The 122,608-nt window shown below is 36.1% G+C and overlaps 1 protein-coding gene across 4 annotated transcripts; it reads left to right on the top strand.

The window, feature by feature from the left end:
* Window positions 1-982: 982 nt before the first annotated feature.
* Window positions 983-64,003, top strand: LOC145680941 (E3 ubiquitin-protein ligase sina-like). Of its 4 annotated transcripts, none has more exons than XM_081752144.1 (3): window positions 983-1,355; window positions 26,707-26,891; window positions 62,334-64,003. In XM_081752144.1, exons 2-3 carry the CDS (start codon window positions 26,757-26,759, stop codon window positions 63,114-63,116), a joined length of 918 nt encoding a protein of 305 aa, XP_081608270.1. In that variant the 5' UTR covers window positions 983-1,355; window positions 26,707-26,756; the 3' UTR covers window positions 63,117-64,003. The 4 variants fall into 4 exon arrangements, with proteins under 4 accessions (XP_081608270.1, XP_081608271.1, XP_081608272.1 ...); XM_081752145.1 differs by lacking the exon at window positions 983-1,355 and adding an exon at window positions 1,410-1,518; XM_081752146.1 differs by lacking the exon at window positions 983-1,355 and adding an exon at window positions 1,422-1,514.
* The last annotated feature ends 58,605 nt before the right edge of the window (window positions 64,004-122,608 follow it).

Genomic DNA, 122,608 nt, shown 5'->3' with positions numbered 1-122,608 from the left:
GAATCATTCACAAGCAGTGGTGTATTTACGATTTTGTTTCGGGGAGGGCTTTGCTAACTTTCGGAAGGGGGGAGGCTTTGCCTGAAAATGTGAAAATTCTGCAAGATATTACATATAATTTACTATAGTAAGTAAGATTTTGGAGGGCTTAAGCCCGGAAGCCCCCCTTAAATACGCCACTGTTCACAAATATAAGAAAATAATCACATGGATCAGAAAGGTGAAAAGAATCGCGGATATTATGATGAAAACAAAGTAATCGCAGTGACAGTAAGCCGATCGTATTGCAAGAACAAATGACAGTAAGTGGACAAAATTAATCTTTCATTAGATATCAAGGAATAAGGAGAAATCTAGGAAACGTCTCTAAATAAGGTGGTGTGATGAAAACAAGAAGGACCTGGGAAAGAGTTCCCAAAAGACAGACCATTGTGGAGAAGAGTTTGAGAAAACATCCATCCATCATTGGAGTGACAGGAGTTCAAATTGCTCACTATTTTAGATATAATTTATTTTCACATTGCAGTAATATACATTGAATCGTTCTCATCTTTGATTCACCTTAACGTAAACAATATCTTTTAAGTTCTACTTCCCACGATTATGCCGGCTAGCCTAAAGGAGACGGCCATGATGAAAAATGAATGAAATGGTACAATGAAGAAAGTGGGAGGAAACGGGAGAAAACCCATGCACACGGTGTTTCTCCACCACGAAGCTCACTTGGCGCGAGCTGGAATCGAACCAAGGATCCCATTCACCAGAGGTGAACGCTCCACTGAGTCACCTCGGCCTCATAAGTAATATCTTGTGTACAATCAAGAATAATACTGAGCCACCACGCCCCCTATATATATATATACAAGTTCTCAACTTATTAAATGTTTTACATTACTTAAGAAGTGCCCCGAAAATGTTTACTTTGTTCGATTGCCCGAGGCATTAAAAAGGCAAAGAAGAGAAAGAAGAAGAAATCAAATACTGCGCTACGCCTGTAATAGTGCTATCTGTCAGGCGAGTGTGAAAGTGAGCATTTGTGTCACGGCGTGGGAGGTTTTTACACCTCTCATCCTACTATTTTAGTATGTAACAGGTTTTTATTAATTTACTACACGCTTAATACATTTAGTAATTGTCCAATGGTGTTTCTTGCCTAGAGCACTAAATTGGTGACGAAAACGAAGAAAAAAGTGTGGTATCGACGTGAGGTTAAAGAATAGTTCGTTTTGTTAAACAGTGGATCAAGATCTCGGAAAACAGTAGAAAGGCCATGTTCCCCATTTGAAGTCGAACGTTAACAGCCCCGTGTATAGTTCAATAGCATTTAACACAACAACGGAGTTGACTACTACAAGGTTAGTAGTATGTAGTAGATGTATAGATTTTTAAGATTGATTGATACATATGTTTCTTTTTTTCTTTTTAATGGAGCCTAATCACGTTTTTTAGTCTCGTTACGGAAATAGATGGAATAACAACGTGCAGGTCTCCTCTTGATTCATAAGACAAATGCAGTAGGTAAACCACCTCTTCTATGTAGCAATAAGCAAGGTTCCATCCAGAATTTGAAAAATGAAGTGGGATGTTCGGTTATTTGGGAAGGATCCGTTTATTTCATGATAGGCTACATCGTACTTCCGTTATAATATACAAACTAACTGTTTTTGGATTCAGTAGTTGCTTTCGGTGTATCTACATCATTATTCTTCATGTTTGGCTTTGGCTGTTGTATAGGATAGTTCAGGTCCGATCGCCGATGGGCTACAAAATGTTTGCATTCCTTATACCAGGCATTCTGAACCTATTTTATATAATTACTCTCTTTTATCACATTCCGTTGCCAGTAACCTTCTTAAGTAATTTTCGGTTTATAATAAGTTTTCTGATTATAGGTATTTTTGGCTGACATTTGTATTTCTTTGTAGCGTTCGTTTTGAATTTTAATATACAGGGTGGCCCAAAAGTAGCTATACAACCCTGCATTGATAAAGTGTAACATTCTAGTTTATGGATTTATTTGCTTCGACTGTTCCTGGCTTAAGTTATAAGTAAAAAGACGTTAAGAACAAATAATGAAGAAACTAGGATAACAATAAGAAATGATATAAAATACAGTGAGCTGATCAATACGGGACTGTATATCTATTTTGGGGCCACCCTGTAGTTTTTATTGTATTTGTACAGTCCGCAGCAAAAAACCTGCAACATGAGCCTGTAAGTTCATTGTGAAATGACGAAGTCTTTTGCTCCAAAATAAGTTTGCAGAGGAAGACGCCGAGGTTTCTCCTGGCGTCATTCGTGCGACTTAGACGTTATGTTAGTTCCTGCGCTGTTAGGCGTAGTTTCACAATAAACTTACATGCTCATGTTGCAGGTTCTTTCTGCTGCGGACTGTATCTTTCTTGTATTTCAGTATGCAGTTTTTGATAAGTTATATTTCTATTTTGTTTGTTTTTAAAAGCTCCTCTTTTATTATGAAACCTCCGGTGCTTGGGGTCCCTGGTTCGATCCCAGCTCGCGCCGTGTGGACTTTGTGGTGGACAAACACCGTGCTCGTGGGTTTTCTCGGGGCTCTCCCACTTTCTTCATTTCACTAATTTCTCATTATCACCGTCTCCTTTAGCCTAACCGGCACAACCGTTAGACGTTAAACTTAAAGATTTCATTTCTTTTATTATGAAAATGTTGTTCATTATGTTTTGTTGAAATTAAGTAAGGCCTATTGAGTTGTAATAAAGAAAGGAATCAACCTGGCTACTAATCCACCTTCACTTATGTGTGGGCCAGCATTTCAAAACCTTCCTCATAAAAGTGTATCTATCAGAATAACGAAATTAAAAGTTTTTAAAAATATGGTTTGTCAATACTGAATCTTAATATTATATTTATCTTTCCTACATCGTTCTCGACCCCCAGGCTGAAAAACTCTAGTTTATACAATATTTACAGTATGTGTTAATTAGGAAGTCTTTAGCATGTTTTTTTTTCTTTTAAATACACCTATACTGTTTGTTTACTAAAATTCAGTATCCTGTTTCAGCACCGAAAAAGTTATATAAGATATGCTCCCACAGATTAAGATAGAATCCGAACTACCACAATGCGTTTAAATTGCAATGTTTTCTCACCGGGAAGTGAATCCGGGTAGGCGCACACACTGGTCACGACACCAGCAGAGAATACTATATGTCTGATTTCTAATGTTTGGAATATACATATATCTATAATGTGTGTGTGTATGTGTTAGTCCTTCCGGGACAGGGTGGACAATTTACGTTGAAACATCTTTGATGTTTAAACTGTAGTCGGTAAAATTCGATGAAATTTTGTATTATATAAATGTCGATAGTGCCACACTGTTTGACTTACTCCCTAATACAACCCAATTAAATGTGGCCAACCTATCGCAATTTTTATATTATATTACTTATTTCAAATCTTCATGTTAAACGAAAACTTATACTACCAAGTTTCTGTTCAGTGCTATAGACTAAGGACGCTACAGTATTGCAAACATCCATAAACTTTCAAATTTAGAAGGCCTTTATAATAGTAATAACAAGATATAAAGACACTGGTGGATCCACGGAGAGAGCGATAGGGATGATCGCTCCTCAAAGGGCACCTTTTATAGGCCTATGTATAACATATTGCGCTGCTTTCTCATTTGGTATAAGCCTCTTTATTTCAAGCTTCCTCTTTATTCAGGAACCGATCTGCCTCCTCAAATATGATACTTCTGGACCAGGAGCACACCCACGGGGCTGGTCTGCCGGGTTCGAACTCCGTGAAAACTTCCTAATTCAACATACTATTCTGGGGAGCACGGTGGCTCAGTGAATATGCACTTACCTCTTGTGCTTGGGGTCCCTGGTTTGATTCCCGGTCAAGTAAGTTTGTGCAATACAACATCGTGTCCATGGGTTTTCTCGCGATACTCCCGTTTCCTCCCACTCTTTTCTCAAATTCTTTCATCATCCACTTGCTTTAATCATTCTCTCCCTCAGTCTAAAGGCATAAACGTGGGAGGTTAAAATTGAATGATTTCATTTAATTTTTTCAATATACATTTCTACGCTTTCTCAATAAAACTATACTTGTTTAACAGGGAAATGATTGATGTAACATGAAAATGTGATCTTGCACGTTATCAGTACTTATAAATATGGTGGACAATATCATATCCGTGGATTTTCTCAGGGTACTCTCGATTCCTTCCACTTTCTCATGCCACCAGTTCTTTTATCATTCACTTGCTTTCATCATAGTCTCCCTTGGCCCGAAGAGCATAAATGTTGGACGTTAAACTAAAATGTTCCGTTTCATTTTCTTTCTCTTAGCAAAACAATCTGGTTCTGTCATTTTTTTTCTGAAAAAAGCCTGTAGGTGGAAGTATTTTAAATTATTTATAATCTCTTCGGAGGCAGAATAATACCCGTTCAATATTACATAAACATACTGGGTTGTAGTATTTGACCCCCCTCCTTCCTAAAGCTTAGATCCTCCCAACAAAAAATACTGGGTACGTGCCTTTTACAGCTATGTGATACCTCCACCTGTTCCCATGAAATGAAGAGCACAGGTAGAGATTCCTATGCTGCTCAAATGCCGTAGGAATTTTTTTTTTTTTTTTTAATGTTTCGCTCGTCGGCATTTCTAGTTTAGGGCCGAAATGTCCTTTGTTTACACGAAACACCAAAAAGTTGAACAAGAAACGTACAAAACGTTGTCCAGGAGTGAACTTCAAACCCAGGTAGGTCGTGCGTTTGATCATCAATCCAAGATGATAACTTATACACTCTGAAGCGAGCTGCCGAATTACTCTTCCATAAGAGATAGTCCTTTGTATTTTATGCAGTCTCCAAACAAGCGCTCGTATCGCGGGTTGTCACTGTAGTTTTCATTGTTCCAAACGGAATCCTAATATCCTCGAAAGGCATAATCTGTCAAGGCGGATGCACTTCCATGCATAGACACCTGTTGCAGTTACTTGTCGCATACCATTTATCGTGGGGTCTTGCCCTATTATTCTGTTATTCGAATACACGTTTGTTTTGATCGACCACACTTCGTCTCGTCCACACCATTAGACATATGTTTTTCGCGGTTACAACATTGGTTTTCCTTTTGCATTTTATCTTACATTAATATATCACACACCCCGCTTCTCATTTCAATACCTTACGCTATATTAAAGATCGCAGCTTTCAAGATGGCCGCCAAGTCAGTGTTACAGCATATCAAATATTTTGATATCATCCTGGTGCTGGCCATCCTTTCCGTTTTCGATATAAATGGGTGTCTTTCGACGTTTACCTTATATCATATTGTCGCGTGGTGCGTTATGTTGCGGAGCATATCTCCGGTGTTTCTGGATGGGGGCAGCTAAAATTTGGCATTTTTTCTTCTTGTATATTATGTGTCCTCTGGGCGAAGTTTGAGTCGGATCTGATCCTACCTTGTTCTGTACGTTGCTTGTTAGTGGTAGTGCGTTGACCTCCGGTGCGTTGTGCCCTTGGTTCGACCTCGGTTCGCGACAAGAAGGCTTTGCGGTGGACATAGTGTGCGTTGCTTTTCTGCGGGTTCTCCTTTTCATTACACTACTTTATTCATTTCATTACTGTCTTCTTTAGCCTACACAGCATAACCGTGGGAGGTAATACTGACATCTTAATTTTTCCTTTATCTTTTTTTTATACATTCCGATAGAAGGAAGAAACCAGGGTGCGGTTGGAAATGTTATAAGATGGTTATATGTTGAAATTCCTTAAGGTTAGAGAAATGTTAGAAAGATGAAACTTGGTGTAAACTTTTTATTCAATGCAAATGTGTATGTATATTGGCGGACATAAGTCCTTGACCAGGTAATGGCAACTGCATTGAAACCAAATGCAGAGTATGAGAATTAAATTAGTCTTATTTGTAGTTTGGTGTTGAAACAAGATTGTGAACCAAAGGTTTAAGAACAACTCAAGTTATTAATATAAACTATGCCAAAAATTATTGACTTACATCATTATAAAAAAAATACTAAAGACTCTTTGAAACTAAGAAAACTAACGTTGAACGTTGTAAGTGGAGGCAAAGAAACTTAACGTAAACATACTCAAGTCGAATCATTTATCGCGTAGTGGTCGTGGTTCAGTGGTTAAGACAGTTGGCCAGTAATCTGCAGGTCCTCGAATCGGGTCCAAGGCGGGGCTTTTTTTTTACTTTATAATTTTTCGTGGCGATCCATTGGTTATTACACGCACGCTTTAATATCTTCAGATATTTGAATACCGGTACTCGAATATTTCAATACCTGAATCATTAAATCTTCAGGAATAATAATAGTAAAATAATAATAATAATAATTGGCTGGTGGAAGATTGAAAGTCAGGAGCTTATAATCGCTTAGATCATACTATTACAAGCAGAAACGTTACATTTGGCAAGAATATTGGTAAGGTTTTGTTTAGTGTTGCCCACGAGAAGACGAATATCTAATCTCGTTTATAAAACAAAACAAACAAAATCGAGACGAGAATTAACATTTTACATTCGAGACGGGATAAGGCTAACTCAAATTATCGTCTCGCTCTGGAGATGAGAATCGAGATGAGACGAGAAGTATCGTAAACATTTCTCGTCTTATCTCGATTCTCAATAAAGTATACGTCCATTCTTTAAGTAACAATTGCTCTGTAAACTGAATCTTGTATGCTATTTTGTTTCTATTTCGGAGCGTATCGAATTATGGTCTGTGTAAAGCTTTCATAATTACTTCTGCATATCTTAAAAGTTACTTTATTATATGCCTTACTGTTCAGTGATAATAAGTTATTTTTATTAGTTATTTTCTTTAAAACGTACAGTAGAATACTTTCTACATAACACTTAATGAAACGCTTTCGTTTAATATTTGGGTAGTTGAAGAGGTGTGTCCTGGAAGTCCGGACCCTCCCCGAAATCCCGACTTTTGTTAAGTTTTGCCTAATTTATGGGCAACTTTAACAATGTCCATATAATAATAATAATAATAATAATAATAATAATAATAATAATAATAATAAATTATTATTACTATTATTATTATTATTATTATTATTATTATTATTATTATTATTATTATTATTATTATTATTATTATTATTATTATTATTATTATTGAATATTTGAGTCCTCAATTTTACGTCTTATTCCACCAAGATTCAGGGCATTTTCGGGGTTTTTGTGTTGCACTCCTATTCACATAAACTTTGAAACTTGTTCAGAGACTAAGCCAAAGAAAAAAAAGCCTATATCCGTCACAATTCCCACAGATCTATATAAGGGAATTGCATTTTCCCTCCGTGCTTTATATAGACACTAGCTGCAAGCCGTACAAGTGCCGCCAGAAGTCAAGTGTGTTGAGCCGCTAGGTTTTCGTAAAGAAATTGTGAAACTTGAAGATCGAGACTTCAAACCTCGGTCTCACATGTTTTATTTATCTTTTAATATGAAGATATGATGAAATAATTAAAAGTGTAATAATTTTTACATATTTTAATTGCAAATGTAATGATTTAGTATTAAAATTGGTGTTTACTGTTTATATTACATGTTTGTTTACTTTCAGTTCAAAACAAATACTTATAAAACTTCTCTGTTTAAAATCTCTAGAATAATTATTAAAGGTCCTATTATAATCAGTGACACTTGAATGGGTGCAGAAATAAATGCAAATTAGCATACTTAAGGTAATAGGAAAATCAAAAGAAATTGTTTGGACACTAAGGATGAATTTTCTTATAAGAGATACTTTGGAAGGATTAGTGTCTGGAATGAAAAGAGTGGGAGGAAAAAGGTGACAGCTCCTGGGCAATATGAAGGTCAAAACTTAGGATGCCTTAAGAGAAACTAAGTAGGATTTGTCTTCACCACGATACATAGTAACACCCTTTCTTTGGGTAAAAGAATTTGAATTATGTATACGTTATATTGATACTTTAACAAAATATACATACGAATATAAAAGAGAAAAGTTTCTATTTACAAATTTTGGTTGAACGTATATATGAAAGCCGTTGGAAATGGCGAACAAAAACATTGTTTCTAGCAGTAGTAGTCATAGTGGGAAAAGTTAGGAACAATTTCAAGGAAACAACAAGGTTTGCTTTTGATTACATACATTTACGACTCATTCTAGGCTCTAAGGATAATCCTATGTATTCATGAATTGTTTGCTAAACACGCTACGTTTTCACAGTACGAATCAAGGTTGTAGACATGTAACGTCATGTTGTTAGTATTTCCCCTTGAAGAAAGTCGTTCCAAATCTAAGACCGAGAGAATTTGAATATCCTTCATGTTAAACATCAGAAGTATCAATATTGTAAATGATAAAAATTTCATTAATTTCCTCAGCGTGAACCGAACCCAGGACCCCTAGATTACTAAACGGACGCTCATGCCACTACAATAAGACTGCTCTGTTATACGATTCCAATGTCCTAATAAGGACGAAACTCACGGATTTTGATCATGATAAAATACTCTAGTCCAGATAATTCAAATTTAAATTAGAAAACAAAAAGACATACACATACTCAAGGACATGAAGAAAGTACCCTTAAGAGCCATTCGAACCCTTAACTGGAACCTGGTGCCTCAGACCACTTTTTTTTTTTTTGTGATTCACCGAAAGTATTTCCGTAGCTTGTCTCTCTTTTCTACTCAGTTACAGTCGTTTTACTGTTATTTCCATTACCTTGAACGACAGGGATACGAACACAGATACATCGAACATTTAAAATTTCAAAGCCTTTCCCAGCAGGAATTCAACCCGGGACCCCGAACACTGAACAATCGGATGGGTGGGGTATCTGGTTTGTTCCCAAGGCAAGTAAGTTTGAGTTGAACAACATCGTGCTCGTGAGCTTTCTCAGGCCACTCCCACTTTCTCATTCCAAAAATTCGTTGACCATATTTCACTTATTTTAATCATGGTCTCCTTTAACCTAACAGGCCTAATCATGGGACATTAAACACAAAGATTTCATCTCATTTTCAAACGGTTAACCGAATCAAAGCAGAACCGGAAAACAATTCTATTTTATATTGCTCATTAACGTGCTCTCAGAAGAATATATAAGGAAAAAACATGGGGAATCGTAATTCCATTCAAAAGTGAAACGGTAGATTCATAATACCTTAACCTAAAACGAAAGCATTGTTCATTTTTCAAAATGTGTATAGGGATTCTGAAAAGTGGCAATATAGTGTCTGTTTTCAAACAAAATTGAACCAAATTACAGTTCGGTTTCTGAAATAAACCGACACGTTCTTTTGTTTCAACTTTGAACCGAACACAAACCAGTTAACAGAGTTTTGGATCACATCTAATGACTAGACTACAGTTGATGCTTCTATTGCATCGCGAAATCAACTGATTATGTAGTGCAAATTTGGACGTAAAGGTCCTATAAGATGACTGAAGTTTTCAATTTTAACAGTAAATGAGAGAAAATCATTATTTAGCTCCTCTTTCGAGGGCGTATGGACGAAAGTTTTTATTTTCCTTATGGGAGATTCAAGGTTAAATTTTTAAAGTATACTTCAACGATTATTTTTAAGGATTTTGGGGCACATGAGTTATTTTTTACAAAATGCAATAACACTTACGTGTCGAACATTATTTTGGGTAAGGCTCCTCTTTTGGGTGGCAAGGGGCGTAAAAAGGTGGTGGGTGGAGTGTTATCATAATCCCAAATTGTATTTTGGGAACGCCCGGAAACGTAATCACAAATGTCACAAAATTAATGCACCTTGCAAGTGCCCAGGGACAACCAGAAAAAGGTAATTTTTGGATCAATTAGTGTAAAACTCTGAGTTATTGTAGTACAAAGGTTTGTATTTTAATATATAATGTTATTTTGGCAACGAAAAGTCTTAGGGGAGCACAGGAGGCGAAACATACGATGAATTTTTATATGCATTTCAAATTTTATTCTGGAAATGCCAGTGAGAGTCAGATTAATCATAAATTTCACAGAATTAATATTTCGATGCTTCTTGCATGTCAGTGATTGATATGGGGCTACAGCTCCCATCCAAAATTCACATAAAAATTCGGTATAAATATCCTTAGAAGGGACATACGGGAAGAAACATTTTTTGGTCAATTAATGTGAAAATCGTCGTTCTTCTGGTAGAAAAGGTACGCGTTCTCGAAATCTGAATTGCTGTTTTGCAAAAGGCAGCGCTTTAGCGGGTAGAGAGCAAAACGCATGATCTTTATAAAAATTCCAAATTGTAATCTGGATCTGCCAGTGAGCGTCAGGTTAATCACAAATGTCACAGAATTAATGCTCTGGTTCTTGTTCCATGTCCCAGTGACTAATGTAACGCTACAGTCTCTTCTAAGAATCACATGAACAATTTGCATAAATATCCTTAGCAGAAACATACCGGAAGAAGCTATTTTTTTGGACCAATTAATGTGAAATTTGGTGGTATTGTACTAAGAAGGTATGAGTTTCTCAAATCTGGAATGCTAATTTGGTATCGTTCCGCGTTAGGGTGATACAGGGGGGCGAAATATGAGGGTTTTTTAAATAAAAATGCCAAATTGTATTTTAGAAATGAAAATGAGTGTCAAATTACAGATGTCACAGAGTTAATATTCCAATAGTCATTGCATGTGACATGACCGACATGGGGCTACGCTCTCCCCTTCCAAAAGCCACATCAAAATCCACGATCAATATCCTTAGCATGGATATATGGGAAGAAGGTAAATGTCTTCTGTGTTTTATCACTATTGAAGACAAATTTAGTAATCTTTTTCTTTAAAAAAAAAAATCTCAAATCTACTTAAATGATTATATTCTATCAGTGTAACAGATTATGCACGGGAATATAATCAAAAAACTTGAATTTGTTAAAAATCAATTTGCACTCTTGTTATAGCGCAAAATCCGTATTTTCTGGACACTTAAGCAAAACCAGTTCCAAATAGAACACAAACTAACAATGACAAATGTCGCAGGAACCATAAAACACACACACACACAAAAGTCGTAATGAAAACTAACATTTTGAAAATTACAAGTTTACTAGGTTAGCTTTACACTTTAATACTGTTTCCTTTCTTCGTAAAAAAGTTTGTTTTTTATAATTCCTAAACAATAATTGTATGATCCCACTTGAACACCTTCTCCAACGTATCTAAAGTGATCATTTCTACACTGGACAATTCTTTGGAGTTATCTGGTAGATATGTTGTAAAATGTGGTGGAGGCAACTGCTCATATTAGTAACTGGCACATGCAAGGAAATCGGAGTATTAATTCTGTGACGTTTGTGATAAACCTGAAGCTCATTAGCAGTTCCAGAATATAATTTGGAAGTTTTATAAAACTCTTGTTTTGCTCCCTGTGCACCCTAAGGCACTGCCTTACCAAAAGAGCAATCCAGATTTCAAAAAACGCGCACATTTTTTACTGCAAGAACGCCTGTTTTCACATTAATTGACCAAAAAATGTTTCTTTCCGTATGTCCCTGCTAAGGATATTTATACCGAAGTTTTATGTGAATTTTGGGTGGGAGTTGTAGCCCCTATCAGTCACTGACACATGCAAGAAGTATCGGAATATTAATTCTGTGAAATTTATAATTAATCTGACGCTCATTGGCATTTCCAGAATAAAACTTGGAATTCATATAAAGATTCACCATCATATTGTCGCATGGGAACCAGAGGAACGTAACTCCATTTTTGTAGGTTTACAGGCGAGAGGACAAACATATTATTTTCTTAGAAAAATGTGTTTTTAATAAGATGATAATTGAGCTCCATTATAAGATTATTGACAAGAGCAGATGGCGTTCCGTTCCATTTATACCAGGTGGGGCTTTCAGAATTATGTGCAAACATGAAGAAAACGAAAATCGTATTTTTGGACTTAGTCCTCTGGTTCTCATGCGACGATATGTTTCGCCCCCTTGCTTCCCTTTACGACTGTGCATTACCAAAATAACATCCTATATTAAAATACGCATACCTTTCTACTACAATAACACAGAATTTCACATTTAATTGATCCAAAAACATATTCTTCTGGTAGTCCCTGTTAAAGATATGTATGTTGATTTATGTGATTTTTAGAAGGGGGCTGTAGCCCAATATCAGTCAGTGGCACTTGCAAGGAGCATCGCGTCATTAATTCTATGACATTTGTGATTACGTTGACGCTTACTGACATTCCCAAAATACAATTTGGGATTTTGATAACACTCCACTCAACACCCTTTTACGCCCCTTGCCACTGAAAAGAGGAGAATTACTCAAAATAATGTTCGAGACACTATACTAGTACTGCGGATGAGAGTTACTGCATTTTGTAAAGAATACCACTCATGTGCCCCAAAATTCCTACTAATAATCATTGGAGAAAACTTAAAAAAAACATAACATTGAATCTCCCATAAAGGAAAATGAACTATTGTGCTTACGCCCCAAAAGAGGGGCTAAGCAATGACTTGCTCTCATTTACTGTTAAAATTTGAAAAATTCTGTTATCTTTCAATAAGAATGCTAAATTTCACATAGTGTGAAAACTTCTTCTAGTGCTCTAGAAAATTACACGAATTATGGAACAGGCTTTATATATATATATATATATATATATATATATATATATATATATATATATATATATATATATATATATATATATATATATTGTATCTTTGCACGGAAATATCTCAAAAATGGTTGAACGCAAATAAACCGAACAAAGACTCTAATAGGAAATGCAATGGGACACGTCGAATGGTGGTGTCACAGTGCTTTTCAGAGCCACCCTTCATGGGGGCTGAGGTTCCAACTTTAAAATTTTAAATGAAAACAGGCGCGAGTTATACCTCGATCGAAAGATCTTTAAAAATTAAAAAGCGTGGTGGCAAGATTTTTTCATATGTCACCAAGTTCAAGATGACCGCCAAGACATGGTGCCTGTATCAATACCACTAATAGGAAAACGGTTAGAGATAAATGAACAAAGAGTGAAATAGGTAAATGGCATGTAGCGCGTCAATTTATTTTATCGCAGTGCCCTCAGGGCCACCTTAATGGGTGCCCGGGGCCCTACTTAAAATTTTTAAACGGAAATATGGGGTTAAGTGATACCTCGTTCGATAGATCTTTAAAGACTGGACAGCGCTGTGTCAAAAGATTTTCCATATAGGTCACAGTTTTTAAAATGGCTGCGAAGACCTGGTGCTTGTATAAGATAAAACGTCCAGTACAACTAATATGAAAACAATTGAAGATAAATGAACAGAATAAAACTCGTATAGGAAATATAACTCAGAGATATTGATCATTCCATGGCTCAAGAATAATGCAATGGAGAAAAAAAGATTATTAAAGTATAACTGACATAATGCAAAAGAGGAAATGTAATTGTTAGAAAACTATCTTTTCAATCTCCCTCCGTAAGTGGGTGAATCAGCAATGAATGGTAAAATCTCAAATGAGAAATCCACTTTTACTTGCAATAGGTATGGTTTGTCTGAAACACTTGTGTGGTACTGTATAATTGGCTGGTACTGTAATGAATAAAAATAAAGTGAAATATATACCCCTCCCCTAACAAGGAAAGAGAGGGAGAGTATATATCGAAATGGAAGATGGTTTATACACCAATCGAAACTATTGACGCCTAACACAAAACTGTAATAAAAATTTTCCGAATGCACATACTGTGCGAGTTATATGAATATACAGGGTGTCCAGAAAATCCGTTGCCACCCCTACAAATCGCAAACGGTGAGACAGATGCCAAAACAGGAAAACACATGTTTGATCATTTTAAAAGTACAACGTATAAAACCAAAAAGTATTGTCCCAGGGCCACCCGCAGGGTCCAACTCAAAAATTACAAATGGTAAGGAGATATAGTAACATATCGAACATAACAGGGAATTGAAAAGCTGTTGGGAAAAGGAAGAAGACAAAACAAGTTTCGACTGTGTAAAATTACCCTGTGCAAAAACGCGGCTGGTCAAAATTTCTGCAAAACGTCATTGTAAAGTCTGACTACCCCAAAAAAGCCTGAAACGGTGAGACAGATATCAAAACAGGAAAACACGTGTATCATAATTTGAACAGTACAATGATTGAAAGTAAAAGTATTTGTCCCAGGGTCCTCCGCAGGGTCCGAGACGCGGTTCTCCTCAAAATTTTCAAATGACAAGGGGGATCAAGTAGCATATCGTTTGAAAGCTGTTATTACATGAAAACAGATGGAACAAGTGTGGACGCTCCATCACACACGATAACACTGTGCAAACATCTTGCTTTTTAGTTCTTCTGTCTGTAGTCAGGTTTTAGTTTGTTTTCACTTTAATTATTGTACTCAACTGAAAGAAAGGAAACGCCCCTAATTATTGTACGCAACGGAAAGAAAGGAAACGCCCCTACTGAGGTTCTGCTCTTTGTGCCCAACAATGTCTAAATAAATAAAAAATAATAAATTAAGAAATAAAGAAAAGAAAGAACTAACTTCGACATTAAGTATGGAACTGACTAGTTAACATATAATGTACTATAGTGGTACTTATGGTGGTTGTCTGGATTATCAAGTATAAAATGATTCAAACAAAAATTTTCTTGCATCAGAAACAGCGAATACGTGCAAGTGTCTCACAGTGACAAGTGCCGATTGGAAAATGAAAGCGAATGCGCTCGAAGAACCCAAATGAGGATGTACATTTTGACCGGCCGCCATTTTGCACAGAATAATTTTAGAGATTCGAGACTTCTTCCGTCTTTAATTTCCCAACAGCTTTCCAACGATATGTTACTTGATCCCCTTACCATTTGTAATTTTTGAGTTGGACCCCGCCTGGGACTCGGAGAGTGACCCTGGGACAACACTTTTTACTTTGATGCGTTGCACTTTTCAAAAGATGACAAACGTGTTTTCTTGTTTTTTCATCTGTCTCACAGTTTGCGATTTTTAGGGGTGGCGACGGACTTTCTGGACACCCTATATATTCATATAATTCGCACAGTATATGCATTCGGAAAATTTTTACTATAATTTCGTAATAGGTGTCATTAGTACTTTCGATTGGTGTATAAACAATCTTCCACTTCGATATATAATCAACCCTTGTAAGTTGCACCGTCAAAGTTAAATAATAAAAGCCAATTATAGTTACTTTCAATCTATATAATAAAATTGAAAGTGGCTGTGTTTGAGACTTACAATCTCATGATCTACCCGACCGATCTCGATCAAATGTTCAAAGTTTCTAGGGATGCATTCGAGTCGAGTCGAGTTTTGAGCCTGTCTCGACTCGTCTCGAGAAAATGTTGTCTCGACTCGAAAATATGTTTCTGTCTCGACTCGTGTCTCGACTCGACAGTCTCTGTCTCGACTCGACTCGAATTCGAGTCGAGACGTCTCGAAATTCGAGTCGAGACAAAATGTACGAGTTAAAATATACACACACATCAACCAGACCATCATGACTACCTACCTAATTGTCAGTATGTCGACTTTTGGCATGGATAAAAACGGCGACACGTCTTGGCATACAAGCAATGATACTTGATAAGTTGCTGGAGAGAGCTGGCACCACATGTGCACACTCAGGTCACCTAATTCCCGTAAATTCCGGGAAGGGGGGCGATGTGTTCTGACGTCACGTTCAATCACATCCCACAAGGGACATCACTCAAACATCCGGCTCCAATTTCAATGAAACTTTTTTTCCTGATAGAAGGCATGTATGCATCATTACTTGTGATGACAAATTTTTGCCATGGTGCATGTTTTCTATTTTTTTTTCAATAACTTTTAAGAGATGTGATATGGTTATTAGAGATTACTACAGAAGTCCCTTACTACCCTTTGTAAACGGAGCGTTAATGAAGAAAAGTGAAGAACAACCATGTGGATACATATAAGTCCTGGGGGGAAGTCATATGGTAGATATGACCTTGATGGCAGCCATCTTGAAATCCGCCATTTTGAATTAAGGTCAAGTTTTCAAAATGAGAATAGGGTAATATGATACATAATTTCGGGCTAGAATTTAATTAGGAAAATAATGGTGAGGTTAGTTTTAAGATACAGTGAATGTAAAAAGTATTCATACAGGCAATATTTTTGCAAAAAAATGTGATCTTGTCCCGCTTCCATGATATGTAGATCCAACTCACTGGACAATTAGAAAAAGGTGTTACGGGAAGGAAGACTTGGGGGAAGCATAAACAACAAATGCTATTTTGACCTTGGTTTACAGAGACAAAAAATGGAAAAGTCTGAAAATTCATGAGCAAAAAGTATTCATACAGTACCACAAATCTCACAGGAATACCTCTCTCCGTGTTCAGAAACGAATGACAGGCCTGTCAAGGCAATCTAGTTTATTCTACGTTCCCTTGGAGTGCATTCAAGTTCACAGCATTATCGAGGAGTTTGGAAGTGCCGCAGTATGGGGGCATAAAGGTCGTGAAGCTACAGAAGAGGAACGAATAATTATAATTCGTCTGCATAACCACTGTAAGTCACTTTCTGAATTGTTGGTAGGGCTAGAGGGACTATTAAAAGTATTAATGATTGAATTGGACAGAGAAAGACGTTGAAAAATGCACATAGAACAGGTCGTCCGGTGACATTAAATACGCGTTGTCTGTCATTGATAGTTCGAAAAATAAGAAAGCATCCACGGCTAAGTATGGCAGAGCTTGCAAGTGAACTTTATAATGAATTTAAAGTGCGTCTCGCATTCTACGATTCGCAATTACTTGAGAAAGCGTGGCTTTCATGGTCGGGTAGCCCGAAGAAAATATTTTGTGAGTGAAGTCAATAGGAAGAAAAGGTTAACATTTGCCAAAGCACACCGAAATACGCCACAAGGATTCTGGAACTGTGTGATATTTAGGGTCTACTGATGAAAGCAAATTCAACATTTTCCCATCGGATGGACGAACCATGGTGTGTAGGCAAAAGAATACAGAGTTTCGAAAACAAAACCTGAAACCTACAGTGAAACATAGTAGTGGTTCTATCATTTTTTTTTTTTTTAGTTGTATGAGTGCATCTAGTGTAGGATCCATGCACTTTATAGATGGTACGATGAACCATTATCAGTACATTGATATTTTAAAATCGAGTCTCCATTCATCTGCTGAACAAATGGGCATTAGACAAAACTTTATATTCATGCAGGGCAACGATCCAAAGCATTCCGCTTTAAACACACGCCTTTGGATCTTGAACAATACGCCAAAGTACATGCTAACACCTTCCCAATCCCCCGACATTAATCCGATTGAGCATCTATAGGACCACCTTGACAAACAGATTAGAAAACGATCGATTTCAAATAAACAAGACTTGCAAAATGCTTTGCAAGAAAAATGGCAGAAAATTCCCTCATCAAAGACCAAGGCTTTGGTAACGTCAATGCCAAAGCGTATTAAAGCTATTATAGCATCAAAAGGAAATCCTACGAAGTACTAAAATGGCCCAATGTGACGAAAAGAAAGACACAAAGTGAAATGTATGAATACTTTTTGTTGATTGATACTTCTTTCTTTTCACTACCTTTTTGAATTTCTTGCACGAATAGCTGCTTCTTTGTTTACTACAGTCCTAATTTGTTTCATATCAGTGTATTTTTGTGTTATATTTCCTACACTTGAAGAAATAAAATACAAATTTTCGTTCAAGGGGTGTTTGTCCACCGTGATATGTTATATGTTATCATTTTCCGAGGTGTATGAATACTTTTTACATTCACTGTACATCCATTTGGGGGAAAGTTGCAGGCATATTAATTGTTTTTACTTACTGTGTGCGTAAATCCCTTCTTACTTTCGTCTCAAGACCTGTAAATCAATCGCAACGGCAGAGCCCGGTTTCGCACTAGTGTTTAGAAATCTTTAAACTCACTTGAGGCAATATTTGTGGATTATTGTATTGTATTTTGCCTTTAATTAAATTTGAACCCACTTCATGATTTTGTGTAAAGTATCACTAAAAGAGAATTTCTGTTTTTATGGAGAACGTAGGCATAGCAATTATAAAAGGTGAGTAAGGTGCGTATGTATTTATAAGAAAGTTTATTTTACGAGTCTTTTGTGGTTCCACCAACCTATTCTTTAGGTTTTTTCAAAATACTCATCTCATAAACAAAAGAGCTAATATAAAATCTCTTACCACTATTCTTTAATACTTATAAAATTTTATTTATTGTAAAAGCACTGGCGAGATATTTCTTATCGCCCACTAAAATTATGGTGGAGCTCCTTCGTGGCTAACGGTTAGCATACTTGCCTTTGGCGTGGGAAACCTGGGCTTGATTCCCGGTGGGAGTTCATGTGGTTCGGATTCCACGTTAATCAGTAGGTCCACGTCTCACATAGCCTCGCTGCTGAACGGGACGTTAAACTCAGAATCAATTCAACTCAAAATTATGGTTTTGACTTTATTATGATGTCATTAGTTTAAACGCCCAACTGCCCAGTAATTATAAACATTGACTACATTATAAAATTGTAATTTGTGACGACTAAAATATCAGAAATTAAAGATTATTCTTTGGGTTTTGGAACATTTTGAAAAACGTGAAAAACTGGTACTGCACCGATACAACACACCTTTTGGATTTGTCATTGTGTAAAGTGATACAAACTAAAGAAGAATTACAACTTTATGAAATTGTATTAGGACTTATTATTTAGAAACAAACACCAAATAAGTGTAATTGAATTGTTTACAAAACTAATCATGACGAGAAAACTCTTGAATACTATTATATAAATAATTATTCTCTTTTGTTTAACACTTTAATGTAAAGATCCAATAGTCAGAGAAATAAATATAATAATAATTGTGTTTGAACATAATTCACAGTCATTTTCTACAATCCTAAAACACGATTGTCTAGTTTGTTCAGCATTGTTTATTAAAAGAATACTTAAGAGCCTGACCCTAAATTATGTCTGTCCGACGAAATCTTCAAGCCTGATTACGGCCATGGGTGTCAATATGTTTCCCATTCTAAAAGAATAAGCCTTCAATTTAATTATGATTTAATTGTTTTTTAAAAAAATGAAATGAAATCTTTGAGTTTAACGTCCCAGGATTATGCCTGTTAGGCTAAGGGAGATAATGATTAAAGTAAGTGAATGATGATGGAAGAATTGTTGGAATGAAATTGTGGGAGGAAACGGGAGTATCCTGAGAAAACCCACGAGCACGATGTTGTCCACTACAAAACTACTTTGCCGGGAATCGAACCACAGCCCCACGTACCAGAGGTAAGCGCTCTACCACTGAGCCATAGTGCCCCATCTAATTTGTTTAGATGATAAACTAAGTAGTAACAAAGACTATTTCAAAACCACTGGTTAGTTACTAAGTAGTATTTTGTGTTCCCTGAGTATCACACAAATACAATTTCTAAACTATATTGAAAAAATGGGGGTAAGACTGACAAACATCTAAAGATTGAATAAATATCTCACAAGTTGCTACAAAGATACTAATATTAGATTATTTATGCGAGTACAAATAAGTTAAATCGACTCGAATGTGAAATCTAATGACTTCACAATTCGGTATATTGTTAAATATATACTCGATGTCAACATAGAGCTTCTCATATGTATAGCATACGGATTCGATTCCAATGGGATCACATATGGGTTAAGCTTCGGTGTTGAAAGCGACATTAAAAGCATCAAATCATCAAAACCGAAAGAAAGGAAAGAAAAACATTCTTTCCCACAGCTTAGTGATCAAATTCAGGGTCATTAGTAAGATGAACATTTTACTTTGTTTTCCTTATGTACAGTTTAAGAGGCTTGTTCCGTTCCTTCTGGAACCACAAAGCAGCAGTCAAATAACAACAAAAGACAACTCTGCTCCGTCAATCTGTTCTATGACGTTGGTGTGTCTTTTCATATTATCAGCCAGAATATATATTGCATTGAAAGAGATCTGATGGTCAGTGACTCTTTTCCCTTTCATACAACCAACAGAACCTAAGCTGATTTTGGGCTAGTCGTTATAGTACTAGCTCGAGATAGATTGCTAATTTTTACTATTTTTCTAAAAAAAAAAAATCATTACTTCTTTTATAAGTCAAATTTCACTGTGATCTTCAGTATGTGGAGACCGTCGGAACAAGGCCAAAATTTCAATGTTAACAATAATGCTAAAGATAGTGCTGTTTTAAATAGTATTTATGTCCATCTAGCTGATGATAGTGATTTGAACCGTAGCGTTTATGTTGGTGGAAATTGTTCAACTTAACGTATCAAAGAAATACCTTACGTATGTTTTTACAGAAATTAGGTTTTACATTTTGTACTTTGAACAAGAAATGAGTTATTATGGAGTCGTCTAGAAGGAAAGATTACCCGACATCCTCTTCTGCCGGAACATGTCCCTTTAGGTCTTAAAATGGTCCAGAGATTTTCTTAAGGCAAATAGAAAATGCATTCTTTTTGGGGTTTATTGACAACTGCTTCAGCTTTAATGCAATCTGTGTTACAATGCAATGTAATGGCACATACCAAATAAGCTTCCTTCCATAAGCAGGTATATTTCACAACTTGAACTGCATACATACTTTTCCGTGATCTGATCCTATCTGTTCTACTTAATAAGTCAATTTCGCTGGAAGTAACGCTTAACATTATCTCTCGCCAGCTGCTTATATACATCAAAAATCACCCTGAATACAAAAATTAGTATACAAATATTTCGTAGAATGTTACACAAAGTAGAGACCCAATCGACGTGTTGCAATGGTAACAAATTCGTATTTATTATATAAAATAAATTATATAATTCACATTTTTTAATATTCAACTATACATCACCAAAATATGGAGTACTGGCCACTTAAAGTATTTCCAAACCTCCGAAAAATTAAAATTACTACATTTTACAATATTTATTTAAAAAAAAAAAAAAAAAAAAAAAAAAAAAACATGCTCGCAGATCTGACATATACCAATAAATAGATATCACTGAGTAGAACAAAGTGATATGGGTCAGCTTAAAAACAAGTAATTTCTGGATAAATTTAACAATATATATATTTTTTGTTTATTCTTATCAATCTCTTCATTATGACACTAACAAGATGACAGAACGTGTAATGGTTAATGACAAATAGTCCAGGAATAAATATTTACAGATTGAACCAAATTTTGTATTGTAGGGATTAGAATTCCATAATACCCGCCATTTTAATTCTTTCACAACTACATAGTTTAATATTCAATGACACTTCACTTCAGGAAGAAAGCTTTTGTAAAGCAACAAATACTTATATATGGAATATCCAGATTTTATCTTATCTGGTAACCGATCACAAGAATTACTACCGTTTTGTATAAAAGTAAGAAATTACTGCGTATTTTCTACAAAATTCCATTTTCTCCATTGTACTGTAGAAACATTTTATTTTTAGATTCTACGGTAGTTCTGAAATAAATGATGAGAAAAATTAAATATTCTTTCTAATTTAACTTCCCAGGATCATGCCCTTTAGGCTAAATAAGAGGGATGATCAATGAAAGTGAATGATTATGAAATTAAATATTTAATGCACTTCTACCGGAAATCAACCTGGGATCACTTTCATCAAAGGCACACGAGCTAACTATTAGATAAGCGGGATGGTTAAATTTGATGACGAAGTGGGCTCTTAAAAAGCAAATGTATTTCCTGGTAAACGATGATTTGGAGCTTAAGACTCCTAACTATTGGCACGTTTAAAAGCAAAGGAAAACACCGTATTCATAAAATCATCGCACAATAACTAGCCATACTAGATATTCTGTAACATTCCCATTTAAAAAATCCAAAAATGAAATATAATAATCAATAGATTTCATTAAGCTGAGCAAAATGATATCGATTAGTGTAAATTCTCACGCGTACTTTTCTAGAAAATGGATAACATTATTTTTTTTGTGAACTTACATATATATGTTATACCTGTTAAGATGAAAATGATACTGAAATATATACTAATAAACCTTTTGATTATTACACGAGCAAGGCGATTGTAAACACTATTGTTAATAACACACATAACAAGATTATAATCTACTCTTCAATTTTTTTTACTATGATATTGTTCAAACAGAAGATAGTCTATATCAATCGAGATGAATGATAGAAGTATAAAGTATTGTTTTCTTTCCTGTTTATTGATATCAGTTGGTGTTCTTAATGAGTTTACTCATTAGTTTAGAAAGAGTATATATGGAATTTGGACATATGTTGTACGTATTCTCCTGAGAAATTGATGAGACCAGAAAAATTATAAGGACAGATGGAATTGGTTTAAGCGCATCTACGTGACTTTATCAAATATTTATTCTCCATAATGGTGCCACGCGGAAAACTTGGTATAGGCCTACTTTTATCTTTGCCTCCCTCTATTAGCTGTTTCGTATCATATATATCGGATGGTTTTGATATTTCTTCTGATCATTAAAACAACAATGGTACCTGTGTGCGTGCAGAAATGCAAAAGCACAAGGTAACTTCCTATTTGTTTTGGAAGCAACAAACCCATTTCACGTGTGCGAGAGAAATTGAGCACAGCGAGATCGGGTGTTTACTCACGGTCAGTTCGCAGCAGGAGTCCATGGTAAAAGATTTGGCTATCTCGAAAACACTCGCAAAACCTTACAAATACAAAAGACTGCGCTTCAAAGAAAGTTTAGACACAGATGTTTCAATTTTCTTTTAGCATCTTTCTTCAGCAAAAGAGTCGGTTCATTGTATTCGAAAAAGGGAAGGGAGAAAGGGTGAATTTATATTTTATGTGGGGGGTAACATTGTAAGTAGTATAAACAATACATACCGCTTCCGACTCTGTACTGAAGTACTTCCTTTAGCGGTATATCTCTAGATCTATCCTGACCGTCATCCCACCTCAAGTTGTAAAGTAGAAAGGGACAGAAGTATTCAACATGACTGCGCACTTGAGTTTCAGTTCACAATACTAAAACCAGTGAGCAAGTAAACAGTCTTTTGTAGGATCGTGTTTTACTTCTTGAATTTATTTTTGAACATTTCTGTGAATTCAACAACAGAACGCAGTAGAAATACGGACTAGTTTTTACTCCAACCATTACTTTCACTCCAACCCAGGGATGCCACATTTATGATTTCGTACTAGATTTAGTGATTTTACTATTGAACTAGTGATCTAGTACGTACTTTGGGTAAATAGGCACATTCTAGTTTTTTTTTGTATTTTTTTCTGATGCAGACAAATGAGAAGGAAATGGTTCTTAAAATAAAAGGAAGAAGTATATTGCAGTTCAAAACAAATGTAGAAACTTTAAATTATTTTTTCTTTTCCCTCTGACTGAATGAAACCCCTGCAGTGTAACGACCTTAGGTAAACAACGGCTATCTTTGGTCCGCTACCTCCTTTTCTTAGCCGACATGAGATGTTTTTTTTTTTTTGGAAGAAAGTGAAGAAATAATTAGCCAGTACGTTTACGTTTTGTCAGGCACACAGGCGCCGTCTGTACTTGTTTCCAAACGAATTTTAGCAACATAACATAAATGAAACATATGTACCAGAAAATAGAGGCAGTACAAACGGAAATTTTCATCTGTGACACATTTGATGAGAAATATAGTTAGATGTCACGTGCAAGCACTCTAAATATGTCCTATCCTGTAATTCTATTCGTATGTTTATGTAGGTGAGACTGAGAAATCAAGAAACAATAATAACTGGTTTTCTTGCAGGGGAAAAATCTAAATGTGAAGGGGTGTTAAACTTGGACTTTAATTGCGTCCTTTGTACAAGATTAACAAGTAATAGCAATTTTTTAATTTACCTTAGTTCTTGGGGAGAGGAAGATGGAAGCGAACCCTCGTAAGGACCTCTGCAAGAAAACATGAATACTATCCGCCACTGTTTGTTACATTACACAAAATAGTTATATATATATATATATAGAGAGAGAGAGAGAGAGTTTTAGTCAGGGTTTTCATTCTGCAGGAGAGGGGGGGATAGTAATACCTGACGAACATTTTCTATTCTCAGAGTGTTGCAAATGATAGCATTTCCTCCATTATAACTTGGCCAAGCTAGTTGCATTATATGTAAGGATTAAGTTAGCCTAAAAAGCTTAAATTTCTATGGCAGTTTTACTCTGTACCCATGTTTCTCATTTTCGGTCTACGGGACTCTGTGTCCGGAAATTTTCGATGGCTTCCAAGTCGGAAAATAAGTGTATCAAAGGCATATATATTATATGTATGGTTATATGAGGCATGGATCTACAGTTTAAAGTGGGATACCGGTAACAACTTCATGAGCTTCCACCGTAAATCGTACCAGAGTCTCCCGCGATTAAGGCGTATGTGTTAACCATACAGCCACGAGGAAATTTATATAAGCACACACACATATATATATTGTTGAGTTGATTTTGACTTTACCGTCTCTTTCAGCAGCGAGGATATATGAAATGTAGACCTACTGATTAACGTGGAATCCGAACTACATGAGCTCGCACCGGGAATTGAGCCCGAGTCTTCCACGGCAAAGACGCGTACACTAGCCGCGGAGTTCACACATACACACAGAATCAGAGTCCTCACACACCAAGGGTGAAAGCTGTGCCACTGAGTCACAGTGGCCACGGGGCTAGGTCGAGTCCACTTTACGCTCATAGTTTCTTAGTACATAAATGTTATGATTATGAAATAGATTTTCCTTAATGAGCTGCATAAAAACAAAAGCTTTCGAAATGCATTAAACAATTAGCTCGATTTGAGTGTGAACTTAGTTATATCAGAGTATAAATACGGATACGCACCAAAGCTCGAAAACTTAATACACTATTTCTCCTGTATAATCAGCATGTATCAAGCAATCGTTCAGCTTTCATTTGAGAGGATGGAAATCGAAGGCCCCTGAACAACTATATTACTAATGTGCGGAATGTATTTATCTTACAGTGAACTGCTTTGATGCCAAGTGGCCTAACTCCAAAATTGAAATTTTCCAGGAGTGAAAGTTGAAGTTCAATATCTCATGAAAAATCCATATTTCTTTTATGTTGGGAACCAAAACCATAACTACTGTATGTAGTTCATTGTTTTATAACTTAGTGTTTACAAAAATCCTTTTAAAAAATACCTATTCATAGAAGTGAATGGTACTTATCTGTACTAGTTCTTGGCATCCAAGCAGTCGATTTATTGTAATACTAGCTTAATATACCCATTCTTTGCATGGGGGCTGAATTTGGAAGTCATCGCTGATGGAAGTGTCACCATTGATCTCAGCGACCGTGAAAACTATGGATTTGACACTAATGTCGATCAATTTGGATTACTTTTACTACATGTCTCGCTAAATGCCACCCTGAGACCCCCTGGTTCCAATTTTGACAAAAACGCTTCGCCTTAGACTGGGACCTGGACCAAGGTATCCGTGACCAAAATTTGGTAACTCTCGGTCCACTCGTCTGGTCCCCAGGTCGCACACAGACAGACAGACAAACACACAAACAAACTCTTTATTTTATTTATATTAGATAAGATATACTATGTAAAATAGTCTCGTATCATATGTGATGGACAATAAATGTTACATTATATATTATCCGTAGCTCGTGATATGCTGCAACATATTAAAGCCTCAGAATAGTTGGGCAAACGAATAATCCAGAAGTTACGAAACCCTATTGCGTTCATGGGAACGAAAACACAATAATTATAACTATGCTAAATTACTATAGACTACCAACTGCTCATTCAGAGAATTTATGAAGTTCACTTTATCGCAATAAATTTATACAAACTAGATTTAGACTACGGATAATAGTTTTATACAAAGTAGATAATCAATTATTATTATTATCATTATATTTGCAGTACAACCAAATACAATGACATTAACTATTAGTTCTAATTAACTGAATTGAGCTGAAAATTAAATCTTGATCTTTAAAGATTAACTATTAATTTTATGCGTTCTGTACCTTTCTGAAGGAATAAAAGCTGGAATTGGTTTCAAGACAGTTTCTGAGTGAATACTTTCCTCAAAATAATATTAAAAATTATAGAAAGATTTTCGAGACATTCAAGTCGAGTCGAGATTTTTAAGAGCCGTCTCGACTCGAAAATTCGAGTCGAGAAATACGTTTGTCTCGACTCGTATCGAATTTTACAGTGTGTGTCTCGACTCGAGCGCATCCCTAATAGTTTCTAATAAATTTATACGTTATATATTCACTAGTTTTCAAGTAAGCTTAATATTTGTGTTTATTCCAATAAATAATTATATAATTTCCCACATAAGTTAATACAAAGCTACAAAGTATACTGGACATAACGAAACAAAGTGTGGCTCAAGCTATCTTCATTTTCTATTATTTTTGTTTCGTAGCGCAGTTACTAGTTATTGGTGATTGTAGACAATTGGCAAACTTCAACGGGCAGTACTTAGAAACATTACAACCAAAAAGTCTAAATTTTTGCTATATTACCTTGCTAGTAAAAAAAAAAAAAATCATAAGAATTGAGATGGTGTGGTGACATTGTTGGTTGAATTGACATGGAATATCCCTTGACTGAAATCTTGCAATGTAGCTTCGGCAATCAATAGTATCTTGTTTTACATTAACTACGGTTGCATGTATATATTCTTTTTTTTTAGATTTCTTGTTGGTTTGTCTTTTACACAAGGACTTATCAAAAGAAGTATCCATGACGACCATGTCGAAGACGGTGAAAATATTTGAATTGGAACCACCTACTCCGGAATCCGCATCTGTCCCAGAATCAAGAGATTCTTCGAAAGAAACATCATTAAAGTCTATTCTGAAACAGCCCATAACAAAGGTAAGTTCACAAGTAAATAAAATGAAGAAAGTGTATTAACTGTTTGTTAATACAAATAAGAAAAACTTAATGCAGAAATAATAGGTGAGTATAACTATAAACTTGAAGAAAGAAAATAGAACTTTCACCTTGAAGCTCGAAGGAAGCTGCGTTTCCTATAATTAATAATTTTAAGTGAAAAAATATTAATACTTGAATGCATCCATTGGTGTGTTTCATGGTCTAACTCTAAAGATTATAATTACGAAATTTATATAGACCTACCGGAGAAGAATCTTTTTGCAAACAAAACACACACACACACACACACACACACACACACACACAAACGGTGCACCTATGTCTAACAAGGAAGGGTCAGGAAGGGTCAGGGTGGTTGTGCGCAAATTCATTGCAGACATAGCGCATCTGAGTGAGCATGACGAGGTATAGACATCACCAAAGTGTAAGGTGCTAAGGACGATAGGGAGAGGAGCTAGAGGTCCTGGAACTTGAAAAATCAAAAAGAATATATAATGGGCAGTTTGCAACTTCATATTGAATATCTTGAAAATGGAGAGAAATAGAAATGAAACATTAAAAACCCAATAACGGAAAGTAGTAACGAAATGCATAAACAGTGTTGCCATCCGTGAAGTAGTGTTGCCAACTTACAATAAAATGTATTTTCTTGAAATGGCACTATATATTAAATACAAAATTCAAAAGAATCAAAAGAACTGGTAAGAAAGAAAATGATAGCAGTCTGGTAGTGCAGTGTTACAAACAGTGCACACTATATGAAGTTTAATGGGGACAACCAACATTGACCCTGTTGGATCTTGTAAATTTGCCACAGTTTGCAACACTATGGTCTGTACTTTACATATGTTTTGCAGCATTACTAGAGGGTACGAAATATACAATAAACCGACGTAATGCCTTTTGAAATACCGGTACTACAACTTATTAATAGGTTGGCAACATTGCCAACCGATGACATCGCAGTTTGGGTTTGCATATTCATGTTCGTGACAAATAATTCCTTCAAAACGAAAAGCATGAATAATGTTGCCGACTGTAAAGCAGTGTTGTCAACTGATAACAATACATTTACTGTAAATAAAACTATATATCAGTTAATAACGTACTCGTAGGAAAGATCAAACTAGCAGTCAGACCCAGACGGTGTAGTGCTGCATACTGTCGGAGATACACGTGCTCACCATTGCCAACCTATGTAATTAATATATCGACACAGCTCTAGAAAATGGTGCACTGAATGCGCAACGTCCGAATCGAACAAGCAGTGCTGCCAAGTACAAAACGGCATATTACCACCTATTCTAGTGGACATGAGGATCAATGATTAAAGAGTGGTCAACACAAAAGCATTTCTCGCAGTGAGTACACCGTAGGAAGGCAAGCTGGGCGCAGTAAGTCTTGAAACATACTTCTGCAAGTCCACTTTCGACGCAATGTTCCGAAGGTGTTTAAAACGGTTCTGGATGTTCGCTGACATATACACATTTAAAAGAAGCAAATCGGAGCAAACTTAGAAATCGATTGGCTGAAAACTGAGAATATATAAACGACTAAATGCGGAGAGAAAGGTCTCGGTGCAACACTTTAACCTGGGATGAAACTATTAATGTTTTAATGATGAACTTTACCATGGTTTTGAATGGACTAATAATGGAAACACCAGCTGGTTATATCAGACGTGTACATTTACCCAAGATCAACTTCTTATAAAACTCACCTTCAGGCACCGTTTCGTTATAAAGAGCATCATCCTTGTGTGTCATGAGTCCACCAACAGAACAATACATACTCTATCTTGTAAAGCGAGCCATAATACTTCAGAAATACTTTCAAATCACGTTGTGTCATGTTCGCTGATTTGTTTGCATACGCTTTCACATTCCGTAATTCGTGTGTCATCATCACTGGGAAATGTCCATTGGGGTCTACGACGAGAACATACATGTGTGGAAGTAAAGTAGGCCTACCATCCGTCAAAAGAACTGACATCATATGTGAATTTGTTGTTGCTACAATTGAACCCATGGCACGAAAGCTGTCTTGTTTCTCCTTAAAGATTTCTTCCAGCACGTAATTCTCTACCGAATCTGGATTGGTGTGCATTCATTATTTAATCTGGAAACAATTTGTGCTCTTAAATAAAATTCTTAACGTCATTCACAAATTGTGTGACTTCCTGTATACATCAGACTTATCACCAGCAACTCGCTTGTTCACTTTTGTTGCGTTACGAAATATTATTTTATTTTCTTTTTTTTGAAAACTTTGACCCAAGATTGGGACGCTTTAAACAATAAGGTGAAAGTGTTGTTCGGGTCAAGTATAATATTTAATATTTAGTGTCCATATTCGTATCATTCTGTTGTAGTTAATGGTATGTTGTCTCATTGCGGTGAAATGCTCACACACTTCTTTATTAATTCGTTCCTGTAAGGATTTAGTGTGTTTGCAAGAGTTTTGAGCCTTTTCTCAAATTTTTGCAAGACTGTTTTGTTTCTAGTCTCTTGTGTGCCATAACACTCGTGAATTTTACACGAGGTGACACATCGGTAGATAAGTTTGGAGAACATAAGTGGGAAAGATCATGTCCTCTTGACTATTTTGTCCAGAGTTTGTATGCATCAGCCAAGTACGCTTCAGAGAATTTTGTCGGCTCCTTTCTTCTTAGTGAAAATAACTACTTTCGTTACAATCCATTAATGGTTGACATCGATCCGTTCCTAACTCTTGAACTACAACCTCTTCTTCAAACACCTGCTTTTTAATCTGTTTGAACACTATACTTTCTTTCCTTGTTGGCGTTTCGTCCGAAATGCCGAAGGAATCCACTAACAACTTAAGGACAGCTTGTCTCACTGTGCAGACCAAAATAACCCCCACATGTGTTTAATTATACACTATACACGTAATATTTATTCCTTGGGTCTTTTCTTTCTTCAATAAACAATTTGCACACACTACTGTTCTCTGCGTAAACGCAAATTTCCAGACCGTTATACATGTTATATTGCACCACATGTCTTTCCTTCTGTTCTAAAGCATAATTATCTTTTTATTCTGCAAAGATCAGCAAAACTTCTAGAAACCACAATGAGTGTCTGAATAACATCTTTATTTAAACATGATTTAATAACACTCGAGCAACTTGACTTCTTAAAAGGGAAATCAATGGAAACTGAAATAGGCTATAGAGTTTCCTAAAAAATTATACATAAAAGTTTAGATAAAAGGGAAATATAGAGGTGTTATATTTTGTCTTTCCAAAGCATTTGACTTAGTGTCACACACAAATTGTCTTTCAAAGCTACAAGATTATGGAATAAGAGGCATTGGATCCAAATAGTTTAAATCGTATCTGGAAAATCGGCAGCAAATAGTAGAAATTGCATATAGTAATAGAGAAATAAACCAAACTACATACCTCATATCGGGGAAATGAGAAATACAATGTGAATTGCCACAAGAATCCGTATTAGAGCCGTTATTATTTTTCATATACATTAACGACCTACCAAGTAATATTACTCAAGCAGAATTATCCCTATGCAGATGACGCTAATATTATAGTAAAAGAGAACACAAAGATGTTGAAGGTAGTGCAAATGAGATTTTTTGTAAACTATTTCACTGGATATAAGAAAATAAGCTTAAATTAAACATTGAAAAGACACAAGCTATCAATTTTCATCACCTGTGCAACAAACATCCACAGCCGGCGAACATCTTAATTGAAAATAAAAAAAAAAAGACTGTGAAACCAATTAAGTTCTTAAGAATTTGGATAGATAAATATCTCTCCTGGGATGTGCATATAACTAAGCTTAGTAAAAATTTGTGAGATTTATTTCGCGATTGAAGAACTAAAAAGTTTCGAAAGTTTCTACATTAAAAACAATTTACTTTGGATTGTTCCAGTCGAATTTAACATATGGCATTACATTTTGGGGAGATGTACACACAGCCAAAGTAATTTTTACAATACATAAACGAATAATAATAATAGCAACTGCTAAACCAAAAGATCACTACAAACCACTATTTAAAAAATTTCGTATACTTCCAGTATCCTATTTTTTATCTTAAATTTGTTGATATTTGTAAAGAAATACGTAGGTTTCCTTAGCGAGTAGACCAACATAATCATGATACAAGAAACTAAAAACTTTTCTATTGTAGAACACGGAACTGTATTATATGAAAAAGGGTGTAAATACGCGAGTATCATGCTTTACAATAACTTTTTCAAAGATATAAAGACTCAGGATTCTGCTAAATTTAAAAAAGAACTCCAGAAATATTTATTACAACGCTAATTTTACTCGGTAGAGGAATACATGAATTGCTAATTTCGAATTTACATAGTCTACAGTGAATCAGTGTCATTGTTTTTAGCATTAGATGTACTGTTTGTGCAAGGATTTCTACATACAATGCAAGTAATCATCACTTTATTTTTAATAATATCATGCAAACTGTAAGATATAATTATTAACCTAGTGTGTATAATTTACATCATTATTATTTGTTTTAGTTTTGTCTTTATATATAAATGACGTGTCCACTTCAGATACATTGTAATGCAGTGTTAAATGTATGAAAGAATAACGAAAATACAATACAATAAAACACAAAACGAACGAAACGTCAAACATACTCGTAACCATTCACACTTGCAAGGGGTACATCTCTTAGTGATAAAGCGTTCATCTCTGGTGCGTGGATTCCCTGGTTTGATCCTAGCTCGTGCCAAGTGAACTTTCTGGACAAACAGTGTTCGTGGGTTTTCTCGAGGTTCTTCCACTTTCTTCATTCCACCATTGCATTCATTTCTCATCACCGTCTCCTTTAGCCTAGCAGGTATAAGCGTGGGACGTAAAACTGAAAGATTTCATTTCATTTCATTTTTCCATTCGCACTCGTGACTACTATATTACTAACAGTTCCGCTTCCTTCTTCCGTCTTTTTACACTACTTTAATATTTCTACATATACGTTCTTATCTGCTAGAGCTAACAGTACCTCATAGTATATCAAATTGTGCCGCATGTCTTTCCTTTTGAAAACCAATCACCTTGGTTTTGTTCAACCATAAGCGAAAACCAACATGTGTGGCATATTGATATTTGTATAGGTTTTCGAATTGGGAGAGCACTGTTTTTAGACAATTTATGTTCTTCAATTGTGCTATTGTTATAATACTGCAAGTATTTGCATTCGGTCTATTACACATTTCATGCATCATTTTCTAGATCTGTGTCATCATTTTCTAGATACTAATTACATAGGTTGGCCATGGTCAGCATGTGTATCTACAAAAGTATGCAGCATTTCACCGCCTGACTCAACTATTTTGCTCTTTCCTACAAGTACGTTTACAATGTGTATTAACTATTAAACAGGGTGTTCCGGGGATTTCGCAAACGTGTTCAGGATTTCAACACGAGAAAAAAGTTTATCTGCAATTTTGGTCGGAAATGCTTAGAGATAGGGTCAATTAAAGGTGATTGCAGGAATTCGTCGTTAATCTAATTACCTTTTAAGTACCATTATTCCCGTAATTACAAGTGATTCTGATAAACGTCGAACATTTTTCTTGCATAGAGGTCCTGCATACGTATGAAACGTTTGTCGATTGTATTCAGCGTACCCACACTATGACCAACTCAAACTAATTCTTTTAAGTAGTCTTATATCCATAATTAGGTATTTTTGATCAAAGTCGGAGATTTTTTTCCTGTAATGTATTACTGCACTCGTATGTGAAGTTTCTCGGTTTATTCCCGGAACACCCTGAGATAAATTTACAGTAAATTTATCTGTTGGTAACATTGCTTTACAATTTGCGACGTTATTAATGTTTTTTTGTTTTGAAGATTAATAAAAGAAGCCAAACTGCGAGGTTATCGGTTGACAATGTTGCCAAACTTATTATAAAGTTGAGGTATTTCAAATAGCATTATGTCGTTTTCTTGCGTATTTCTTACCCTCTAGTAATGCTGCGCAACATATGTAAAGCACAGACCGCAGTGTTGCAAACTGTAGCAAATATAAAAGATTCAACTGGGACAATACCTGTTCTCTCAATTGAACTTTAGATAGTGTCCATAGTTTGCAACATGTTGCACCAAAGTGCTAGCTTTTATTCTTTCTTACTAATACTTTTTATATTAATTATTATTATATGCTATTTCAGGAAAATATATTTTATTGTAAGTTGGCAACACTTCTTCAGGGATAGTAAAATTGTTTGTGTATTTTGTTAATACTTTTTGTTGTTATTACCGTATTTGCCGGCGTATAAGACGTACTTTTTTCCTCTGAAATTGTCGGTAAAATTGGGGTGCGTCTTATACGCCGGTGCGTCTTATGCAACTACGGTAATTACAAGACATAGTTCACTGCCTCTGCTTCTCCTTTGTGTTGTTGAAATCAGGGTCCAAGAAAATGCTGACATAAGGTTGAATATTTCAAAGATACCGATAACATTGTTTTCCCGAAAGGAATATGCCTGCAAAACTTGTCGGCATGGTTCTTATAAACCGCTGAATAAAGACCAAAAGTCTGTGTTCTTTTGTAACCGCCGGTTGTTGTTTCACCGCATTGTTTTTGAAAGGATGACGGTGTTCTTTTATTTAGTACTTGTAACCACAGTTTTTATGTTTTGCATTGTTTATGAATAGATGACTAACAAAGGCTAAGAAAGATTCGCATTAGGGAGGCGCACGAGATGAGTCGAGACAAGATTTTCCTGACAAAATTCGAGTCGAGACAGGGCTCTTCCAATAGAGAAATATACATTTTTCGAGTCGAGACATCACTTCTACACCACATTTTCGAGACGAGACAGCCAGAAATCTTGTCTTGTGCACATCCCTGATTCACATAGTGTTCTGCTTCAGTTCTTTAATCTTCGTTATCGTGGCAAGTTGTTAAAATGTCGCGGAGGCACAGCTACGACATAGCTTTTAAGCTGCAGGTTATAGAATATGCAAAAGCTAATGGGAATAGAGCCGCAGAACGTAATTTTGGCCCTCTCCCTACAGAAAAGATGATTCCCACCTGGCGAAAACAAGAAAATAAACTTTCAGCAGCAAAGCGATCTAAGCATAATTTTCGCAGTCGTCGTCGTTAAATGGACACAACTCGAATAGGATGTAAGAAAATGCGTTCAGGACCAAAGGACGGACGGGATTGCAGTGTCTACAAAGATGAAAATCCACAAAGCAAAATCTATGGCAGAGCGTACAGGTATCACTGATTTCACTGATTCAACTTCATGGTGTTCCCGATTAATGAGAAATCGCCTTTCTACAGAGGTTGTTCAGCCTATGTTTAGCCGATTTCGTTCCTTCCCCTTCCCGGGATGAACTCACCCGACCTGGCTCTTGACGTCCTGCAGTGTTGTGCAGTGGCTTCCTGGGAACGGAGTTGTTTTTTCCGCGCAGACGACAATAACGCACAAAACAGGACCATTGTTGTGAGTGTTGTGTTGTTAAATTTGTTTCCAAGTATGTGGATTTCCGCTCTGTGACCAAAATGCCGCCCAAACTAAGCCGGTTTTGGGAAAGCTATGTCGCGGCTCTTTAAGACGCCCACTTTAGTGTTTCTGTCATTAGAAAACAGTGCAAGAAGAAGGGTTGCAACATCAGTTTAAGCAAAGTAAAAAATGTTATTAAAAAGTACAAGGGCAACGAAGTTCCACCATTTGGATCACCAACGAAGTTGCCTAGAAAGCGGGAATGCCCCAAGGCCACCTCCACTATGCAGAGGAAACTTCGCAAAATGACAATGCAAGAAAATCCGCCAACACAAAGGTGTATGGCTAATCGTCTTGATGTGTCTTTGGGGACTGTGAACCGGACGTTACACCATCAACTCAAGCTGGAAAAAGTCATGACAGCCCGCGGCCATCTTCTCACGGATGCCCACCAAAAGGAACGAAAGTGTAACGCCCGGAAGCTGTACGAACGGCATCTGGCGAAACAAAGGTGGATGTATACGTCGTAACGCTCGATGAAGCATGTATTTACCTTTCCGACTGCGGCAAACCGAGAGCCATCATGCACTGAGAGAAAGGCGCCATGAACTTCAGAAAGTGGGTCCGCGTCTGTAAAGAATCCTTCCCAAAAGGGTTCATGGTAGCTACTGGCTACTGTTACCGAGGTAAACTGAAGATTCGTAGGGTGGCAAAGAACTTCAAAATAAATTCGCAGTATTTTCAGAAGCAGATCATGCGGCCGACCTACGAGCATGAGATTCCAACAATGTATGGAAATGACGCCAATCTGGTGCGCATTCACATGGACAAGGCCTAATCACATACCTCACGATCGTCCCTCGCATTTTACAGGGAGATGGAGGAGGCAAGTGGTATACAGGTGATACCTTTCAATGAGGTACCTGTTAAATCTCCAGATGCAAGTCCTATGGACTATTGAGGATTTGGATTGCTGAAGCGGGCTCTGGGGAAACGGCGTGTGACAACTGTGGAAGGACTTTGGAAAGCTGTGAAAAGGGAATGGAACAAGATTCCCCTCCCAGTTCTTCAGAGAAGCCTATTACAGTGGAAATTACGCTGTCAGGCTATTGTTAGGAACCAAGGGAAACACATCGAGCGCTTATGGACCTGGCGCGATGGATTGTTCTAAATTTTTAGGTAAGTCGAAATTAGCCAAATGTAGACTGAACAACCTCTGTATGCGTGTAAAAACTAAAATAGCACAGAGAATGCCAGCTAAATATGAGGACAAAATTGTACAGTTTCACAGATATGTCTTAAAAATCAGAAAACGTAAACAATTTCAACTTTCGCAAATAGCCAATATGGATGAGTTACCTCTCACATTTGATGTACCTTCAAATAAAAGAGTGCACTCAAAGGACAAAAAGCTGTTACTGTGAAAACCACTGGTCATGAAAAAACTCGTTACACTGTTGTGTTATCATGTACAGATGGAACGAAATTGAGTCAATTCTTGGTATTTAAACGAAAAACATTACCAAAAGAAAAAATACCAAATGGTGTAGTGATTCACGTTCATAAAAAGGGTTGGATGGATGAAAACGGAATTAAGAAGTGGATAGAGAAGGTGTGGTCCAGGCGCCCTGGAGGACTCTTAAGGAAACAGTCCTTACTTCTTTGGGATGAATTTCGTGCCCACAAAACAGAGGCTGTCAAGAAGAAACTGCATGATATGGAAACGCACATAGCCGTAATACCGGGAGGATTTACAAGCCAGCTTCAACCTTTAGATTAGGGATGGCCAATTCCGGAATTTTTACTTTCCGGAATCCGGAAAGTAAAATCGGAAAATTCCGGAATTCGGAAAAATTCCGGATTTCGGAAAAAATCCGGAATTCAGAAAAATTCCGGAATTCGGAAAAATTCCGGAATTCGGAAAAAATCCGGATTTCGGAAAAAATCCGGAATTCGGAAAAAATCCGGAATTCGGAAAAATTCCGGATTTCGGAAAAATTCCGGATTTCGGAAAAATTCCGGATTTTGGAAAAAATCCGGAATTCAGAAAAATTCCGGAATTCGGAAAAAATATTTTTTCTTTTTGTAATCCTAAGAATTTTGTTCAAATGCAAACGAACAAATTTCCTTTTTGTAATCGTAAGAATGTATGATGCAAGTTAAGCTGAAACTTACATCCTAAAGTATACACTACTCAATCTTCCCATGGTTAATGAGATGTAGTCCAAAAGTACGATGTACTCCTAATACTTAATTTTTGTTTTACTGTGATATTGTCCAGAGGTAAGACATATATCACACTGAGATAAACAACTTGACATAATGAAGATGTTATCATACGTAGTTTTCCAGAAAATCGTGAGAAACGATTTTTTATGAAGTTAAAATATGCGTCGCTTGTTGCCAGTGTGATGCAATTGATAACTTTTATGCTGGAATAGTCTTATTATTATTATTATTATTATTATTATTATTATTATTATTATTATTATTATTAATCGTTTATGTACTGTAAAAGAAAAATATGAACCGTTAAGTAGTAGATTTTATCTGTTGTTTTTTGATATCTTCTAACAGTAATAACAAATTGCTTGTAAATACGCAATGATTATCAAGGACAATGGCATATTAATGTAAGGACTACTCTGCAGACTAGCAATAAACAATAAACAATAACAGATAAACAATAGTCCCCCCCCCAAAAAAAGTAACTAACTTGGGCACGTCAGAATGTTTGCGAGAATATAGGGACGCATTGAGACTAGCAAAAAACGTGGTGTTATTATTACTCAAAGGGCCGTACGATGGAGGCATTAACGTTAATGTTAATGGCACCAATGAGCACTTACTTGCTCTAACGGTTAACCTCATTTTTGAGATGATTCTTAGAAGTGGGCGTGTTGGCATGCAGTTGGAGTACTAACGATTTGCGTCACTATCGAACACTAACGTAGCACTAGCGACGTTTAAAGTCGAAATTGGAGTCTGACATAAGTGGCTTGTCAACTTCACGGACATTATATTTTCCTTGAATGCGAGAATTTTGCGCCCGGGAAATTTGCGCCCTACCACAAAAATAGGAAAAAATGCGCTCGCAATATGTTTGCACTGGGATGTTTGCGCCCTACCCCAAAAAGAGGGGAAAATGCACCGGCTATATATTTGCACTGGGATGTTAGCGCCCTACAATTCAACTTATTATTGTATTGTTTAAAGTAACTTCCACTCGCACTTGAACTAGGCTTGCCTCTCATCGTCTCAGTGAGTTACTCCATCCGTTATAATATTCCGAACAAATGAAAAAAAAAATACAATTTTAGTTCACTAAAGGGCAATCCGTACAAATACAATTTTTCATTATACTACAAAATTTACAATAAACGTATAAATGACTGATATATAATTATTTATTAATATAATCAAAGAGTGTAATTTAATCTACAAAAGGCTGTTTGGCTCTACCCAGATATCTCTGTTCACAATCCTTGCGAGTTGTTTGGCTTTTCAGGACACAAAATATAGAAAAGAAAATGTAAAGTGAATGTAAAATCAGTTCAGTAATATTATCAAGAAAACTATGTACAGTGTGTTTACTTGCTGGAATTACACTTCACACACACAATTGCGTTCAGTCGTTCTTTCAGGAAAAATGTTCCGGGGGGCACATTTAGTATTCCGGAGGGGGGTCACTGCTGGTACTATTCTATTTATTATTATATTATAGACGTATTATTTTGGTCTTCTCCGAGGGGGCACTCGGAGAGCTCTGGGGAGGCCAGTGTTCCCCCAAAATCATCTCTGGAAGAAGCAGTGATTGCGTTGATCCGTTGTGTTCTTTTGGCTTATATTGAAGTTTATTCTCCCCTTATATAGCCACAATGAAAATAAATCACAAATGGCATGGTTGTGGGGGGAGGATTGTTTATGCTGTAATGTCAGCCCCTCCGAGCAAATGCGTAAGCTCCAATAGGTTCTTTTATTTCGCAGGGCTCAAACTTCCCGGTGGAGGTACATCGCAGGCGCAATTTTCCCTGTTCTTGAGGTAGGGCGCAAATTTCCCAGACGCAAAATTCTCGACACCGTTCGAATGACCTCGGAAGACGATATCTTTTTCAATACTTTTTTTTATATTCTTTTACTCGAGATTTCTTCATAGCTTCTTATTAAAATACTTACTAATATATCCTCATTTTATTGTCCTAACCAATCAATATGGGTATGTTGTCAGTAAAATATTTAGATTGATCGAGCCTCTGGTGTGTAACCACAGTATTTCATATCATGCCCCCATTAGAAATCTTGGCTAAACGAACCAATATATGTTGCCAATAAAATAGTTTAGAATGATTGAGCCCCTGGTAAATAACCACAGTATTTCGTGACAGACCCCCCCCCCCCTTCCTATTACCATATTCTAGCTACGTGCCTGACTCAGCTAATTCTCTACATTCTTTACCAAGCACACATTTTCTAAAGCGGAAAATGCTCTCTAAATACCTAAGCTCATTATTTTCAGCAGATGCACAAACTGGGTAATATTCTATCTACATGAATGTTATATATGTCGATTACTGGAAACCGCTTCTCGCTATCTATTACCATATTTACTATATAATGATTAACGTTAAAACCGGAAATGGTTGATTTGTACCGCTTCCGGTTTGAATATTACATTCATCAGGGAACTCGATTCTTAACTACTGACTCTGTACATCATGGCCAAAATTGATTGGTAATCCATCAGATAGTTCTTGAGACTGTTTGTTTCACTGACGGACAGAATGAATATATGGCTATAGAGTTTTGATAAACTAAATTCGTTAATGAGTGATGATGGAACCAAGAGTACCACCGGGAAAATTTTCGAACACAAAATTAGCCATCGAAAACCCACATGTCCTGGGTTAGAATACCATAGATGAAAACTCTACCACTGAGTCATCAATCACCCGCTTATTAGTTTTGTTAATTATTATATTAATATAAATTAATGAATGCCTGCTTATGTTAATTATTGAACAATTACATAATGATAAAGAATTTAGTATTCTTCGGGATGAGTTTGAAAAGACTATATCCGAGATTAGGAATGGAAAGGCAACAGGAATAGATAACATACCAATAGAATTCATTAAAAATATAGGAGACAAAAGAAAGAAAGAATTGTGGCGACTATGCAATGAAATATATGAAACAGGAGAATGGCCAAGAGACTTTCTAAAAACGATCATGATACCGATGGCTAAGAAATCGAAACCAAAGAGATGTGAGGATTATAGAACTATTAGTCTCATATCTCATGCAGCTAAAATTCTGCTCCGAATACTGAACAGAAGGTTATATGAAAGAACAAATAAAGAGGTTGAGGAGGAGCAGGTCGGGCTCAGAAGAGGCAAGGGCACAAGAGATGCAATTGGATTATTAAGGGCGATCGGTGAAAGATTTATAGAAAAAGGGAAAGAGGTGTATGTTATATTTATTGATCTTGAAAAGGCTTTTGACCGCGTGAATAGGGAATTGTTGTTGGGAGTTCTAACGAAGATAGGGTTGGAATGGAAAGATAGAAGACTCATAAGAAACTTATACATGAACCAACAAGTAAGTGTTAGGATAGGGGAAGAACTGATGGAAGAGAGTGCAATTGGAAGGGGAGTTCGACAAGGATGCTGCCTCTCGCCAACACTATTTAATGTCTATCTAGAAGAGATAGTGAAAAACAGCCTACATGATGATGATGGCATTTCGGTAGGAGGTAGAATGATTAGATGTATAAGATTTGCAGACGATATGGCGCTTGTTGCACAATCTGAAAAGAAAATCAATAAAATGTTAGAAAAAATGAGAAAGGGCTTTGAAGAATATGGGATGAAAATAAATGTTAGAAAGACAAAAGCCATGGTGATTGGAACGAAGGGGTCTGTGTCAAATATAAAAGTAGGAGAGGAGAAAATAGAACAAGTGAATAGTTTTCGATACCTGAGTAGAATTCTTAGTAATGACATGAAATGCGAACGTGAAATAAAAGCAAGGATAGGAATGGCGAAAGAAGCCTTTAAAAGAAAGAAAAGTCTGTTTTGTGGGACCTTGAACAAAGGGTTGAGAAAAAGACTCATAAAATGCTTCGTGTGGAGTGTTGTACTGTATGGGGCGGAAACGTGGACATTACGTAAAGGTGACGAAAATCGACTGGAAGCCTTCGAAATGTGGGTGTGGAGAAGAATGGAAAGAATTAGTTGGGTCGAGCGGAAAACGAATGAGAGTGTGTTAGAAATGGTGGGTGAGAAAAGAACACTTCTAGATATTATTAGGAAGAGGAAGAGAAACTGGTTGGGACATTGCCTAAGAAGAGATTGTATCATGAGGGACATCCTAGAGGGTATGGTGGCGGGAAAGAGAGGGAGGGGGCGAAGGAGACTACAATTAATGGATGATATTAAAACAGAAAGATCATACGCGAAGACGAAAAGGTTAGCGGAGGACCGTGGAGCATGGAAGGTTCTCAGCTGCGGCAAGTGACCTGCCAATAAAGGCAGAATACCTATGATGATAACATTGTATACTTCGTAAAGTCAAAAATTATAAATTTGTATTTACTGTACATACAGTGAGCGCAGAAAGTGTTCGTACACCTATGCTATTGAAACGAGAATGCCTGCGAAAAAGAAACAGAAAATTTAAGAAGTGTAATAACACACAATATGAATAATGAAAACTAAGCTTTATGAATATATCAATAAAGAACCACAAAGAGAAGTTTAATGGTCAGAAAGTAAATAAATTCCGTAGAAAATGTATAGAGTAGACGCAAAAAGTGATCGTACACCTGATGTACGAATACGAAACAAAGATACCACAACTGGGGTTCACTAGTATTTACCTGAGTATACACCTCTGTATAGCATGACGAGTAACAGAATAAGTTTAGTTGTGAATAGGAGTGAAAAAACTGCACGGTGGGCTGTCGAAATGGGAAGCAACCGAACAGAAACAAATGAGGAGAAGAGAAAAGTAATTATTAAAGTGCATAAGAAGGGTAAGTCTTTGAGAAAGATAGCAAACCTCAGGGGCAGATCCAGAGGGGGGCGATCGGGGCCATCGCTCCCTCCCCCCACAAGAGGAAACATTCTTATTTTATATATAAATAAACCCATCCATAACAAGTTTGGAGCTCTTAAAAGTAGCAGTATTACTGCTGACCGCCCCTTCCCCAGAAGTCCGTCCTGGATCCGCCCCTGTATAGAGTAGCCACAATCGAGTATTTTCCGCTGTATGTTTGGAGTCGTTGTCTTGCTGAACAATAAATTGTTTTCAAGAACCATCTTCTGCGCACTAGTATGGAGATATTCCTTTAATATGTTAATATACACTTTGTGGATCATCACTCCATCGATAAGGTGGAGACGACCCACTCCTGAGGCACTCATACAACCCCAGACGAGCACGGACCCTCCTCCGTGTCTTACTTTAGGGACGAGATTTTGTGGATTCATCTCTGTATTCACCTTGTGCCATACCATACGCCTCCCATTGGACTCGATAAAATTAAATTTACTTTCGTCCGAAAATATGACCCTATTCCAGAAAGAAGCCTTATCCCTTATCTTCATACTCTATTTCAAACTTTAGTCTCTTTATACGATTTGTCTTTTCACCCAGAACATTTTCCTGGCTATCCGACCATGATACCCTGCAAATATTTCGCACTGTACTAGCTGATACTTTAACACCGCGTGTTTCCAGATCCGTTGCCAATTGCACAGCACTACTTTTTGGAACCTTTTTTCTTTCCCTAATAATGTAACGTTTATCTTGTTCACTCAACACTCTTGGTCTTCCAGTTCTTTTTTTTTATTATTATTTTTTTATGGTTTCGCACAGTGATAGAAACATTATACATCGCAATTATTGTTTGTATTGTTTGCCTGTCTGCAAGGTTTGCCAGGGGCGGATCCAGGACGGACTTCTGGGGGGGGAGGTCGGCGGTAATACTGCTACTTTTAAGAGCTCCAAACTTGTTATGCATGGGTTTATTTATATATAAAATAAGAAAGTTTTCTCTTGTGCGGGGGGGGGGGGGGGGCGATCGCCCCGATCGCCTCCCTTTGGATCCGCCCCTGACTCTATAATACCTTGAAACAGCTTCGCACACCTCGCCAATCCCCAGACATGAACCCCATAGAACATCTATGATTTGTTCTGGAGACAAGAATCAGAAGGCACAGCTTGTCTACTAAAGAAGGTCTAAGAAAAGCTATTCAAGAAGAATGGGACATAATCAGTCCCGAAACTACAGAACTACGAACTACTACAGGTGAAATCAATGCCACGAAGACTACAGACAATCATTAACGCACAGGGTATTCCCACAAAATATTAAATAACGTAATATACTTTATAAGCATTAATTCAAGCAGAAGTGTACGGTGACTTTTTGCGTTTACAAAAAAGGAATTCTCTCTTTTCTTCTGAACAAAACAGTGATTGTGTTTGTTTGGCCTTTCTCTTGTATATAGAAATAAAATGTATGAATGTGTAGTCTTAATTCTGGCTATATACAGTATATATTTTCCACCTCCCGTTCTCATGCTAGCTGTTTTCAATATAAAGTATGCACGGTGTACGAACACTTTCTGCGCTCACTGTAGGTATGTTGACAATAAGCGAATGTTATTAGAATATTTGTTGAGATTTATTTTCCTTCACGGCCTTTCGCCTGTTTAAAAAGTAGTTTGCAGTGCTTTGGAGCAGCTGCAGGTGGGAACGCGATAATGTTTGAGACATACCGGCGACTTTTTTGTGTGTGAAAATAAGACCTTTCTCATAAAGTAGTAAATAACTGCAGTAGCAATTGTCTACGTAAATGATAAAGACATATCCAACTACAAGAAATTAATACAGTATATATAGCCTATTCATTATTGTGTTTCCTTTTAACAGCTACTAACTAAGGATGGACAATTCCAGAATTTTTACTTTCCGGAATCCGGAAAGTAAAATCGGAAAAATTCCGGATCTCGGAAAAATTCCGATTTTTTCTAAATTCCAGATTTTTTCCGAATGTCGGAATTTTTCCGAAATCCGGAATTTTTCCGAAATCCGGAATTTTTCTGAATTCCGGAATTTTTCTGAATTCCGGAATTTTTCTGAATTCCGGAATTTTTCTGAATTCCGGAATTTTTCTGAATTCCGGAATTTTTCTGAATTCCGGAATTTTTACAAATTCCGGAAAACAAAATTTCCGGAATCCGGATTCCGGAAAATTTTGGCCATCCCTACTTTAGATGTTTCTATCAAAAACCTTTCAAGGGACTCATGAGAGAGAAATCGAATACCTGGATGAAGTCTACTGACTTCGAAGTCACTCCCACAGGAAGAAGGAAACCCAGTATCTCATAAATATGCGAATGGGTGAAAGCATCATGGGATGAAGTGACAGGAAACTCTCATAAATCATTTAAAAAATGTGGAATCAGTAACGATAGGATGGATGGTTCTGAGGACGACTTACTGTATGAAGACAGTGGTAGCTTTACTTCTGGTTAAAAGGTAAGCGATGAAGTTTCAAGTTCTGCTGATAACAGTGATGACTGACGCCTTCCAATGTGACAAAACAAGTTTGTCATCTTTCTGTCCAAGACTTTTAGGTAAATGTAACGTACATGGAATATGTTCTTGTATTTTTGTCATGTACGAATGTATCTTTTTTTTCTTTTTGTTCTCTTTTCCTACTGTCCAAGCCATTCAGATGTATGTAACGCACATGGAATATGTTCTTTTATTTTTGTCATGAACGCATGTATTTTCTTGTTTCTTTTTACAGTATATCTGTTTACATTTTATGATTAAAGTAAAATACCTACATTAAAGTAAAATAAAATATAATAAATGCTTGAACAAAAAATAGTGGAAATTAATAAAATTTTAACATGTTACATTTTTCTCGAAAATCGTTCCCAAAAAAGGGGGTGCGTCTTATACGCCGGCAAATACAGTAAGTTCCTAAGTTTCATTCCGATTTCTCTCCATTTTCAAGATATGAAATTTCAAGTTGCATAATACCCATTATATGCTATTGCTGACTTTCAAGTTCCAGGACCCCTAGCTCCTCTCCCTATCGTTCATAGCACCTTAAGCTTTGGTAATCTCCATATCTCATCATACTTTCTCAGATGCGCCATATCTTCAATGAATTGGGTTGGCAACCACCCTGATCGTGAACATATCCAGAACTAGTGCTATTCACATTTCATGACTTTTTTCGGTTTTTGGTTTCTTGAAACATCGAATATCTGAAAATCGTTTTGTCGTTTTCGGTTTTAACCAAAATCATTTTTTAAGAACCAATAGTTCATTTGATTTTAAAAACTGTTTTTTTTTAAACCGAAATAGTTTACGGTGTCGAAATTATAGAATGGATTCAGAAACAAAGAACTACTGGCGATTTAAGTCATCTCTCCATTACAAAAATTCTTTCACGCAAATAAGGATGTTCGTATTAGGAGGAACAGTATTCCCTTTTTTTTTTTTTTCATTATTTTAATATTACCATTCCCCAGTTTTCGAAACATTCCCTATATAACCATCTCGAAACGAGAAATTCCAAACACCAGCGTCATAGCCTATATATTTTGCATTATGAATTTTCAAGTGTACCGTCCAGTTAGAAACTTACATGTACAGTATTTACGATTTTGTTTCGGGGGGGGGGCTTTGCCTGGAAAAGTGAAAATTCTGCAAGATATTTCATATACTTTACTATAGTAAGTAATATTTCGGGGGGGATTAAGCCCAGAAGCCCCCTAAATACGCCACTGTACATGTAGAATATCACTAAGTCCTTGTATGAAAATTAATGAAAGAATAAGTGTCGGAATAAATCATGTCGGAGGATAAGACCCATTTCGAGCATTCCGTAAAACACACTCAACGCTGTAAAAACTCTCTCTTCGCGGCCCCCAATCAGGGAGTTGGCCGCAGTGGAGGAGAGTATTTGTGCTGCCCCCCACCCCAATCAGAGTTATTTTTGAAGAATAACAGTTGAAACTTTATCCCCTTGCTAGACAGCATAACAGTTTCTCTTGAAGTGATTTATATATGTATTTCTTTTGCTCTGCAGGGCTTTTTCTCCTTGAGGCACCTTGGTACAGCCTTGGATAGCTCTCTCCTTCAGAGAGCTACGAATAGGTAACACCATTAGCTTTCTAGATCTTTCGGTTGTAAGAACGTATTACACATACTAGTACATCTGCTAACACTGATGATTGGCTTCGCCATCGATTGGGTGACACTTTTGCTATTTCGCATTCAAGGGCCTTTCTCCACGACATTGTTTATTATACAACCCTTCGTCGTTTTAATATTTGTTTTCTCCTTTTCTTTTTTCATTTAAAAAACATTGCTTGCACTTTAACAATGGGTTAGGAAACCAGTTTGCTACCAAGATAAAACTTTAAAATGTATAAATCTCATACACAAAATGAATAACAGTAATTGACATAGTCAGTAACATAAGCTTGAAACAGTGGTTGCAAGCCGAGGTGGGACCCCTTGCACTATTGATTGTTACGTTTATGAGCATCTATGTACTGGTTAGTAGTAACGTCGAGGTATTCAGAATGAACAGTGGAAAGAACGAAAGGAAATTCAAAGTAGGTAAATTTATTTTTTCTTGCAGTATGTTATCACCATCTTGAGTTAACTTGAGTTACAGCTGACATTTTTTAAGAAGTAATTTTACCATATTTTACTTAGAACAGAACAAATCCTACAAGCAGGAACGCAGCTACAGGACATTTCATCTTCGCACACTTCCCGCCAGTGCTCTTGGTTGTTCTTTAAAGTGGTTTCTGCTACCATTCACGTGAACGGTTTAAACCAATAGATATCGTAGGCCTATTTGGTTTTGTCGTTGGTTGTCAGCCAGCCATCAGATGATGACATTGCTATTTGGCGGGTATTTGAAGTACTTAATTATCACACGCGAACATGTCACGCGTGTGTTACAGTGACTTGTGGGTAGTGTGGCGTCTTGCTATGTCTCCTAGGCTATTCTCTCACCTTAACGTTGGTGTGGCAACAATCCAACCTTTAGACGGGAAGCGTGCCAAGAAAATACAAACGTACTCTGTCTTTAGGAAGCAGTAAGGGAGCCATTAAAATTTTGAGGTCATTCGTGTTTAATGTGGTTTGCTAAAGAAAAGTAACACATTAATTGTATAGAGCGGTCTTGGTTCAATTGGTGCATTACTGACTTAGCACTAGAATCAGGTAAAGTAATGGCGTTCTATTATATATCTAGGTAGATCGACATCGGGTGTTCTCGCGCCAGTGCTCAACAGGGGGAGAGTAGGTAGTGCTAGAGGTAAAAAGATTATGAACATATCATATGATATTTAATCTCGGGGCGCGAGTTTTGAAAAAGCATTAGACTTTCCTTATGGGAACTGAGTTTAGCCAATCAGGAGTTGGAATGGAGATATCAAGCTAGTTTGAGAAATTTATGCATCAAAAAGTCTCGCGGCTAATAACAGTGAATTTCTATAAAATAAAAGCGTAGTTGGTAGTTTTAAAGCTGTTGTATATCGGTAGAAGTTATTTGAGAAAATAACCAGATTTCCTTCATTTAACACTCATCTATCATTTTCCAGGAATTTGATTTTATTAGCTTTTTACATTATAAATATTTGATAATTGCTTCATCATGAATTAACATTAAACAGGGTATTGCTTGCTGTTTCTGCTTGAATTATTTTGTTACTGCTACAAGCCAGCTCTTATATAGTTCGTATTTATAGCACTTTTTTATTATTTCGGTCTTAAATTGATAGCTGTAGTTTAGATTCAACAATACTTTTTATGATGAAGGTAATGAGAATGAAGCTATGAGAATCAACTGTCTATGCAAGACCGCGTGAGTTATTCGAAGTCATTTTAAAAGATGTTTAAATTAGGTTTGTTCATCATAAAAATTTAGGATATTTTTAACAAATATAGGACATAGAAAATATCAATAATAGAGAAAACTTCTTTAAGCAAGTTGTAAAAGCGAAAATATTTCTTCAGTTGTAAGTTAAATCTTCCAATTTTGTCCCACGATTATGTACCTTGTAAGTTAAAGGAAAATGATGATTAATGAAGTAGATATATGATAATGAAATGTTTATGGAATGAGAATGTGGACGAAAATATGAAAACTCAGAGAAAAACTACGATGTTGTTCATCACAAACTCATATCGTTTGGAATCGAACCAGGGACGTCTCGCACCACAGGTAAGCGTTTTAACCCTGAGCCAAAATGAGCCTGAACCCTGAGCCCATTCTTCAGTTGTTGTTAATATCTTCTCACATTCTAAACCAATACTCGACTTATATAGTACTTCCAGCCAGTAACGGACGCAGAAATGTATCCTGGAGAGCAGAATATATTAACACTGGATCATATCACATTACATTTAAAAAAAAATCATTAAATAGTAGAATACATTTAATGAAAAGTTTTATATTAAATATATATAACATATTAAATTCTGAAACTATACTCTGTATAATAGACATTTTTGTTCTTCCTTTAATCTACGTATCCACTATTCAGATTATGTTTTTGTGTTGTTCTCCTTCCCTCCCATTTTGGGAAAAGCAGACTAATTTCCAACACTAACAGAGAAAGAGAAAGAGTGAAGCACAAACACAGACGCACCATTCAGATCGTTTGGAGTTTTAATACTAAATGTAATATATAGTTTATGAATATAACGTTATTGTAATTTTCAAACCGACCGATGGCAAATTATTCTGGTTAAAATATTTTTAAAAAATGTTTCTTTGGTAAAACATATTGTGCAGAGAGTGCGATCACAATCACAAGTTTGGTTATGGAGAAAAGAATGATTATTTAATAATAAATTCTACATAAGTTTAGATGCATAAAATATGAGTGTTTCTAAAGCATAGCATAAGTATGGATCAGAACTATATTATTCTAAAACAGATAACAGAGTTGAATACTGATATTAAAAGGCTACATCAAAATGGCGTAAGCAACTTTTTTTTAATGCGTGATAACATACTAACAATATTCGTTAAATTTCTTGATACGGATTACAAACTTAATCGGTACATATTCTTTTAAATGTTTTTTTAAAGATATACATAGTTGCAATATCCCTAAAGAAATCAAAACTAAAAATCTCATGTGACTCTTGGTTGTGGCCAAGCGGCTAAGGTATGATCGAGAGTACGATTCCCGGTGGGAGCTAATATATTTTGATCGAGCGTTAAGGTATCAGCTCATAAAAAGGTGCCAAATGAACCCAACGAAACTAATCAAACGAAAAATAAAAATGGAACCAAGGTATGGAAAACAAGTTATTAATATTGGATTGGTGCGACTAAAATGTCCAACTACATGTCACTTTCGAGGATGGAAAAAGTGAAAACTACAATAATCGTATCAGGTTAGTGAATAGTCTCAAATTAAAGCAACACACTTAAGACATCGTTCAACCTATAATTAGACTCCCGATGATAGAAGTAATGTGTAAAGAAGATAACCTCACGTTGCACTTGCCGGACATAAGACAGTCTCTGCCAACAAGTAATGGAGATACCTAAAGAGGTGATTGGTTGGATTGGAGTTTAGCATCCCTCTTAACAGCAAGGCAATATGACACATAGAGTCACAGATTAACATCGAACCCGAGTCACAAGAGCTCCGCCAAGAACGAACCCAAGTCTTCTGTGCCAGGAGAAGATGGTAATGTGAGAAAGATGTCAGGGAAATAGGGTGTGTGAGGAGTGGTTTCATACAGAAGATCATGAACAGTCTGCACCATTCTTTTATAGGGTATGCATTGAAGAAAACATTAGAATATCATGTATTGAACACCATTGCTGGAAGCTTGCGGTAAGATGCTTTTGACAGAATTCAACATTGTAACGATCATTTCATCTCAACTGAGAAAGATATGATGCTAACATAATCACGATGGTAGCAAGGAAACTTTCTGCGGATGTAGAAACAGTTTTTGAAAAGTATCCTAGATGTTGATTACGATCCAAAACTTGCCCTGGTAGTTTACGATTGTCATAACAGGCTCATTTCTAACTGGAAGTAACAAAGGAATACAAGCAACCTTCCCGGTTATTTGACACTCAGAGAATTACACTCCTTCAGACGGCGGTGATCCTCCACTTACCCTGTCAACTAATGTAGCAAGAGTCCAACTTTTTATATCGGTTGCACATATCAACACTTATATGGTGTATGCCTAGTTCGTGTTCAATTGAATGAATATTTATTTGAACATCTGTTTTCATGGTTCCTCAGGAGTTCCCTGGCCTAGATTCATCCTTGAGCTTTCTTGCAGGTAGATGTGCAGACTGTCGAAGTTTGAACTATTGAAGTAAAACTACTAGTAATTGTACGTTCTCCATGCTGAACCTTTCTACGACGCTTGTCAGCAATGCACTACCCCTGTCTGACTGTGCAGCACAACAGTTTTTGTGATGTACGGAATTTGTGATTTAGCACGTATGATTTCAGTCCATCTGTTGATTGTATTAGGGAGGGTGGTTTCTCGCCAGACGTGAAATCGGATTTTCAATTTTACAAGACCAATAGGAATGGATTATTTTATTAACTTGTAAAAATCTTTGATCTTTTACAGTTTGTGAACGTATTAGAGGAAGCACATTTTTGTCATGCTGGCTAGTCTTAGCATCATATTGTTTTGTTTCTAAGAGCCTTCGTGCAAATGTATCTTCACAAGTAATTAAAATAAGGTCTGTTCTATTAAGTTGTAATGAAATTTATCGCAGATTATTATTTTATGAAAGAAAATTCTAAGAGCACCTGAGTTTGAACCTGATACTTTTGGTTTCACATATCAAGATTGGACTAGTATCACTTACTGCTATTTTGATTTTACATTCCAATCATTCATATAAGATTCTCTCCTTAGACAGATATGACATAGTATTATAAAAGTCTTTCATTTACCAGTGTTGGAGATGATGGTTATATACATTTTGTATTTATGATAGCACATGCTATCTTAAATGTCTGCAAAATTCTACCTTCTTCGAATAAAAGTTAGAAGATTGTCTCCAATGATTTTTTTAAAGCTCATTATGAAAGTTTTGTTTTCTGCGAGTATAGATTATATATGTAAGCAGAATATGTATGCACTTCTCTCATATTTTTATTTGCTTGTAAGGATTTATTTTACGTTGGACAATTTTCCTTGTGGAATAAATTTTACGGACTTTTAGAATTTACGTGTAGCGTCATGAAAGATCAATTCTGCATTTGTTAATGTAATGTCTGCTTTTCCCTTAGATACTCTCTCGTAAGAAGTGAAGCTACAAAATAATGAAATAAAATCTTTACCGCCACATATTTATCCTTTGTAGATTAAAGGACGATACTAAGTTTAGAGGAAAGATGGTGGAAGGAAATGGAAAAGTGTCGCAAAATCACGTAAACAAGATGTCCACTACAAGTGAGTTCGGCCTTGGGTGGAACCAGGGGGCGCGGTGGCTCAGTGGTAGAGCGTTCACCTCCGGTGCTTGGGGTCCCTGGTTCGATCCCAGCTCGCGCCGTGTGGACTTTGTGGTGGACAAACACCGTGCTCGTGGGTTTTCTCGGAACTCTCCCGTTTCCTCCCACTTTCTTCATTCCACCATTTCAGTCATCTCATCATCACAGTCTCCTTTAGTCTAACCGGCATAACCGTGGGACGTTAAACTTAGATTTCATTTCATTTTTCTTGGATCGAACCAGGGACCCTTCACACTTTGGATAATCTCTTTCAGTGAAACACAGATTGTTGAGGTGTTTAAGCGGGGGTTACGAGAAGACCAGTGACCGACACATGTTTCTCATAAAATAAGTTTCAAAATCTAAATTGCTTGGCATTACAGCCTAGAGAGATTATCCAGTGTCCTACAGAAAACTTTTGGTGAAATAATGTTTGATCAGCAGATCGATCATATCGCGATTTCTAAACTAAATCGGTCTGCTTTTAAATGAAGTAGTCTTCAACTCCCTGAACACAAAATCAACCAAATATTTTATGGTAGCACTGGTAGTACTACCATGGTAGCACTAGTACTCGAACCTTTCTGCTATTGACACGCGTGCTCATTAGACTGTGTAAGAGTACATTATTATTATTATTATTATTATTATTATTATTATTATTATTATTATTATTATTATTATAAAAACAGGAAAATAAATTTAAACAAGCCTAATTATTTAGACAGACAATCTTAAGCCTTTTTATCATACTTCATTTGATTATCTTGAAAATCGAGGGCATTTTATATTGTATGAGTTCAATCGAACTAATCTAATCTAGATTAAACTTGACATGCTATATTTGTTTTGAAATACTATGGTATGCGGGCTTTTAGCTTCCAAGCTGTTGAACATGAAATTTGGGACTTAACTTGATCATAGTTTCGAAAAAAATTCAAAATTCATGTGATATGAATTAAACTGTGCATTGTGGTGGACCTTGATCTCTATACAAGATTGTGAAATATTATCCTGTTGAGTTTTCTGGTTGCTGAGTTATGAGCCATCAAATTTTGAGTTTGATATTGCCATATTAAAAAAAAAATCTAAAATTTCATATCGTTAATCTTACCTGTATTATGACAACCTAATGATTAAGAATGTTGCCTTCGATGGTGAAAATTAAATAAAAATGTATTACAGATATGTCCAGACTATATTTATATTTAATTATTTGACATGTGGTCGCAATGTCAAGATGAAATAAACGTTATCATTGGCATTTCAACATTATTTGCAAGTCACCTCCTCAAACTGAGGGTCTGAAGGGAACTTGGATTCACACAGTTTGATTTATACTAAATCGTGATCTCTTGATTGGAATGTTTTTTTCCATGATAACCACCACCACCTTTTCATAAATGCAGAGCTTCAACTACAATACAATATTCTGAAACACACAACGTTTTAAACTTTTGAGCCAGATTTGTCAGTAAAAGTAAGATTTTTATAGAACTAGTATTGGCTTCATTTTTCATTTGGTTACTGAAGTTTAACTCATCCAGCAAAAGAGAGTTGTTCGGCGACATAATTTTACCAAATACTAGCGTTTCAAGGACTGACTTTTGTGAAAAATACATGCGATTTGTTTCCCGATTATACCTTGCAAAATAAAGCAAGAAATATTTTTAGTTCATTAGCTGTTGAATCTACGCAATCCTTATCAGAGGATTTCTTTCCTTTTCTAGATGAAATTTTTCCGTCCATTTTATGCCGAGCATATAGATTTTTCTAATGAATTCACATAATTCATTGTCATAAAACTTTTTAGAAATGTACATTGGGTCACCGAAATAATTTACCTGCATTTTCACATCAGCATTTCCCTTGAACGCAAAATGTCTTCCAAAAAACTGTCGACCAGTTACTCCTTTATCATGGAAAGACTCTCCAGACTTAATGGAAGTATTGATTGACAAGCTAAAATCATCACCAAAAGATTCATTATAATCACTATTCTCACTTTGAAAATAATCTGAGCTATTCCTTCATCAAAAAGACGTTTGGAATTTCTGCTGCATGATATCATTTTACTCCTAATTCAAATTGCCAGCTCATATGGGAAAGTTGCTATGGGACAAAAATGTACAGAGGTTCAACAAACGTTTCCAATACTTAAGAACTGCTGTAGCATATTAGCAAATCGAAAAATATTCTTGCGCTCATTGTAAAAAGTCCTAAGAACTAGTGATTTCAGTTTTCCAAGGTTAAATTTTCTCTCAGGATGGTATCTCGATTATTCAAGTGGATTACCAGTAATTTCGTAATAGTACATTCATCTTCGGTCTATTTAAAATCTAAACTGGATGTGGATGGAAATATTTTCACTAATATCCAACAAAGAAACTGGGTTTCAGGTATCATTTCAGAAGTGGTAAAAAGAGACAGACAGGTCGTGATTTTTTTTCTTTTATCTAAATTGGTTGGTGCTACTCCAGGTCAAGAACCTCTGCTCCTCACACTGTACAGTATTCCTCTAAGTTACACAAGGCCAAATATATATCTCTAGAAAAGTTCTAAATAACTTTGTTGACAATATTGGCAGTTATTTATGAGAAATAAGTGGATCTCGCCTGAAATAGACCAAACGTATGCATTTTATATCACTTCAGGCTGAAATATCTCTGTCCGGAAAGTTCGGTAAATGACGCCACACTGTTCACGGTTGTGTATGCCACCGCTACATCCCGCGCCAGACAGATTAAGACTAGTGATGGGCAGTGGTAATATTCCTGGTGGGAAGGAAAATAAAAATTGGTAATATTTCCGGGTGGCATATAAATTCCCGGGAAGAAATTTATTTTAATTTTTAACTTTATTTTCTAAATTATAAGAACTATATGACTAATTACTCAATTTTCATTTATTATCATTTACTACTAAGTTTTAAATAATTTGGAGGTTAAAATATTTAAATTCGTTGACTATACTTTTTATAATAGTTAATAATATGATTTTTAAATTTCCATTTCCATTTGTACTATAAAGTAGCAAAATACTAATTTATAAATGAAAAGGAAAGGAAGTAAAGTAATCTAGAAATTCTGTAGAAGTAGAGTTGAAGTACTATCAATACACCCCGAATCACCGTTAGTAATAGACGTTATCTGTCTGATGTCTCTGACGCAGAGCTTCTGAATAGGCTTCTCTTACATGTAAATTAACGCATGAAATTTCGAAATATGGGTAGGAAGGAAGTTCGTATGTGGCAATGTTACGTGCAAAATTCTAAAGATAAATCAATATCTTGCAAACATTGTGGACATAAATATGTATGGGCGGATGTTGATTTAAATGGTGAGACATGTGTGTTCGGCAGTTACCTAACTTAATTTGGTTATAACATTTAAAAATTTAATATATTTATTATATCAGTAGTAGGGTCAAGTTTAGAAAATCCACTTACGTATAATTTTAAACTGTTTAGCGTTGTAAAAGTATGTGGACTTCCTACATCAAATGTTTACTCGCATAAAACATATTGTAAGTAAATATACATTCGTGTGTACTCTCTAAATATAATAAAATAACATAATACCGTTCAGAATATGCGTTTTAAATAATCCTCTGGAGACAACAGAAATAAATATACCGTGATTAAAAAAAAGGAATTTAATTTTTAAATCAATATAGTAATAGATACAAGTTTCTTTCGTTTATATATAAATTCCCGGAATATTCCCATTTTTGGGAATCTTCCCGGGAATTTTCCCTGGGAATATTCCCGAAAAAATATTTTCCCGGGAATTTACCCATCACAAATTAAGACACGTCTGAGTAAGTTCCCGAGCGGCGACGCTGTAAGTATGTTTACCTTATGTAAACAGTAAACAGCCTTCTCTATGGTACATATATAGGAGGCTGTGAAACAGTATATTGTAGAGTGAAAGTGTAGTGCGCGCGGGCTAAACCATAGGCGGCATCACAGTGGGTGCAGCTGTACTCACATTAACTTCGATTTTCAGATTTCCTACATTAATCCTTTCTATTTTGTATATTTCTTGTTTCCTATGTTTGGATATATTTGACTAGAGACGATACCATACCCGGACCAAGTACCTGGGGAAAACCTATATATCGTCTGCAAGCTCTTGCCATGAGAAGTAAGAAACAGTTTCACCGCAAGTTGACCCTATAAGAACCCGGTTTGTTGGTGTTTGTGACCCTATGTATGGCATATTCGATAGAATAAAAATGAATGTTACGATGCATCACGCGCAAGCAACTGAGCTTATGTTCCTTTTTGACTCATTGCTAGAATGTCACTACAGCAACGGTTTGGTAATATCACTTTGCACCCAGACATGCCCATTTGGTCAGTGTTGCCAACGAACTGGAAATACAGTGTGGAAGATGGTTTCTGTACCACTGGATGTATATCCATGAAACGTGGCATAAACATCATTCGTCATTAGAGAAAATAAGTGAGTGACTTCTTAAATCTCTCATAAATTACGTGCTATCATACAGTGTTTTTCTAGTTTTTTTTAAAAGTAAAACTTAGGGATTATTTTTGAGATTTTATGGCTTAATAGTGCAGAGCGTTCTGGCAACAATGTTAAGATATGTTGTCCTACCCTAGCCTGCACCCACATTACCAAAATCCTGGCGCCGCCTATGGACTAAACCAAAAATGGATACCAAAATTGAGCAGCGAACGAATATGCTTTCTGTTTCAAACTTGGAAAATCGGCGAAAGAGACTCATGAAATACTGACAACAGTTTACGAAGAACGTGCTGACACCTTGAAGTGTGTGACTGGTTTAAACATTTCCGAGAAGGACAGAATACCGTGGAAAATGCTCTCCCCCAAATAGCCGGTCTGCAACTGCACACAGCCTGGTCAACGTACAGAAAGTTAAGGGCTTTTGGCCCAGGATAGTCGTGTGACTGTGCAAATGATAGCGGATGAAGTGGAAACTGGTCGTCATCATAATGATCTAGGATTTCGGTAAACCGAAGCTTTGCTCCTGACTCGTGCCTATTTTGACGCCGGAACAAATACAACTTCGACTCGATGCTTGTGAAGACCTCATTGACATGGTGGACCGAGACTCAAATTTCCTGAAAACCATCGTTACTGATGACAAGATCTGATGACTGAGGTACGACCCCAAAGGCAAAGGTCAAAGTATGTAGTGACAGTCCAGGGTCGCTGAAAAGCAAGAAGATGGGAAGTGAGAGATTCCGCATCAAGGCAATGCTCGTCGTAGTCTTAGATTCGAGGGTCTCATCCGTAAAGAATTCCTCCCTCCGGGCACCACGTTAAATGCCGCTACGTATGTGGAAATACTGAAACGTTTGCTGCAAAGTAACAAACGAATTACGTCCCCGGTACGCCAAGCAAGGCTACTGGACCTTCCCCACGGAATTTTTCTTCCCAAAATTGAATTGTCTTCAAAGGCTAGAGGTTTTCGGACATTTCGGACATACAACGTAATATTACGATCCAGCTGAAGGCCATTCCTAAAGACGAGTGCGCCAAGAGCTTCAGGACTTGTTCAGCCGTTCCTAGAAGTGCATTACCATCAATGGAGATTATTTCGAAGGACAGAAACAGCTATTTCAGATAATACTCAATTCGAAATATACACACATGCACCGAACTTTCTGGACAGAAGTTGTATGATCTTAAGTTGTGATTTAAACATGCATTTAAATTGCCAACATAAATCGTATTTTCGTGTTCAAGAGGCATAAATGTGTGTATTTAGACATGTCAGAATGCCTGCATCAAAATATGACTACCATAGTAATCTGAGCCTTACTTATTAGCTTAAGAAACTATTCACTTCAGGAAATCGTTTAGAAACTACCGTGATTGTCTAGTGTCCAAAAAAAATGCGTTATTAAATTATAGTAATCACTGCCGTTGTCAATAAAAAATTTAACATGTACAGTATATCGTAATGTATGTATATGACAAGTCAAAAGTATATTACACTTTAGTGTGAGCTCCTATATGAAGCAATTGGTCAAGTTAGCTTAAGACTGACCCTGTTGATAATTGAGTGATTGATCTTTGCTTTACACCGTTGTGGGATACTGACTTTATGAACAATGAGACTTATTTCCAAGGCTTGCGACCCACGCTGGGACAAGAATCAAATTCAATTATGAGATGCACAGACAACTCTAAAATTACAAGATCTTTTCTATATCTTTTTATCTTTGAAATCTAGATTATAGATAATATACATAACAGGACAATTAACCTCAGCTAAAATACGTTAAGATTATAGTCATGAAACAGTTCACCACGGCATTGTTATAGCGCCGCAGCGAAATGACAGAGTTTAGATAATTTTAGGTCTATAATTTGAATGAGTAGCGTGGAAAATCAAGACAAATTAAGGATACTTTCAGTGTAAATTGTTTTGGAATCACTGGCTTAAAACTTCCTTCATAATTGTCTATCCTACACAGAAAAACAAAATGATGAGACACCTGAATGTTAAAACTTACCAGTGAGTCCAGCATTGACTACCTCTTTAACGTGTTATAGAACCGAAGGTCCAATATTACAGGTAACACAGGTCTGGTGTTAATGGTTTGACACATTATATATTGAGTGATGTGAAAATAACACCATGGCGGTGTTTATAGAAATAGGTGAATGAACAAAGGAGCACGAAGTAGGAAGAACACCCTGATGATCTTTCTGTCTATACCAGAGGGTAAAAGAGGGGGAATGGGGGACGTCGTTCCCCCACTTGCAAAAAAATATGTATGGCGTCCCCCCACTTCCTAAAATTTACAATGAGCAAAGACAGGCAAGGGGGACGGCATGTCGTCAGTAGTAGGGGCCCCCGTATATCTAGTCAGCAAAAAATTTTGTGACGTCATAAGTCAAAGGTCAATGACCTTGGCCCAAGGTGAATGACCTAGGGATACTTAGGACCATCCCCTCTAGATTTTGGCAGGGGTACCTTGGTTCACCCCCTAAAATTTGGCAGGGGTACATAGGACCACCACCCCTTAAATTTTGGAAATTGCCAAGCTAAAAATTTGGTATGATAGCCTAAGACCAGAGTATGCACCTCTATTAGTATTGGGGGTCCATCTCGTTCCCTTTCATGGGTAAAAAACTTGCCAAAATGTTAAATTTCGTTTGTTTTTTTTTTTTTACCTAATTTAAACCCTTTGATGAGGTGTTATTACCCTATATAGTTATATGGTCATGTATAGGTGTCCATTCCCTATCACAAAACACAGGTACATTGATGCACCCCTTTAATGTTTGAAAGGGGTACATTGGCCCACCCCTTAAATTTTGGAAATTGCCCAATTTAAACATTTGGTATCATAGGACCCTAATATATATTATTATAAATTTGGGTGGTCCACCTCGTTCCCATTTAGGGGTACAAAATTGCCAAAATATAAACGTAAGTAATACGTTGTACCACGTGTTAGGTTTTAGGCCCATTTTATCCCCTTGGATGAGGTTCAATTACCTTATATGGTTATATGGGCGTACACACGGGTTCATTTACTATTATAAGGCATGGGTATATTGATGCAACTCTTTAAATTTTTGGGAGGGGTACCTTGACCCATCCCTTAAATTTTGGAAATTGTTTAATATAAGCATTTGGTATTATAGTATAGGACATCAATATGTATCACTATAAATTTGGGTGATCCATCACATTCCCTTTCATGGGTAAAGATTTACCAAAAATCAAATTTGGGAGGTTATATTGACCCATTTTATTTCATTTGATGAGGTCTTATTACCTTATATCGGGTATGTATAGGGGTCTACTCTATTTCTTAAGATATAGATACATTGGTGCATCCGTTAAAAAATTTGAAGGAGTTCCCCCCACCTTAAATTTTGAAAATTGCCAAATGTAAACATTTAATATAGTACTATAGGACCCTAATATGTATTAGTATAAATTTGGATGGTCCATTTTTGTTCCCTTTTATGGATAAAAATGTTAAAAATTCAAATTTCGGAGGTTATTGACCCCCCTTTGATGCGGTTTTATTACCTTATATGAACATACGAATGTGTTCAGGGGTTTATTTTCTTCTATAAGGCATGAGAACATCTTGAAATTTGGTAGAGGTACATTGGCTCACCCTTAAAATTAGGAAATTGCCCAATTTGGTATAATAATATAGGTTCTTAATATATACCATTATAAAAATCGTTCGGTTTCATGGGTAAAAATTACCAGAAATTAGTATGGCCACGTGTTTCGATTGACTCAATTTATTCCCTTTGATAAGGATTTAGCACGTTATATGGGTATGTACAGAGGTTTATTACCTTTATATTTTATGTTCCCTTTTAAATTTTGTTGGGGTACATAGAACCATTCCTTAAATTTGGGAATTATCAAATAACAAAATTCGGTAAACGTTTCAAAATTTTTCAATTTTTTGTTTGAAAATTTTTTATTTGTAAAATTTTCGTTTGAAATTTTTGTTTGGAAAATTTTGGTTGCATTTTTTTTTAATTTGTGCACTTATTGGTAAAGAACCGTTTCGTAACTGCTTAAAACAAACATCTGGCAACATTGTTTATCATGATGCAATAGTACACGTCAGAACCTGGGGTTGTACTTGAAATGAAAAAACACAAATCATTGAAATGGGTCATTTTATTACACTGCACTGCATTGTTTATGCAATTTGATTGGATGATCATTATATTTCATGCAATCTGGTTATCTATCTTTCACGCAATCTGATTGGTTGATGATTTTCGAATCTTTGCTGCATTCAGTTTTAAGTTTTGTTTATCATTTATCCATTACTGTTTAAAAATCTTGGTTTGAACATTTTTGTTCAACATCTTGCACTCACCGATAAATATTATCAAAATCGTTTATTTGTTAATCGAATAGTTAAATACCGGATAAAGTTTGACAGTTTACCGTGAAACGTAAAATTTTGTTTGAAATTTTTAATTTCTTTCAACATTTTTGGTTTGAAATTTTTGTTTGAAAATTTGTTTGAAATTTTTGGTTTCCAAATTTTTAGTTTAAAGACTTTTGTTCGAATTTTTTTGTTTAAAAATTTTTGTTTCAAAATTTTGTTTCAATTCTTTGTTTGAAATCTTTGTAAACTTTTTGTTTGAAATGTTTGTTTGAAAAATTTTGATTGAATTTTTTTTTAAATTTGTGCACTCATTAGTAAAGAACCGTTTCGTAACTGTTTAGAACACACACATCTGGCAACATTGTTTATCATGATGCAATAATACACGTCAGAACATGGGGTTGTACTTGAAATGAAAAAACGCAAATCATTGAAATGGGTCATTTTATTACGCTGCACTGTCACGTGATGTGATGAAATCATTTACCAAGATTACTAATTTACAGCAGAATAAACCTTATAGAATATTAGCTAGCCAAGTGATTCCATCAAAGTTGGGATTAAGAATCGTAGTGAAGCTTGAAAATGATAGGAATATTATTTTACGAGCAAGATATTTACCCTTGATGAGGTCTTATGAAAAGGAATGGACCCCTGTGTACGCCCATATAACTATATAGGGTAATAACACCTCATTAAAGGGGTTAAATTAGGTCAAAGAAAACTAAATTTAACATTTTGGCAATTTTTTACCTATGAAAGGGAACGAGATGGACCCCAACACTAATGGAGGTATATACCCTGGTCTTAGGCTACCACACCAAATTTTTAGATTTGGCAATTTCCAAAATTTAAGGGGTGGTGGTCCTATGCACCGCTGCCAAATTTTAGGGCTGGACCAAGGTACCCCTGCCAAAATCTAGAGGAGGTGGTCCTAAGTACCTCTAGGTCATTGACCCTAAGCCAAGGTCATTGACCTTTGACCTATGACGTCACAAAAATTTTTGCTGACTCGACCTGATATACGGGGGCCCCTACTACTTCGTCATATGCACCCCGTAACTTTTCATATCCACTTTTACACTTGGGCCATGTGTTGTTAGTAACCCCGACCAACACAGTGAAAGCAGTCCATTATATCTATATTAACTATATTATTCATCAGTGGTAAGTGAAACTTTTCATTTGCTAAGAACAATAACTTAATAAAGGTATCACGGCCGCCTCCAAATCCTGTGTATCAGATACACCTATACTGTAATTTTAAGCGTGCACATTGTTTTCGGAGGATATAAATATTTAGTAACTGACACTGAGAATATTTTTTGCTATGAACAATTATTTATGCGGTATATTTCGCGTTCATAACCAGTAACGAACAACATATATTTTGTCACGATAACAGTTTAGTGGTCGTAAGAAATTTTCTGACACTATGAGAAGTATTGCTATCTGATATTCCTCTTTGTCTTTAATTATATTTCCTTCCTCGTAACCACTTATGAGGGATAAATTTTGGCAGTATTATTTATGTCATGTGCATTTAATAAGGAAGAAAATATTTTTTTGTAAAAATAGTTGTTTGGCAACTGTAGGTGAAACAGCACCAATGGTGTGTTACTAAAATGGTTCCTCACCATATCAGGTAATTGATGTAAAGTCTATCATTTTAACACTTGACTTCAAAGTGTGATTTAGTTGGAGTAACACCATGTTTGCCAAAATTTGAAACACCTCGAGTAACAAAGAGCCATTGTTTAAACTGACACCGTAATTTTTACTGTGTAATAATTATTTTACGATTATGCTTTTAGGGCCCAAAAATCTAGCTAACTGGGAGATACTAGGGAGTGTAGTAGCGTAGCTTTAAAAATCTCTAGCGTTTAAACAAATAATGTCAAATATTTCATTATGATAAATTTAAACAAAAGACTAGCTTACAAGTATTTATACGTGTTGGAAGTTGTTTGAGAACTGTATCAAACCATACTAAAAGGAGGAGTAATTCATATAGGCAGATAGTATCCCAAGAGGTTTTTAAGAATGACTTAAATGCTTCAGTATAATATTCCATGCAGCGTCTTAAAGTATGAAAATTTCATTCTGCGGTCTGCAGAAAAGATGGTGGCCACCACATACACACATGTCAGAACTACATTGAAGAGTCTCGCACACCAGAGATACTACTTTTCAACTAGGCCACTGTATTTTGTCCTTTCATCTTTAACTTAATTGGATTTATAGTGCGGTGGGCGTAAAACGGTAATAGTAAAATAATTGCAGGAATGGAAAATTAAGAATATGAAGATACCTTAAGTGATTCCATATACACTTGGGTTTAGTCCGTAGTTTGTTACAATTTTGCATGGTTCCCTAGGCAGAAAGTAGCCTAAACCTCTCATTTAAATCTATTATCTTTCATATCTCTGTTTGCCTGGTGGCTAGCATGTGTAGTAGCACAAGCTATAGGTTGCAAAACTTCCTAATTATAAAAGTATGCTTTCTAATTATTAATTTCTTTGTAGAAATCCGTAGGTGGCCCTAACAAAGTGAAAGCTGATGTAAATACCATTTGGGAAATTTTGAAGTGTCCAGTATGTTTGGAAATAGCTCTACCACCGATACTGCAATGCAAACGAGGACATCACATTTGTGAATCATGCAGATCAAATGTACGTTCTTGCCCAATGTGCAAAGGTAGGATGTCTGATGCAAGAAATTTGGTTGCTGAAAGCATAGTGCTGAAACTTCAGTTACCTTGTAAGTACAGAGATGATGGTTGTACAGAAACCCTTGAAGCTCAAACTCTAAAAGGACACGAGAAAAAATGTGTTTTCCAGTTACAAAAGTGCCCTATGTTTTCATGTAAGGCTTTCGTTTCTGGTGTAAAAATGCAAGAACATTTAATTAATATTCATAATATAGGAGTTGTAGACGGAGAAACTTTTATGTATGATGGATCATTCTGCTATCCTTTTGAACTACTGTGCGATACACGATATTTACTGAATCTGGTAGAGATTCCTGAATGGGGAGTTTTTTGGTTAAAAATAGAAACCACCAGAAAAGACAAAATGAACATACTGATTCAACTTCTGAAAGCCGTCTGCAACTCTAATTTCAAATACAGAGTCAAATGGCACGGACTTGAAGAACGAAGTATCTCATATTCTGGTCCAGTGCAACCTTCAATTAGTAACTGTTGTTGTGATTGCTTAAACTTAGATGTGAAATATTTAAAAGACTTTTGCAATTGCACTATTGAGGGAAAGGGATGTTCAAATGTTTATGTAGAAATAGTCAAATGAAGTATTATGCAGATATGAATTAGTGTGATGTACGAGCGTATTTTATTCTCCCAGTGACTATTATAATAATGATCAGTTCAGAAGTAGTTAAATTATTTTAAGATCGAAAATGTCATAGTATTAACATATACTTCAACGTCAGTACATTTGAGTCAATATTTTAATTTGTAAACAATGATTTATGTAGTATTATGATACATCTGAAGCAATTATTAATTTCTTGCATGTGATCAATTTGAATGAAGAAATATTAGTATGAGTAAATTTGATAGTATTTAATACTTCGTACAAATTTTAGTGAAGATTGTTTTAGTATACTCAGAATAAACTATATTGCCTTTCACTCAATTCTAATTAGCAAAAAAAAAAAAAAAAAAAAAAAAAAAAACATGCTTTGAAGATTTCTATACACAATTTATCGTATTAACTTTAGAGGATATTTTATGCTGACTTATTCGTGTTTGAAATCTAAAATTATATCAGTGGCTGTTGAAAGTGCTTTAGTATGGTACATATGAGTAACATGTAACACTCTCACATATAATAGTGAAAATGAAGGAAAATACTCTTTTACATAATATTATAATTGATTTATCTTAATACTGTACGTATTCATTTCACTATATCAAAGAATTACTATGATTTTTTTTTAGAAATTAAAAATATATAACTGCTTTAGCTTATCTATATATTGACAATCTTTACGCACAGAAAGTTTTAATGTCCAAAAGCCCTTAATTTCAGGTTCAAAATGAAATATATTATATCTGATAAATTACTAATATAATTGACTGTCAAATATTTTGTGTTTAAGAATTTTAAAAACATTAAATTTTTGAATGTAGTTCTGTTTTGATAAATAAACGCAATTTGCAATTATTCAAAAATTGTCTATTTTAAGTGATTTATCAATGAAAGTAAAATACTTTCAAATAATTTTGGAATTTCTGTAACTTTACTCTGAATTTCTGTAACTTCAAAGTTTTAATTTTGAAAACTTCTAGTTCTGTAACTTCATTATTTTAACCACTGAAGAACATAATAACTTCTTATGATATGAAATGTTCGCATCTAATTTACAAATGTCATCAATTTAATAGAGTGAAAAAGGTAGGTCACAGCCCAAAAGTTCTTATTATCTGCACAATGTTTATAAGATTTCTGACAGTATTCAAGGAGAATAATGTAACTTAATATGGTTATTTGCAAATCTTTGTTTTCGTTCTCACTTTGTACCTGAAAACAGATTAATAGCGTTATTGTGCACGGCAGCCGAATTGAAGTTCGACCTTGAGATTTACCATGACCACCAATCCACTTGCAATGACGTTGCCAACACTGCTGGAGTCTAGTTTGACCTCATGGTGCATGTTAGAGTAATATATTGGCAATATTCCCTACTACAAGCAAACTCCTCCATGGGCAGTATCAATGCCATGTTGAAAAAGAAGGTTCTTTCTTGAAAGCTTGATTTCATCTTTTGAATATTTTTGATCAATTATTGCCCCATTTACTAAGAGTATTGTGGAAATTGTCTTCTCTAATTAAGATCTGCAACGAAAGGGTTTGACGGCAAATACTAATGGCAGGACCTCCCTAGATTACTCCAATGTCAAAAATATGCCTTTAAATCATTCACTTATAGTTCACAAAAGTTATTCAGGTAGCCTGTGGCACATAGACTTCAAGACGAGGCAGTCAGCGTCAGCACCAGCGGGCTTGGAAGCTGAGTATTGAAGTAGTCAGTTAAGGATAGAGGGCAGAAATTCTGACAGGCTTCGGTCATATCACTCGAGGATGTAAATCCATTACGACGGCTTTTCCACACTCTCATCTAAATCCAAATCCGACAGTTTAACTGGGAGAAACAAGATGAAAGGAATTTCTGAAGACAGGGATTTTCAGTTGGCTGTTTCACGACCAATGACTAGGAGCAGTCAGCGACCGCTTGTTGATGTTGATCTGGAAATGTGCTGACAGGTGACTCTCAAAAACTATGTAGAGGTATCTATGACTGAATTTCGGGATGTTAAGCCCATATACGAGTCTACAGTCATGTTTGCATAGTGTCGTGGCTCTCCCCTAAAGGGTCTTTCCTGGTAAGATAGTGAAATCGGCCCTTGATCCAAATTGGGTCGCTATTGGGCAGAAAGGTTACCCTAGACCTAAAACTACCTCAAAAAAATTTTTGACCCGTACCCCCTCCCCTCACCGAATTATTGTATCATACATGCTCAAAATTGAATATTTTTTAAAATTTTGGTGGGAGTGGTTCAAAAATTGTGAAAGTTTCACAGATTGTAGATACTATCTAGATGAAATGTGCAGTTTTTTTTTCAAAACTATCGATGCGTATTTTCTTTATTTTTTTACGTGTTCAAAATTTCAAAAAATGTAGAAAAATTTTGGGGGGACACGTTCCTAGTTTTCTGATTAAAAAATATGTTATTCCCTTAGGTACAACATATAATTTTTTCGGGGCCTAAAAGTGATGGCAACATTGTCAAAAAGAAATAAAACTGAAAACAAACATGTTTTTTGCAGTTTTTTCCACCATTTTAGGGCCCTCAAGGTGAGGGCGCCTTCAAACAATCCTTTGCCGAAGTTCACAATTTTTCTTTCTCTTGCGTCCCTTCTGCTTCTGTCGTTTTTCGGCTGCTTCGATTGTGTCCATTTCGAAACAGAAACACCAAATATATCTCTGCAACAGTGCTTCCACTTCAACCGACTCTTGCACAGCAAAGTTACACACAGCTCGCGGTAGAGTGTGCTGCCGGTAGAGAGCGCCACTGTGTGCGGCCACTGAAGCAAGTACTGATAGATATGAGGAACCGACGCGAGGTATGTGTAACTTTGCAAGAGTCGGTTGAAGTTGAAGCACTGTTGCAGAGATATATTTGGTGTTTCTGTTTCGAAATGGACACAATCGAAGCATCCAAAGAATGACAGAAGCAGAAGAGACGCAAGAGAAAGGAAAATCGTGAACTTTGTCAAAGAATTGTTTGAAGAGGCCCTCACCTTGAGGGGCCCTAAAATGGTGGAAAAACTGTTCGAAAAACAAGTTTGTTTTCAGTTTTATTTCTTTTTGACAAAGTTACCATCACTTTCAGGTCCCGAATAAATAAACGTTGTACCTAAGGGTATAACAATTTTTTTAACAAAAAATCAGGAACGTGTCCCCCAAAAAAATTTTCTACAATTTTTTTGAAATTTTCAACACGCAAAAAAATAAAGAAAATAGGCATCGATAGTTTTGAAAAAATGCAAATTTGCATCTAGATAGTATCTACAATCTGTGAAACTTTCAAAATTTTTGGACCACCCCCACCAAAATTTTAAAAAAATATTTAATTTTGGGCACAATGATACGATAATTCGGTAAAGGGAGGGGTAGGGTGTCAAAAATTTTTTTTGAGATAGTTTTATTTTAAGGGTAACCTTTTGAGTCAATAGCAACCCAATTTGGATCAAGGGCCGATTTCACTATCTTACTAGGAAGACCCTTTGTAGCCAGTGCGGCCTCGTTGAGAGTCAACTAATCCAAAATTGTGCGGTCTGCTGATACAACAAGACTTGCCTGATAACTAATATGCACACAAACGATGTAGATCTTACTCATTCTGAAAACTGATCTTCTTAGAAAAAGTAATTTCGGTTTGCAAGTACTAGCTCTAAGCGGTTCACTGTGCTTGGAAATTAAATCCTTATTCCGTCCGATATTGAATTTCAATTCGACCAAACTGATTACCAGCATTAGGGTAACTGAACTTTTGCCTTCATTGTTAAGCTTTTAGCCTCACTCTGCAGTTTCTCCAGATGTTAGAATCTAGACGTGCAATGGTTTTCCTTTCATACCGATTTTATCCATCTACACCATTCCAACTTCCTAATAATAGTCGCAGTTTCTTCAGCTTCCGCTTCCATAATGCTGACACTCTCATGAGTGCTAGAAGCCGGAACTAACTTATAGGACACCCTTGCATGTTCATTGTAGAAAAAATGCATGGGGTAAGTAGATTGAGGTCTTTGCCCGGCTTCGGATGTTGCGAGATTTGTAGGGCAGTGCCCAAATGCACTTTTCTGCTGAAAGTAAACTCACCGGATATTTGACAATATACGTTAATTTGTCACAAGGAATTATGAATTCAACTGCAACATAGTATAGCCCTCTCTTGAAACTGTATTCCCAAAACATCATTATTCATAGAAGCTAACACTTTCGTTATTGTGTTAATGTTTCCAATCCGATAACTTTTTTTGGAAGTATGAATGTAAGTCGTATCAATTGAAAGTGCTAACATGAAATTTGTTGGAAGAAGTGAGGTATCCTAAAATATATAAAATATTAGTGTTGGACACTGGGCTAGGTAAAAATCAAACTAAGGGTGTGACACGACATTGCAGTGTGGTAAAGAGATGTGGTTAAGCAGACTACAGCGCTATCAGGCTACAAATACCTCTCATTCTCTGAGAACACCACAGCCACTTCATTTACTAACACCGTTGAAAGAGAACTCCAATCGTCCATAATATTGTTACCATAATATTGTTACATCTGCCTTTGTATTTAATGTAACCGGATCCCGACAATAGAGTAATAATTTCTAGGAGTTTCAGGTGATACTGGATATGTCATGGTATATTATAGAAGGATAAAGACGGAGTTGGAATCTTCTTTAGATCATTGAATCAATCTAAAAATAGTTGTTTTTGGTCAATGGTGACTGAATGCTGAAACCAGAATTACCTAAATTTGCCACTTCCGCTTTCAGTGGATAGATGAACCTGGAATTTTATTCTTGGAACCTTGAATTCATATCATAAAATAGTTTCGCACTATATACTATGATTTTGCTCTGAGATGATAAATATTGAAATTGTAGATTTTCTATTACTTCATTTCCAAAAGAGGGATAAAGAGAAATGGGAATCTCTTTACATTTGGAATGTATTTTAGCAGTATCACCATCTTAGATTTTTCTTTAACTACGAAGATCCAATATTAAAAACGGAAATGTTAAATTAACTGCTTTACGATTACAGAGAACATATGAGGTCTGAAATTTAAAGTACTACGCGAACGTTGAGTTCCTTTTAAAAATATTTCACCGCCCCTGGGCTTTTTCCTCCCTTTCGACCAATATTGAAACCGTAAGTAATAGATCTCTATTGTTTCTGTTTTCAATACGGGTGTCCTGACCATGATGAAACCTGCACTTTGAATCTAATCTGTATAATCAGAAACTTTTCTTACTATCTGTTACAGTCTCCTTCATTGAAATCATAAGTAGTAGATTCTGTGAATGAAATTATTCTTTGGGCTCTGAATTGAAGTGAAAATATGTCTTACTGTCTCTCCCCATTTTAAGTATACGGGGATAAAATATGAAACCAGAAGTGGTAGATCGCTGCTATGTTTAATGTCAGTAGAAGAATGCACTGGAAGTGAGATTGATTATTTTAATAGAAGGGTGAGTGAGAATTGAATTTACTTGAAATTATACAAATGAAAAAATCTCGTTATCCCTTAGTTTCCGTTTTTGGGGATACAATATGGAAAATTGATGTATTCTTCTATTCCGAGTTTGAATCCAGGAATAGTCAGTCAGAGGCGAAACCTATTTCTGTGACGTTGATTTATATTGAAAATAATTTTTCTTATCGCTCTATAGTGAAATCCAAAATGATCAATCCTAATACTTCTCTTTTTAGTAGAGGCAAAGAGAAAGAAAGAATATAATCCTGACATGGCGAATTTATATATAAAAGTAAATCATTACTATCTATCATTAATACTCTAGAACAATCGATTTTGATACCAAAAATGATACACTTGTTTCGATGCCACTGCAAAAAAAAAAAAAAAAAAAAGCTCTAAGGACTGGACTGTAATTAAACTTATTGGGAGTTTGAATACTGTCAAACTTTCCTGGCTTTATCGTCTCTACTCTATAGAAGCTACATTTTAAATATTATCAGGTAGTCTGAAAAGTATTGAGTTTCCTGCGCACCAGATAGCGTGTGTCCAAATCTCAGGATATGATATCCAGCAGGTTTACCCCTAACTTCATTTGACATATGAGGTTGAATGTGCGAAAAATGGTATAATTCTTATAATCAGGTTCGGAATTGCCTGATTATAAGAATTCCTAAGATCTGTAATACATTTTACAACTTTATTTCAATAAAGAGGCAAATGCTGCGCAGGGGATACGGACAAAATCTCGCGGCCGAAACATCGCCGCCCAAAACCTCGCGGGATAAAACCTCGCGTGGCCAAAACCTCGCGGGACAAATTCTCGCCGGGCCAAAACCTCGCGTGGCCAAAACCTCGCCGCCCAAAACCTCGCGGGACAAAATCTCGCCGGGCCAAAACTTCGCCACCCAAAACATCGCGTGGCCAAAACCTCGCCGCGAATGAAACTTTTCTTTAAAATTTACCCAATGAGTTTCTTAATATGCAATTCCACATTACAAATAATAATAATAATAATAAGAGGAAGAAGAAGAAGAAGAAGGAGATACAAAACATCGTGTGCGTGGGCTTTCTCGGGTTATTCCCGTTTCCTCCCACTTTCTTTATTCGATCATTTCCTTCATCCTGGTCATCTACGTCTCCTTTAACCTACAGGACATAATCAAGGGACGTCGTAAAAACTCATATATTATTTCATACTTTCATAAATATTATTAGATTTTTGTTGAAATTTTAAGTTTTTGGATGTTCCAAAGTTCACGAAACTAACCCCGTTAGTTGTCATTACTTTCCTTATGCAGACTTTCGTTCCCTATAACCAGTTTAAAAACATCCTGTCGCCCTACCTTCACATTGAAATCCTCTAATACCGAAATAGAATTTTCATATGGTATCGCGGGACTTGGTCAAATACCTGTGATACTTTTTCTGAAACGCGTCTTTTATACCGTCATCCTTATCTGTTAGAGCATTTACATTTTGGTCAGGCGAGATTTTTGGTATGGCGATATTTTGGAGCGCGAGGTTTTGGCAAGGCAAGGTTTTGGCCCGGCGAGATTTTGGCCCGCGAGGTTTTGGGCGGCGAGGTTTTGGCCAGGCGAGGTTTCGGCCCGGCGAGATTTTGGGCCGCGAGGTTTTGGGAGGCGAGGTTTTGGTCCGCGAGGTTTTGTACCCAAACCGCTGCGCAGACCGTGAAGAAATTTGTCCTGTTTATGAATAGGATAAGTTACGAAAAATAACAACCGAAAGATGGTTCAGTCGCATTCATCCTGAATATTTCGATGTTCAAGATAACTTCTCACAGGGGACGACCAATCACAGTAAGAGTGGATGATACTCGGGCAAAAGTCGAGTAAGATCGGCATGTAAGCCGTCGTGACATCGCCAACGACTTAAACATTGTAAAATTTGAAAAATGAAGAGAGAGATCCCGGTGGTGATCGTTTGTAGCGCCAGATTGTGTAATAATAAAAATAAAAAAAGAGATGGCGGGTTTCGGGTTCACATTCCGTCTGTCACTATTTATCCCTTGTGCACCACCGTTAGTCTCCGTTCCCCGAACGAAAATCGTTTTATGACTCGATTAGGACTGGTTTCACAGTTTGGAAATCCTATCTCCCCGCGGTGTCCCAGGGCTTTAGGGAAACAAGATCCCTCTAAAACCGTGTAAGGGATAAAACTTGTTTATGAAACAAAAAGCTTACGAATCTGGGGTTAACAATGTAATAAAAGTTTTAATGAGCAAACGAAAACAACAACAAAATAATGTTTTTCTAATAAAAAAATTAAGTAGGCCGAAAAGTAACGTTGAATTTTGGGTTTTATGATGACAAATATTAAGAATAAGGCATAAGGCCTTAATACAAAAGGAAATCAATTCAAGCAAATTACATCTTGGTTTTCTTTCTTGAACTATGTAATGAATGAATTGTTATCATTAACCTGACACACACAAACAAAATATGGAATTGATGTTTATAACAAGCGCTAGATGCAATTTTGCATTGTTTGTCATATAGAGCTTTCATAATTATATAATACCCAACTGGTTAGATTACTCTTGCATTTGAAAATACCTATTCATTTAACATCGTATGCTAAGCGTATAGTTTACGTTGATCAGCTGATATGTTCTGACTATGATCTTTCCAAGATTACGAAATCAAGACATTATATTGCTTGAAAGAATTTGAATATAACTACTTAGATCTTAGTTGGGTGAAAACGAAATATTGGGATTATTTAAAATAAGTTGAAACGAGTTGAAGTAAGTGGAAATAAGTTGAAGTAAATTGAAATGAATTCGAAAATGAGTCGAAAAGCAAGTCATGACTTTGATTTGAGATTCGTGAGAAGTATGAACGAAACATAGAATGATTTAAAGGAGTTAAGTAAACCTAATGCCTGGCTGCTAACCCTTTCTAATTATTGAAATTATTGACTGAGAATAGGGTATAAGTACGCTAGATATGAAATTCGACATTGACTTAACTAGCAAGAATACACCATTATATGCATAAAATCAATGAGCGTAGCATTACTATTTGATTATGCATAAAAGCTATATACATACACATATTGGCACAAGTAGAAAATCAACAGACATAAACATATATATATATATATATATATAAACCATAAATAAAGACATGTATACATACATAAAAATCAAATAATATATGAATATTAATAGTAAATGCACAGACGTATCTTGAGATTTGATCATAAATGTATCGAGTTTTCGTGATTTTCTCTCTATCATAAATAAGATTGGTATATGGCCGTATACTTTCGTTTATTTTCATAGTCTATGCGCATAGACTTCTGATCGCTCTATTGTTTAGAGGATCAGAATGACGTAATAATTGCGGCTTTTCTTAGCCTACTTCGTGTTTTTTCCATCTGTATTCTACCTGACTGAAATAATGTCTGTTCCGCTTTATTTACGGATTACTTACATCTAACCAGGAAAATGATTAATTGTGAAACTAATCGCATATATTATAATCACTAATAAATCTTTAAACTCCCTTACATATACTTTTGCTGAGACATTACGGTATTATTTATTAGAGTTTTACTAGCATATAGGTCGAAATAGATTCATTTAATCCGTTAACTTCTATGCAAAATGATCTTACAAACACAATACTCTTTGGACAATTGGAGCAATGTCTTGAATATATTTTCTAGGAATACATATCACGCCTTGTTCTAGATTATTTTAAATTTCGAATATTGCATGTCCATAGCGCAGATGATGCACTTTCGCTTCCTACAAACTTCAATATTGTAAGGTAAAGTAAATACTTCTTTCATGACAAATTTCACAGTTCGAGTCGTTAAAGGTCTACAACCTGTTATTTGATCTACAGTTAATTTAACTTTCTTCATAGATTATTTATAGATCCTAAGTGACAAATGGAATAATTACATAAACTACTATCTCTTTAATAAAAACAACGACATGGTCACTCTGTCACAGAATATATATAAGTACCATTGTAAAAGTCTCTCTTTATTTTCAATAAGCCTTGCTCAAAAAAAAAAAAAAGAAAAGAAAAAAGAATTCTAATGTTTAGTAATTATATAATAGTTCGAATTGGAAAATCTATTCTCCACGCGATAAAAATGCGTTTAAAGTTTTCAAATAGTTCCGACTTGAACTTTTATACTGCGAACGCCTTGCATTTTATTCAATGCCGAAAATTTCCCTTTTCCACTTTCGTCGTCGCCTGAGCTGACCACACACACATAGATGTCCCTGCGTTTCTTGGCTTCCTTCTTCCGTGAGAAGTGTCCTGGATCCGGAGTTCCTTCCTTAGACTCCTGCTGCGTCCTCCTCTTAAACTGCAAGGGGCGTCGCTCTTGGGCGTCTCCTGGTCCATCAAAGTGGGGCTTCTGTTGGTCCATTTCTGGTATGTTGCACTTTTAATCTTAACAGCACTTAAACGTCACACTGCACCAACATCACTCTTTGTGTCAGAAGTGTAGTGTTACACGGAAAAATTGTATTGATTGTTTTCAAGTAGTGTTTATAGTACTTCAAACGAATTATGTATTATTAAAGCTAGTCTAAGTGCTTTCGGTGAGTGTGTAGGCCATCCGTTATCGCTAATTGTCTGTAATTGCTCGCAGATACTTTTATAAGCTCGAAATTCTGTCACTAAAAAAAAAATGTCTGCAAGCGTTTCGCGATATATATATTAGCAGCGTTACAAGTTTATATATACATATATGAAGATAATCCCTGTGTAAGTTCCTATGCTTTAGCAAAGTTGCACGTTCACACACACGGCGTCGGTGAGTTTAGCCGCACATTATTCTTGGTTGATTAACTTTTGATTATAAATGTAGTGTGTGTGTAAGTTCCGGGTGTGTTTTTGTGTTGTGGTGATGTGATGTTTCCCGGTGATGAACTTGGTTGCGACTGACTTGGAGTTTTGAGTTTTTAACCTGTCGATCTTTTTGGATACGCCTCTAACGGTGTCTTCGATTTCGTCTCTGTTCTCTCATTCGTTAAATTATTTTGGTGTTCTAAATTTGATGTTGTTTATCTCCGCCCATAATACGGTGTTTGAGCGTCTTTTCTCCACAGTACGTGATTTTTTAGATTTCACATGTTATATAGAAAATTTTTATAGAGGTTGATTTGGCGTCTTTTCGTCTCGTGCGTGGTTTTGGACCACTTTACAGTTCTGTGCTATAATTTTATCTTGGTTCTACGTGGAGCCATAGTGGCGAGTACGCGCGTTTGACAAATTCACAGATTATTTTCCACTTGGATTCTATTCAATTTGTGCAGACTTTATTATTTTTCTTCAATTTCACAAAAAGATGCTAAGAGCTGTTTTGTTTTCCTTCCTTGGGCTCACGGAGGGTCTTCTGTATGTGTGGTCTGCTACGCGTGGCTTTTGCAGCGAAGGTATTAAGAGACAAAAGAAGGGTCGTATAATGTCTTCGCCGCAACGACAGGTATACAGAATACAAAAAAGGAAAACATCTTACTCTCGGACAGTAAAGGAAAATAAAGAATGTCCTTTGCTTCTTTAAACACACACATTTTAAAATGATATTCAATAACGTTGTTCTAATTATGTGTCAAATTGAATTAAAAGGATTTATTTAAAATTAAATAAAAATGGTGATGATGCAACTGTCACAACATCTAATTACCAAACAATGTAAAACTCGTTTGGAGAAAGCTAACTACAGAAGGAAGCTTTGTTAGGATGCCACATGGTCTGACTCAAAAACATTTACTCGGTCGAATTTCCATGCGATTCCACCATTTCTTAAGCGATTAATCATGACTGATGAAAAGCTGACCATTTACAATAACTTGCGAAAAAGAAGCGAGAAGGTCCCAGTGTGTGACAAAACTCACAATGAAGCCCAGTATGGCTATACTGAGCGTTAGAGAGATTGGTAGGGTATCGTAGATCACGAGCTGGTATCGCTGGGCAGAATGTTCAACTCGAACCTGTGCTGTTCAGGAAAATAATTTGGAATTTAATTTCTAAATTCAAAAATAAAAATGTGAAACACATATTAAATATTCCTTACTTGAAATACTTTTCAATGTAGCTAATTCGTTAATGAAGCATGACAAGTTATAATATATATTGACTTAGACAAGGCCTTTGACAAAGTAAGTCATAAAATACTGTTGAACTAAACCATCATCATTTTTCTTCAGCCCTTACCAAATTATTTTCACCATATTTAAGCGAACGTAAGCACATAGTTGTCTACAAATAATTAATTCCGACAAGTATTTTGCGTTATTAGGAGTTCCACAGGGCTCTCAATCTAGGCCTTTTACTATTTCTATTATCAACGAGTTTGCAGATCACATACCCAAGAGTGAACAATTATTGTTTGCTGATTATCTCAAAATACACGCCAAGATAAAATCGCTGCATGATTACCTTGATTTACAGCACGACTTAGGGTATTGCGAACTGGTATTCAGGAAGTAAACATAAACAAATGTAACTAATTATCTTTAAGCAGAAACAAAAAGTACCCTTAAATATGCTCATAAGTTTAGCAATACTTCTATAAACCTAATATAGCTAAAGATCGAGGTGTTACATTGTAATACTTCAACACTCTAATTAGACATCTGCCTGTTGTTGATAAATACATACCGTAAGACGGGGTTACTTTGCACAAAATATGAAAAGTTGCAGAGTCTTCTGTCGGTTTTACGTTCATCAACTTTCACTGTTTATTCTCGTATATCCATCAATCGGTCAATACTTAGAAAAAGATAAAGATGCATGTATACAGAATTTAAAACACCTTCCGCCCAGTGATTCATTTAGTATCCCAGAAAACTATAATTTATCGACTCATTTTAATAAAATTTCTTTTGTAAATTAATAGTAACGTATTAAAATTAATAACAATAAGCTTAAAATTAAATGAACAAGTATTTAGAATAAAATAAAACAATCAATAATCACAATGTGAACCAAAACAAATAAGATTTGAAACTATCGGTACCAAAACAAATAAGATTTGAAACGATCGGTTTTCAGATCGTTACAATTCCCCGGCTTCACCGAAAAATTTTATGATCTTTATAGACCAACATAAAATTTTTACCTACTATTCATAGTTATCTTACATTCATCTCTTTTGGTCTCTCAAGACTGAATAAACTAATAGAACTTACAAACTAAACAACAATTTTAAAAACAGTAACATTAATGACATAGAATTATGTTTTTACAAGCTCTTTTATTTTACGATATTTTACGTCACCTTTCAATTTATTTCGTTTTTTCCCCGTACATTGTCTTCCTTTTAATTGCTTAGACTTCTTTCTGTTATATTTCCTCATACTGTTTTCTTGTGACTTCTTTACTTTCCTCTTCCGATGTTTCCACTGTCTTCTTTCATCTGGAATTATTCTTTTCATCCTTTTGTACTTCCTTGTCTCTTTGAACTTCTTTCGTGTCTTCTTTTGATTTCTGAATTTCCTTCTTTTCCTTTTTATACGCTTCCGATTTCTGGTGATAATTTCTGTCAGTGTCTTTCTTCTTTTTCTGCTTCTTCTCTCGTTTTCCTTTATTTTCTTCTTTCTTTTCCTCCAGCTTCTATTTTTACATATTATCGTATTACTTCCTTTCTCCAACTGTTGTATTTTGCTTTCTTCTTTAGATTGTTTTGTCTTCTTATAAGGTCTTTCGACTAGTCCATTTGGTGCTTTCGTACTTTTATATGACACAGTTTTAGCATCCGTACTTTCATCATATACTGTCATATGTACAATTACATGTGTTGTCGATTGGGCAGTGTTCGTCAGACCGTCACAAGATTGATCCTTTTGTCCACTCACTTCTTCACTCAGTTGGTTCAATCGGATGTCGACAGTTGGTATCTCAGTTCTCAAATCATCCTTCAACTCTTGTCTGCAGTTAATAAGTTCCTGTGCAGTCTCAATCATTTTTTTATTCATCCGCTCTTCTAACTTCTGCCAATGAAGTTCAAAATTCTTATTCTGATCCTCGAATTTCTTTTCCACATTTTTATTCATACGAGTCATCTCATCCTCAAAATTTCTATTCATACGCTTCATCTCCTGCCACAGTTTTGTCAAAATTGATTCAGATCCTACATTACTACTTTCAGCAACTTCTTCTTCAGAAGCCTCATCCTCTATTATTGACTGACTACTTTTACTGGTACATCTACTACAACACCAAGTGTTTAATATTTTTTCTAACTTGGTTGATTCCACTTTTTCACAGGACAGATGAAAATAATTACGGCATGTATTACACACTATACTATTATCAGTATCCTGTCCAGTTACTTCCCCACCTTCACAACACAGATACATTAAATTGTCTCTGCTTTTAGCAGTTTTATCAAGTTTATTTTTCCTTACCATATTATGCATCTTATGTTCCGCCTACTTCCGAAGTCCCAAAATTTTCTCAAAAATGTTTTCTGGTATCCACTATCCTGAACGCTGATATCTTTTCAGATCATTGTCGTTATATTCTCACTCTGGATCTGCGACTAGTAACGACATCTGTCTTCAAAGTCCGGTAACACGGTCGCCATTTTCTGTGACTGTTTAAAATTATTTTCTAAAAACTCACATCTTCCTTCTATAGTAACAACCATTCGTTGCCCTAAGAAAACTTTAACTTTTATATAATTTGCATTTCGGACTTCCATTACGAGTAGCACCAGTAGAACAGGTCCGGATATCATGCGTGGAAGTAGATTCACAGCACTTAACAATCATAACAATAATAATACAGATTCCAAATCTCAGTTCCAAAATTTTAATGCTTATTTCAATTACCAGGATACAAGAGCCATATTACAGCTGTCTGCTTTTAAACGATCCGGATTATAGGATACATCCGTTATCTCATAACCATTTTACTTCCTACACCAAGTACCTTGATTATTTATTACAAAGCATTCGACGTATATACTTCAATTATTAATAATATTTCTCATTCATTTCTTTAAAACAGCGACGTATTGGTACATGACATCCATCTCGTAGTTTGAACATAAGCTGTAATATTAGCCTTCTATATTCAAGAAACTCCATATTATTTAATACAATAGTTATTGCATACAAAATATAACTTAATAATATAACTTAATCATCTGGGTTCCGAAAGTAGGCGGTGCTAGGCTCTTAGCAATTCATATTATAACATATCTCAATGATATTCCACAAACACATCTTACCATTTATATTTAGTTACTGCACAAAATAATATAATTTTCAATATTTTATGGCAGTTTGATTAAATAGCACTTAAAAACTTGGCTTTAAACGTCAAATTAATCCGATTTTACGTTCATCAACTTTCACTGTTTATTCTCGTATATCCATCAATCGGTCAATACTTAGAAAAAGATAAAGATGCATGTATACAGAATTTAAAACACTTTCCGCCCAGTAATTCATTTAGTATCCCAGAAAACTATAATTTATCGACTCATTTTAATAAAATTTCTTTTGTAAATTAATAGTAACGTATTAAAATTAATAACAATAAGCTTAAAATTAAATGAACAAGTATTTAGAATAAAATAAAACAATCAATAATCACAATGTGAACCAAAACAAATAAGATTTGAAACTATCGGTACCAAAACAAATAAGATTTGAAACGATCGGTTTTCAGATCGTTACAAGATATGAATGATTGCGTTACGGAAAAAGAATAAAAGAAAATTGCATAATACCTATGCAAATAGTTAAACAAAATTATTTAATTAAATAAACCATAGCCTACGTTGGAAGCTTATTCTTCGTTCTTTCTGCGTTGCAGATTTTTCTATTATCTACTGATTGAAAACCACATGATTTCAATCAGCAGGTATTAGATTTTAATTGCATGCTGCTTACCAAGTCTCTCTGAATAGAAAGCATCGCTACCGCAAATATTTTCCTCTTTATTTTATTATTATTTTTTTATGGTAGACAAACACCTCTCTCCGACAATCGACATTTTGTTAGCATTCTTTTATATATATATATATATATATATATATATATATATATATATATATGAACGTAAGGAACAGAAATCCAGTTTCTAGTGACCATGTATTTTTGTCTACTGCTCGACTGTAAAGAAGCATGAAATCTAAGATTTTCCTTCGAAAATAACAATAAAAGTTAAATGAAATTTTTAATTCGAAGTTCTATGCTTATGCTCTTTAGGATAAAGGAAATATGATTATTGAATGTGAATAATTGTGAGATTAATTTTTTGTGCTTTTCTACCGGAAATTTGATTCAAAAAATTATTTCCTAGATTAAAAATAACTTGAAGTTCCCAGTCTGATCCCGGCTCACGTCAAGTGTGCTTTGTAGTGAACACTATGCGCGTAAATTTTATCGAGGTTTTCCTGTTTCTTCTCACTTTCTTCATTCCATCATTACATTCATTCTCACAGTCTCCCTTAGCCTACATGATATAACCATGGGACATGAACCTGAAGATGTCACTCCATAAAAGTTACTTATACGGCCATGAAAAGCACTGAGGGATTAATTTCAAATTACTTAGCTGAGTGGAATGCGAAGGAGTATTATAAATATTAAGTCTCTTACAGTTTTCTGCGTTGTTAGCTACATTTATACTTCAGTTTTTCATTAGATATACTTCTTGGTTTTCTTTGTTGGAATCTCCTGATTTCATGGCTTGTAGTATGACAGTACCGAAAGAAAGGAAAAAACCTTCCTTGGGAGAGCCGATATTACACTGTTTTTTAAAGGCAGTGAGCATTTTTAAAAGCTGCACCAACCTAAGCACAAAATCAGGATATAAATTATTTTGATAATTCCTATTTTTTGTTTACACATAATTAATATTTATGAGCAGATATGTCCGCAAGAAGAGGGAAGGGAAAGACCGATACGCAAGTGAAGTCACGAAGATACACATAATAATGAAAATAATATTCATGTAATACAATTATTGTTGACACATACTGCATACCTTTATTAACTACAATAAATATGTTGAATACTGTAATAAGTGAGTAAAATCCAAAATGTTTGGGCATGTATTTCAGAGAACTTAACCCCTTTCAAAAATCCAGGGAGGGGAATTGTCCCTCTTGCTCTCAGCTGAGGGTATCTATGCTTAGACTATACTATAAAACCACCTTAATACATCGTCTGGCTTCTTTCAATCAGAAAACGGCGGAATCTGAGGGTCATTAAACCATGACAAGCCACAGTGGTCCAGAAACCCTGAAAATGTGGCCAAAATAGGAAGATGTGGTTCCATGTCCATGAAACTTGACAGATAAAGGTTTGTGAGGTCACTAAGTACGATTCTGATATCCAAATTAAAAACTTCAAAATGGCGGATCCAATATGGCGGACAGAAAAAAGACAAAATCAAGCCATGGAGCTGAAATTGGGTAAATAAAGGTTTTTGGGGTCGCTGAATACGAACCTGATATCCAAATGAAAAAAATGCAAAATTGCGAATCCAATATGGCGGATTTTGTAAACAAATAAGACATGTAATCACCAAATGTGTATAATAGCATGCCATATATATATATGAATACATAAAATGGACGTATATATATGTATATATATGTATAAAGTAAACAAATATATATTTTCTAACTGAAATATGTACCACGTTGGTTGCAAAATGTGCACACTTCTCAGTCCGTGTTGCATTGTACAGTACATACAAAACAAGCATTTTGTTCAGAACAATAACCAACGTGGCAGATAGACAGTTAATAGTATTTAACACAGTTATTCGGACTGATCATCAGAAGACTGTGCGTGCAGAGCCTCTATATCTTTCAAAAGCATGAGTACAATTGGAGACAGTTGCTTTTTCCTATGCTTCTGTGCCATGGGTTCACGAAGCGTCGAGATTTTGGGATCACTTGTGACCAGGAGTCGCAGAAATAAATCTCGCAACGTGTCCCCTCGTGTGCACTTACGAGAATGATGTTCCCTGTTTGATGAATGATGTTTGATATGCTTGTTTCGGGCCTCCTGGGCCTCTTCGGACATCTGCCCAATCGGTAATATGCAATGACTGATAATTGCGGATCCATGAACAAGAACTTTATGCACTGAAGCGGGCATGTAGAACCACGAATAGTGTTGAAGGTACAGTTCCAGTATATCATTTGACCAAGCTTCAAATTTACGTGGATCTATCTCCAGCCCACAAGATAAGGTGTGAAGCAACACAGCACACTTCTCGATAAGATCCCGGTTCGATGAATGCAACCTTATCGGGATATTGAAAGAAACGACGGGCAATGTTTCCGTCATTTGAAGTACCGCTTCCGCCTTGCCTTGGTTCATCGATGATCAGCCCTAACTGGGCCTTCATGTACTTTTGGATATCGGCTTGCTTCTTCTTCATGATCAGTTTGTGTTCTTTACGAATTTGCCATCTTCGAAGATCCAAGCGGTATGCAACATGAAGCAGCCACTCCATAAAACGGATCCGTGTATGAAGAGGAGACAGTCCGAAGCCAAGATTGTCAGGTTTTACAGGCTTAGGGCCCTTTGTCAATGTGTTCATCTCCTTTATCGTTGCGCCACAGACATAGCAGGTCTGTGCTGATTTTGTGTGCGTAATCGCGTTACAGACTTTGCCGTCAACCATTGTGAAATGCAGGCTGTGTGTGACCTCAAATACCTTTCCTGCGATGGTGATTTGGCTAGGCGTCAGTTCTTGTATTTGTCCCTGCATACATTAAAATTCTTGTCGTACCAGTTCAGTTGTTTCCTTCTTAAACTACAACCTTATGGGCCGGCAGAATCTCGGGGATGATGGCCGCTGATTCTGCAACACTACGACTCGTAATCACTTCCTTTCATAGAACAGTTGAATTGGTACAATTGACGTGAACACAATGTCAGTGTCTGTAAAGCCCTCCTCTTGTGCAACTTTTTGTATTCAGCGTGTCCAGTAGTACCATCGCATCCCCATTTGGTGATGAGCTGAAGTGACATACTATATTTCGTTGGAATTCTTTCTAGCACAGGCTCCTGTGTTTGTACAATTCGTGCAGCTGTGTGGTCCTGCGTCCTGCGTCCTGCAGTGGCTCATAAAACGTGGACAAGTTTTCGTCTTGATATGTGATATGCCATGCCAGAAACGAAAAGAAAATGCCCATTCAGCATTAATGACCTATACTGTTCGTCACATTACGATTATCATAATTACTGATACTGTAAGTCATAACTCTGTTATACACACAACACACTGTTGTTGTATTGTTGAGGTCTGTCATTGTGATTTGTATGGCAATGTATGTGCTGACATCACATATAGTCTTCTATTTACTCCTTCATGCACAATTTCTCGTCATTAGGGTTTCAATTTCCAATCGTTTCAATTGTACATGCTTTTAGTTAGTTTGAATAGCTTTTATGTCACAACTATTTTATTATAAACACAATGAGAGCATTATTTGCAAAGTCGAACACACATTCGACGTATAATATACTCTGTTATGAAATGCCGTTGGATTCATTTGTCTACTCAATATCTTACTCCAGCTTTCTTTGCAAACCTTTAGTCTAGCAACACTGAATATCTACAGATGGCAATACTGAAGGTGCTTTTTCCATCTCCTTTGTGTCTACTAACATTATTTATGGTCATGGTACGTTACTGTTCATTATCTCTATTTGTTTATGAGACAATAGCAAACGAATGAATATCAAACCTTTGCCTTCCAGAGGGTCCGGCCGCCCCTTACTTTCATTTATTTTCATTACTTCAACTACAAACTGACCCTGTTAGCATGTTTCTGGTTTCGGATATACACTTCTCATGACATAATTCTTTAGAACAACATATTTTCATATATACGACAGTTTAACCTTGTTGTTCAGTCACTTCGTACATTTTTGTTTACTATCAGCTTCCCACAAACATCCCTCGATTTTACACAACCGAGCAAAATGGAGCAAGGTTTGTTTGTAGTGTCTAACTCCGAGGATATTGGGCTCATATGTACGAGAAACATCTGAGCTTCACTTGGCTTCACTCAAAAGAAAAGTCTAGAAACACAAAAATACACGTATACTTTTGTTTCCTTTGCTACGCTTACCTTTAACGCTCATTCCAACGGGACACTGCAATCACATCACACATCTACGCACACCAACAGCAAGTATAAGCTTCGCATATACAATATATCCTGACCCCCTTGTTCAGTTGACGAATGACATACATAACACAACACTGGCAACTTTGTTGTCTCTAGCTGATACACAACTGCTGTTTTGTGCACAGGCAACCTCTTACATTGGACGCCAGTCACAGACTGCGGGAGGCTATTATTTGAAACACCCATGTCGATATGACTGCCCAAGGTCACTGCCTATCCAGCACTACTACTAGTTCCGAGATTTGCGTCATGTAATTTTGGCCAGGTTTTGAGGGTCTCTGGACCACTGTGAAGCTCAAGAACAAAGGTTTATTTTTACTTTAATACTTAAATAATCTTGTGTTAAAAAATCCAGTTGCACAACTATGGAACATACAGTACCAGCCGCCCCCGGGTTTGCGTGTTATTTCTTGGAAATTAAACCAACATGAGGCATCAGGAGAAGGATATTACTGCTAACACAAAATGTAACTTCTAGCGAAAAAACAGTTTTTATTTTTGTAAGAGTTTGAAGCGCAGTAAAATAAAGGGACACAGAAAGAAAGTACTTCTTGTACTCACACTTCTTAAATAACCGAGGTGATTTTGGCAGACATTTGTCAGCAGATTTTTTAAAATTTCACTTACCTTGATTTCTCCTAATGTGCTTGGAAAACCCTGTGGAAAAACTGTGGCTGGCCTTGTTTGATATAAATCATTGCTAACTTCACTAATGCGTCTCTAACTACGAAATTTAGCATTAGTCAAACTCTTGATGCGACGCTGAAAACGACTCTGTACAGAACCCTGAATGCTTAAACTCCAAAGAAATCATGTAAACCTATTGATTGCTTGGGTGACGTTTAAGTTCCCCTTTCAGTGCTGAGACTATATGAAACAAAAAGAGGAACAATTGAGTAAGTACTAATCAATAATTGTAATAAAGCAAATAATGTATAAAATAATAAATAAATTGCCGTTTAATGTGGATCCCGAACTACTACTCGGGTATCCGTGACAAATATTCCTATCAGGAATCAAACGTGGGCCTTATACGGCAGAGAGTTCGTGCGTTAACCACTGAGCGGTTAAGGTATTCGCATGGACTTACTGTTTTATGAAGAACTTAAACAATGTATTTTGAAACAATCAAATCCATGATTTCCATGACATGACATGACATACTGTTAAACTAACAACCCTGAATTTTTTTTGAAAAGATATTTTGTTCCTATTAAATAACCTCTTTCATCTATAACTTTATTAGTAAGTAAACAATAATAATGAAAACTCACAGGCAGTCTATATCAGACATTGAGTATTAACATACTGGTACTTCTGTGAAGCACCTAACTCATTTCATCGAATACCAAGTTTCCGATGCTTGTGTTAAGCAATTTAGAAGTAGGCAATGGTTGTTTCGTTAATGAATTTCGTTTCCCTTGCAGCAGTGAGGCTACATGAAACGTGGCCCTACAGGTTAATGACGGATTCGAACTACATGAGCTTCCACTGGGAACCAAATTCGGGCTTTTCGGGCAAAACGCACATTCGCTAACCATATAGCAACGACGGAGCTCACTACAAGTAGATAATGACGGTGGAAATGTTAGACCGTTATTTTTCTTTCGAACTTACATTGATTGGTTATTTGTATTTAACTCTAGCAGCGTGGCCCGAGAAAATTAAAGAAAATATGTTAACATGCCATAATTGCAATTGATATATACACATTATGGTACATTTGAGAATAATGGGTCATTATACAGACGTTTCTGTACACTTATGTAGCAAAATAAACCGTAGAGAACGTTATTTAAACAAAATTCAATTTTTAAATAAACGATAGAAATAATTTATAGTTGATAATAGAAACAAAAATAAACCCATCTCTGGCATAGTACATTTCTGGGACATAAGTAATAAGGTTCAGTTGGATTAGATCCACTGCAACTTCAGATGAAAAATGTTGAAACAACGAGTTTTAAGAAGAGCATTTATGTTTTAGTAATTAAGGTTTCATATAATAAATTCAGCTTCTTTCAGAGCAGGAAAAGTATCTATTACACTAAAAAACTAAAAAGAAAAAGAAGGAAGAAACTTCGAAAGATTCATAAAAGTAATTAATCGTATAATTCGAGCGTAGTTCAACACTAACAAGGAGAAAGCATACTTTGGTAAATGAACTTCGGGGCCATTTTCTTCAAGGTGATAGTGCACATTTAAAGTGTTCATATTACAAGCTGGAAGAGCGCAATGGCCTAATATAGCAGAGAAAAAGCGTCTTAAAGTTATCGACTCGTCCCATATGCAGGCTGGAGCCAACCTAAAAATGTAGGGGGCCGGATCCAATCACATTATAGTTCATCACTATATTATAGTTAATTTGCAAGCCTATCGTAAAAATTTAAGGGGGCCCGGCCCCTTAGACCCTCTTGGATACGGGCCTGCCCGATTTGTCGTAGTTGCGCAAGTTTACCAAGTGACGGCGTAGCAGAATCAGTAGCATCTGTGACTCACGTGTCAAGGGTCCCAGGTTCGATTCCCGCTTCAGTCAACTTTTTCGTTTTTTGCTTCAACCAATAAAGTAGCCACTTGTAGCTACAAAAAAATATTAATTCACCATATATTTATAACGAATTAAAAGAATAGAAATATTCAAATCAGTTCTCAAATCTTTCAATGTTCCACTTAACTAGCAACGAAATGTAATCTATTTCGTAAATATAATGATATCACGAGTTATATTATGGTTATCACAGTCGTGTAAAAAACGTTCTCGACACTTCATGTCTACCTCTGTTCAATGTGTGAGAATTACAAGGGGAATGAGAAGGAAACCCCCTTTGGTAATACTGGATGTTACTATAACCAAAGGAGACGTCCTCCTTATTCCCCTTGCAATAAGTGTCGAAAATCTGTTCCCAACGTAGGGGGGAGGACGGGTAAGACCGTTCCCATATATTTTAAAGCGATGTTCAAAATATTTATGAAGTTTAAAACAGTACTGTGAAGGATCGTGTGGGCAGAGTTGTCTTCAAAATTGGGAGGCGGGCAGATTTGAGACTTATTCTGGGGTAACATTAATTTCATCTCAATTTCCTTTGTGGCAATCGGACACAAATCATCACATTTCTCCCCGAAACCCACATTTCAAATCAGATTATTAGGAGGATAGTCGCTCATTTTCAAGGAGGGGACATGTCCCCCTCATCCCTTCGTGCCATATTAGCCAGTGCTTGTAATACACATACTGTCAACAGGTGTAGATACGGAGCGTTAAAAACACTTTTTACACAACGACTGTGATAACCATAAAATAGCTTGTGATATCATTATATTTACGATATGGATTACATTTTGTTGGTAGTTAACATGGAACATTGAAAGATTTTACAACTGATTTGAATATTTCTATTGTTTTAATTCATTATAAGCATATTGTGAATTAACATTTTACTTGTAGCTACAAGTAGCTACTTTATTGGTTCAGCAGAAAACAAAAAGTTGACTCCAGGGGAATAGAACCCGGGATCCTTGGCGCGTGAGTCACAGATGCTACTGATTTTGCCACACCGTCACTTGATAAATTTGATCAACGTACGACATATACGGCGAGTCGAAAACTTTAAGATGCTTTTTATCTGCTATATTAGGCCATTGTGCTTTCCCAGTTTGTAATATGAACACTTTAAATGTTCTCTATCACCTTACAAAAATGGCCCCGAAGTTCATTTACCAATTTCTGCTTTCTCCTTGTAAGATAATGCCAACATGTCGCTTTCATCTTGTTTTATTGATTCCCAAAATGTGATTTCCCTACAATTAACGCACATATCTGAGTAAAACAATCTCATGTACTTAGTCCAACTGTTCATGTTCGAGTGTTACATTTGCAATACACCAGCTTTAGAAAAGAGTTTGGTACTGGTATGTCCAAACAAGTAATTGGGTAGCATTTTTCATTTTCTCCTCCAATCTCCAATCAATTGCTGAAATATCTTGCTCCAGTGAAGTTTGCTTTTGATAATACACCTTAGGAACATGTCGTCTGCTTGTACTTGTTCTTATGGGTAAAACTGAGGGATGAGTGACTGGTGTAAAATAAGTCTTCTGTATGTGAAATATCGATAGAAAGCCAGTGCTTCACAATCATCCGATGCATAAAAGTGTAATTGGAAATGTTATCCTACTTTTACTAGTTCTTCAGGACACATAATAGATTTGAATATACTCACAACCTGTTGCAATTAACTATCTCCCTTGAGTAGTTTCTAACAAGTTTCCTTCCCTTTCTGGAACAGGAACAAAGTTGTGTTACTTCCTGAAAATTCATGTAAAAACAGTATAATATCATCCATGTTTCCTCTTGTATTTTCATCTATTGAAACATTTTGGCTGGTTGGTGAAATCTGCCTTCTTTATGAAAGTGTTTTTAAAAATCAGAAAAAATACGCTTGAAAAAAACAGATACAAGATTAAACGACACAAGCCTACTCTGTCATTTGTAATTTTATGTCTACCTGACCTACAGAGATGTATTATATATCAAACATAGGAAATGCTATTTACAAAATATTTTGTTATAAATTCGAAGACCGAAGAATTGAACCTAAGGTAAGAAATCAAGGAAAACATGATTGTTCTATAGACGGTGACGGCCAAATTAGGTGTGGCGGTCATATTGGGCGAAGCTTAAGGCAAATATCTGGACACTTTTAGGACATGACTATACTTGATGGAAAGAAGCTGTCCTGCAAGTTTCATTAAGTTACTAATTTTTTTTCCGAGTTCAGACCTCATTTGGTAACTTCATGTAACATTTTCATATCTCGATGCCAAAAATATAGCATGTAGTCATATACTGTAACTGTGATTATACTGTTGTAATATGTACTTTTTAAATATATTGTAAAGTCCCACGTGATGTGGTAAACAAACATTTCCACACGCCAGTGTTTACAAACACCACCACGTAGTTTTGCAAGAAGATTTCACACCAGATGGATCTACAATCACTTACAGACGACGGCTTCTAGCCCGTCCCACGGAGCAGAAGACAACATCGGAGCAGCAGCACCACCAACACCAAAGGAACGCTATAAATTGGATGGACCACAGCAATTCTTTACCAGTTTTCTGGTTACCCTCGTATCGTTTACATCGGAACTTTAGGAGTAACTAAACCCGGGGCCTCTAGTCTGCTTCAGGACTACGCCTATCCTTTCTATTGGCTTAGCCTGCTTCGGGGTTCTGACTGGGAATCCTAACCACAGCCACTTAGCCTGCTTCGGGGTTCTGTTGACCACTTAACCTTCACTCTGCTTGCATCGGAGCTTAGGGTCCCTAATTCCACTCTGCTTAGCATGCTTCGGGGCTCTGTAGAAATCCTGTCTGTGACCTTACGGTCAAAGACTACCTGTAATTTACCTTGTAAATTAAAAGAGATTACTTGTATAGTATTTTTAAAAATACTTTTTTAGTGAGAAATTTTATAATAAAAGTCGGTAGTGGGAGTCGATTCCGGTCACTATTTTTATTAACGCTCTACCTATACCCATATGGGACAAAATTTTACAATATATATATATATTGACTATATATTTTTTTTTAAAATTTAGCAACTACAAACTTTTGTGTCAGTTCTTGTCAGTACTACCAACATAATTTCGATTTAGGTAAAACTTGAAAGGCGAATCTTGAATTCAAGATTCGCTTACACCTTCTCTTGAGTTAATATCTGTAAATTCCACTGCCTGAGGTTATTAGGCAAATGTTGAATAGGCGAAAGTTGAAGTCACCATATCTTAACTCTTACTGTAAGAAATCCAACATTTTATGCTCATCTACTAGCTTCAATTGTCAGCTGTCAAGTGGCGTTAACTCTCGCTGCGAGTCGTACACACTGGGCCTCAGGACATAACACTAACGCCATCTCGCGCTCAAATACTCATAGGTTTATAGACTACTTGATATTATGTTATATGTTACAATTACGATAGGTAAAATTTTCAGTCATGTTTTCGAAAGCAAAAACTCATGCAATCTGTATCAATCTTGGCATAATAGAATTTGGCCTAGTACAATATAAGCTTTTCAAACATTATGTTGTAGAGGCTTTAGATTTATGAGCTATGAGCAGTCATATATCAATTTTTTCATAGTGACAGGCCTTGAAATGGCATATAAGTGTGTAAAGTATTATCCCGTCCAGCCTTTGGCTCCCACGTCATGCACAATCGAATTTCTAAATCACTTCATTGGACATAAAAAAGAAATACTGTTTAAATAGCAATTTTCACGTCAGTTCTTGACAGAAAAAATAAAAGTTAAATGACGGACGATTCTCTACGACTATGCGCATTTGACTTAGTTTTAAATGAAAATGCGGATGCTATTTATTTTGATCTTCAAAATATTCGTAGATCCTGTTATTAACGTCAGTGTTATGCCCACAAGGAGCCAAAGGGCAATGTCACGTATTAGAACAACGAATACTTAAAAGAAAAGGAAGAAATCATGGTCACAAAGCTCGAAAATATCATGTAAGTGATATATCACTGATGACCACATTCGAATTATGATCGCAATTCCCAAATTTAAGAAGTGATTCTGTGTATTTCTCCCAAAATTTAAGAGGGGAATATCCTCGTATCTACGTCTTACGAAATGGAATAGACCCACTATACTCACACATATAATCATGTAAGTTAATAAAGCCTCATCAAAGATGATAAAATAGATAAAAAAAAACCCTCCGAAATTACATTCTTAGCAATATTTTACCCATAGAAGAGAACGAGATGGACCACCAAAACATACATAGATTACATTTCCTGGCCCTAAACTATTACACAAAATTTTTAAACTTGGCAATTCGCTGTAACACTTTGTAGAAGAGTGTTTGTTTGTTTAGGGAACCAAGACTAGATTCTTCACAGTGCTACGACCATTTTTCTCACTCTGTTTCTTGCATAGAATGAAAAAAATATTTTTTTCTTTTTCAATAAATTTCAGTGCATGGTAGAGCCTTTCTATTTGAAGTGTGCCCCTCCTGGCGCTACTATCGATGTGTGTTTTCCCGAACCTCCCTCGGAAGAAGAGGAACAGGTTGCTGCAGCCGAGATCTTTTAACTGTTGGATACGGAAGTGTTGCTACAATGAATTATTTCACGGACTTCGCTATTCTCTATCTTGTTAGCCATTCTAAGCAGCCTACGATCTTCACTCGTCGAGACCAAACGACTGAATGACAAATTGGCAACACAGTTGAGGTCATTCATTTCTTTTCCTTACGCAAAGGGAGGGTTTCATCCGTCAGAGGGTAGCGCGGGTGGGGCCGAAATATAGTTCGCATAGTTTCCGAGGGCACAGGTGGGATAGACAAGTTCAAACAAGGGACAAATACTATTCATCAGCAAATTATTGCCTTTCTGTGTGTGTATCATCGTCAGAAATGTTGTTGATGATTCAAATTTAGTGTCCTTTTTCTAGAAGCAAGGCTACATGAGGTGTAAACATAGTTTAAGATGGAATCTGAACCGCCATAATGCGTTCAAAGTTTTGGACTCTCCCACCGAGAATAAAACCCAAGACCCCACGCATCAAAGGCACGCATGCTTGCCACTAAGGAGACCTAAGATCATATTTGTGTTACCTAATGAATTCAGTGGTAAGTGAAAAGGGAATCTTTACAGCGAGACTCCACATAAATCCGGCACTAATAAGGAGCAGAACGGTTCTATAATAACTTAATGTTAATCCCATTGTTCACGTAAGATTATCTTAAATGCTTGTCAAACCACCAACAAACAGCAGGTCGTTTTCACTGCCTTGCTTTTCTTTTCGTCCGGATGCAGTATGACAAGAGAACTATTTGTATTTGCAACGTTTTATTTGATTTTCGAATTTACACTGTGAAATGAAACTAAGTTTAAAATCTACTTATGAGGATACACTAACATAGAGGTACTATTAGGTTATTTTCTAAATAATAAACTCTATGGCCTATGGACTTTTATGGTCAGCATAAGCCATAACCTTATGTGTGCTATTGATATCTAGGCTCATAATGTGCGGTCCCTGTTTCGATCCCAGGTCGCGCTAATTGGGCTTTTTGGATAACAAACAACGTGTGCACGTTTTTTTCGAAATTTTCTAGTTTCTTCCCACTTCATTTCAGCACATCTCCTTTAGCCTGCATGGCATAACGTGGAATGGCGTTATGCCATATAGGATAAAAGCATGACGTGGAACATAATCAGAAAGATATAATTTCTTTTAGCTCTATGCTCAGGCTGCTATCAATTTTCCTTATAGTGTACGAGTATTCCACAACAAACCAGTAGAGAATGCTCCCAGAGCATTGCCAGATTGAACTTTAAAAGAATTAATTTTTTCTTATTAACTTCTACAGGCTTTATACCAATTGTTCTATGTACTTTATTATTTTACTCGTTAAACAAGTTTTGTAATATAACTATCCATTTATAATTTTCCTGAGTACTAAATTTGTTTCCAAATGTTTCTTTAAGAAGTATGTTAAAACGTTCTACGATATGTTGTTTTACGAAGACACATGCTCAAAATGGAAGGCTCAAAATTGAAAAATTCGCAAAATGTAATCTTTCTATGACTTAGTTCCCGAAATCCAAACTTTTTGGCCAATATCTAGGGAATGGTGGCCAATTGGCCAGCGGATACCAAAATGCTTATCATCCTCTTATTATCTGACCAGGATAGCAGTGCGGCATGACGAATAAAACTAAGAAAGTGAGATCACTTGGCGCGCTGTTCAATGTGAGAAACCGCACTCTAAGCGATCGAGGTGGCGTATGGCGCTGCTGTCGCTACCGACCAAACAAAAGATCGTCTGCTTCTTAGTGTACACATGTTTGCATGTTTAGAAGTGTTTGTCATGTCTCGAAGTGGCTTGTTTAGTAAGTTTTCGTTTTTCTTGTGTTTGTGTGTGTGTTTTTTATTATCTATATAATTAAACATTTACCGCGGTGAGTATTAAGAACATTAAAAGCTGGTAAACCTTCAATTAGAAAAGGATCGTAATTTCTTTTCTTGACTTACACAAAATGCCTACTTGTTTTGTCCCAGGCTGTAGAACAGGTTACGGTCAGTCTAAGGGAGAACATTTATTTTCCCCTCCAAGTGACACAACGGAATTTCAAAAATGGGTCCGTACAGTACCAAGGAAGGACAAAGAACTTTCTAGAAAGTGTTATGTTTGTTTTTGTCACTTTTCGGAGGAAATGATAATAAAAGTAGATTCCTTTATCATAAACGGGGAAACTGTCCAGCTACCTAGGTCTAAATGGAAATTGAAGCCGGGTTCAGTGCCACACATTTTCCCAAATCTTCCACAATATCTAAGGAAGCCTATTAAAAATCGGAAACCCCCCACTGATCGTAAACAAAAGCAGAATTCTAGTTTGTCCCCGACATTCAAAAATTCAAAACGAGAAAACGAGACTAATAGTAACGAAGAAACATTTGGAAGGGGCGGAAACAAATTAATGACACGTCGTCCAGATGCTAAACAAGTCATAGCTTCCTTACGCAAACAAATCCGATTTACTACCCCTTCCCTCCGAATCTCATTTAAGAAAATTGGTAAAAGGTATAAAGTGTCGCTACCGAATAAATAAACAAGCAGTCGATGCCATTTCAAACTGTTTATCTGACAAGGATGACAATAGCCGTTATGGAATACTTGTATTTGATGAGGTGAAGTTACGGGAAGAAGTGCAGTTTAATCCCAATACTCTAAACGTAGATGGTTTCATTGACCTAGGAGAATCAACTACTGAGGTTGACAAAATTAAATTAGCTAATCATGCATTAGTTTTTATGTATGTTTCGCTTTTGTTCAATTGGGTTCAACCTGTGGCCGTTTTCGCGACATACAATGCTGCTCCTGGAGATTTTATCTCGCGTGCTTCTCCAGGTAATAATACAGCTTGAAGAGCATGGCTTGAAGGTTGTTGAATTTACACATGATGGCAGCCAGTCAAATAAGATGATATGGAAAAAATTAGGTATTTCAGGGAAATCTTGTAACGTTATCTCATCTATACCTAATCCAGTTGATAGCAGTAGAAAAATATGGGCATTTTCCGATGCAGTGCTCATAATAAAATGCATACGAAACCATTTTCTCGACAAGGGTCAAGTACGTATATTACAACAACAAAATGATCGATTTTCAATATTACAGAAGGCTTTTTGAAATCGATACTTCTTCAGAATTTGCAGGAATGAGAGTATGCAACAAACTCACTTCAGCCCACATACAACCTTCTACTTTCCAGCGTATTTCACTTACGACTTTTCGAGCACTGATCTGCCAAAAGTTCATAGCTATAAGTTTTAGCAGAATTCTACCTTGGAAACTATAGAATCTAATTCAACAAGCTCCATGTACTTTGAAAATAAAGTTTCTTCCTAAATATTTGTGTTTGAGAACAGCACTGTACCTATATAGGCATTTTAGTACTTGGGATAGGATCAAAAGTATTTTCACAAGCTCCTCTACCAATCTTTTGGAGGACACGGAGGTGAAGTCTCCCTAAAGAACATGATCGTTTTTAAGTCCATTGATCTTTCTATGTTCCTGTACTTGTCGAGTCTGGTAGAAATTCAACAGTCTGAGAAATACTTTTTAAAAAGGATTAGTGTTCATCTATGGCGGGGAACTTCCAAAACTTTTAGAACAAAGAAACGCGATTATTTGAAAGCTAAAATTAAGAAACTTGAAGATAATAGTAAAAATAAAATATTCGGGACACATATAAGGAGATCAGCGAATTTAAGAAAGGCTATCAACCTCGTGCTTATATATTAAAGAAAGCTGACGGAACAGTTCTCACTGATATGGATAGCCTCTTAAATAGATGGAAGCATTTCTTTGACGATTTGCTGAACACGCAGCCAAAAACTAATGTGGGTGAAGAAAAGATGATACACACCGCAGAACCGTATATTCCAGAACCCAATCGAATTGAAGTTGAACCGCTATAAAGAAATTAAAGAAACACAAATCTCCGGGTGTAGATGAAATTCCAGCTGAGTTAATTTTAGCTGGAGGCTAAAAATTGTGGAACAAGATACACAAACTCATTCTCTTTATCTGGAACGGGGAAGAATTGCCACAAGAGTGGAAAAATCAATCATTGTTCCAATTCACAAGAAAGGCGACAAAACTGACTGTAATAATTACCAAGGCATTTCTCTTCTGTCAACATCCTATAAAATCCTTTCAAATATTCTATTAGCAAGACTGACCTCACACGCAGATGAAATTATTGGAGATTATCAGTGCGGATTTAGACGAAATCGATCAACTATCGACCAAATATTTACCATTCGCCAAATACTCGAAAAAAGTGGAAATACAATACCCCGGTACATCAATTATTTATTGATTTTAGAAAGGCATCCGACTCGGTTAGGAGAGAAACATTATACAACGTTCTTACAGAACTTGGAATACAGAGAATGCTAATTAGATTAATTAAAATATGTTTAAGTGAATCCCAAAGTAAAGTCTGGGTAGGAAAATTTTTGTCCACGAGCTTTCACGTCGAAAGTGCCCTGAAACAAGGAGATGCGTTGTCGTCATTATTATTTAACTTTGTACTGGAATACGCTATAAGGAAAATCAAATATAGCAACCAGGGCCTAGAGTTGAACGGTAATCACCAGGTTATGACATATGCTGATGATGTAAATTTAATAGGGGATGATAAGAGAACAATAGAAAGAAATGCAGAGATCTTATTAAACGCTTGCAGGGACATGGGTTTAGACAGGCACGTAGCCAAGGGGGGGGGGTCCGGACCCCCCCTCTTCGAGACCAGAAATGAAAAAATTAAGGAAGGATAAAACAAAATGAAATGACAAAAAGAAAAGGATCAGCGTTAAAAATTAAAAAGAAAACTACAGGAAGCTTTTGCTTACTCTTTCTTGTGAGGAGATTTGTATTACTTGCGATATGGTGGCGAGGTAAGCGAGGTATTCTGGAAGAGTCAGGGAATTTGAAATTTCAAGTAAAGTTATGGAATTTTCAGAATTCCTGCTACTAGTCAGGGAGATTTCAAGCTTTTGGAAAGCATAAGTGCCGTTGTGTAACAGCGTGGACATTTTTAATCATAACTTTTCGTCATCGCATCCTTGCAGTATCAAACATGTTATTTCAAGGACAATTTTCTGTTGCTCCTTTAACCTGTCATTTGGAACCGACAGTAGTTGACGGAATAATAAAAACAAAGAAAAATATGTGAAATAAAGTTTTTAGCATTTGATTTAACAGAGAAAGGAACGCATATATTGTAAAACTAGTTGAATATACACATGCTTCGCACTGGGGCTGTATTTGGAAGTCAACGCCTAGGGAGTATCACCATTGATTTCAGCGACCGCGAAAACTATGGATTTGACACTAATATCGGTCATTTTGGATTACTTTTATATGTCTTGGTATCTCACCTCCCTCCGGTGACCCCCGGCCCGGAGCCGAATAGCGTAAATTTGGAAGTTAATGCGACTGGAGTTTCACCATTTATTTCAGCGTCCGCGAAAATATGAATTCGACACTAATAGCTCAAGTGGTAGAACGCTGGCTTCGCATTCGGGAGGTCGTGGCTTCGAATCCTGCTGCCTACCATCCTGACTGAGGTTTTCCAGGGTTTCCCTCAGTCCTACCAGGCAAATGCCGGGATGGCACCTACTAAACAGGCCCTGGCCGATACCTTCCCAAATCCTTTCCATTGTTAATGCTGTTGGATATCGAATGTAAAATGGGCTCTGAGCTGTATCTGGTGATTCTTAAAAAATAAATAAATATCGGTCATTTTCTACTACTTTTACATGTCCCGGTAAACGTCCCCCTGAGATCCCCCCTGGTTCGAATTTCGACAAAAACTTTTAACTCTGGTCTGGAGCCTGGACCAAGGTATTCGTGACTAAAATTTGGTAACTCTCGGTCAATTTGTCTGGTTCCCAAGCCGGTTCCGGTAAACGCCCCCCTGAGACCCCACTGTTTCGAAATTTGAGAAAAAAAACGCTTCGTCTTGATCTGGGGCCTGAGCCAAGGTAGGCCTACCCCTGACCAAAATTTGGTAACTCTTGGTCCACTCGTCTGGTTCCCAGGCCGCACACAGACAGACAGACAGACAGACACACAAACAAACTCTTTATTTTATTTATATTACGAGATAGTTTACAAGACAGTATTCGGTATGTACTTTTTATAATAATTGAAGTCATAACGAAAGGAAAATTGTTATATTTGAATAAACAGGAGGAGGACATAAATATTGTAAAATCTTTCTCAATCCTTTTTTTAAATTATTAATTTGCTCGAAATTTCTTCAAAGTTTGTTATTAAAATACTTGCCAACATATCCTCATTTTATTGTCCTAACAAACCAATATATGTTGATAGTAAAGTAGTTTAGATTGATCGAGCTCCTGGGCCTTCAGAATTTCATGTCACTCCCCCCCCCCCCCCGTCACGAAATCCTGGCTAAACAAACCAATATATGTTCCAGTAAAATAGTTTAGAGTGATCAAGCACCTTTGTGATGACCACAGTATCTCATGTGACGGACCCCCCCCCCTTCACGAAATCCTGGCTACGTGCCTGGTTTAGAAGTAAATGCAGAGAAAACTAAATACATGGAAATGCGTCGGGACCGTAATACGGCAAATTGTGGAGGCGTTAAAATATTAAATAATACTTTTGATAAAGTGGATACTTTCAAATATTTAGGATCAATATTAACAGACGAAAATCATATTCACGAAGAAATTAAATGTTGACTAAAAGCAGGGCATTCGTGTTACTATTCGGTTCAAAATCTCTTGTCGTCGCGAATTCTGTCGAAAAATTTGAAGCTTAAAATATATAAAACGATAATGATGCCTGTTGTTCTGTATGGTTGCGAAACATGGTCGCTTACTCTGAGGGAAGAACATAGACTGAAAGTATTTGACAACCGGATCCTGAGAAGAATATTCGGACCCACGAGGAACGAGAATGGAGAATGGCAGGAACTTCATAACGAAAATGAAATGAAATCTTTGAGTTTTACGTTCCATAGTTATGCCGGTTAGGTTAAAGGAGACGGTGAGTTGAGAAATGAGTGAAATGGTGGAATGAATAAAGTGGGAGGAAACGGGAGAACCCCGAGAAAACCCACGCACACGGTGTTTGTCCACCACAGAGTTCACTTGGCGGGGGCTGGGATCGAACCCGGGACCCCAAGCACCAGAACTTCATAACGAGGAACTACATAATTTATACGGTTTACCTAACATTGTTAGGGTCGTCAAGTCTAGGAAGCTTAGGTGGGCAGGTCATGTAGCTATAATGGAAGAAAAAAACGCTTTCAAAGTCTTGACTGGAAGACTCATCAGAAAGCGACCATTAGGAAGACCTAAGCGCAGATGGGAGGACAATATTAAGATGGATCTCGCAGAGATAGCAATACAAAGTAAAAACTGAATGGAATTAGCTAAGGATAGAAGTTAGTGGAAAGCTTTTGTGAACGCGGCATTGAACCTCCGGGTTCCATAGGCCATAGAGTTAGTTAGTTAGTTATTGTTCACCTCTGATGCAAAGGGTTCCTGTCTCAATCCAAGGCGACGAGAGTTTGTGATAGGCAACACCATGTTTGTAATTTTTTTCGGGATTGATTTTGTTTAGATTTGAGTTTTGCGTACCTTTCAGCAGTGAGGCAATATAAAACGTGAACTTACGGCTTAATTTTGGATCTGAACTACATGCACTTCCGCCGAAAAACGAACCCGATCACGCACGCCGAAGATGCATACGTAACTGCTTAACCATGATGGAGCTCTGATATTTTGGGATTTTCCTGTTTTCTCCTATGCTCTCATCTTACAAATTCTTTCATAATAATTCGTTGTCATGAATCATTCGTCTGCTTTATGCTGTAATATACGTGGAACATAGAGATACAGATTTGTTTCATTTGGCTAATTGTTCTTTGGATACCTAATGTATAAGTTAACCAGTGTGCCATATATAGTGCCAGGCTATGCATATATTTATACTATGCATATATTTATAATCGACCCGCGTTTATTCAACCTAATTGGAACCGAGCTTACCTGGGATATACAAAATCTTGGATAATGCGGAGATCAGCTGTTATTAGGTACAGTAGTCTGTACTGTAAATGACAGAGCTTTTTTTCTTTTCTTTTTTTAACAGGAATTGTAGCAATGGTACATTGATAAAAGATGACAGACAGCTGAGCCTGAAAAAGTGGGACTTAGCTGTTCCGTATTTTACATCTGTAATCTGCATATTTTAAGACTTCCTCGGTTAATCCAGAGAATCGGTTAACCAGAAGTCGGGTAACCGGAAGCCTACTTCATATTTTATCCAATATTTAGTCGTTATGTTTAAAATACTAACACCAGATCAGTTCAAGGGTTTACATTGGACATTTTAATATATAAAGTGAGAAGTTTCAATGCCAGTACTACTTGACATATAAAGATTAAGTATTCCATAAAAATATAAATATATTTCATAACTAAACTTAGTACGTGAAACACCAAGTATCAACGCTAATAAAAATTATAGCATTAACACCTCCTCGCGTCCATTCTTTGCTGTAATAAAATTGGAAGAGAAAGAGAGAAGGGGAGATGAGCAAGAGTTCTTCCTGGAGTATAAAGAATAAAGAAGTTTATTCATTGGCCATCGTTGCTTTAATTCTGTTTGAACAAGTGGAACGAAGAGGAAAAGCTAATCATTGAGTTCTTTCCATCTGAAACCATAACTGTAATTATGTCAACGAATATTTTTCCATCAGGAGAAAACTAAAAGAAAAATGATCATTTTTTTTATTTCTAGACAGCTAGAAGTAATAATCATTAATTTGTTTCCCAAACACTTTAAGTGACGGAAAGTACGGGCGTGTTTTGTAGCCGCTATTAAAGGATCATAATGTGTTATTCATGTCATACGAAGATATTTTTAATTCTAAGTTTAAAATACCCATCGTATTTGAAATTCGTAGGAGGGATCAGTTTATTAATACTATTGTTACAGCTTACGTTTCTAGAAATACAATATATATATATATATATATATATATATATATATATATATATATATATATATATATATATATATAACAACTTACAATTAAGAGAAGAAAGACGTCTTTTTTTCTGTTTCCATTGTAGCCTTACTTAAACATATTTTAGACCTCAAATTACATAATATATTTCTAGTTGAAATTTTGACTTTGTCGAGCAACACGCTTATTCAATATGTTGAAAACTCTTGTGGTTTTTAGTTGTAGGATATTTCTCTTTATCATGTCTAATCCAGCCAAGACAAATCAAAATTTGTCCTGTTTGTAAGTACTTGCTATACGCCAAATAAGGTGCCAATTACTTGGTTAGGAATAATTTTATGACAGAGGCGTGAGAAGATGCCGCGCAAAAGGGTACACGTCACCACAATTTGATATTATTTTTCACCTGCATTTCTATCGACTATGTAAATTATGTGCTTCATCTTGGTGACAGTTTCGACAGAATTGACATTGCATTTGATCATTATAGAATCACAGTCCATAAAAGAAAGAACAAGACAGAAACACTTCAAAGGACACACCCGTAATAAGATCGATTTAAAACAGACTCTTTTTAAACCAAATAATTGGCAAATGCTTTTGGCACTTCCAAAAAATAAGGCTGACCTTTTACACTTGTCAGAGGGGCTAATTATTCAAGCTCCTGGAAACAAAACTATTACTGTTTCTGGAGAATTTGAAAAAGAAGGCATGGTGAAATCTTCAGACCCATATTTAGATACAAGTTCCTTAATCGCCGAACATGAAGAAGCAGATACGAGAATTGCTTTACATTGTCTACATACTCAAGCTGATAATGTTGTTGTTTTAGCACACGATACTGATGTTTTGGTACATTTAATAGCGCGTTACAGTCGACTAAATTGCAAAGAACCGTAGCTAAAAATGGACACAGCAGCAAAACCAAAATATACATCTTTCACATACTTTGTGAACTGTCCAGTGGAATAATAGTTCTGAGTTTTCTAATTCCATTGTCATGTCATTACTGGCTGCAATGCTGTTTACCTTATAGCTGGTCATGGTAAGAAGAAGGCGTGGATAACATTCTGTCAAAATTACCAGCTTCTGCAAAACTTGGTAAAGCTGCACTTCAGGCAGAAACAATCAAATCGGCTGAAAAGTGTGTATGTAGAATTTATAACCTTCAAAAAGAAGAGATTGTGATGAGGCAAGAGTAACTTTGTTTCATGAATATCAAGCTCCTGAAGCCCTTTCTCCAACAGCTGACGGATAAAATTCCACACACAAAGAACACATTACCAAACAATGGTTTGGTGACAGGCGATATCTAACATTTCCAACTTATCTTCACCTGAGGAAATGAGTTGGACCAAGGAAGGTGGAAAACTTGGGCCAAGATAACTGTCCTTACTTCAGTACCAAGTTCCTATGTAGAAATGATTGCATGTGGCTGTTATACTGGATGTAAATGTAATAATTGCAGTTGCAAGAAAGGAAAATTGAAGGGCATTTCAATATGTAAATGTAGAATTACTGAAAGTGTAGGGGAGATCTTCGGGCACTAAATTAATTTGTAAGGGTGGTTATGGATTGAAAGTGTTAAGAAGACATACTGGAATGTTTATGCATTAAATAACTTAACAGTCCATGGCTATAACAGTTTTCTTCTTCATAATCTAAAATGTATCTGCAGGATACGTAGGCCTATTTCTATTCTGAAAATTTTGGATATTGGTAAACCTTGTTCCTATACTTATTACAATGTAAAGAAAAACTACATAATTAACGTAACAACGTTGTTTTGGATAAATCAAGTAATTAAGTATTTTATATGCGCACAGAATAAAATTTCTCACATTTTACCTGCCATTTTGTTTTTCTCACCACAACATGAAAACGGCAGACACCAGCGTAGTAAACAGCATATTCCAGTTGAACACACCAAAATCAATTTAAGAAAAGCACTTTACCTGCTTTTCACCACAAATGCCTCCTATACCCAACTTTTCACAAAATAGCACTAGTCTATAAGCTGAACAAACGTGGGTACCCGTCTTCGAAGATTTTACAAAACTTTTGCAGTAGGGTACCCGAGGACATCCGTTATTAGTAAAAATGAGTATAAGACTAAAAGTGTACGGGGACGACTACGAAAAAGATAAGTTTTCCTTATACAAGGAATACTATGTGAAACAGTGAAAGCAAATGAAGACCCTGAAGAAGATGACATCTACTGTGAATGTTTAGGTGATAGACTGGACTTAATCTCGGCTCGTGTTTTTGAGAATTAAGTTCAAACTACTGTACTTAACAACCACCATTTTTTTTACAGCACTAAAGTTTTGTAACATAAATGTCTTCTCCACAATAAGATTAGCTGTCTATCAACTATCTTTTTCTGACCCAAGCAAACAATTATAAATTTTCCCATGGATTTACTTCTTTTTTTTTTTAAGTTGTCTAACCAAACTTAATATTACGTCATGGCTTGAAGCCGTCTATAAATTGGATGTTTTGAAATAGTTGTTAATTTAAGTTTCAGCGAAAAGGCACACGTCTCACTGAGTTCGAGCAGAAAAGTATACATCCAAATTTTTCCAAGCAAAGGGTGCATGTCTCTATTCACAGTTGAAATAACTAAATAACTAAATATAGATTAAGTAAATGCCAGTAAAGTAAATGTAAGACTATTCTAAGTAAATGTAGATTATTTTTGAATCAGTTATAAATTTAATTATTTTCTTATTTACCGTTTGGTGTAACCATAAAAATGAAGCGATTCGATCCTACCGTTTCGGTGGAACTTCTTTGCATAATATACGAAAAGCTGTTTAAGGTGGACATGTACTCTCTTGAAAGAGATCTCCTCAAGTGTGATATGCTGAATTAACTTCCTATATTTAATTATATATGGTGTATTTTTAATAATGGTTTCTTGTAATATTTTCTTGTATTCTTTTGTATCTGATGATTATTATATTATTCATTTCTGTGAGTTGTATGCTTGATGTTTGTATAGGTTAAGAGTAAAATATACTTTAATATTTTAGAACAAATTTGACCTTATGGAAGTTGAAGTTGTTCAGTTACTTATTAATTGATTAAATGTTAAATTCAGCCAATATATGTGCTACTAATTATATTCTTATTCATTGTATATTTTATTAACTTGTTCACATAAAGAAAATAAGTATTTTTCGATTTATATTCCCTAGTTGCAAGTACAGAAATTCATAACAGATTTAAGAGTAAATCTGGAAGATTGCAGTAATTGAGTGTCGATAAGTCTAAAATTTTAAATAAATTTTTGTGATATTTAAACTAAGTAAACATTAAGTTACAACAACCAACATTCGCTCCACCTATTGCACTAATAACTGATACCATTTTCATCTGCATACTAAAAATGCTACGAGGCGCGTTCGGAAAGTAACCTCCCTTTGGTCACTGTGCGTGAAGTAGTGTGGGACAGCGCTACCATCTTTGCACAGACGTGCGCGGTAGATTGAAGATTATCTGATCACTAGCTCCACTTTTGTAGAGTCTCAAAATGTGTGCTGCAAAAGAAAACCATGCCAAGTGCTGCTATTCATGGGAAACTTTTTGCTGTGTATAGGCTAAGTGTGATGAATGAAGGAGTTGTTCGTGAATGGGAGTGGCAGGCCATCAGTGATCACTGATGAACTCGTTCAGAAAATTGATGGAGAAGTTCGTGAAAATCGAGGTTTCACCATCTCGGATCTTTCCGATGAATTTCCACAAATTGTAAAAATATTATCATCTCTTCATACATACGAAGAAGTGGCTTGGATCTCTGCGCTTTGGAAATGATAATTAGCTGAAAGATGAGGTCAGAGGCTGGTTCAAGGCACAGCGGGAGATTTTTATGCTGATGGAACTTCTAACCTAGTACAGAGATAGGATAAATTTATGGAACTTGAATGTTTGTGGAAACTATGTTGAAAAATAAAGCAAAGAAGTAGTTTTCAGATGTATATAATAAATTATTCTTATTTCTATGATATTTCTTTTTTAACAAATCGGACGTTACTTTCCGAACGGCCCTTATAAATAATGAACTACTTTCAAGTAGTCTGTGCGTAACTGTTAGGAGTGTATGTATGATTATTAGAACATGTATCACCATTAGGAGAAGAAAGACAACAACGGACACAATTGCTCCAGCAGAATAAAAATTGTCAATTATTGGCAACGAACAATAGAAAATCGTTTTTGTCAAAAGGCATACGAAACCACTCTCGAACATATCATGTTGTTTACCTCAATATGATCTATCAATTGGTATATTTGTTACATTGTTGGACAGTATTGTCAAATTTATATTTTTTTTATATGAGTACTTATTTACATTTATCGAAACATAAATAATTAACTTCAATAATAATACAATAATAAATGTTAGAATTTAAAAATAAGTGAATAAATAAAACGGCTCGATGCCTAGAGCGACACTTTCACCAACAAATTCTGTGGATTTCTCATCGGAAGCTTCGCACTAAACTCTTCCTAATACATTAAGACTAATGTTTAAGAAAAGGTCAATGGTTCCTCGTAGAGAGATGATAGATAATCCTTTAGTTTGTTCTAGCGTGTCATTCATATCTTTCATTTTAATGTCTTACAGTAGAAATACTTCTTCTAGTTCTTTGCCTTTGGGCATGGTACCCTGTATTGATGCGACATTGACTCTTAGAACTGCCATACTTATTCTTTGTATGAGGAAAGTGCTTGCTCTGTCATCGCTAGAAAACTGCGTGATACGTCTGCCTATTTCTTTTATAAATACCTTCTCTGCCCCATGAACCACTGGATTCAATAGCAATAGTTATAAAATGATATTTTCCCGCAAGATTACTGTGTTTTCTCTTTTTTTCCGTTTCATTTCGGCTGGCTATATTTCCCGCTTGAATTGAAGAAAAGGGGAGATTGGAAGGAACGAACGTATCTGAACATGTAAAGTCCCAAATTAGCGCTTTACCTCTCTTCCACGGTAACAGAGTCATCCCATCTGGTCTTTTTCCATCTGTTCTGCTACACTCAATAGGTTCTTTTATTGCAGATATGCCGGCTGAGATTAGTGCTCTCATTATAATGTCATTAACATTTGAGTGGCGAGAGTGTCTACCTTCGCTTTTGGAACATGAAAGGCCATGTAAACGTTTTTTTATTTACTTCGCTCTTACATGCTTGACATTTGTGGGCTTCACATATATCTGTCCCTAGACGTAACACAATGGCTATTTGGAAACATTCATTACTTAGGTGAAGGCCGAGCGTGGGCGAAGTAAGCGCTTTGAGCCAAGCACCTGCTTCTAAGGAGGAAGCAGAGATTAGTCTAGCTTTGTCTTCTAAGTTGTCTACTGACTGGTGTAAAAAGGAGAGGTATTATTTAATGATAGGCATATCCCATGTGATTTGTTTTGATCTGGTGTTGATTTCGGGTAATTCTAAGCCAACTAATATTGGCCAAGTTGTAGAGCAATCCTCAATCTCAGAAGTTTCGTGAAAAATTATATTCTGTTGGAGACGTGATTCGATTAGGCATTTGGAACCATAGAATGATGCCAAGAAGGCGGGAATAGCCATATCTAAGGTCCGTCGGATGCCTAATCCTCCAAAATTGATCGGAAGAGAAGCCTGAAGCCATGCATTATGAGGAAGAAAACAATTAAGGATGGATTCTAATCCAGATTTGATGGAATCATCGTAACGTTCAACTAGATCTTCTTCTCTCCAAGAAGGCGAACATCGTAAAAAATATAGTAACCTTGGAATGGTAAAAGAAGTTCTTAATAAATAAAAAGCTGAGTGTGCCGACATTAATAACAATCGTTGGAAATAATTCTCCAGCTTGGCAGTCTTCTCAATTAATAAAGACCTCCTTGCTTGAGAAGAAAGGGCAGAACACAAGAGAAAAGCGTTTGAAGGTGACATTAATTGAATGTCTGAGGCCGCTTCATTAAACATGGTGATGAATATATTTGTCTATTCTGGAGGTGTTTCCAGGAAGCTAATCTCACATTTGGAGTAGTTTAGGCTTATTAAAGATGCCTTTGTGTCGATATCATTTAATGAATTTAGTATGGTATCTGGGTCTCCAGCTATAGTGTCATTGTCCAAGTACCATATATTTAAATCTGTATTTATAGTGTTGACGATTGGTTGTAGCGTTAAGGCAAATAATGCAGGACCTAAAGGGTCTCCTTGGTGAACTCCTTTTTGGGATAAGATAATGTCTGTGCCGTATAATAACTAACTAACTTGAGCATAACTCTGCAGCACGTAAGGATAGATGGATGGAAAATTGTCCTTAACGACAGTGAGCATTGCATTCCGGTCTAATTCGTTAAAAGCATTTTTAAAATCAATCTTTACGAAGGCTTTAGACTTCCGATGAGGGTAGGAGTAATACATACGTGCAACATGTGCTGCAACTTCAGCCCGATGTTGAATGCCTACTCCTAGTTGGTGTGGAGAAAGATGTTGAAGTATCTGGCCTTTAATTCTCCCGCATATTATTTTAGAAGAAAGTCTTCTCCATGTGTTTCCTATGGCGATTGGTCTAATCCCTCCACATTTCTTTTTCAATCCAATAAGAGAAGCTCCGAAGAAAATTGGTCTTATTTCTATGGGCACATCTCCTGACAAAATCATAGAGAGAAACTCGCAAGTGACCTTGGTAAGGCGATCTTTAGAGTCATGAACGTTGTAAACAATTAAGTCCTTGAGAATTGAAGGGTGCATGCTGTCTACTCCTCCAGCTGAACCAGAAAGGAAGGATTTGAGCGCTTTTAACAACTCGTTGGATAAAACTTTATTAACTGTAATATTATAATCTGCTAAGTTAGGTGCAGTAAATGTATAAGAGTGCGGTGGATGTTTTTCTTTTAAGGATCTTAAAATAGCAGGATCTGATGGAGCAAAAGAATCCTCAGAAATGAGAAGTTTGACAGCACCATGTATGTCGCCATCAGCTAGTTTATTTTCGACATGTTTAATGAAAATGTCGTTAGGTGATTTGTTAAGACTTCTATTTCGTATGTCTTTCTTCGTCATAAACCTATTTGAGTTACTTCTATCGTCGTGAGACTTATTTAACCAGAATTGAACTCTCTCTGTTTCACCCATGTTGTGAGATTTGTTTTTTTCGGATTGGGTAGGCATACAAAGAGTAATGTACGGAAATATTAGGAGTTCAGTCCAATCTTCAAAATTATTTCGTATGTCTTTCTTCGTCATAAACCTATTTGAGTTACTTCTATCGTCGTGAGACTTATTTAACCAGAATTGAACTCTCTCTGTTTCACCCATGTTGTGAGATTTGTTTTTTTCGGATTGGGTAGGCATACAAAGAGTAATGTACGGAAATATTAGGAGTTCAGTCCAATCTTCAAAATTATTTGAAGTTACAATCTTTTGGAAAATTTCAATAAGAGCTTCAGTCACTGCATGTCTTGCTGCTCGAGGAACTCGACGAAGAATGTGCACTGATGATTTTAGCCTTCCCAAACCATCAATAAGCTTTGAACTTATAATTTCCCCGAGAGGGACTTTATCATTTGAGTTCAATTCTTCATTGTTTCAAATAATATTAGTTGAAGACTGTTTTACATTAACCTCAGATGCTCTCTTTTCGTTATGACATTTGCTGTTGTGAATCGTCTCTCGAGTTGACGAAGTATTTATTATATTTGGACAGTATTATATTTCATCAAAAATTAACGTTTTATAGAGTTCATTATAGTTTTGAGATATATCTCAGTAACTATTTTGTGTATATCGTCTTGCTAGTTGCCATATTGCAATTCTTGATAATAGTAACCTTTAGTATGAATTTCGTTTTAACAGGTGGCGTGATTGGTGTACAGCATCAACTATTAGGATTGAAAAAAATGGTTTCTTCCGATTTCTCGAAAACTACGCATATCATACCACTCACCCTCATCATTTTGTTCATGTCAATGAAATCAACTGGATTGTATATGTGCAATCTTTAAACAATTTCTTACCCGTTAAAAGCTAACAATATTCTACAATTTAAAGCTGATCTGTTACTGGAAAACATTTTTTAATATCTGTCTATTAAAATGTTACAATAGCAATTAAAAGCGCCTGAGCTCCAACCTATAACTTTAGCTTTCAAATCTTTCATTTACTGTTATGTGTGATTTCACGTTTAACAGAGAAAAAGATTTTAAGTATTTGTACTTTAAATAGTCTAAATTAATTAACTATATCTTTTATATAAAGTTTATGATATAAAATTATTGTTCAAAGCCTTTGTATTTTAATAAGCCTTCTCTAAAATCAATGCATGTGACTTGTGCTTCCATCTTCCGAGTTCTTTTAAACTATGTATATATGTTTGTTGCCAATCTTTTCGACAATGAGATCTCGGAAACTACAGGCTCTAGAAAGATGATGTTTTCACTGATCGATTGGAAATTTTGCGTAGATTGTCCAGTTCTAATTGAAATTAAAAAAACATGGCCATTATTTCTTTATTACATTTTTTAGGGTACGCTGGAAGCGTTGAAATTAAAAAAAACTAAAGCATCATATCCTATGCGTTATACATTCCAACACCACAATGTTGCATATTGGGATTATATATGTCTCAGGCGTTTGTTCCATGGCCAAATAATACTGAAAAAGGAAGGATAACCCTTTCTCGAGTCTTAAGATAAATCTTTATTTTTTAAGTGTTATGCCCAATGAACACCATATATAACTGACATTATAATTAATTGTATATGTAATGTATTTGCTTATTACGTACTGCATGCAAGAAGAAAGAAAACACTGGTCATACATGAATTAGAAACTCCAACCGGAAGTAGAATCAAATCTTGCAAACGGTGTGAGATATTGAGAAAAATGAAATGAAATGAAATCTTTGAGTTTTACGTCCCACGGTTATGCCGGTTAGGCTAAAGGAGACGGTGATGATGAGTGATGAATGAAATGGTGGAATGAAGAAAATGGGAAGAAACAGGAGATCTCCGAGAAAACCCAAGCACACGGTGTTTATCCACCCCAAAGTTCATTTGGCGAGTGCTGGGATCGAACTCGGGACTCCAAGCGCCAGTGAACGCTCTACCACTTTATTATCAAAATATCTTTAATTCTTTTCGATTTTTCCTCAAAACAATCAATTAAAAACGAAAAACAAATGATTGAGTTTAGTTTTGAATCGAAATTTGAAATTTGGAAGACCAGTGTGTGTGTGTTAGTCTAGTTAACTTTATTTTATAAATGACTTAATGTTTTTCGAATCAAATTATTTTTTCTTTAAAGCACTCAATAAGAAACGAAAAATAAAGATTTACTTGAGTTCTGAATCGAAATTTAAAATTAGAACAAGCAGTGTGATGTTGGGCAAATTTATCCTGTATCCTTTTTGATTTTTTTTTTTCGAAACAAGTGATTGTTTTCCTTCTAAATAAACCATTTTCTTCAACTTTATTTCGTAAATAGGCCTATATCCCTATGTTTTGCGAAATAAACTACTTCTCTTCAAAATAATCAACAACAAATGCATATCAAACGATTGATTTTGGCCTCCAATCGAAATTTATAAGCGGAAGGACCAGGGTAAATTTAGTTCCGCCTCAACTTTATTTTGTAAATATATTTTTTTATGATTTTTGAAACAAAGATTTTTTCCTTCAAAACGATCGGTAACAAAAGAAATAATATGATTGCTACTGTCTTCACTCTTCACGAGTGCCGTATGTTCCTATCGCCACTTCCAGAGAAACTCCAATCTATAAGTGTAAGAATCTATATACTCTATACAAACAGAAACGTTTGTGCTACACAAGCCATAATCAAAATCAATAGCTACCTTGTTTGCATGTGTATTTCCTTTACAACATTTTTTGTGTAGGTGTAAACCACTATTTTCTCCTTATACTCACTTTTTGCACACTTTTATGATTTATTTTCCCCAATATGAAACTCCTATGTTCATGTTACCATTTCTTACAGTGCATGCGGTCGTCGAACATCTTCGTTGAGCATTTAATAGTAGCATATTAATCAATTTCCAAACCCTCAGCTATTATAGACATAACTGAAGAAAGTTGAAATGTATGTACACGCTGTAACTCGTCCCTTATGTACAATTGCGTCATGTGACGAACGGTTTTAGTGTTACTTGTACTGTAATACTTCACTTACGTCAGGAATGCGATGGTATATGTACCCAAATAATATTTTTTAGTGCAGCATATATTCAACTCAAATTTACGACAGAAAGAGGACATACGCTGAAAAAGGAGTATATACTCTTTTTCTTTGTATTTTGTTCTTTGTCAACTCTTCCAAAAGAAAGAATGAATCATTTAGTGTACAAATACACATATTTTCATGTGGAAGAGTTTGCTTCTGTCAACTAATCTGTTTTATTCCCCTTCAATGGTAACCAGGAGTTTCTGGTAGGAGATCAACAGCTACCAAATTATTTTAGTATATCAGCATAATCGTTTTAATACTGATCACGAAAATTTACAAGAAAAATGGAGAGAAAACTTGTCTTGATTACTTTGAAAGATTCAGGGCTGCCTTCTCTACCTTTTTTAAAATTGAAAATGTATAGTAATAAACATCCAATACGGACATAGTTACGCATCAAACACTGAAAGGGACAATGAAAATAACAAAGCAATGTATTCGGGCAGTGGTAACACAGCACGAAAATTATATCAAATTGCAAATCTTGGTTGTATTATGTTGTTAAACCGAAAACTAAGAAACTTCTAGAATGAGGGTTACAATAACTCTGAAAAGGATTGACATCCAAGACTCAACGTTGCTTGCCTAAGAAAGTTCATGACATTCCCAACATAACTATTGATAAGCAGTGGTATTGTTATAGTACAGAGGAGGAGAACTAGTAGAATAAAAGAAGCCATCTCAAAATTCGAATTACACAAGTGAATCAACGGCAAATATTACTGCCGTTTTCCGACGACTTGCAACTTGAAAATTAAATTAAATCTTTGAGTTGTACGTCCCACGCCTATGCCGGTTAGGCTAAAGGAGACGGTGATTATGAGAAATGAATGAAATGGTGGAATGAAGAAAGTGGGAGGAAACGGGAGAACCTCGAGAAAACCTACAAGCACGGTGTTTGTCCACCACAAAGTCCACACGGCGCGAGCTGGGATCGAATCAGGGACCCGAGGTGAACGCTCTAGCACTGATCCACCACGTCCCCCAACTCGCAACTTGATTCGAGATTTGTTGCAAATATTGAACAAGAAGCAACAATACTCGACATAATTGCTGATGCTTGTACAGCGGTGGACACTTCTAAATGGTACACCTTAGCCGTAAATCTCCATATGGCTGTACCATTTAGAAGTGTCCACCGCTGTACAACATTATTGTCAAAACATGAAATATTTACCATATTTGTTTAATTTATTCTTCGCGAGTCTTATGCATTTTCGGATAGAGAAGGTACAGAATAGCATTCCTAAAGAAATTAAAGTCACTTTTGTGTGTTGATACCCTTTCTTTCTTTGCTTTTTATCTACTAGACCAGACATTTTATCTAAAGAATAAAATGGTGTTAGTTGTTTAAAGATCTTATAGGGATCTCACTCATATGTCAGTGCTGGTGTATACAAAAATTCAGTTGTGAATCTCAAACTAGTTGTTAAAGTACAACTTAGATATTGGTTGATGAAAAATGTATGAATTTGGATTAAGAAGTATATTTGTTTTGAGAAAGTATAAATACATTTACTTCAGAGCTCTTACTATACATTTAGTAGAGAAAAAAATACAATATTAAAAGTTTACGTCAGATATTTACACAACATGTGTTTTTACTATGCCTGCCGTTACATGATGGCCGAATGCAACTCAACAACTTACAATCTTAGATGTAGTTGTCGGGAAATAATGAAATTTGTTTTTATGCAGATAACGCCAAATCTCCTATAGCACACAAATAGATTCTTAAGCATGCAGCAGCATCCTGACTCGTATACGCATATTTACTTCTTGCTCCCCGGTTTGAATAGGCGTCGAGAACCACGGTTCAATCGGATACCCCCTTCGAAACCAGAAATGAAGAAAAATTTGGGGAAGGATAAAACAAAAAGAAACGGGAAAAATATTTGTTAGACAGAATGAGAAAGTTACTGACGTGTGTTTTACTGTCTCTTCCAAATGACAAGTTTAATAAGCTTTAGCCAATGACGTGCAAACTTCAGCACACCGTTGTTGGCATTGTACTCAACGTATAAATATAAAATGAATATAAAATATTGTAATATTTTACCAGAGCTAATGTTTCTTTTATCTTGTTCCCCATATGATGCTGATGTCAGAAAGTGATGATGTCATGTTTCTAGGTGGTGCAAAACCAAGATGGCGGCAAAAATCTAATATGGCTATCATGCCGTTCGATAGAATTGTAGACTTTCATTTTTATAGATACTGCTGCTGTATTAATTATTATACAATTATAGTTTGCACATGTTTCTCTTCACCTTTAAACAAACATTTAAGTGGTATTACTTGTGTTAGACTGTGACGTAAGAGAGAGGAGCTGTGAGGGAATTTCAATAAAAAATACCTCTTAAATTTCCTTTTCGGCGAATTTCGCGATCCATAGCTCTGCTCTCCTTGTAGTCATCATAAATCCAAATATTTAAAAAAATATAACACTTTATGGATGATAAATTCACTAGCTTTCACTTCGTTGGGAGTAATGTGTAGGAACAAAAAATAATAATAATTCAAGTTCTTCCTTTTTCTAATTTTGTCACTTCCACTGTAAGAACTTTTTTTTTTTTTTTTTTTTTTTTTTTTTTTTTTTTTTTTTACAAAATTACACAATCGTGCAATACTTTACCAGAGCCAATGTTCCTTAGGTTGTATTTCCTATTCCTTGGTGATGTTACAAATCGATGTAGTCATGTTCGAAGATACTGCAAATCCACGATGTCGGTCAAAGTCTAATATTACTACCACGAGGATGAATATTTCATACAAACTGATAATACATTATGAAAGTTTTGAAAAACGATTCATTAAAATTGGAAAAATTGAGTGCAAGTCAATGTAACTATACAACAACCTTTCAACTAACAACACAGATAAAAGGCAACTTGAGAAACTTTAACAAAAAAGTCTAAATATAAATGCAGACTGTATACATAGGCTAAATGTAATTTCAGTTTTTGAAGAAAAACTAGTTCTCACTTAAGACTTACAACTACTCGTGATTCAGAGTCATCATGGCAATAACAGAGACGTGGTTGCATGAGGGTATCTTTGACTCAGAACTCTTTCATGCCAGATATTCACTAATCCGTAGTGACAGAAAAACCGGCAAGAGTACTGGGGAAGGGGTAATGCTTGCAATAGTAAGAAATAAATATAAAGTGTGCTTGATATATAATGATGACCTAAATAATGGCGTAGACTGTCTTTTGGTGAAAGTAAGTGGGGAGAGGGTAACAATGTATATATGTGTTGTGTATTTTCCACCAAATTCTGTCATTTGTAAATATGATGAAATATTTCAGTACATTGAATCGAAGTGTCAACCAGGCTGCACCTTTCTTGTACTTGGTGACTTTAATTTACCAGACATTAAAGGTACGGGTTTCGATTTCATGAGCGCCACAGGGCAGTAGAAATTTGTAAATAACTTCATGTCATTATACGACTTGAAATCATTCAATGATGTTCAGAATAGTTTAGGTAGAACACTAGATTCTGGTATTGACAAATTTAGATAATGTAGTGGTTGAGAGAACCCCCCGTACGTAGAAAGGATAAACACCACCCTGCGCTATTAATTAAAATCAAGCAGAACAATAAGGTAAAGGTAAAAAGGCAAAGTAAAATAATGGGTTATAATTTCAGTAAGGCAAACTACAATCAACTATATCACGACTTGGGAAAGGTAGAGTGGGAGGTACTGGGTGACTATACTGACGTTGATGGTGCAGTTGAAAAGTTTTTCCACCTTACATAATATATTTGACAAATGCATTCCGAAAAAGAAACAGAGCACTGGAGACTATCCTAGCTGGTTCACGCTAGACATTATAAATAAAATTAAAATGAAAGGTCGTCACCGCAAAGCGGTAAGACTCGGAAAGTCAAATATAGATTTACATAAACGCGAATTTAATAAACTTCGAAAAATGATTAAGAAAGATATACAAGTCGCATATACAAACTTCGTTAAGGGAGCGGAATATTTAATACAAGAGGACCCATCTACGTTTTGGAACTTTATTAAGAATAAAACAAAGCATTTAAATGGTAATGTATTGTGTTATGAGGGTAAAGAGTTAGCATGTGATAAAGATATAGTAAACGCATTTGCAACCTACTTTAAATCAGTGTATACAGACGGAGCACCATTGCTAGTTGAAACAGATGATTCGACATTAGTTGAAATGTATGAAAAAATTGATATGTTACAAATAGCTGTAATAGAAGTGGACGAGATTCGAATGGCAATCAGAAAACTAAAATCAAAGTGTTCGATATGTATTGATGATGTATCATCATATGTAATAAAAGGTTGTGAAGAGAGTTTCTTATTACCTTTACACATGCTATTTAACCTAATACTCCAAACCAGCACTTTGCAGCAAAATGAAAACTTACAAAAGTTTGCCCTATTCCTAAAAATAATGACAGTAAAGGAATTCAAAATTATAGGCCAGTTTGTATTCTAAACTCATTTGCAAAGATATTTGAAAGCATAATTTATAAGCGCATTGAGAATCACATTAAACCAGTAATATCAGATTATCAACATGGATTCTTTCCTGGCAGATCCACCGTAACAAATCTCGCTGTCTTCACTGACCATAATTTATAAGCGCATTGAGAATCACATTAAACCAGTAATATCAGATTATCAACATGGATTCTTTCTTGGCAGATCCACCGTAACAAATCTCGCTGTCTTCACTGACCATCTAGTTGATACATTGGAGAGTAATAATCAAATAGATGTAGTTTATACAGATATTGCGAAAGCATTTGATAAGGTATACCACACGTTGTTAGTGAATAACTTAAATTTCTCAACTTTTCTGATCAGTTAATTGCTCTTATGAAGTCATATTTAATGGACAGAAAAAAAATATGTGATTTATAAATCCTGTAGATCATTCGAATACATTCATTTTTCTGGAGTCCCACAAAGATCTAATTTAGGGCCGTTACTTTTTATAATATTCATTAATGACCTTCCTAATTGTATTAAAACATCACATAAACTACTCTATGCAGACGATCTAAAATTATATAGGAGAATTACAACAGTACAGGACTATGTCAGTTTGCAGGAGGATCTAGACAGAGTAAATGAATGGTGCAAGAGCAACTTGTTAAACATAAATTCAGATAAATGCAAAACCATGTCCTACACTAGGAAACGGAATGTTGTTAAATTTCAATATAAGATAGATGGTAAACAATTAAAGGGGGAACAAACTGTCAAAGATTTGGGTGTAATATATGATAACAAACTATCGTTTGAGCATCATATAAATCAAATTGTAAATGACGTAAACAGAAATCTTGGATTCATTTTGAGAAGGGAAGGGAATTTAATAAGTCGAATGTTTTACTGAAATTATATTTTTCATTTGTCAGATCAAAATTAGAATATGCGTCTATTATATGGAACCCCCACACGAAGAAAGACTCTATTAGAGTAGAAAGAGTTCAAAATAAATTTCTGCGGTTTCTGGTGTACATGAGAACAGGCATATTCCCCACATATGAAAATAGTACTTCTCTTAATGCAAATTTTAACACAATGTCTCTCAATCACAGAAGAGTGTTAAATGATATGATATTCTTGTACAAAACATTAAATAAATTAAATAGTAAGGATTTGGTCTCTGCCTTTCATCTCAGGGTATCCAATGGAAACAGACGTGTGGGCAATGGAAATTTCTTTTATTGTAAGAAATCTCGAACAAATGCAACAAAACAGTCACCAACGTGGAGGATGGGTGCAGTGTACAACTAACTGAGTAAATGTAAAAAAGTTCTGGATATACACAGTGTGTCAGAATAGATTTCGCAAATATATTATAGATATTCTATGTAACTCTGATATGAACACTGTAATTGAGTAGAATTACCTGTTGTGTTCTTCTTCAATAAATAAGTAAATAAATAAATAAATCAAGTTTGGTTATTATGGTTTGACAAATTAATGAATTGATTCTGAATTTCTAGACCAAATATCACATTTATCAGTTGTCACATTTCCACATCCTTCTACATTACAAGCACAAAATGTAAAACATGCTCTTTGTTTTTTGCATCCACGATTCTGAGTGGTGCACTTTACGCATTTGAAAGGCTGCACAAGATCAGGCAGACTCGAACTTCTTGTCATAAGTGTACCCATACTCAAGTTGATACCCATACACATCACTTTTAGAGAATCCATAGAGGGTTGAATCTTGAGTGGGAATAATCGGTGGTTTCGCCACAGTATGCCTGGTACACGGCATGCAAAATGTGATATCGAAAACAGTGTGAGATGGATGGTAGCTTAGATGGTAAATCCATCACTGACGTCTTTTTCACAAATTTTTGAAACAGAGAGTCGTCATTACTAGTCCTTTTCTTCTTCCGAATTGCCAAATAAAGCATTTCAAGTTGTACATCTGCAGGTCTTGGAATAGCAGGTACCTTAAAAGTTTTGAACGGCTTTAAAGTTGCATCGCTCATCTTCTTTATTATTTTAAATGCAGTTTCTTTTGTTCCAACCCTGCTACTTGTATCACCAATAAGCTGGCAACCAATACAATAGGGGTATTCGAGTTCACAAACTATTTTATGAAGCCTCGAGAAGTTATCAGTGGTAATAATATTACGAGGGTTTAGAAGATACTAAGACAAACATTACGGGAGTGGACGAAACAATAATGTCTGTTTTTAGAGCTTTGAGAAGTTGTGGAGAAGATACATTTATCTTTCTTGCTCCATAAACAATCCGAAACATTAGAAAAGGTTAAAGGTTTGCAGCATAGACAGTATTTATTTTTCAGTGAGTGCTCTACATTGAATAACATATTTCGAGTCTGGTGTCAGTACTGTGGGATGGCGGAACTTTTGCTAGACATCATTCGGGCCGATAGAGGGGTCAATTGGAGTGTCGATCTAGTTACTTGAAAGATATGATTCGTCTTCCAAATGATGTTCTTAAGGAGTTTCAAGCTGGGAGCTTCTCCGTTAAAAGTAGAGATGGTAAATTCAACAGATCTGCTGAAGACCATGCTCTTAAGCAGACCCTCATTCGATCTTCGAAAGTCCAAGGAAGAATTATGTGCATGTCTGCTAGAAGTGAAGCTGTTATGAATTGGTAACTTTTACAGTTTTCATAAGAAGACTGCTGTAAAAGAAATCCTTCGCCAAACATGTTCACTAGATTGTGATGCTACTGGAGATATAGATTCTTCACATGATGAGTGATTGCCAGGAGCCAAACTGTGCTGATAGAAACGAAGAGCATGTTCAAAAGCTGATAGCTTACTTGAAATAACAAGACAACCTATTTAACATGAAACGTGCTCCAGTAGAATTGCGGAAAATTGGTAATGGAATTATTGGTAACTTCGAAATTACCAATGTTTTGTTAAATCTGGAAAAGAATGAAAGAAATAGGTATGAAAATGCAGAGTGGAGAGACTGATTAATCCAACTAAGAGTTTACATAATCCCATCAAAAGAACAAAACTACATACTTTGACTGAATGCCATGCTACATCTCCCAAATCTAAAGTCCTTAATGTAGCTACTGAGAAAACATTCCAAACAGTTAAGAATACACTTCTCTTAGCTTCAGAGCGAAATTACTCCTTTAAGGAACTGTTCAAATGTGAGCTTCTCTCATACCCTCCAGCTTTATTCGATGGGTTTGGCGTAATGTGTATAGCAAACAAGGCATCGTTGATGAATGCAATAGCAACAAAAACTATGTGCTGAACAACAGATGAAGCAAACTTAAAAGATCCTACTAATACAGTAGTTCATGTGTATTACGGCATGGCGCTAGTATATTCACTTCAGAAACTTTTCAAATTTAATACATTCAGTGACTATGCAGGTTATCTACTGAAAATAACTAAACCGTTCACTTCACGGATTTATCCTGTTAATCGAGTGGATGTTGTCTTCGATCGCTATGTCCGTCATGTTAAGCACTCGGAAAGACACTATCGTATTCCCCATGAAGACACACTACGCATTATAATAAAAGGACCCAACACCAAACTTCCAAAGCAGTGGAAATGATGCTTATGCTCATATGGAAACAAGAAACTTCATTCAATTCCATGGCCAATTCTGGAGAAATGAAGCAGCAAATTTACCTCATGATGGACAAGAATTAGTGATCAGTGGTAGTTGGAATAATCCAAAAGAATGTAAACAGATATTGAAGTCAACATGAACACCTATTCAGGAATTAGAAAACAGCCATGTAGAAGCCGACGCCAGGATATACTTATATGCACATCACGCTATCAGGAATTGTACAGTAAAGGACACTTCTGGATGGTACACCCACATGGAGGCTTACGGCAAAAGTGTTTCACAAGTTGAGTCCAAAGCATTTGCCGGGAGGTGTTGCAACCGAACTAGCTTTAAAGGAAGGTGGGTCGCATAATCGCCAGGCAGTGAAAATTCCCGTACACCTGGGCAAAATTCTCACTACCGTCTACAGGATCATTTCTCCAAAATGAGATGAATCTCAGACGTGTAGTTCTTATGGCAAATATATTACTTGATATTTGTCCTATTCGTGAAGATGAAGTGCAAGAAAAAGTCAAAGCCCTATCCTGTTCCTGTTGGAATAAACATTCTTCCAGTCGTTTGATCTGAAATGACTTTGCGGAGCCTGAATAAATATTGTCACTTCAGGAGGGTAGGAAGAGCGAATCCCCTCTCCTTCAGTGTGAAAACCCATATATTTAATCAAATGCTTAGTGAAAGTGAGCCCATTGGTATAGCGCTTTTATGATTTGAAGTTTTGCTCCCGCGCCATCTTATGTCATAGCTGACGACATTGGAAGACACGAGACGCAAATATCATGAAAGAGAGATACAGTCATATGTGCAAATTTAGAATTTGAGACAAAGTGGCATCCACATTTTTCGAAAATTTTGATTTTGTAAGTAGACATGTAAAAGCTCATCCGAACCTGAAAGCATCCCATTACCAATTGTTGAATTCAACTGGAAAACTTAGTTGAGATCGTAAGATGATTAGGGAGGGGGAAAAACAACTTAAGATATGGGAAACAAAGAATGTAAAAAATTTCAACCGCCCTGGATGGGATTCGATCCATGAACCTCAAGATTACCAAGCAAGGACTTTACTCACTCATCCACGGAGCCACACAGAACATTAGGCAGTCGTACGTTAGACAGGAAACGTTTGTTACTTACAAAACGTTTATTTGTAATTCGGAAAGCTAGGGAAATTCCCCGTCTCTAGTTTCTTTCTCTGGCACTAACTTAATTACTGTTGTCCCAGCCTGGGAAGAATATTTTCCAACCTCTAGAAACTTTCCTAACGACTTTCATGCACTTTTAGCAACACAAAACATTTGTCCATGGCTGTTCTGCATAATTATACTTACACAAAACAATTACTTCCAATTCTATTAATTCCAGTACCAACAGAAATACTGGATATACAATTCTATATCTCGCAAATAGCGAATAGTCTTGTAGAAAATATCAAAATTCATGGAACAGGGGGAGCATACACGCGGGATTTAGGGAGTAGGTTGGACCCATGGTATTTGTTTTGCTGAGGAGGGGACATAAATTTACATTGAAAATGACATAATCGCACGTTTAATTATAACATAATTTCATTTTTAAGAACGCCAAATGCGAACGAATGTTTTCTCTTTGGCTTGAAAGAATAAAATTATGGCTGAATGTTGAAGAGAAAAGAGACTGATGATGTTTAGGAACAATGGATAATACCAAGCAGTGGCATAGCCAGGAGGTCTGGAACCTCCGACATTTGTATAAGTTCTTAAAATTAGGCCTAAGACTAGAATCACACCGAAGAGACCTCGCGATCGAGGTCGAGGCCCCAGTCGCGGTCGCACCCTCGATGTTGGTACAAACACATTGATTCAAATGGTTATGCGCGTGCAGAAGATGTACGGTACATCGCGACCTAGAGGTCGACCGCTAGGGTGAATTAGTGGTCGCGATGGTAAACAACCGAGTTTGTTTTTACATCGATGTTCAGCGGTAGCATCGCTCTGGCTCGTGGTCTCTTTGGTCCTCCCTGAACCACTGCACGGAATAAAGTCTTCATTTGTTTAGAATTTCGTCTGCAGAGGATTCTGTATATCTATGTTCGAGAGGTTCTACTGCACTATTAAATTTGATATTGAAAGACATATTAATAGAACTAGTGAGGTATGTTCCAGCAATATGAGATAAGAAACACAAACAACATCGTAATAGACACGTTTTAAAGAGAGAATGGAAGAGAACAGCAACTGAAATATGAATGTCAGATAAGTTATTCATATTTATTTGAGAATTATAATGTGGCTTATTATTATATGAGGCAGCGGCTGTTACAGGGAGGGGGGCTTTCGGGCTGAGGCTGTAAATTATGGAATTTCTAAAGAAAAAAGAAGCTACTGTTAATTATATTTATGCTTAAAAACTCCACTTCTCCCCCCAATTCCGAGATTTAAAAAAAAGGTTTCTTCTAAATTCGTTACTGATATACGGTAAAGAAATACCTGTAAAGTCAGGCACATATCCATAGGGATGAAATGTCGGATAATGGAATTGCAGTGACGAAACTTCATTTGCTGAAGTTAATACAGCCTCGAAATCGAAGCCTGAAGATGTGCATGTTTTTTTTTTATTTTACTGGGAAATTATTTCTCGCCTAAGTGCTGAATGAGGGCATTTCTTCACAGAAAATTGAAAAAATGTAAAAGTTTTTGATTTATTGACGGAGATGGACAACAGATGAGACTCAAATATTTTTGCGAGACAAGAGACGAGACTTTAGCATTTCTCATGTCTCATTTCGCGTCCATTCCTCTTTATAAACTGCTTGGTCCTTTCAATTTTAAAATGTTTTGCAGTGATTTTTGTGCAATAATTTCAGACGCGTTACAGTAATGTTTCTCCTCAAACTGAGGACTTACAGCGCCCTTCATCCATCTAGAACTCGACATCGAGGTAGCGACCAGTACTTAAACATCGACCTCGATCGCCTGGTCTCGTAGGTATGTCTTTACCCTAAGATTGCGGTTTCATTCAAATTTTTCCGGGGTGGACCCCGGATTCCGCCGAAATGAACGTTTAGTCAGCGACCCCCCGAAATCAAATCCTGGTTACGCCCTTGCTACCAAGTGATGTACTCTCCTATGTATGTAGCATGCAAATCTGTGGAATTCACTAGAGGAGGGGAGAAATCTCGCTAACAATTTAGGCACTCTTTTTCTGGTGGGGAGGAGGAGAATGATAAATGTGGGAGAAATTTCTCCCAAGCGCTTTGAGGGATGGTCACCTCTGGCCCAGGAGGAGGGGGCTGCAATTCTCAAGTTGCCAAGAGCTAGCCAAGAGTCTAAGTTCTTCCCCCTCTAAAAATCAGTAAACAAAACATTGGTTACTATTGTGTTAGTTGTGTGAAGAACCATCTGCTAAAAACAACTGCCAAATAATCAGACATAAAGCATAACTAATTTTTGAAAAATGTCCGAAACATGTGATATTTGTCAAACATAAGAGAAAAAGAGAGAGAGAGAGAGGGACCTGCACATAATAGTGTCCCTTGGTTATAAATTTAAACAAAGGAAACCTTTCCGTTATATTTCTTAGATGAGTTGTTAGTGTATTGGACTTCTACGTATAGGGTTCGGGTTCGAGTCCACGGAAAACACATTTTTAGCTACATTTATTCTAAGCATTCCACAAGTTCCGTTGAGACTTATATGTAGTCTCAGTCGAATTTATTTTGAAATATGAGAATTCCTATTACATGTTTTCTTTTACTTGCAGTATTGCAATTTTGATTTCAAATCTTACAACGTTAATACCACATATTGTCCTACGTCAGATTATGATGAAATTTTGCACAGGGACGACAGTCGGGTAGTACTATAATATTCAACTCTTACTGTGCTATATTTAAATATATTAATAGTGCGGAAAGGTCACGAAGAAAAAGGTTTGGTAGCCCGTATGATACACCACAGACACCTGGAGGAATTTCATACAAATTTGGCATACTTATATATTACCAACGGAAAAATTTACTGTAGGGGTAAGACACTAAAACATCTCTGGGAGTAGGGGATAACCAGGCGAAGGGATCGGGGTGTGTGGACCTCAAACTTTGTAAATGTATTTATAAGAATTGAGTTGAGGTTTTGTTGCACTTTCTGTCCTGAGAATAGTTCTGACACGAATGGAATAAAAATCTAAAAATTCCTAGGGGCACGTTTATAACAAATACCTCAAAATTGGTATTGTATTAATATTATAATCAGTAATAAGAATCTGTGAAGCAACAACACTTGAATATCTTAGGCCTGCCTACAGAATTTGCATAAATAAAGGGGGGAAAGTGGGAGCCATGGCTTCCCACAACGGGGGCAAGCGGTCGAAGTTGCCCCTATTCTAGATTTGCAGAACATTTTTCGGTTCTTTCCACATACGTGTCAAAATACATTAGATTTACTTACATACTATTGAACGTATTGAACTTATTTACTGTAGTTATCTGATGTGCGTAAATAATAGCTGTTTCACATTAAGTATTCTGGGGTCACTATGACACAATAATAGAGCGATCATATCTTTTAAGTGGGGTCCCTAGATCGATTCCATCTCGCGCAACTTGGTGTCTGTAGTAGACAAACACGGTGTGGTGAGTTTTCTTAGGGTTCTCCCGTTTCCTCTCACCCTTTTGATTCCACCATTTCATTATTTTCATCATCACTCTCTCCCTTAGCCTACTCGACTTAATCATGGGACATAAACCTGCAAAATTTCATTTTATATCAAGTATTGTGATTCAAGGTCTGTGTATTCGCAACTTAGATTACGTCACGTTTCTCAAAAAGCACTTTCAATGACCATACTTCCTAATTCAAGTCTACATTGAGTTTCATGTAACAGAAATGTGCAGCGCACTAAAGCCAAGTGAAACTTCACCACTCAATTGTAAAAAGGATAAAATAATAGAAACTCGAACGCGGGACTGCTGCATGGAAAGCAAGGAGTTTTCCAATACGCCATTACAACACTAAGCGTCACATTTAATTTATATTCGTTATTATTTGATAAAAATAGCGTACTACTTTCCCACAACCATCACGCGACTTGTTGCCTCCAAATTGCAACTCACGTGGAAACGTATATTTTTTCTCACGAACATGAACAATGTCAGAATCGTCTGACGATTAGGAAAAAGCAGAAAAAAACAGACCAAAACCTAGCGGTTTAGGAACTTTAAACAGCCACCCTAACCATACGACTACGAAACAACTACTTCGTAGCACCCTTATTCAATTATTTCCAGCAATTATTTCTAATATATATATATATATATATATTTTACACTTTACAAACAGTGAGCGATCATTTTGTTTATTGAGCACTTACATTCATAACATGTAATACTATCACCTTGTTAGCAATTTTGTGTTAGCTATTTTATCATACGC

Source organism: Thermobia domestica, chromosome 3 (assembly GCF_964235325.1).
Source record: "Thermobia domestica chromosome 3, izTheDome1.hap1.1, whole genome shotgun sequence".
Taxonomy (NCBI): Eukaryota; Metazoa; Arthropoda; class Insecta; order Zygentoma; family Lepismatidae; genus Thermobia; species Thermobia domestica.
This window is presented reverse-complemented; position numbering and strand designations above follow the sequence as displayed.

Coding starts and splice junctions, on each gene's coding strand:
- LOC145680941 (XM_081752143.1), top strand. CDS start 1,757: ATGGGCTACAAAATGTTTGCATTCCTTATACCAGGCATTCTGAACCTA. Junction 1,893..26,706: donor AATAAGTTTTCTGATTATAG/GTATTTTTGGCT, acceptor CTTTTTTTTTAG/ATTTCTTGTTGGTTTGTCTT. Junction 26,892..62,333: donor TGAAACAGCCCATAACAAAG/GTAAGTTCACAA, acceptor ATTTCTTTGTAG/AAATCCGTAGGTGGCCCTAA.